Source organism: Dama dama, chromosome 19, assembly GCF_033118175.1.
Source record: "Dama dama isolate Ldn47 chromosome 19, ASM3311817v1, whole genome shotgun sequence".
NCBI classification, from domain to species: domain Eukaryota; kingdom Metazoa; phylum Chordata; class Mammalia; order Artiodactyla; family Cervidae; genus Dama; species Dama dama.
The window spans coordinates 78,138,505-78,257,108 of NC_083699.1; the positions used below are offsets into that span (position 1 = coordinate 78,138,505).

The following is a 118,604-nucleotide window of genomic DNA, read 5'->3' on the forward strand; positions in this document are numbered from 1 at the left end:
GATACCATATAATTTTACTTGTAAGTACCATCTTTTAAAAAAAATAAAATGAGCCTCTAATGAAACCTGTTTAGAGAAGGACATGCACTCCCCTACTCTTGTGAGAGCACCAAAATCACAACTATCTGCTGAACAACCAGAGGACACAGGAATCCACTAAAAAAAGATACCCCACATCCAAAGGCAAAAAAAAAAAAAAAAAATAGCAGAAACAAGATGGTAGGAGGGGTGCAATCACAATTAAATCAAATCCCATACCTGCTGGGTGGGCGACCCACAAGCTGGAGAACAATAATGCCAAAGAAGTTCTCCCACAGTTGTGAAGGTTCTGAGCCCCATGTCAGGCTCCCAGCCTGGGGGTTCCAGCAATGGGACTGGGAATCCCCAGGGAATTTTACTTTGAAGACCAGCAGGATTTAATTAAGGACTTCCACAGGACCGGGGGAAACAGAGACGCCACTCTTGAAGGGCACGCACAAAATCTTGTGCACACCAAGACCCAAGGGAAAGAAGTGACCCCACAGAAGACAACCTCTTCCTTTAAAATCCAAAATTAAACCTCTTTTCAGGTTTAATACTTCCCATCCCAATCATTTTATTAACTTGGGGTCTACTTTCTCTTGAATTTGATTAATTTTCTGTAACTTGACAATAAACTCCCTAAACAATGGGGCTGAAAAAGAAAATTCCAGAAATCACACTTCGTGAAAAAGGCAATATTTTTATCCCATTACATTTTTGAGTGGGGAACTGGTGGCAACACCACTGAAGCAGCATCTATTCTGAAGCATAATATTCTAATAGTGGGGGTTCTTCTAAAACAAACTTTGTAGAGAAGGTGGCTTTTCCAATCCCTTCTAGACACTTGAGATGACTTTAGCTACTGTGAAATTTGGACATAAAATGAGAAATCCTTAAAAACCATGTCCAGACTCTGTGGACCATCCAACACACTCATGTGGTAACATTTCGAATGAAGCAAAGACACCTTTTAGGAGAGGAGCCCAAACCATATGGAGACCTTCATCGGGTTTGCTGGCATTTTCCATTCATCTTTTCATAAAATAGTTAGCAGTGAACAATTAAGCCTTACAGAGTTCACTCAGGGGTCCTCAGGTTTGTGGCCACTGTTCCAGCCCACAGCTTCCCTGAGTCCACTTGAACACAGAAAAGACTTTGTTGTAGGACTTAGCCTCTCAGCCTGAGGACCATGAGCTCTGAGTGTCAGCTGTCGCATAGTTACCAGGCCCTTCTAGGGTGCTTTCCGGATTACAAATATTGTTTGAAAACAAACCAGCTCCTTAGCTTCCATTCACACTGTTTCCACTGTTTTATTCTTGAGTTTAAAATCAACATGAGCCTCTGATACTGAAGAATACATCTCAGTCCTGGTATTCAAGAGCCTTGTGAGCATGGCATGGTCTTTTCAACCATATTGCACACCACTTGGCTTGACAAATGGATTTTATAACCTTTACATTAATGTCTTTACATTATGTCTAATTTCAGGTCGGGTGGGACTTCCTGTCAGGGAATCCTTTGATGAGTTGCTTCAATAAGCAAAAGTGAAAGAGAAAAACACTCCTCTTCAAATATATGTTACAGATATAATAAAGTAAAAATTACAGTGACCAACTGAAAACTAGAGCTGATGTCTTGCCAGTGATGAATTCTTTCCGAGTGGTCAGAATTACTCAAGGTGAAGCACAGATGGGTCATCAGGGCCCTAGAGGAAATCAAAGATCTCAGGGGGGTTGTCAGCATCACTTCAGCAGCCCCAGCTTCAGGAGAGGGTCTCTCAGAGAATCTGCCAGAAGGCAGCCCCCCACATCAACCAAGGTGAGGGTAGCACACACCCATGTGGGTACCCAGCCCCCACTGTCATTATGAAGTTAAGTCAATGCGAACTACAGAAGTATAAAACAACAACACCAGGGCTATCACTACTGACCACTGAATTTTACAAAACCTACAAGAAGGCCTGAGCACTGTTGAAACCATGCCAAGAGAGAAAGCTATGTGGTTTTTGAGGGGGGTTTTTTTGGCACAATTAAGATTTACAGATAAGTGGATATCAAGGCTCCATGCTCAATGATAGTTCAGAGCACCAGCTTTGAAATCAGGTCAGTCTGAGGTCAAAGCTCAACCCCTTGCTAGCCCTGAGAACTTAGGCGAGCCACGCAATGTTTCTGGGTGTCAATATCCTCATGGCAGAATGAGAATGATGACACCAGTTGTATGAAATAACAAAGAAATACTGTAGGTTTTCCCCTGTGGCTCAGACAGTAAAGAATCTGCCTGCAATGCAGGAGCCGCAGGAGATGTGGGTCAGGAAGATCCCCTAGATGAGGGCATGGCAACCCACTCCAATATTCTTGCCTGGAAAATCCCATGGACGGAAGAGCCTGGCAGGCTACAGTTCATGGGGTCACAAAGAATCCGACTTGACTGAAGTGACTTAGCATGCATGCACAATGCTTGACACAACACTCAAGAAACAGCATAGTTAATGTTTGATAAGTGGTGGCTATAATAATAATCATGAGAAGAAAGAGGAGGAGATGTGGAGAGGGAGAGGGAAGGGACAGTGGCAGGAGGAACCCTGAGCAGGAAGAAGAAGAGAGAAAGAGGAAGAAGATTCAGAAAAGGAGTATTTAGAATGTTTACAATATGTCATGTATAATGGCAAGCCACTCCAGTATTCTTGCCTGGAGAATCCCATGGACAGAGGAGCCTGGCAGGCTACAGTTCATAGGGTCCCAAAGAGTTGGACACGACGGAAGCAACTTAGGACCCACGCATGCATATATAAATTGGGATGGAAATGGTAAGGCATGGCCTTGACATACAGAGAGACCTGGGTTCAAATTTTGACTCTGACGTGTAGGTATTCATGACCTTTGAACATGTTCATTATTTTCACTTTCCCTTCAGACCATGTAAATTCACTTTTCAGCTTATAATTTAACTAAAGGAAAAAACCTACCCAAACACTCCCACCTTAAACAGGAACATTATTTAGAAGATAAACATGGATTTGGTTTTAAGAAACTCTCAGTTTCACCCACTTTCTCTGCAGACCATTCACTCTGTCCCAATGTCCATTCTCCAGAGCATGGCCAAGGAGGAGGCCTCGGAGACTCAGAATTCACTGGGGCCACTTCACAACCACCATCATAAAACTGGCTCCTCCAAGTGCCACCACACAACAAGAGGCAGTAAAATCAAGTACTGGCTGGACTTCAAGGAGCAGGAAATATATACGGTCATTCGCTGCTCTCTGCCACATTTATTGGCTTCAGAACTGGGCCTGGAAGGGAAGGAGTAAAGATTACCAAAGAAACCCAGGGATTGAATCTGCGTCTCTTACATCTCCTGCATTGGCAGGCAGGTTCCTTACCACTAATGCCACCTGGGAAGCTCCCCTTGAGGGAGAACAAATTGGCTGTTTTCCAGGGTCTAAATTCCTCCTGGCCAGCAATTCTTTGTTTGTTTGTTTGTTTGATTGATTGAAGGATAATTGCTTTACAATATTGTGTTGGTTTCTGCAATAAAACATGAATCAGCCACATGTGCATATGTCTCCTCCCTCCTGAACCTCCCTCCCATCCCATCCCACGCCTGTATATGGTCACAGAGCACTGGATTGAGCTTCCTGTGTCACATAGTGTTTCTTTAACCCAGTTTCACAGCTCAGTTATCTGAGGAGCTTCTAAAAACACTTTGGCTTATGAGCCCCGTCAAGAATTTCATAGTGAGTCAAAGGTGACATCATTGTTCTAAAACTATCCCAGAAATTCAAGCCAGGAGGAGAACCATTAACAGGTGTATTCAGGAACCACGCTAAACTCCCATTCTCTACCTAGATATTTTGCAATCTCGACATATCAAGCAAATCCCCTGTAGCCACTCAGAAACACCATCAAGGTGCACTTTTTTAGTGAATTTGACCTACCAACATTTCAGTTTAAAAATCTATGAATCTAGTCAAAGGCTGGAGAAAGTTTTCTATTGTTGTTGTTGTTCAGTTGCTAAGTGGTGTTCCAACTCTTTGCAACCTCATGGACTGTAGCCCTCCAGGCTCCTCTGTCCATGGAATTCTCCAGGCAAAAATACTGGAGTGGGTAGCCATTCGCTTTTCTAGGGGAATCTTTCTGACCCAGGGATCAAACCTGCATCTCCTATGTCTCCTGGAACGGCAGGCAGGTTCTTTACTGTCTGAGCCACCAGGGAAATCCAAAGTTATCTATAGAAAAATCTGTTAGTATCTAGAGTGGTCTCTAGGGAAAAATTAAGCCAGGCTACATTTCTCTGCTTTATTTTTGCAGACCCTAAGGAGAAATCAGTCTGCGAGTGTGATGTTTTCTTGTGGGAGCTTTATTTTCATCCCTAGATAACTTTTGTTTCTTTCGAGGGATAGACAAAACAAACATTTTATGTAACAGACCACAGAGAAAAGTGACCTGCTACAAAACAAGCAAATTAAAATTCTTGTCCTGGGACTAAGGCATATTTTACTTCATTAAAGTCATTCTACTAGTGTGTTTTAGAGATTTCACAACTTACTTTTTTCCTACTTACCTGAAAGTCTTTCCAAAACAAATCATCAAAATGCCAAGCAGCTCAGGCACCCATGAAAAGAAGGTTTCTGCGAGGATAATGAGTCTATTTCCAAACATTTGGAAACACATCATACTAGGCTAAAAGGCTTGAAACAAGGTCAGTCAGCCACTTGGCCCATGGGGTTTCTGTTTACACTTCCATGAGGAGCTATTTACAAGGTAAAAGAAGATTCTGTATCTTGATCAAAATTGTAGTAGGCTATCAGTTGCTGACAACTTTAGACTCCTATCAACCCCATAGACTATACAGTCCATGGAATTTTCCAGGCCAGAATACTGGAGTTGGTAGCCTTTCCCTTCTTCAGGGGATCTTCCCAGCCCAGGGATTGAACCAGGTCTCCTTTATTGCAGGTGGCTTCTGTACCAGCTAAGCCACCAGGGAAGCCCAAGAATATTGGAGTGGGTAGCCCATCCCTTCTCCAGCAGATCTTCCTGATGCAGGAATCAAATCAGGGTCTCCTGCATTGCACGTGAATTCTTTACCAGCTGAGCCACCAGGGAAACCCCTCTATGTAACCCAGCATGTGAAATTCAATCAACGACTGGTTTTCATGTCTTTTAAGAATGCATCACATTTTGCCCAAAATTAATTGTCCTGAATAAAAGCATTGTTACAAAATTACAAAAATCCAAGCAGAGTAGAAGGATGTGCACTCAACTTCTACAAGAACTCCAAAATTACAAATTGCTGCTGAGCAACCATCAACAGGAGAACGTTGGATCCCGCCAAAAAAAAGATACCCCACATCCAAGGGCAAAGGAGAAGCCCCAGCAAGATGGTAGGAGCGGCAAAATCACATTTAGAATCAAACCCCCTACCCATCAGAGATGCTCAGAGAGCTCAAACAAATGTTGTGCACACCAGAGATTCCACAGAGACTGAGCCAGAACTGTGTTTGAGTGTCTCCTGCAGAGGTACGGGTCAGCAGCGGCCTGCCACAGAGTCAGGGGCTCTGGGTGCAGCAGACCTGGGTATGGCATAAGCCCTCTTGAAGGAGGTCACCATTAACCCCACCATAGAGCTACCAGAACTTACACAGGGCTGGGGGAAAAGACTCTTGGAGGGCAAAAATAAAACCTTGTGCACACCAGGACCCAGGAGAAAGGAGCAGTGACCCTACAAGAGACTGACTGACTTCCCCATGAGTGTCCAGGAGTCTCCAGCAGAGGCGTGGGTCGGCGGTGGCCTGCTGCAGCGTCCGGGAGCACTGAGCGCAGCAGTGCACCAGCCTTTTGAAGAGGTCTCCATTACCCTCATTAACTCCACCATGGTTTGGCCTCAGGTCAAACAACAGGGAGGGAACACAGCCCAGCCCATCAACAGAAAACTGGATTAAAGATTTACTGAGCATGGCCCCACCCGTCAGAACAAGACCCAGTTTCCCCCTCAGTCAATCTCTCCATCAGGAAGCTTTCATAAGCCTCTTGTCCTTAACCATCAGAGGGCAGAAAGAATGAAAACCACAATTGCAAAAAACTAACCACACTGATTACATGGACCACAGCCTTGTAACTCAATGAAACTATGAGCCATGATGTGCAGGGCCACCCAAGACAGACCGGTCATGGTGGAGAGTTCTGACAAAATGTGGTCCACTGGAGAAGGGAATGGCAAACCACTGCAGTATTCTTGCCTTGAGAATCCTATAAACAGTATGAAAAGGAAAAAAGATAGGACACTGAAAGATGAACTCCCCAGGTTGGTAGGTGCCCAGTAAGCTACTGGACATCAGTGGAGAAATAACTCCAGAAAGAATGAAGAGATGGAGCTGAAGCAAAAACAACACCCAGTTATGGATGTGACTGGTGATAGTAGTAAAGCCTGATGCTGTAAAGAGCAATATTGCATAGGAACGTGGAATGTTATGTCCATGAATCAAGGCAAGGAAGTGATCAAACAGGAGATGGCAAGAGTAAACATTGACATTTTAGGAATCAGTGAACTAAAATGGATTGGAATGGGTGGATTTAACTCAGATGACCATTATATCCACTACTGTGGGCAAGAATCCCTTAGAAGAAAAGGAGTGACCCATATAGTCAACAAAAGATTCTGACATACAGTACCTGGATGCAATCTCAAAAATGACAGAATGATCTCTGTTCATTTCCAAGGGAAACTATTCAATATCACAGTAATCCAAGTCTATGCCCGGACCAATAATGTTAAAGAAACTGAAGTTGAACGGTTCATGAAGACCTGCAAGACCTTCTAGAACTAACACCCAAAAAAGATTTCCTTTTCATATAGGGGACTAGAATGCAAAAGTAGGAAGTCAAGAGATACTTGGAATAACAGGCAAATTTGGCCTTGGAGTACAAAATGAAGCAGGGCAAAGGCTAACAAGAGCTTTCCCAAGAGAACGCACTGGTCATAACAAACACCCTCTTCCAACAGCATAAGAGAAGACTCTACTCATGGACATCACCAGATGGTCAATACCAAAAGCATATTGATTACATTCTTTGCAGCCAAAGGTGGAGAAGTTCTATACTGTCATTAAAAATAAAACCGGGAGATGACTATGGCACAGATAATGAACTCCTTATTGCCAAATTCAGACTGAAATTGAAGAAAGTAAGGAAAACCACTAAACCACTCAGGTATGAACTAAATCAAATCCCTTATGACTATACAGTGGAAGTGAGAAATAGATTTAAGGGACTAGATCAGACAGAGTGCCTGATGAACTATGGATGGAGGTTTATGACATTGTACAGGAGGCAGTGATCAATACCATCCCCAGGAAAAAGAAATGCAAAAAGGCAAAATGGTTGTCTGAAGAGGCCTTACAAATAGCTGAGAAAAGAAGAGAAGTGAAAGGTAAAGGAGAAAAGGAAAGATATACCCATTTGAATGCAGAGTTTCAAAGAATAGCAAGGTGAGACAAGAAAGCCTTCTTCAGTGATCAATGCAAAGAAATAGAGGAAAACAATAGAATGGAAAAGACTAGAGATCTCTTCAAGAAAATTAGAGATACCAAGGGAACATTTCATGCAAAGATGGACACAATAAAGGATAGTAATAGTATGGACCTAACAGAAGCAGAAGATATTCAGAAGAGGTGGCAAGAATACACAGAAAAACTTTACAAAAAAGATCTTAATGACCCAGATAACCATGATGGTGTGATCTCTCACCTAGAGCCAGATATCCTAGAGTGCAAAGTCAAGTAGGCCTTAGGAAGCATCAGTATGAACAAAGCTAGTGGAGGTGATGGAATTCCAGCTGAGCTATTTCAAAGATGATGCTTTGAAAGTGCTGCACTCAATATGCCAGAAAACTTCAAAAACTCAGCAGTGGCCACAGGACTGGAAAATGTCAGTCTTCATTCCAATCCCAAAGAAAGGCAATGCCAAAGAATGTTCAAACTACACAATTGCACAATTGCACTCATCTCACACGCTAGCAAAGTAAGCTCAAAATTCTCCAATCCAGGCTTCAACAGTATGTGAGCTGTGAACTTCCAGATAATTCAAGCTGGATTTAGAAAAGTCAGAAGAACCAGAGATCAAATTGCCAACATCTGTTGGATTGTCAAAAAAGCAAGAGAGTTCCACAAAAACATCTACTTCTACTTTACTGACTACACCAATGACATTTACTGTGTGGATCATAACAAACTGGAAAATTCTTAAAGAGATGGGAATACCAGGCCACCTGACCTGCCTCCTAAGAAATCTGTATGCAGGTCAAGAAGCAACAGTTAGAACTGGACATGGAACAACAGACTGGTTCCAAATTGGGAAAGGAGTACGTCAAGGCTGTGTATTGTCACCCTGTTTATTTAACTTATCTGCAGAGTACATCATGGTAAATGCTGGGCTGGATGAAGCACAAGCTGGAATCAAGATTGTGGGGAGGAATATCAATGTCATCTCAGATATGCAGATGACACCCTTATGGCAGAAAGCAAAGAAGAACTAAAAAGCCTCTTGATGAAAGTGAAAGAGGACAGTGAAAAAGTTGGCTTAAAACTCCACATTCAAAAAACTAAGATCATGGCATCCAGTCCCATCACTTCATGGCAAATAAAGGGGAAACAATGGAAACAGTAAGAGACTTTATTTGGAGGGCTCCAAAATCACTGCAGATGGTGACTGCAGCCATGAAATTAAAAGATGCTTGCTCCTTCAGAGAAAAGCTATGACCAACCTAGACAGCATATTAAAAAGCAGAGGCATTGCTCTGCCAACAAAGGTCCATCTAGTCAAAGCTATGGTTTTTCCAGTAGTCATGAATGGATGTGAGAGTTGGAGTATAAAAAAAGCTGTTCAGTTCAGTTCAGTTGCTCAGTCGTGTCTGACTCCTTGCGACCCCACGAACCACAGCACACCAGCACTCCCTGTTCATCACCAACTCCCAGAGTCCACCCAAACCCATGTCCATTGAGTCGATGATGCCATCCAACCATCTCATCCTCTGTCGTCCCCTTCTCCTCCTGCCCTCCATCTTTCCCAGCATCAGGGTCTTTTCCAATGAGTCAGCTCTTCGCATCAGATGGCCAAAGTATTGGAGTTTCAGCTTCAAAATCAGTCCTTCCAATGAACACCCAGGACTGATCTCCTTTAGGATGGACTGATTGGATCTCCTTGCAGTCCAAGGGACTCTCAAGAGTCTTCTCCAACACCACAGTTCAAAAGCATCAATTCTTCTGTGCTCAGCTTTCTTTATAGTCCAACTCTCTCACATCCATACATGAAAAGCTCAGTGCCAAAGAATTGATGCTTTTGAACTGTGGTGTTGGAGAAGACTCTTGAGAGTCCCTTGGACTGCAAGGAGATCAAACCAGTCACTCCTAGAGGAAATTAGTCCTGAATATTCTTTGGAAGGACTGATGCTGAAGCTGAAATTCCAATCACTTGGCCACGTGATGCAAAGAATTGACTCATTGGAAAATACCCTGATGTCAGGAAAGATTGAAGGTGGGAGGAGAAGGGGACGACAGAGGGTGAGATGGCTGGATGGCATCACCAGCTCAGTGGACATGAGTTTGAGTAAGCTCTGGGAGTTGGTGATGGACAGGGAGGCCTGGTGTCCTGCAGTCCACGGGGTCGCAGTCGAACACCACTTAGCGACTGAACTTAACTGAATGAAAAGCATTATAAACAATATGCTAATTAACTGACCAGTGGATGTGGAAGAGGGTTTGTTTGCTCTTCCTCTGTTTGGTGGCCAAATGCTTTACCCTCACCGTCTGATCGCCACAGCACCCGCGTACATAGCCGGGGGGCTCCGCGGACAGCGATGCTGTTATCAAGAAGCTTGTGTTTTATCGCCATCTAGTGGCTCTTCTCTATTACTACACCTCACCGGCTCTCTCAATGGCCCAGCGGTAACGAATCCACATGCAACGTAGGAGATGTTGGTTCCATCCCTGGGTAGGGAAGAGCCCCTGAAGAAGGAAATGGCAACACGCCCCAGTATACTTGCCTGGAGAATCCCAATCCATGGGGTCGCGAAAGAGTCGGACACGACAGCAAAACGGTCACCCTACACTCAGTGCCTTTGCACAGGTTTGACACTGATTTTTAAAGAAGCATTTCTAATATCCCTCAAGGAAATTTGTACGCAGTACATTCCATTCCCTTTCTACACCTCTCACATTTAATCTAGAAAACTTGATGACAGAAATAAACTCTCTTTATCTCTTATTTTGGATCCTTGCACCAGGGGAAGATTTCAAACCAAAGAAATGCAAAAAACCCCAAAAGTAAAAAGTGGAAGAGGAAGCATTTACTGTTCTGTGATTAGAAAAATGCACTCGAATTTTTATGGACCTGCTCTTTAAGTTAAAAAGTAAAAAAGGAGGACTTCCCTAGCAGCCCAATGGGTAAGAATCTGCCTGCTGACCTGCAGGGGACACAGGTTCGATCCCTGGTCCAGGAAGACTCTGCATGTTGCAGAGTAACTAAGCTCATGCACAACTACTGAGCCTGTGCTCTAGAGCCTGAGCTCCACAGGAGAACCCACTGCAATGAGAAGCCCGCCCACCACCACTAGAGAGTGGCCCTGACTCCCTGCAGCTTAGAAAAAGACTGTGCAGGACCAAGACCCAGTGTCGCCTAAAACTCAATTAAAAAAAAATTTTTTTTTTAAAAACAGTTACTTTGAATGTTCAGGCTCTGTGTGAACTAATCAAAATCAACTCTTTGAACCTCTTTTAGCTGAGATCGTCAGAATTATTCCATGTCTCTGGTCTTCTCTCTCTCTCTCTTTTTTTTTTTTTTTTTTTGCAGAAGGATTTTGTCTATTAACCTGGGTGTTTCTTTTGAGTTTTTTTTAAATATATTTGTAATGCTGTTTCGTTTCTAGAAACTTCATATATCGACAAAGCATGTGGATTTTTAAACTATATTTTGATATCTCATAGTCCACATTTGTCATCGTGCCCCTGGAGGTTAGACTGATGCATGAAGCCAAATCTGGATGAGAACTGATACTAGTTACATGGTATTATTGATCAAAATGATTTTTGCATTTTAATAATAGCTTGTAAAAAGTGAAATGTAAGTGAATAAATAATATATACTAGAATATTAATTTCTTGACTACAAAAGACAACATAATAAAAAATTAACTCAGTTAAGTGATTTATTAATTAATTTAAATAAATGATATACTCTATTATTAGCACAAATATTTATCCTCATTCAAAAATGCAAAAAAAATAGGAGGAAAATTGGCATCTAGATGAATAAATCTGTCTCCAGCCTGCTCTACCACAAAAGCTATAAGTCAGCCCCAGCAACAGCAAATGCTTAAGGCCTATTTGGGTGTGGAGCAGCTGTAAAATTGTGATGCTTTTTACATCGGACGTAATCTAATGAAAGAGAGTACAAGCTAGAAACTAAATTTCAAGCATACGGATCTCCAACCCACTGCAGTCTCTCACCTTATTTTTAACAAGGAGAGAAATTTCCTCAGAGGCGTCTACTTCAACAGTTTGGAACAAAATAATGTTAATTCTCTTCAAAATGCCTCTTTTTGTTACCAGGGTAACCAGAAAAGAGCTGTCTGCCAGAGTTCCCGTGAGCCACACGACTTCTGCCACCAGAGACCGCATTCCCCAGTGACACCAACAGGCTTAGCCGCAAAATCAATAGGCAGACTTAGAAAGAGGAAAAGTTAAGGGCTACTCCAAGTTGACAGCCAGCATTGTCCTTAATTAAGAAAACAGCACAGAGAAGGGCCCTTCTGATGGTACAGAAGCAATACTGGCTGCAAGAAAAATACACAGAGCAGCACATACACAGAGAGGGGAGAGATGTCAGCAAAACCTTACGAAAAGAAAAAAAAAGAAATTGCTATCAGACACTGAGATGGGGCAAGTGAGCAGAGAAACGCTTCAAACCTACCTGGTGAACAAGTCAAGGGGCTGGACCAGCTCTTGGAGAACAGACACTCAGCATCAGGAGGCGAGATTACAGCCGCAGGCTTTGCACACAGCAGGCATGGCTGCGACTGAATCAGTACAGGAGAAGCAGAAGCAGCCACTCCCACCAGCGCAGAAACGTTCAGAGGGCGCTGGGGTGGCGAATGTATTTGTCTGCATCAAGATCCCTACACACGTGGACAGCAGCGACATTTAAACAAGGCTTGGGGGACAAGGGACACACAGCAGTGCGAATAATGCAAAATATTATACATTTAATAATACATAACGAGACAATCAGTGTCATTTGAAAACATGGACCAAATCATCGATGCAACAAAAAGCATCCATCCCAGCGGGCTGGATGGAAAGTTCTGCCGAGGATCCAGGACCACCCCCCGCCCCCGGCAACAGACAGACTGAGCCAGCCTGTACATGGAGAGACTAGAAATGAAGAAATCCACTCCTTGGGACAAGATATTTGTTATTCAACTTTATTTGTACGGTTGTTCTCTGGAAAGTTCTTCATCTTCAACACTAATTCTGAGAATTAGTAGCATAAGGCACATACAAAGAAATACTTTTGTCTTATCACAAACAGAAGTTCTATATTTTGCAATCTTTTTTTTTTTTTTTCAGGGTATTAGTGAGAAGGACTATTCATGCAAAGCAAAAAAAAAAAATTAAGCAAAGGCCACAAATGTCAGGCCTGTGAAGGTATGTGTGTGCTGTCTTCACATTTGATTTCATGTCGCTATGATTAAGTAAATACATGCGTGGAGATCTAATCGCATCAGATCATACAATTCCCCGGTGAACCCTGGACATCCTGACAGAGGTGTGCTAGCTTCAGGCCAAAGCATTTCATTGAATTCGGTTTGTGGGGAGACAGATGAAATGGTGCTTTGTGGTATGGGTTTCCTAAAAGAAAGGGAAGATATTAGGGAGATGAAAATTAAAGAGAGACAGAGAATGTTTACCACAAATTTAATTATTTATCAAGAGAAGTGAAGTGAAAGTCATTCAGTCATGTCCAACTCTTTGCAACCCCATAGACTGCAGGCTGCCAGGCTCCTCTCTGTCCATGGAATCCTGCAGGCCAGAATACTGGAGTGGGTTGCCATTTCCTTCTCCAATTAAGAGTCGAACTGCCTTTTATTCTAGAAACTACTACTCATCAAGGGAAAAGAAAGGAAATTAAATTTTTCTCGTGGAAAACTAGCCAAGGTTTATATCCTTTCTCCATACTAACCTATTAAAGATCAGAAGGAAGCTGGCATCTTACATTACAGTTTCCCCATTGCATTTTCATGAAAAATGGTGAGACTGAATTTACAGCTTAGTCCTGGGTGTTGGGGGGAAGCAGGGGAGGAGCAAGCAGGGGTAACTGAAATGGTCCACGGCTGGACTAGAGACAGTATGAAGCAGCATCCCGTTAGGAGACAGAACTCAGTCTCAGACTATAGACTGTTTCTCCTAGAGCATCAATTTAGCATCAATTTCAAATATAAAAAATGAGAAATCTCTCGTAGTTCCAATCACAGTCATATTCTCCATAGGACCATTTTTTCAAGCAAAATGCCTGGTGTATCCATGAGCTATGAGATGGTTTGTCTTTAGACACTGAATGATTTGAGCATTTCATGTTGCATTTTCAAGGACATAGGATCTCTCTGGGGGTCAAGGATGCGATTTAGGAAAGTGATTCATGCCTTGACTGCCAGGCATTTTGACCTCACAACAAACTTCTATGAACTAAATTCCAAACTATAAGTCATCGGTTGTTGTTCAGTTGCTAAGTCACGTCCAACTGTTTGCAACCCCATGGACTGCAGCATGCCAGGCTTCCCTATCCTTCACCATCTCCCAAAGCTTGCTCAAACTCATGTCCATTGAGTCGGTGATGCCATCCAACCATCTCATCATCAGAGAAACAAGTAAAATGGCCTTGTCATAGGTTTTTTTTTAATCAGTCTATAGAGCCATCTGACTACTGAAGGATTCTCTCTCAGCTGTGTCATTTCATATTCAATATTTTTTATAATTATCACATTAAATTGCATAATTTTAAAAGACTTTACAAGCAGAGTGAATAGAAATGAATTTAACTGTATTTATGAGTCTTTTACTGTTGGGGGGGAAGGTTGCTATAAATATCAGCATATTTTCCTTTTCTATCAATCTTCAGATAGAATTCTAAAAGTAAACTTTTCAGTCTTCATTTTTTTCAAAACTGAGTCCCAATCCATCCCTTAGAAATGGGATTAGGGACACTAATCAGACTGACAACAGACTTCTCAATTGTAACTTTTTTCTTCTATTTAGAAGAAAACAAAAAATAAAGAAATGAGATCGCTTCCAAATTGATCATCATTTGGCCTTAACGTGGAGGTCTGTGTGGTCACAAAATGAAAGAAAGCACCTGGGAAAGCATCAAATGATGGGCTAGATTTGCTTCCCTGGGGCTCAGACGGTAAAGAATCTGTCTGCAATGCGGGAAACCTGGATTTGATCCCTGGGTCAGGAAGATCCCCTGGAGAAGGGAACGGCAACCCACTCCAGTATTCTTGTCGGGATAATCCAATGGACAGAGTAGCCTGGAGGGCTACAGTCTATGGGGTTGCAAAGAGTTGGACAATACTTTGGTCACCTGATGCGAAGAGCTGACTCATTTGAAAAGACCCTGATGCTGGGAAAGATTGAGGGCAGGAGGAGAAGGGGACGACAGAAGATGAGATGGTTGGATGGCATCACCGACTCAATGGACATGGGTTTGGGTGGACTCCGGGAGTTAGTGATGGACAGGGAGGCCTGGCATGCTGCGGTTCATGGGGTCACAAAGAGTCTGACATGACTGAGCAACTAAACTGAACTGAACTGAGTGACTAACACTTTCAGTTTCAGATTTTTTTGTAATTTGAATAAAGGAGTGATGAAACTTCCATAGTCCCAATAATACAGTGTATGTAATAATACATAGTCCCAATAATACATAAAATGCTGATATTAAAAAAAATGGATGCATTTTTAGGAAATCTCGGAGCTGGTGGGAGCAGCTGATGCGAAGAGCCAACTCATTGTAAGACCCTGATGCTGGGAAAGATTGAGGGCAGGAGGAGAAGGGGACGACAGAGGATGAGATGGTTGGATGGCATCACCGACTCAATGGACATGGGTTTGGATGAACTCCGGGAGTTAGTGATGGACAGGGAGGCCTGGCATGCTGCGATTCATGGGGTCGCAAAGAGTCGGACACAACTGAGCAACTGAACAACAAAAGGGTTAACTCACCGAACTGTTAAGAACCACATAATTCTTTTTCATTGTCAATAGAAGTTTAAAATTACAAGGTAGTAAGCATGCTTGTCAAAGATACCTAAAGTGACTTCACCATATTCCAAACTGTTTCTCCATGAGTGCTCTGGCTAATATTGAATAAATGGATGTTTTGATATAAATCAACAAATAGTAATATCAAGTACTTATCACTGAATCTGGCAATATTTTTTTTCATGGACAGCCAGCTTCGTGGTTTTTTTTAGGTTGCATTGATAATTTATCGCCATTGTTATGAACATCAATTGTAAAGTCCCCCACAGATACGTAAAGGAGTTCATGTGACAGATGCTGAGAACAGAACACTTCCTGTGCTTTCACTTAAATAAAGAGGAAGAAGCAGCGGCAGGTACAACACAGGCTTCCTCTCCTGAAAGTCACACTTTTTACTAGAAATCGTATCAGCCACAGCCTTCCTTGCCCTGGTACCCAAGAAATGGGTCCAGGAGAGTTAACCAGCCTGGCGGCTTCAGGAAGGGGCAGCCCAGGGCCTTGGGAAGACAGACAAACAGGTCGAATTGGAATCCACCTCCGTCACTAAGTGAAATGTGGTCTAGACGGCAGACAGTAATAAACAAGCCTTCAACCCCAGGACGATGTGGCTACCTGGACAAGTGGAAAAATAGAGCATGAAAAGGCTTAAGACTCCTCTTCCTCATCTCCTTCTCCTTCTTCTTCTCCTGGTTCCTCTTCTCCTTCTTCAGCTTCCTCTCCCTCGGCTTCCCCTTCTGCTCCCTCTGCGGTTACTCCTTTTGTCTTTAACAAAAATTACATCGTTATTGAGAATTATAAGGGTCAACAGATACAGTGAGGACGAGTGTAAAACATCAGACTAGAGGTCAGGGCCTCCCACACCCCATCCAACACACACACACAACACACACCCACACCACACACACAGCACACACACCCGCCACACATACACACCCCACACACACATACAAGCCCAACACATACACACACCACACACATACCCCCCACACACATCTCATACATAACTCCCACACACACTCCCTGCACATACACCTACCACACACACACACACACACACCCCACACACACATACACCCACCACATACACACACACACACACACATCATCTTCCTAAACTGAGACCCTTCACCCTGGGATGGTTCTGCTGGCAATACGTTAATTCTAATGAGCTTCATGATTCCTCTCAAGTGTACAGTCTTTACTTGTATTAACAGATTGTTCTAATACAATTACCTTTAAAAATTCAGAAAGCAGCTGGAAGAATAAAATACAAAAAGAATCTCAGCAAATAGAATTTTGTCAGAATTTTGATGAAGCTTTTAAACATATAAGCTGGCTATATTTTGTTATACAAAGTAATTTCTTGAATCCAAAGTTATCAGCAACCTATGTATATAATCTGAAACTACTTGCAAATTAATAATATGTTTGTCTTATTTTTACACATAAAAATGGGATTTTTTTTAATGGAAGCTTGCCTAGCAAGAGAGAAATGAAAATTTATTATTGGAAAGATATAACATACATGTTGTGACATAACATACAGGTAATGAAAAGTCACTCTATAGAATAGGCTAAAAATAATTTTTAGGTCTAATAATAGGGATGAGTTTGATACAACAATATTAAAATAATGAAACAGATCTATATTTACCATCCCCATAAAATATATAGCTTAATTACATGAATAAAAGTAGACTACAGAAGAGGATCCATGAAGATTTCATAAATATGTGTGTGTATATATATGAGTGTGTAACTAGTGGGTCTCTCTGGGTAATGGGGTTATAAACTATTTTTAGTTTCTGTTTTTATCTGTATTATCTAAAGTTTCTATAAATGTCATGAATTATTTGCAATTTTAAAAATCAGCAAAACTTTTTGTGGGGGCAGGGGGAGTTTCTTACAACACTTGGGACCTTCTTTAATGTGAATGACCTCCACTGAAATACCTAGACAATACATGTGACTTTTGGTAAATATTCTATCTATCCTTGAGTTTTCAATTTTAATTTATCTCTCTGATTAGCATTTGTACTTTTTAATTAATTTTTATTGGAATATAGCTGCTATTTCTTTTTCTTTCCCATTGTTGGTGTTTTCCTTTATGGATACAGGAAGGAAGGCAGAGAGGAAGGCTCTGCCCCAAACAGTTGGAGGCTCTGATCAGCTGTTTTTACCTCTGAGTGATCCCTCATTCCTTTCAACCCTGAGTCCCCACAATGAAGATGCATCATCAACTCAATGGACATAAGTCTGGGCAAACTCTGGGAGATAGTGAAGGACAGGAAAGCCTGGCTTGCTACAGTCCCTGGGGTTGAAAACAGTTGGACACAGCTAAGCGACTGAACAACAGCAATTACGAGCATCAAAACAGTAGGCGTTCTTGCCCTTGACCTCCACTTGGCAACCCTTGGGTCACTTAGAACCTGTGTTCTCAGCCTTCATAGAGCATCAGCATCACCTGAAGAGCTTCTCAAAACAATCTGCTGGGCTCCAACTCAGGGCTTCTGACCCTATACATATGGGGCCAGGCCTGAAAACGTGTATTTGTAGAGGTTCCCAGGTGAGGCAGCTGCTTCTGGTCTGGAAACCCACTTTGAGAACCTCTGCTGAAGCCTGGACTTGCCTGGTGGCTCAGACGGTAAAGAGTCTGCCTGCAATGCAGGAGCCTGTGTTCTGTCTCTTAAATCACCCTGGTTGATGAAGACATGGTGAGTGCTTAAAAGTAGTAGGTTTGGTATCACCACCCGCCGAAGTCTTCATTTACCAGGGTGGGTTATGTTTGTTCCCATGCTGGTATATCCAAATCAGTCTTACTGTAATTACACAACTTAAATAAATATCATAGGGACTTCCCTGGTGGTGCAGTGGTTAAGACTTTGCCTTCCAATGCACGGGGTACAGGTTCAATTCCTAATCGAGAAGCTAAGATCACACGTGCCTTGAGGCCAAAAAGCCAAAACATAAGACAAAAGCAATATTGTAACAGATTCAATAAAGACTTTAAAAATGGTACACATCAAAAAAGCTTTAAAAAAAATAAGCACCATGGAATCCAGTGAAATATGAACATGAAAACAACTTTTTTCCCATGTAAAGTTAATGGAATACTTTGAAAAGACCAACATATGTCTGTTATCAAATGAAGTGTTGAAAAGCTTAGGTGGTAAGGAAGACTCATGAAATCCAAAGGGAAAGAAACCAAAACTGGAATTTCCAGACAGACCACTGATTATGTTTATGTTAGAAAGACAGTGGGTAGTTCTAGTCATTGGACTATTATTTAAAGAAGTGACTTTTGTCCTGCATCCAAAAAATTGGCAGTAAATACACATCTGTATATTTCAAGTTAAAATAAATGTTTAAGGTCTCTACATTTTTATGATTTAACATTTTAATTAAATTCTTCATTTGTTCAAATAACTCCCAGCTCCAAATATGAGATATGAGGTCTCTCTAGGAATGTTGGTTATTATTTGAGCATAGATCCCATAAACAAGCATGTTGGCCAGCCCAATAATAGTTTAAATTTTATGTTACAGAGGATATATTTTATTCCTTTAAATTTTATCCTTAATATCACTAATATTGTTTTATAAGTTTTCTTTCATTGTTTTAAGTGTACTTGTATCCTCAGTACTCAAATATTTAATACTTCTTACTCTGTGCAATTCTTTTTCTATTATTATTACTATTTTATTTGCCTGCTCTGGGTCTTAGTTGTGGTGCCCTGGCTCAGTAATTATGGCATAGCACAGAGAATTCTACTCAATATTTTATAATAACATGTAAGGGAAAAGAATCACACATGAATCACTTTGTTACATATCTGAAATTAACATGACACTGTAAATCAACTATATTCAAAAACACACACACGCACACACACACAAATAGTAATGCTCCCCTGGATAGATCTGCACTAGAAATCCTAGAACCATGTGGTACTTACCTATGTCACATGTCTTCCAGACACTAAATGATGAGCTGCATGTTTAAACCTCCTGGTGTCTAAGATACATACCATGGTGCAAGACTACAATTAAGACTCAGTATTATCTGCTGTCTTAATATTGGTAAAAATCAGGAAGACTTACAATGGTCTGACCACTGGCTTCCCTCCCCCTCTGCTCCCACAGATTAGGTCTCCCACCCAAGCAGCCCTCGTTATCAAGGGACCAGACGCAGTGCCTGCTTTCACCCCAGAATTACTCAATCAGTCCAACCACGTCCCCGGTGTGGACTCGGGGACACCCCATTCTCTTGATTCTACACAACCTGCCTCCCACAGCCCTGGTTGTTCACACTGTTCCCAAGTGACCCTAGCCCATGTGGCCCTGCACTGTGGGGATGACCTCATCCCCTGTGCTTGGAGACCATGTGAATAATAAACCCTGTCCATACCTGTGGCTAATTCATGTCGATGTATGGCAAAAACCACCGCAATATTGTAAAGTCATTATCCTCCAGTTAAATTAATTAATTAAAAAAATAAAATAAACCCTGTCCATCTCACTTGTCCAGTGAGTGGGAACAGTTGTGTGTCTGCCATTCCCATAACCAGAGGGAGGGAATTCCTCACTCACCAAGAAGGTGACTAGGAGGCCATCAAGTAACACCAGTAAGAACCACACGAGCAGCATAAATGGTGTGCTAGTCAATGGGGTGGGAAGGAAGAAGGGAGAAGACATCACCACTGCAGGACTTGGCCCAGCCTGGCCTGACTTCATTGATGACACTTTCACCAAAGGAGATGAAGGGTCCTGAGCCCCTATTTCTCCATTCACCTCCAAATGTATCTCCAACTTATTTTATTTCTCTTCTCGGCAGGCTAAAGGAGGACTTTCTGGGAGTGTGGGTTGAGTCAGCTTCTCTGTATCATGAACATAGAGAAATGTTGGGAAAGCTGCAATTCTCTCACCTAAAAGATGCTTCTGTTAAGCACAACACAACCGTGAAATATGCTACTGTACCTCTTCCGCTGCTGTCTCTCCCTCTTCTTCCTTAAGTCCATAAACAGAAATTAAATAAAAACATAAATTCACGTAAGTTTTAAGTTGAATCTAAAAATTAAGCAAACCATATAGCCAATATTTGGTAATAACTGTAAATGGAAAGCAACTTTTAAAATGGTATAAAAATTTTAAACTATAAAAATTTTTAATTAAAAAAATAAATAGAAATTAAGCAAGCTATAATAAATACATGTTTACCAAAATGAAGAATATCAATTTATTGAGAAAACATCAATAGCAAAGATATGATAACTGAGCTATGCCTACTTATTTCATGCATTTTATTTCAAGTCCTTGGAATATTATAAAATTAAAGACATATTTTCATCACTCTTACTCCTAATAAAATACAACTAATTAGTAATACTGCTTAATTATATGTTTAATACTGTTCTATATCCAAGCATATTGCAGACCTATAGAGCTATCAAGGAAAATTCAGACTATATATGTAAGCAACTAGAAAATTTGAACAAAATTATGTCTTTGCTTTTATGGCCTTATAAGTATGCCTTACTTCAGTTCTGAACCAGTTAATAAAAGTAGATCAAAAACTTTACCTCCATCAGAACAAATAACATTTCTAAACCATTTAAACACTGAGTCCTGGTTAAAGAAAGAAACTTAAAGTTAAGAAATGATAAAGCCATTTCCAGGCTCAAATAGGTCTCCACTCTGCCAACACATTGAAGTTTCTATTTCCCTGGGATCAAAGTAGGAAAACCAGGCAATACCTCCTAAAATTGCAAAGAGATAAGAACCTTCACATCCTTTCCCAGAATGGCCCTCTGATGAGCCTTTCTGGGGCCAGAGCATTACAACGACTTTAATTGGGCAGGCAGATCTGATTCTAAAGAGCAGTCCCTAAACATTCCTAATGCCTTTCAAAGCAGGCAGTGAGCTCATGGAATTCTGGACCAAAGGAGTTGAAAGCAACCTCATAATTACCTATATCCTCTTACTCAGTCTTTCCTTTGGACAAATGAGGACACAAAGACCACAGACTTAAGTAATTAGACAAAAATCAGAAGCCAAGTAACACAATCAGGGCTTACTCTGAGACTCTTTGTTGTTGTTGTTCAGTCGCTAAGCGTGTCCAACTCTTTGTGGCCCCGTGGACTGCAGCATGCCAGGCTTCCCTGTCCTTCACTGTCTCCCAGAGTTTGCTCAAACTCATGTCCATTGAGTCAATGATGCCTTCCAACCATCTCATCCTTTGTCGCCCCCTTCTCCTGGTTCCTAACTTAGTGTTCTTCCTGCTCCACCACACTACCTCTCAAGATTGTCATGGAAGGAAAGTCATGGAGGGCCTGCCATATGGCTGCCTTCTCTGGCCCAGCCTCAAGTTCTTGGCCAGCTCCAGAACAATACTCTTAGATTTCTGATGCTGGCAAAGAAAATACAGAAAGCCTGATCTAGCCGGCTTAAGCTAAGTCAGCTCCAGAGGTGTCCCAGTACCAGGAATCTCTAAACTAAAGCTGGCAACACAGCAAGTCTTATCAAGTTCAGGGAAAGAGAGTCCTGCACTTGTTGCAGAATCCGAGTGTTGGTTTTTCAGTGATGTGTTGAATATTAAATGTCTTTGATATTGTCTACCTCTGCCCATGCCTTGCCCTTCCTTCACCATGACTGCCATCTTCTCTCACCAAGATTACCTCTAGGCTTCCTTATCTCCAAGTAACTCTCCACACTATTGCCAGAGGTATCATTCTAAAAGACATCCCAGGGACTTCCCTGGTGGTCCAATGGTTGGGAATCTGCCTGCTAAAGCAGGGGACACAGGTTCCATCCCTGGTTCAGGAAGCTCCCACATGCTTCAGGGCAACTAAACCCATCGCCACGACTACTGAGCCTGAGCTCTAGAGCCTGTGCTGAGCAACAAGAGAAGTCACTACAATTAGAGAGGAGCCCCTGCTAACTAAAACTAGAGAGATCCCACACACAGCAAGAAGATCTAGTGCCGTCAAAAAATAGTTAATTAATTTAAAAAAGACAACCCACATTACCATGCTGTCTAAAACCTTCCACCTTCTCACAATACATCCATAATCTTTAGAATGGTTGAGAAGCCGTCATGATCTGTCTCCTGCTCACCTTTCTAGTCACGTCATGTTTTACTTCAGCTAATGGTCACATGCAACTTTCTCACATCAGCCACACCTTCCAGTGGCTACATACAATATGACAACCACACACTGCATACAATATTTTCAAGGAAGACTTTCCTGACCCCTAGGGGCTTCCCTGGTGCCTCAGCAGTGAAGAATATGCCTGCCAATGCAGCAGAATCAAGTTTGATCCCTAGGTGGGGAAGATCCCCTGGAGAAGGAAATGGCAGCCCATTCCAGTTTTCTTGCCTGGGAAATCCCATGGACAGAGGAGCCTGGCAGATTACAGTTCATGGGGCGGCAGAGTCAAACCCGACTTAGCGACTAACCAACAACAACAAGCACTGAATTAAAGAATCCCCTTATTTGCTCCCACAATCATCATTTATCGGTCTCCCTGACTAGTCCGTGTGCTCTTGGGGGCACAACATGTGTCCTTGTTCATTTTTGGATTTCCAGGACCCAGCTACTGTCTGGAATAAATTCAATAAATGTGTTAAGTGACTAAATAAATGAACCTGTAACTCTTTTAGATCTATTAACTCTTTAGATCTCAAAGAATATTCATTTTCTTCTTGTCCACATACAATCAAATTAGAGTTCACACTACACAATACAGAACTATCAGCTATGTAGAGTTTTACACTTTTCTAAATCCAAGTATTTTTATTCATTGTGTACAGTTGAAACAAATGAGTTAACAGAAACACAGTATTAAAAATGGGGTTATCCTTAGAGCTAGGCTAGAGGGCACTAAGAGTTCTTATAGGAATAAGTGGTCATCTCAATTTTTAGAGGTTGCCCCTGCTGCTAAGTCACATCAGTCGTGTCCAACTCTGTGCGACCCCATAGACAGCAGCCCACCTGACTCCACTGTCCCTGGGATTCTCCAGGCAAGAACACTAGAGTGGGCTGCCATTTCCTTCTCCAATGCATGAAAGTGAAAAGTGAAAGTGAAGTCGCTCAGTCGTGTCCGACTCTGTAACTGCAGCCTACCAGGTTTCTCTGCCCATGGGATTTTCCAGGCAAGAGTACTGGAAAATCCAGCTAGCAATAATTACCAAGGAACCTAGGGCTTTTATCAATATCTGAATTGACCTTGGTTTCTTGAAAGAGACATTAAATAGAAAAAGTACTTGCTCAGAGAATTTCTAGAGATACTTAGCCTCAAAAGGTCAAGTAAAGAAAAACAAACATTGTATATTAACACATATATGTGGGATGCAGACAAATGGCACAGGTGAATCTGTTTGCAAATCAGAAGTAGAGACACTGACATAGAGAACAAATGTATGGACACCAAGAGAGGAAGGAGGTGTGGGATGAATTGGGAGACTGGAATTGACATATATACACTTCTATGTATGAAATAGGTAACTAATACAAACCTATTGTATAGTGCAGGGAACTCTACTCAATGTTCTGCGGTAACCTGAATGGGAAGGAAGTCCAGAAAGGAGGGGATATATGTATACATATAGCTGTAACATAGAAACTAACACATATTGTAAAGCAACTATATTCAAATTAAAAAAAAAAAAGTTTTAAAGGTCGTGTGAGCTTTGAAGAAACTTGGCTAAGACCATCATCAGCTCTACCAGAATAGAAGCTCATTTTCATGGCTCCATCCCCGATCCCAGGACTGCCTGGCATGAGGCAGCATTCAATCTGTCAATAAAATGTTGAATTAAGGTATTTATGTATGCCAATCCTGCCTCAAATCTTTCTTAGGAGGAGATGGGATATTAATTAAATGAAAACTTCAATGCCCATCCTTCAGTTCAGTTGCTCATTCATGTTTGACTCTTTGCAACCCCAAGGACTACAGCATGCCAGGCTTCCCTATCCCTCACCAACTCCCGAAGCTTGTTCAAACTCGTGTCCGTCGTGTCAGTGATGCCATCCAACCATCTGTCATCCCCTGTCATCCCCTTCTCCTCTCGCCTTCAATCTTTTCCAGCATCAGGGTCTTTTCCAATGAGTCAGTTCTTTCCATCAGGTGGCCAAAGGATTGGAGTTTCAGCTTCAGCATCAGTCCTTTCAATGAGTATTCAGGACTGATTTCCTTTAGGATTGACTGGGTTGATCTCCTTGCAGTCCAAGGGACTCTCAAGAGTCTTCTCCAACACCACAATTCAAAAGCATCAGTTCTCTGATGCTCAGCTTTCTTTATGATCCAACTCTCACATCCATACATGGCTACTGGAAAAACCATAGCTTTGACTAGATGGACCTTTGTTGGAAGAGTAATGTCTCTGTTTTTTAATATGCTGTCTAGGTTGGTCATAGCTTTTCTTCCAAGGAGCAAACGTCTTTTCATTTCACGGCTTCAATCACCATCTGCAGTGATTTTGGAGCCCCCCAAAATAAAGTCTGTCACTGTTTCCATTGTTTCCCCATCTATTTGCCTTGAAGTGATGGGACTGGATGCCATGATATTGGTTCTTTTGAATGTTGAGTTTTAAGCCAGGTTTTTCGCTCTCCTCTTTCACTTTCATCAAGAGGCTCTTCAGTTCCTCTTAGCTTTCTGCCATAAGGATGGTGTCATCTGCATATCTGAGATTACATTGGTATTTCTCCCAGCCATCTTGATTCCAGCTTGTGCTTCATCCAGCCCAGCATTTCACATGATGTACTCTGTATATAAGTTAAACAAGCAGGGTGACAGTATATAGCCTTGACATACTCCTTTCCCAATCTGGAACCAGTTTGTTGTTCCATGTCCAGTTCTAACTGTTGCTTCTTGACCTGCATACAGATTTCTCATGAGGCAGGTCAGGTGGTCTGGTATTCTCATCTCTTTAAGAATTTTCCACAGTTTATTGTGGTCCACACAGTTGAAGGCTTTTGTGTAGTCAGTAAAGCAGAAGTCGATGTTTTTATGGAACTCTCTTGCTTTTTCTATGATCCAACGGATGTTGGCAATTTGATTTCTGGTTCCTCTGCCTTTTCTAAATCCAGCTTGAACATCTGGAAATTCTTGGTGCATGTACTTTTGAAGCCTCGTTTGGAGAATTTTGAGCATTACTTTGTTAGCATGTGAGATTAGTGCAATTGTGCAGTAGTTTGAACATTCTTTGGCATTGTCCTTCTTTGGGATTGGAATGGAAACTGACCTTTTCCAGTCCTGTGGCCACTGCTGAGTTTTCCAAACTTGCTGGCATGTTGAGTGCAGCACATTAACAGCATCATCTTTTAGTATTTGAAATAGCTCAGCTGAATTCTATTACCTCCACTAGCTTTGTTCATAGTGATGCTTCCTAAGGCCCACTTGACCTATCATTCCAGGATGTCTGGCTCTAGGTGAGTGATCACACCATTATGGTTATCTGGGTCATGAAGATCTTTTTTGTATAGTTCTTCTGTGTATTCTTGCCACCTCTTCTGAATATCTTCTGATTCTGTTAAGTCCATACCATTTCTGTCCTTTATTGTGCCCATCTTTGTATGAAATGTTCCCTTAGTATCTCTAATTTTCTTGAAGAGATCTCTAGTCTTTCCCATTCCATTGTTTTCCTCTATTTCTTTGCACTGATCACTGAGAAAGGCTTTCTCATCTCACCTTGCTATTCTTTGGAACTCTGCACTCAGATGGGTATATCTTTCCTTTTCTCCTTTACCTTTCACTTCTCTTCTTTTCTCAGCTATTTGTAAGGCCTCTTCAGATAACCATTTCACCTTTGTTCATTTCTTTTTCTTGGGGATGATCTTGATCACTGCTTCCTGTACAATGTCATGAACCTCCATCCATAGTTCTTCAGGCAGTCTGTCTATTAGATCTAATCCCTATTAGATCTATTTGAGTCTATTTGTCACTTCCACTGTATAATCATAAGGATTTGATTTAGGTCATACCTGAGTGTTTTAGTGGTTTTCCCTACTTTCTTCAAGTCTGAATTTTGCAATAAGGAGTTCACTATCTGAGCCACAGTCAGTGCCTGGTCTTGTTTTTTGCTGACTGTATAGAGCTTCTCCATTTTCGACTGTGAAGAATATAATCAATCTGATTTCAGTATTGACCATCTGGTGATGTCCACGTGTAAAGTCTTCTCTTGTGTTGTTGGAAGAGGGTGTTTGCTATGACCAGTGTGTTCTCTTGGCAAAACTCTGTTAGCCTTTGCCCTGCTTCATTTTGTACACCAAGGCCAAACTTGCCTGTTACTCCGGGTATCTCTTGATTTCCTATTTTTGCATTCTAGTCCCCTATAATGAAAAGGAAATCTTTTTTGGCCTTAGTTCTAGAAGGTCTTGTAAGTCTTCACAGAACCATTCAACTTCAGCTTCTTCAGCATTACTGGTCAGGGCATAGACTTGGATTATTGTGATATTGAATAGTTTGCCTTGGAAAAGAACAGAGATCATTCTGTCATTTTTGAGATTGCATCCAAGTACTGCATTTTGGACTCTTGTTGACTATGAGGGCTACTCCATTCCTTCTAAGGGACTCTTACCCACAGTAGTAGATATAATGGTCACTTAGCTCACGGAATTTTAAAGCATCAGAATTACACAGGTCCTTAAATGTCCTCTGGAGGCTCAGATGGTAAAGAATCTGCCTGCAATGCAGGAAACACAGGTTCGATCCCTGAGCCGGGAACATCCCCTGGAGGATGAAATGACTACCACTCCAGTATTCTTACCTGGGAAATCCCATGGATAGAAGAGCCTGGTGGACTACAGTCCATGGCGTCACAAAGAGTCAGACACGACTAAGCGACTAAACAACAACAGGATAGGTTTGAATCACGCACTGGACAAAGCTACAGACTAAAATCATTTTACCTTGTTGTTCTTCTAAGAAAGCTAGTCCATCAGTGGAAACACACTTAAGAAACACATAAGAACATGAGAAAGACATAGAGAACACACTTAAGAAAAGGGGGGTGGGGAAGAAGGAGAGGGTGGAATGCATGAAGAAGCTAACATAGAAACATACACTACCATATGCAAAATAGAGAGCAAATAGAGGAATTTGCTCAGGGTACACAAACCAGGGCTCTGTAACAACCTAGAAGGGTGGGGTGGGGAGGGATGTGGGTGGGGGGTTCAAGAGGGAGGGGACATGGGCAAACATGTGGCTGATTCATGTGGATGTTTAGCAGAAACCAACAAAATATTGTAGAGCAATTATCCTTCAATTAAAAATAAATAAATAAACTTTTAAAAAAAGAAATCTAGTCAGAGGAAGCCTCCAAAGTGAGAAGTCTTAGAATTTCATAGCAGCTGTTTCTCTTGGGAAGTTGGCGAGGGAGGCAGGCTGCTGACATGGCATGTGGCCAGGACTAAGGACAGGTGTCAGCCGTGGTGAGTGTCAGGCAGTGGCTGGTTAGGACAAGTGGCCAGTGTGGAAGGAAGGAGGGGGACAGCCCAGAGGGATCTGAAGAGGGTGACCAGGCTGGAGGTCAGGAATAAGAGCAGTGTTCTCTCCATCGTCAGACAGTATAGGGACTCAGGCTTAGACTCACGAGTTCACGGTGGACCTAAACCAACACCTGCCCCTTGATGTAGCAACTATCCTCAAGATTGATTTTGGAGGAAGCAGAGTGGGGAATATGTATAGACCATAATCATGTAGTCAGTCAAGCCAAGGTGTCAGAAGGTTTTGGAGAGGATCACTGAACTGGCAAAGAACACAGTGTAAAATATTTTGGCCTCAATGAAAACCAAACACAAAGATGAACAAGTTGCATCTTTTACTTCCAGGGTTTCATAAAGTTCTCATGACACCCCCAGTCTGCAGACCCCTTCTCAGTGTTCCAGAAGCTGAGGTGACCAGCTTGCCTTCCTTCTTTCCTCCTCTGGTAGCATTCACAAACCACCCTTCTCGTCCTTAACCCCTCATCCCTCCATGGCCATCAGGGAAGGGAACCATGAAGTCCCCTCTCTGTAGATCTGAAGCTACAGGTGATTACATCATAGGCAGGAATGAAAGCCCTTTTCACGGTGCACCATTTTGCCTCCCAAACACTGCCCTGATCTGTCAGCAAGTAGGTAACATACACTTCAGCATCTTATGTGTAAGAACCCCGATCTTTGGGTTGGTGGTCAGGAAAAGTCCACATCATTAAAGGAAATAATTCTGATTTTTTTAATCAATGTGATATTCTTCAATAAATATCTTTCCCATGAAACTGGCATCATCTGAGCATTTAGGAGTGTGTACTGAATAAGCATGTGCAATAGTTGAAATCAGGTGAGCTTAGACACTCAGCTGGTCTATCACTGGTTTTAATGCTCCCAGCCGCTGGAGGGAGCTATTACCACTGCCCACTTGGAAATGGTTCTGAACACACAGTTGAGTTCAGTTCAGTTGCTCAGTCGTGTCTGACTCTTTGCGACCCCATGGACTGCAGCATGCCAGGCCTCCCTGTCCTTCACCATCTCCCGGAGTTTGCTCAAACTCATGTCCATTGAATTGGTGATACCATCCAACCATCTCATCCTCTGCCATCCCCTTCTCCTCCCGCCTTCAATCTTTCCCAGCATCAGGGTCTTTTCAAATGAGTCAGTTCTTCAAATCAGGTGGCCAAAGTATTATTGGAGTTTCAGCTTCAACATCAGTCCTTTCAATGAATATTCAGGACTGATTTCCTTTAGGATGGACTGGTTGGATCTCCTTGCAGTCCAAGAGACTCTCAAGAGTCTTCTCCAGCACCACAGTTCAAAAATATCAATTCTTCGGCACTCAGCTTTCTTTATAGTCCAACTCTCACATCCATACATGACTACTGGACACAGAGGAATGGTCTTTAACACACAAATGAAAGGTTTGGGGAAAATGGTCAACCCTGAATATGGTCTATAAGTCTACTTAACAGAGATACACCAGGGTCATACTCTTGGTTTCTACCTCCTACTGCAGCCAGCTGAGATGTCATCACTAGGAGACTCCAGGCTAAGAGTACACAGGACTCAGTACTAGATCCCTGTGAGTCTGTAATTCTTTCAGAATAAAAAGTTAAGATATGTTTGTATTCCTTGTCATGAACAGTGTGGCTGTATACATGTGCTCAGTCGCTCCGTCGTGTCCAACTCTTTGCAACACCATGGTCTGTAGCCTGCTAGGCTCCTCTGTCCGTGGAGTTTTCCATGCAAGAATACTGGAGTGGGTTGCCATTTCCTTCTCCGGGGATCTTCCCCATCCCAGGCTCGAATCCTTGTCTCCTGAATTACAGGTGGATTCTTTACCACTGCGCTGCCTGGGAAGCAATAGTACATACCAGGATATGAATTCTCATTTTGTTCTCCCTGCTACCCAAAAGAGTTACTGTCTTCCCCACACACAAACTCCAAGGAGACAGCCACATACTTGTTCTGGTTCCCCACCTGCTGGGAAGAAGTTACCGACTATGCTTTTCAAAATCCTGGGCTGAGAGAGGTGAGGAGGCTAGATGATCCCTGGGGAAAAAGATCTAGGAGTTTAGGGCTTGGAGCTGAGAAGATGGAAGCAGCCAGATTCAAGAGAGAAGGAGGTGGATGTTCCAGGTGGTGCCAGGACATACCTGATGCAAAAGCTGAGCCAGGGACTCTTGGGGCATCAGGTCAGCACCTGGACACGATGCTCGAAGAAGCATCAACTATGGTCAGAGGGCTGGTCACTGTGAGAGGCATGGCCACATCCAGCCAGGGCAGAGGGCCTAACCCATGCTGAGAGACCAGCATTAACAGTTTCCAATGGGCATCGGGAAACCCACATCACAGCAGGACCACCATAAAGAACCACAGCCCTCTCGCCTCCAGTCACCCCTGAAGACCCCAGGATGACTCTTATGCCCCTGGAGAGGAGCGGGTCTCTGAAGTGGTTCACCCAGATTGTTTCCTGCCTGCCAGAAGTGGAGGCATGAAGCAGATAAAAGATGTCTAGAGAAGTCAATGAAGCTGACGGTCCACAACCACAAGTTCTAAAAACTAAACCTAGATTTAGCAGCAGCAGCAGCCCACAAATCCAATATTATTTAAATCCCTCACAGAGTGTTGGTTAGAAAAGGAAGTACAGGGAGCCGCTGTTTAGTTACAACAGACTGGAGCAGCGAAAGCTAAGAATTCATGAGATCTCCCCAAGATGGTTTCAACAGAGCCAAGGTTTGTACCCAAAAGCCTTGGATTTATCTGAATTGTGATATCTAGAAGAACCTACTACATGTGAATGGTACTTTAAAAATCTATGTCACAAAGGTAGAACACAGTGATCTAACTGGCCTTTCTGCTCATCACAGATAAGCCTGTGTAAGCCTGGATGTACAGCTGGGAAAGATGTGATGACAAAGAGCTGAGACAGCCATCTCAACCTTGAAAAACAACCCCAAACCAGAAAAACAGACAGAAGGTTCTTAAAGCACAAAATGCAATCATTCTAAATATCAGATCCCTCTTGTCTCTGTTTAAAATTTTAATCAAGTTTTCTATGTATTCAATCCCAAAGCTAATCATGTTATTATGTCATTTTTAATGTTCTCTGACAGATCATGGTTTTCTCCCTTATTTAACTGAATTACAGTAAGTCATAGGGCATGCATCGCTTATTAAATGAGAAAAAGTCAAAATCTTTCTTTATGTAGAATGAAAAATTGTTAGTCACTCAATCATGTCCAACTCTTTGAGACCCCATGGACTGTAGCCCACAAGGCTCCTCTGTCCTTGGAATTCTCCAGCCAAGAATACTGGAGTGGTTTGCCATTCCCTTCTCCAGGGGATCTTCCTGACCCAGCGATTGAACCCGGGTCTCTTGCATTGCAGGCTGATTCTTTACCATCTGAGCCACTAGGGTAGAGTAAATATTATTAAGGAATTGATAATTAACATTGATGTTAATTAATTATTAACATTAATTCATCTAAAATAAAAATGTCTTCTAAACTTCGTCATTCCTTCACCACAGCCCACGCAAAAATACCAAAACAATGTTTTTAGTTCCTATGGGGATCCATAAGATTGTAATTTATTTTGCAAAGTGCTCACAATTTCAGAAAATATTAACAAGAGAATCCCCGGGCTGAATGGCTTATCACTTCACTGAACTAACCAGCCCAGCAACTGAGAAGCTAGAAAGCTGAAGCCAGCAGGCTGTGGCCTCAAGATGCTGTCTTCCTCTTAGGTCTCATGAGAGAAAGGGAGTGGGGTGTAATGTTTCTTTCCTTTGTTTCTCTGCCTTAAAAAGAGCAAACTGACTTTCAATGTGTAATCAATAATTCTGTGCCAGTGTATTAGGCAATCCATGCAAAGTCAGATTATAAAATGTTTTAAAAGATTTTTATAATCTCCAAGATAATTAAACAGTCGCTCCATTTCATGTTAAATTGTTTATTTCAATTAAACAGGTTTGCCATGAAATCCCACCTAACTTCTAAGCAAAGACTGAAGAAGATTTGGTCTTTCTTCAAAACAGAAATGTCAAAGGCTCTTAAATTATCAACACTGAAATAGCAGTGTTCAAACATAAGGGAATTTACTGCCCTGGTTGCTCCCAAATTTAAGTTCCTTGAGATAAAGATAAACTGATGCCATCTCACATTTTCCATAGCAAGGCTTTCAGTCTTGGCCCCTTTCCCAGTCACAGTCTCTCTGCTGGGAACAAGGGTCCAACGATCTTAAGAGCTGTTCACACCTCTCCTGGAATCAATAAATAGGGGCAAATGCAAACCACTGGGCTTTGGTAAATAATCTTTTCTACAACTGGCCCAAAGCAGAAACCCACTGAAATGCTCCTGATTTCTACCCTGCCCATTCAGGCTCCCTTGGTGCCAGGGTCTCTCCTTTGCCTGGCTTCCCAGCCACATTTTCAGAATTCCTTGAATAAGTAGCCCATCTGACCCCCATTATCTTAGCTTGGTGCTTTCAGAACCACAATCCCCACTTGGCCTTTTACCCTGCAGCCGCTGCATTGGAACCTTTTAGAAGTAGCCTTGCATCAGCTGGGCCCTGCAGTTCCTCTGACTGGCCTCAAATTGGAGGCTTCAGATCCCTCCCCCACAGCTCCTCTTATCCTCAGCTCCTACTGGCTTCCCACAAATCCTCTTGGTGGAGTATATCAGCTGCAAATCGTCACTTGCCATCTACCTCTACAAGGATTAAACCATGAGCCACTGCAGCTGCTGACCTTCAACACCCCCAGAGAGGAGTTCAGGGTGGAGATCAGGAACAAGGCCCTCTGTGCCCTGGGAGGAATTGACAGAACAAGTCCTCAGATAGATATTTTCAGGACTAGATTTTATGAGCCCAATTCTTGCACCTCCTCATATCTAGAAAAGCACCAAAATCCTTCATGGTGATGACTGCTCCTCAAGACTACCAGAAACCTTATGCAACATATATAAGCTTGATTGCATTTTCTATCCTTCAGAAAAATCATATATACTGACCTTCCCCCGACCTCTTTGAAGTGGTTTCTCAGAGCTAACTGAAATGCTGTCTCCCAGGCTATAGTCCTCATTTTGCCCCAAATAAAGCTTAATTCACAACTCTCACATTGTGCATTTTTTAAGTCAACAAGTATGATAGGAGTTAATCAATACTTGTGAACAAGGCATAACGTCCCTGGTTTCTGAAAGAACATGAACCCAACCTAACCCAAACAACACAATGACAAGCTTTGTGTAGCCTGTCACTCCAGGCCTGAGTTCAGGCCCTTCCTCTATCTTCCTTTCAGCCTTCACCCACCTCACACACAGCAGTTAACATGTTAAGTGAAAATCACCTGCTGCCTCCTGGCTAATCCCTCAGTTCCTCACTTTTGAGCTCACTATTCTGTGCCCAGAAAGATTCCCAGCATCTGGTCAGAGCTCAATAAATGGTTATTGAATAGAACTGAATCCAGTGAAACTACAGTGAGAAAAGCAGACACTCACATTCTTCTCTTGGGATCCGGCAAGGTCACCTGCATCTTCATCACCTTCTTTTTGTGCCTCATGTTCTCCACTTTCTTCAGCCTTCTCTGTTCCCTGGTCACAAAGAAAACCCATGGTATCACCAACCTTGGATAAGCTTCCAAGACAACACCAGGCCATAACTGCTACGGTTTCCTTATTTAGATACAGTATATAAATGAAGCAAAGGTAGACCTCTATTTACTAGTCACTTAACTCCTACAGTATAGGATCACCAACCCTCAACATTGCTAATTGGATCTATCAGTGTCAATGAACAGCCTCGACTCACATGAATGGTAGAGTCATAAAGACCCTAATAGGAGCTAATTCATCCATTTAAGGCTTGTGAAGAGAACTTCAAAGGATTCCATATTTAGGGAGTATTTGTTTTCTATTGCTTATGTGGAAAGAGGCATTATAATTTTAGAGATTAAAAAAGATAGATGATAGAGATAAATGATAGATGATTGATAGATACATAGAGAAATGATAGATGTGATGGATAGATGGATAGATAGTTGGATGGGTAGCTAAATAGGTGTGATGGATGAATGGATAAATAGACAGATAAATGTGATGGATGGATGGATGGATAGATGGATAGATAGATGGATGGATGGATGGATGAGGTAGACAGACAAACATATGGAAAAACTAGAACCCAGAAGACATTCTATGTAAAACAGGTTTCCTGGAAGATGGTTCAAGACACCAACTCTTACCTCTGTGGTGCTCTGAGCCTCTCCTGCCACATCACCATCAGGAAGGGAAGACGCTTCCTCAGGCGACTTTGTCACCTGCATCACAGAAATTGAGAATGTTTGATAGTTTTCTTGAGGACAATGGCTTGCATTTCAACACGTTTTAAGTCTCCAAACTATATTTGTCTTCACCCCTCATTTTATCTTCACTATGATGCTCTAACCAAAGTCAGTAGATAGTCACCACCACTCACACCTAAGAAACAAGAAAATAAGGCAAAAATTGTCACACTGCAAGTTAGGGGCAGGGCTAGGATACACCTTCTATTCTATGTTTTCCTGACCTATCCAGTGGTTTCCAGCCTTTTAAAGTGCTAGTTTATTTTTCTCATCAGAAGTAAATCCTAACTATGTGAGGTAACAGATGTTAAATAAACTTACTGTGGTGATTATTTCACATATCTACATATATCAAATCATTGTGTTGCAGTCCTTAAATTCATACAATGTTATCTTTCAATTATATCTTAGTAAAGTGGGGTGATTTTTTAAACTTTTTATTTTATATTGGAGTATAGCCACTTAACAATGTTGTGATAGTTTCAGGTGCACTTCTGAGTGACTCAGCCATATATACACATGTATCATTCTCTCCCAAGCTTCCCTCCCGTCCAGGCTGCCACATAACATTGAGCAGAGTTCCCCGTGCTATGCAGAAGGTTCTCACTGTGCGCGTCTGTGAGTGTGTGTTAGTCACTCAGTCATGTCCGACTCTTTATGATCCCATGGGCTGTAGCCTGCCGCCAGGATTCTCTGTCCATGGAATTCTCCAGGCAAGAATACTGGAGTGGGTAGCCATTCCCTTCTCCAGGGGATCTTCTCAACCTAGAGATTGGACCCAGGTCTCCTGCTTTGCAGGCAGATTCTTCTCCATCTGAGCCCCCAGGGAAGCCCAGGTTCTCATTAGTTATCTATTTCACACATAGCCTGTGTGTGTCCGTGTCAATTCCAACTTCCCAATTCATTCCACGCCCCTTCCTCCTTTGGTGTCCATGTGTTTGTTCTCTACATCTGACTCTAGTTCTGCTTTGCAAATAGGCTCATCTGTACCATTTTCCTAGATTCCACATCCACATGCAAGATGTGGATGGACCTAGAGACTGACATACAGAGTAACATAAGTCAGAAAGAGAGAAAAAAATATCACATAATAATGCATAAAGATTTGGTGATTTTTATTCTGAAGGCACTTCAAGTTCATGGAAACAAATTGGGCCATAAACACACCCTCCAATCCCATGCTTCTACAATACTCAATATTAAAATATTCATAAGTATTCAACTCTATCTTAACATACACATAGGCTATTTTTGTTTCATTTTTGTATTTTTTAAAAACAATAAATAGGTACATACTATGCACAACTTGATTCTTTAGCTTAGTATATCATGGGCATTTGTCCAGATTAACTCATATGGTTGTAACTCATTCCTATTAACATTTGCTTAATGTTAAAAATATAATAACTTATTCATATATTTCCCAACTGATGGCTATTCAGAAAGTTCACATTTGTGTGTCTACAAACACTATACTGAACTGAATAAAGGCATGCTAAATCACTTTTTTAAAAAAGAAATTTTTTGTTTTGTAGCCTTTTATATACACAAATCAGAGAAGGCAATGGCATCCCACTCCAGTACTCTTGCCTGGAAAATCCCATGGACGGAGGAGCCTGGTAGGCTGCAGTCCATGGGGGTCACTGAGAGTCAGACAGGACTGGGTGACTTTACCTTCACTTTTCACTTTCATGCGCTGGAGGACATGGCAACCCACCCCAGTGTTCTTGCCTGGAGAATCCCAGGGACGGGGGAGCCTGGTAGGCTACCGTCTATGGGGTTGCACAGACTCGGACATGACTGAAGCGACTTAGCAGCAGCAGCAGCATATACACAAATTTATCTAACTTTTGGGGCTTCCTAGGTGGCACTAGTGGTAAAGAGAGAGAGAGAGAGTGAAGTCGCTCAGTCATGTCCATCTCTTTGCAACTCCATGGACTGTAGCCTACTAGGCTCCTCCATCCATGGGATTTTCCAAGCAAGAGTACTGGAGTGGGTTGCCATTTACTTCTTCAGGGGAGTGGTAAAGAACCTGTCTGCAAATACAGGAGACCTAAGAGATGGGATTTGATCCCTGGGTCAGGAAGATCCCCTGGAGGAGGGCATGGCAACTAACTCCAGTATTCTTGCCTGGAGAATCCCATGGACAGAGGAGCCTGGCGGGCTATAGACCATGGGGTTGCAAAGAGTCAGACACGACTGAAGCAACTAACACGCACACATCTAACTTTTATTTTCTGACATGTAGTTATTTTATATTAATTATTAACATCTAGTGATTTAATCAATGTGAAGTCTAATTTTGTGTATAATATAAAGTAGGGCTCTGTTTTCTTCCAGATAGATGAAAAAGTATGCCTGTAACATTTATATATCACCATTATCCTTTCAATTAAGATGTTATTTTTGTCATTTATAAAATTCTATATATACATTTGGATCTGTTAACACACTAGTCTATATATAAATATATAAACATATCCATGGATGTATTTATTTTTTCCCTTGGATGTATTTATACGTTCCCATGCCAATATGTAGCTTTTATCACTGTAGTTTTAACATGAATTTTAATAATCAGAAAGGCAAGCTGCTACAAAGTCTCCTTTTGCAAAAATTTTTGGCTCTTCTCAGACATGTATTATTACAGTACATTTTAAGATCATTTTCCCCAGTGTCAACAATTTTTAAATAGGCTTTTCTTTGAAATGCCACTAAATGTATTTATTAGTTTAGAAATTTTCACTTCTTATTGTTAAATCAGCTCACCTAGGGCATCATACTCTCCCCATAACTTTAGTACTTGTTAGTGTCCTTCAGGTAAATTTACTCCTAAACATTTTAAAGATTTTTATCACCATTGTGGATGGGATTTGTTTTTTACATTTTAACTTCTCATCCATTATAGTTGATATAAGTAAAAGCTACTACTTTTTCCATTCTTTAATCTAGAAACTATATGTTATTAATTCTAATGAATTTTACTGGAGTCTGTTGAAATTTCTTTCTTTTTTTTTTTTTTTTATTAGTTGGAGGCTAATTACTTCACAACATTTCAGTGGGTTTTGTCATACATTGATATGAACCAGCCATAGATTTACACGTATTCGCCATCCCGATCCCCCCTCCCACCTCCCTCTCCACCCGATTCCTCTGGGTCTTCCCAGTGCACCAGGCCCAAGCACTTGTCTCATGCATCCCCCCTGGCCTGGTGATCTGTTTCACCATAGATAGTATACATGCTGTTCTTTTGAAATATCCCACCCTCACCTTCTCTCACAGAGTTCAAAAGTCTGTTCTGTATTTCTGTGTCTCTTTTTCTGTTTTGCATATAGGGTTATCGTTACCATCTTTCTAAATTCCATATATATGTGTTAGTATGCTGTAATGTTCTTTATCTTTCTGGCTTACTTCACTCTGTATAATGGGCTCCAGTTTCATCCATCTCATTAGAACTGATTCAAATGAATTCTTTTTAACGGCTGAGTAATATTCCATGGTGTGTATGTACCACAGCTTCCTTATCCATTCATATGCTGATGGGCATCTAGGTTGCTTCCATGTCCTGGCTATTATAAACAGGGCTGCGATGAACACTGGGGTGCATGTGTCTCTTTCAGATCTGGTTTCCTCGGTGTGTATGCCCAGAAGTGGGATTGCTGGGTCATATGGCAGTTCTATTTCCAGTTTTTTAAGAAATCACCACACTGTTTTCCATAGCGGCTGTACTAGTTTGCATTCCCATCAACTCAAAACACAAACTTTAAATGATACAATGGACCGGTTAGACCTAATTGATATCTATAGGACATTTACCCCAAAACAATGAATTTCACCTTTTTCTCAAATACTCACAGAACCTTCTCCAGGATAGATCACATCCTGGGCCATAAATCTAGCCTTGGTAAATTTTTAAAAAATTGAAATCCTCTCAAGCATCTTTTCTGATCACAATGCAGTAAGATTAGATGTCAACTACCAGAAAGAAAAAAAAAAAAAAACTATTAAAAATACAAACATATGGAGGCTAAACAACATGTTTCTGAATAACCAACAAATCATAGAAGAAATCAAAAAAGAAACCAAAATATGCATAGAAACAAATGAAAATGAAAACACAACAAACCAAAACCTAAGGGATTCAGTAAAAGCAGTGCTAAGGGGATGGTTCATAGCAATACAAGCTTACCTCAAGAAACAGGAGAAAAATCAAATAAATAACCTAACTCTACACATAAAGCAACTAGAGAAAGAAGAAATGAAGAACCCCTGGGTCAGTAGAAGGGAAGAAATCATAAAAATTAGGGCAGAAATAAATGAAAAAGAAACAAAGGAGACCATAGAAAAAATCAACAAAACTAAAAGCTGGTTCTTTGAGAAGATAAATAAAATAGAAAAACCATTAGCTAGACTCATCAAGATAAAAAGGGAGAAGAATCAAATCAACAAAATTAGAAATGAAAATGGAGAAATCACAACAGACAACACAGAAATACAAAGGATCATAAGAGACTATACTACCAGCAACTAAATGCCAATAAAGTGGACAACTTGGAAGAAATGGACAAATTCTTAGAAAAGTATAACTTTCCAAACTGAACCAAGAAGAAATAGAAAATCTTAACTGGCTCATCACAAGCACGGAAACCAAAACTGTAATCAGAAATCTTCCAACAAACAAAATCCCAGGACCAGATGGCTTCACAGCTGAATTCTACCAAAAATTTACAGAAAGCTAACACCTATCCTACTCAAACTCTTCCAGAAAATTGCAGAGGAGGGTAAACTTGCAAACTCATTCTATGAGGCCACCATCACCCTAACACCAAAACCAGACAAAGATGCCACTAAAAAAGAAAACTACAGGCCAGTATCACTGATGAACATAGATGCAAAAATCCTCAACAAAATTCTAGCAAACAGAATCCAATAACATGTTAAAAAGATCATACATCATGACCAGGTGGGCTTTATCCCAGGGATGCATGGATTCTTCAATGTTCATAAATCAATGTGATACACCACATTAACAAATTGAAAAATAAAAATCATATAATTATCTCAGTAGATGCAGAGAAAGCCTTTGACAAAATTCAATATCCATTTATGATAAAAACCCTCCAGAAAGCAGGCATAGAAGGAACATACCTCAACATAATAAAAGCCATATATGTTAAACCCACAACACATTATCCTCAATGGTGAAAAATGGAAAGCATTTCCCCTGAAGTCAGGAACAAGACAAGGGTGCCCACTCTCACCACTACTATTCAACATAGTTTTGGAAGTTTTAGCCACAGCAATCAGAGAAGAAAAAGAAATAAAAGGAATCCAGATTGAAAAAGAAAAAGTAAAACTCTCACTGTTTGCAGATGACAGGATCCTGAAAACCCTAAAGACTCTACCAGAAAATTACTAGAGCTAATCAATGAATATAGTAAAGTTGCAGGATATAAAATTAACACACAGAAATCCCTTGCATTCCTATACACTAACAGTGAGAAAACAGAAAGAGAAATTAAGGAAACAATACCATTCACCATTGCAACAAAAAGAATAAAATACTTAGGAATAAATCTACTTAAAGAAACAAAAGACCTATCTATAGAAAACTATAAAACACTGATGAAAGAAATCAAAGAGGACACAAATAGATGGAGAAATACACCATTTCATAGATTGGAAGAATCAATATAGTGAAAATGAGTATACTACCCAAAGCAATCTATAGATTCAATGCACTCCCTATCAAGCTACCAACGGTATTTTTCACAGAACTAGAACAAATAGTTTCACAGTTTGTATAGAAATACAAAAAACCTCGAATAGCCAAAGCAATCTTGAGAAAGAAGAATGGAACTGGAGGAATCAACCTGCCTGACTTCATCCTCTATTACAAAGCTACAGTCATCAAGACAGTATGGTACTGGCACAAAGACAGAAATATAGATCAATGAACAAAATAGAAAGCCCAGAGATAAATTCACACACCTATGGACACCTTATCTTTGACAAAGGAGGCAAGAATGTACAATGGAGAAAAGACAATCTCTTTAACAAGTGGTGCTGGGAAAACTGGTCAACCACTTGTAAAAGAATGAAACTAGAACACTTTCTAACACCATACACAAAAATAAACTCAAAATGGATTAAAAGTCTAAATGTAAGGCCAGAAACTATAAAACTCCTAGAGGAAAATATAGGCAGAACACTCTCCGACATGAATCATAGCAGGATCCTCTATGACTCACCTCCCAGAGTAATGAAAATAAAAGCAAAAATAAACAAATGGGACCTAATTAAACTTAGAAGCTTTTGCACAACGAAGGAAACTATAAGCAAGATGAAAAGACAGCCTTCAGAATGGGAGAAAATAATAGCAAATGAAGCAACTGACAAAGAATTAATCTCAAAAATATACAAGCAGCTCCTGCAGCTCACTTCCAGAAAAATAAACAACCCATTCAAAAACTGGGCCAAAGAACTAAACAGACATTTCTCCAAAGAAGACATACAGATGACTAACAAACACATGAAAACAACATCACTCATTATCACATAAATGCAAATCAAAACCACAATGAGGTACCATCTCACACTGGTCAGAATGGCTGCTATCAAGAAGTCTGCAAACAATAAATGCTGGAGAGGGTGCAGAGAAAAAGGAACCCTCTAACACTGTTGGTGGGAATGCAAATTAGTACAGCTACTATGGAGAACAGTGTGGAGATTCCTTAAAAAACTGGAAATAGAACTGCATACGACCCAGCAATCCCACTGCTGGGCATACACACCGAGAAAACCAGAATTGAGACACGTGTACCCTAATGTTCATCACAGCACTGTTTACAATAGCAGGACATGGAAGCAACCTAGATGTCCATCAGCAGACGAATGGATAAGAAAGCTGTGATACATATATGCAGTGGAATATTAGTCAGCTATTAAAAAGAATGCATTTGAATCAGTTCTAATGAGGTGGATGAAACTGGAGCCTATTATACAGAGTGAAGTAAGTCAGAAAGAAAAACACCAATACAGTATACTAATGCATATATATGGAATTTAGAAGGATGGTAACGATAACCCTATATGTAAAACAGAAAAAGAGACACAGATGTACAGAACAGACTTTTGGACTATGTGGGAGAAGGCAAGGGTGGGATGTTTTGAGAGAACAGCATTGAAACATGTATATTATCATACATGCAATAGACTCCCAGTCCAGGTTTGATGCATGAGACAGAGTACTCAGGGCTGGTGCACTGGGATAACCTTGAGGAATGGGATGGGGAGGGAGGTGGGAGGGAGGTTCAGGGTGGGAACACATGTACACCCATGGCTGATTCATGTGAATGTATGGCAAAAACCACCACAATATTGTAAAGTAAAAAAAAAAAAAAAAAAAGACAACATATAACAAGTTTTGGTGAGAATATGGAGAAAAGAGAACCCTCAGGCACCATTGATAAAAATGCAAATTGTTACAGCTACTAGGGAAGAAAGTATGGAGAGTCCTTGAAAAATTAAAGATAGAACTGCCATACTATCCATCAGTGGTACTCCTGAGTATTTATCTGAAGAATATGAAAACACTAATATGAAAAAAAATATGCACTTCAATGTTCATTGCAGCATTATTTACAATAGCCAAGATATCAAAGCAACCTAAGTGTCCTTAAATAGATGAGTAAATAAAGAAGATATTATATATATATATATATGTCCTATATATGTGTGGAATATTACACAGTCATATAAAAACAATTAGGACTTCCCTGTAGCCCAAATGGTAAAGAATCTGCCTTCTATGCAGGAGACCAGGTTTGATCCCTGGGTCAGGAAGATCCTCTGGAGAAGGGAATGGTGATCCACTCCAGTATTCTTGTCTGGAGAATCCCATGGACAGAGAAGCCTGGCAGGCTACAGTCCATGGGATCGCAAAGAGTTAGACATGACTGAGCAACTAACACACAACACACACATATAAAAGAATGGAATTTGCAAGTACATGGATGGACCTAGAGGGTATTATGCTAACTGAAATAAGTCAAACAGAAAAAGACAAGTGCTGTATGGTATCATTCATATATGGACTCTAAAAAGCAAAACAAATGAATAAACATAACCAAACAGAAACAGAGTCATAAATACATAGTGGTTGCCAGAGTAGAGAAGGATGGAGGGCGGAAATAACTAACTGAGGGAGATTAAGACATACAAACTTTAAGTTACAAAATAAATGCATCACTGTTATGAAACATACAATATAGGGAATACAGTCAACAATTATGTAATATCTTTGTATGGTAACTAGATTTATTATGGTGATCATTTTGAAACACCCTGAAATAATGAATCACTATGTTGTACAATGGGAACTAACATAGTGTTGTTGGTTAATTATAATTCAAAAACAAATAAACAAACTCATAGGGAAAAAATGTGTTTACCAGAGGCAGGGGGTGGGTAGAAGTGAACTGGATGATGATGGACAAAAGGTACAAATTTCCAGTGACAAGATAAATAAGAACTAGAGATATACTATACAACATGATAATATAATTAACAAAGCTGTATGTGATATATGAAAAATGTTAAAAGAGTAAATCCTAAGAATTCTCACACAAGGAAAACAATTTCTTTTCTAGTTCTTCAGTTTGGTATCTATACAAGATAATGGATGTTCACTAAACTTACCGTGGTTCATTTCATGATACATATAAATGATTATGCTGTGTACATTAAATTCTAGGGCTATATGTCAATTATATCCCAATAATACTGTAAGGAATTTTTTAACTTTGATTTTTAAAAATTAATTTTGCTAATTACATTTGTTTGTATGCTTAAAAGAGTACCCAATATGTAAGAAATGCCAGGTATGTATTGAAAGGTATGTTTTTAACAAGTTTTCTCTAGGGGTTTCTGGTTTATGTATTTGACTGCCATGTACTATGATCCACAAAGATCCATAACTACTATATTTTCTTCATATATTTTTACCATTTTTCTTTATATAATACCTCTTTTACTTCATTATCACTTTTGGTCTTTAATTCCTCTGTAGCTTTAATTCCTCTGAAAGCCAATATTCCAGGTTTCTTTTTGTTCATGCCCTTCATTTCAAGTTTTCTTTGAATTATTGTTTTATTGTTATAACATGTCTCAATCTTCACTAAAATCTAATTTCACTGACAACTCTAATTCTAGTAGAGGAAAGTAACCTTCTACAGACACTCTAACAGACACTGACTATAAACTCTAGGTGAAATTTTAAAAATAAATTTTCTATAAGACATAAGTAAAGGAAAAACAAGAGAATGAACCAAAGCTAGATGATTCAAGAGGAAGTTGACACTTGAAAGATGAGAATGATTTGTACACTCATGCTCACAGCCACATTATTAACAAAAGCCAAGAAGTGGAGACAATCCAAATACCATCATTGGGTGAATGGAATATATAATGGAATGTTATTCAGCCTTAAAAAAAAGAAGGGAAGGAAATCCTGACACAAGCCTGTCACAAAAAGACAACTACCATTTGATTTCACTCATATGAGGAATCTAAAATGGAAAAATTCATAGAAACAAAAAAATGGTGGTTACTAGGGACTGAGAATAAGGAGAAATGGGGAGTTTTATGAATGTAAGACTTTCAGTCTTACAAAATGAAAAGTTTTGGAGATCTTTTGCACTGCAATGTAAATATAGTTAACACTACTGAACAGTATTTTTTTTTAATATTTTTTAAGAAAGTAGGAATAGCACCAAGTGAGTTGCCATTCTCAGGGCTTAAACCTGAAAGTAAGCAAATCTTGTGAGAAACATAAAACCACAAAAGCAAATTCACATATTTTTTTTTCTTGTCTGAAAAATCAAAAAACCTGAATTTGGGGCAACCACAGCCCCTGGAAAATCAAGACAGAATCTTGGACAGGAGAGAGGCAAATGGAGAGAGCCCCAGATTCTGTTTATAAACTCTGCCAAAATCTTCAGCTGAGCCCAGAACAATGTGTGCATGTGACTGGTTTCAGCTAAAGAAAAAAGAACTCAACTCAGTTTTAAGTTGCTGCTAGAAACATAGTGTTTGCAGTCTGAGTACAACAAAGTAAATGCCCTATTTAAGCCAAAAAAAAAATCAACATTTTTCAGAGGAATGTAACAAAATACAGTCTGCACAACACAATATTCACTATGTCCAAGTATCCAAAACCCTTGAAGTATAAAGAACAAGGAAAATGTGACCCATTCCCAAAAAGAAAAAACAATAAATAGAGACTGAATCCAGAAATAAGCCAGATGTTGGAATTAGCAGACAAGGAATTTTTAAAGCAACTATTAAGACTATAATATACTCAAAGATGTAAAGGAAAATATTCTTACAATGATGAAACAATTGGAACTATGAGCAGAGAAATAAAAACTGTAAACAGCAAACAAATGGGACATTCTAGAATGTAAAATAAAAGTACAATATCTGAAATTTAACTGTCACCAGACTGAATGCAAAATAAAGATGACAGAGGAAAAAGTAAGTAAACTTAAAGATAGACAAACAGAAATTACACAATTTGAAGACTAGAAAGAAACAAGGTTAAAAAAAAAAAAGCTTCAAGGAAATATAGGATAATGACAAAAGACTTAACATATATGGAGTTAGACTGTCAGATGGGGAGATGAGAAAAAATGGGGCAGAAATAATATTTGAAATTATAATGGCTAAAAACTTCCTAAATTTGGTCAAAGAGTTTATAGATTCCACATTAATTCTTCCAATCCATGAATGCAGAAAATCTTTCCATTTATTTGTATCTTATTCAGATTCTTCCAACTATGTCTTACAGTTCTCAGTACATAGGTAATTCAGCTCTTTGGTCAAATTTATTCTTAGGTATTTTACTTTTTGCTGCAATTGCAATGGAATTGTTTTCTTAATTTCTTTTTCTGCTAGCTCTTTGTTAGCAAATATAACCAAATGGTGCATTATTCTTGTCATAATTCTCATCAAGTCTTTCAAATTTGAAAATTAACAAGAATGAATTAACCACAGTCATTTTAAGTCTTTTGTCACACACAGATATTTTTCTTAGCTTCCCTTAAAGCCTTTGTAATCAGCTACAAGCCATCAGGCTTAATCTATTATGTAGAATGACTGCTCAGAGTGCCACAGAAAAGGATTATACTTTGAGTGCTGTGGCGTATAGGCTTCTGATAGCACCAGTTAGAGACCATATGACTGGACTGAGTCAGAATTTCCAAAATTCTAGTTGAGATGTAGATGGATTCCTGAGACTTCTAAACTCAGATCCAGTGTAATTAAGAGCTAATTACATAGAACAGAATGAATCAATGAGGTATGATTGTAGTTTTTGTTTGGAATATTGTTGACGTTATTTTAATGTTTTATTTTCTGGATATGTCAGGAAGTCCTCTGTTTTTGATCTTAAGTATTTTATAAATTTTGACATTGTGGCAGACACTGCTTTTGTACACTGAAATCAAACATTTGTAAATAACATTCTCTCTACCTGATTTCCCCAGAATTCAAAAATTCTAATTGAATCTTTTTACTTTTTATGACAATGTAGTTATTTGCCTAGGTTCAGTAAGAATCTATATTCCTTGTTACCAAGGCATAATTGGAAACTGGTTATGCAACCAAAGCCTTGATTGTGTGTTAAGAATGAGGCTCACTGAGCATAGGCAAAACATTCTCTGATGTAACTCATATAAATGTCTTCTTAGGTTGGTCTCCCAAGGCAATAGAAATAAAAACAAAAATAAACAAATGGAACCTAACCAAACTTACAAGTTTTTTCTCAGGAAAGGAAATTTTTTAAAAAAAGACAACCTACAAAATGGGAGAAAATATTTGCAAATGATGAAGCTGACAAGGGCTTATCACCAAAATATACAGACAATTTAATTGAAAAATGGGTAGAAGACCTTAATAGACACTCTCCAAAGAAGATATAGGTGACCAGTAGGCACATGAGAAGATGCTCAACATTACTAATTTTTAGAGAGATGCAAATCAAAACTGCAAGGTACCACCTCACATGGGTCAAAATGGCCACCACTAAAAAGTCTACAAATTACAAATGCTGGAGATGATCTGGAGAAAAGGGAACTCTCCTACACTGTTGGTTGGAATGCAAGTTGGTGTGGCCACTACAGAAAACAGTATGGAGGTTCCTCAGAAAACTAAAAATAGAATTATCATATGATCCCACTTCTGGGCATATACCCAGACAAAACTATAATTCAAAAAGATACATGCACCCCTATGTTTATAACAGCACTATTCACAATAGTCGAGACATGGAAGCAACCTAAATGTCCCTCGATAGATGAATGGATAATGATGTGGTACTTATATACAGTGGAATACTACTTGGCCATAAAAAAGAATGAACCTACCTACAAAACAGAAATAGACTCACAGACCTAGAGATCAGAATTGTGGTTGCCAAGGCGGGTGGGGGGAGGGATGGACTGGGAGTTTGGGGCTGGTTGACGCAAACTATTACATTTAGAATGGAGAAACAACAAGGTCCTACTGTATAGCACAGGGAACTATATCCAATCTCTGGGGATAAACCATCATGGAAAGGAACATTTTAAAAGAATGTAGATATCTATATACCTAGGTCACTTTGCAGCAGAGATTGGCACAGCATTGTAAATCGACTATACTTCAATTAAAAATAAAATAGAAGAAAGATGCTTATTGAATCAAATATGACCAGATGCCTGTGAAGAACTAAGGTTGACTTTACAGAGACAGTGCTTACTCACAAAGCTCTCTTGGGAAAACCAGCCCAGTACTTGGCCTGTAACAGCCTGACTAAGACAAAAAACTGGTTCTGTAAGCAATAATGCTGTTTATAATGCTGAATATCATTTTATAAGTATACATTTTCTCCACAATAGTCAAGAATGTCTATTTTTAGCTTGAGCAAGATTGATTTCCTTGCTGACACTTCTCCACGATGTTGTTTACTACAAAATGATACTGTGACAAATAATATTGTTTCCATAAATCATCAAGTGTCTGTCTTCCCCAAGGAGACTTGAAGGACTTTGCCAGAGTGCACACACATAAACACTGAGCAATAGTGACAGCAACGAAGGTTCTAGCCCAGACTGTGCTGCAAATAGTGGGGTCCCTCTGTGGTGTCTCAGATGGTAAACAATCTGCCTGCAATACATCTCTTTGCTGTCCAACATGCTCATCGCTGATTCAGTCCATCAACAATTCTTACCAGCATTCTTCCTTCAGAACAGGCACTAAAGTCATCCACTTCTGTACCATTCTATCCCCATCACCCTAGTCCAAGCCACCATAACATTCATTCCACTGCAATCCATTCATCCTATTGTAGTCAAAAGAGTTCTAAGAAGGAAATAAAATCACTTTATTCCTCTGCTTAAAAACCCTTATGTCTTCACACACCTAAGATAGACTCCAGAGCACCCCTGTAAGCCACAGGCTGCCCATTTGCCACCCTTGCATCCCATGTATCTGTTTCCCTCACTCTTGGGACTCAGGCCTCATGGCCATCAAGCAGGCTTTCATCTCCAAGCTCTATGCTGCCTCAGGGCCTTTGCACTTGCTCTTACCTTTCCCTGAAACAGTCTTCCCTCCACCCTTCCTTTCTTTTCAAGATCCCAGGGACCTGAGTGTCCCCACCAAGAAATATATCCTAACACTAAGGCACCATCTCTTAAACATAATAGCTAAACTGATGTGACTCAGTTAACAAACTCTTTAATCAAATAAAAAAGATTAAATTGTGTGTAACAGTTTTTAGCGCTCTTTTAAGCTGTTAATAAAATGTACGAAATATGTTGCATTTAAGTTGACCAAAGCCAGAAAGGTATTTCATTGTCTTAATAGGAGGCTTTATAGGAGGCTTTACCCTCCTGTAGAACCATTAGCTACCTGGGAAATCTACATTACCATTTGGAGATGGAATCTGTTAAACTTCACACAAGAGACCTCAGGTATTATTATCCGAAGAATGCAGACACATGGAAGACAGCACACCCACATGTCTCTGAGACACACCCATCTCTGTAAGGTAAGCCTTTGGGGGGAACTCAGAATTTAATTGTGTGAGAATTAACTTTCACACAATTCTCTTTTGAAATGAAGCAGGGCACAAACAAATTAACTAAGAAATAAATGAATTAGATAAATGTGTGCTTGTAGACAAAGGATTAATCTCAAAAATATACAAGCAACTCCTGAAGCCCAATTCCAGAAAAATAAATGACCCGATCAAAAAATGGGCCAAAGAGCTAAACAGACATTTCTCCAAAGAAGACATACAGATGGCTAACAAACACATGAAAAGATGCTCAACATCACTCATTATCAGAGAAGTGCAAATCAAAACCACAATGAGGTACCATTACACACCAGTCAGGATGGCTGCTATCCAAAAGTCTACAAGCAATAAATGCTGGAGAGGGTGTGGAGAAAAGGGAACCCTCTTACACTGTTGGTGGGAATGCAAACTAGTACAGCCGCTATGGAAAACAGTGTGGAGATTTCTTAAAAAACTGGAAATAGAACTGCCATATGACCCAGCAATCCCACTTCTGGGCATACACACCGAGGAAACCAGATCTGAAAGAGACACATGCACCCCAGTGTTCATCGCAGCCCTGTTTATAATAGCCAGGACATGGAAGCAACCTAGATGCCCATCAGCAGATGAATGGATAAGGAAGCTGTGGTACATATACACCATGGAATATTACTCAGCCGTTAAAAAGAATTCATTTGAATCAGTTCTAATGAGATGGATGAAACTGGAGCCCATTATACAGAGTGAAGTAAGCCAGAAAGATGAAGAACATTACAGCATACTAACACATATATATGGAATTTAGAAAGATGGTAACGATAACCCTATATGCAAAAGAGAAAAAGAGACACAGATGTACAGAACAGACTTTTGGACTCTGTGGGAGAAGGCAAGGGTGGGATGTTTCAAGAGAACAGCATGAATATTATCTATAGTGAAACAGATCACCAGGCCAGGTGGGATGCATGAGACAAGTGCTTGGGCCTGGTGCACTGGGAAGACCCAGAGGAATCGGGTGGAGAGGGAGGTGGGAGGGGGAATCAGGATGGGGAATACATGTAACTCCATGGCTGATTCATGTCAATGTATGACAAAACCCACTGAAATGTTGTGAAGTAATTATCCTCCAACTAATAAAAATAAATAAAAAAAAAGAGAGTTAACGGACAAAGATGCATAAAATTTATTACAGTAAATGTAATAAGAATTAAAATAAAAGCATGTGCAACCTCTTAAATGAAAAAAAAAAAATGTGTGCTTGTATCTATGGAGAGTCATGTATGAGATGCTTGGTAGAGATAAGGATTTCAATGAAAGTAAAGAATAAAGCCAAGTGATCTCCATCAAACATTCAAATTCATGGTACTTGTGTTATTAGCATAATTCTTTACTTCAATGATATAATAATGCATAATTAAAGATGAAACAACACCAGAGGGGGGAAAAACCTTATGAAATTTATTTATGAGTCTAGATCATACTTCTTCCCTCCTTACCAGATGCAAAAACGCAAATTCAATTTATTTTAAACAGAAATAATACAGGAGTATATGTCACTATAAAATTAACTAAAGTAAGCTGTTATGAAAAATTCATGGCAAAATAATTTTACAGATATAACCTGAGAATTTATATTTTTACTTATTCATTTAACACACTAAAAATTATTGAATGCAATATTTCTTAACTTAGGTACTATAAAACTTATTACAACAGGTGTAAACCTCAAAAATAATAAAAGTATAGCTCTGAAATATGTTTTAGTAGAACCCATGCATGATATCTCTGCATAAGAAAAAGAAGTATACTACAATCATGTTAATTTAAAGGTCATTACTTTTTTAACAGTCTCGGATGCTGATCTTATCCTCACTTATGACCTATATCAAACCCCATGGGGATGCTCAAGCTTACCTTTGAGCCTGGAGGGGGAGCCAAGCCAAGGAAGGAATAAATAATATTCTCTTCTTTTGCAGAGAAGAAAGAGTCAAAATCCTTGAAGCAAAGAAAAAGAATGATTAAACCCAATGCACACTTGTGAACCAATACATTGACCTAAGTTAATCTTTCTTATTTATTAGTCATAAAGTGAGGAGCTAACACAAAAGTTTATTCACTTTGCCAAAGATGATCAATCCCCAAATTTGGGAAATTGAACCATGAAGTTTACATTTGCTTTTACACACCTTCATTGTGCTTGTTATAATATAGTGAGAACACACACACATGGAGTATTCCAGCTCAGGAATTACTGGCAAGACTCAAACATACATAGGGAAAGTCTTCTCTAAAAGTTTCACATCTTTAGCTGGTTTCCTTATAATTTGGTCCTATGACTCAGACACTGATTAGGGTCCAAACAACATAGGACTAAAACAAGATTTCTGTGCTGTTATATACTAGCTTCTAGTCAGTAAAGAAGCCACCTGCAAATCAGGAGACCCAGGTTCTATCCCTGGGTCAGGAAGATCCCCTGGAGGAGGAAATGGTGACCCACTCCCGTATTCCTGCCTGGGAAATCCAGACAACAGAGGAGCCTGGTGGGCTACAGTACATAGAGTTGCAAAGAGTCGGATACAACTTAGTGACCACCAAGGGACTGGACCTGTCTCAGGCTCTTCCAATACCAGGAGCTGCAAGATTACAGAAGGTTTAGAAACATGCTCATTTTGCCCAAAGGGGGAAAAACTGTAGAATGATTAGAAACCGGGCAGCAGATGGAAATCAGAAGCTCAGTAAAGATCGGCCCTTCCCCACCCCCAACCCGGACCAGGCCACACTCAAGTCAGTCCTTCACCAGGTGGGTCCTGCCCTAAGCCAACTCTCCAGCAGTGTGTTAGTCAATAGCTTGGAAAAGTTTCACGTTTTATCATTAAAACATAAAAGATCCTCCTCCAGTCCACTTTCCTGTTGCCAGTCTTTATTGCTGGGGCTATGATGCAGTTTCAACAGTGTTGCCATAGGCTCAACCTGTACAGAGTTAGTCTGGCCTGAACTGAACAGGACTCTCAAACATGTGGTCATGTTACTGCCTACCCTCCTCTGACGTGTGTTAAGAGCTTAAAACCAAAGACAGGCCACCTATGTTAAGAAGAAAATGTTATGTAATTCCTGTGTGTTCATCTTATCCAAAGTTTTGCTCTTTTCCTACCTGTCACTCTGATTCTCTGTGATTATTTTCTTCTTTTGTACTGAATGTATTTTTGTACTGAATGTATTTTGTAAGCTGCCTCATGTCTTAAGGGAAATATCACATACTGTGAGTGAGTCTTTGGTATTAGAAAGAGTCATTGATTCCCAGAACACACACTCACTAGTTGTTGCTAAAGATTATGTGATAGGACGCATTAGTAGTAGTAGTACTAGTAACTTGTTGTTCAGTTGCTAAATCATGTGTGCCTCTTTGTGACCCCATGGACTGCAGCATGCCACGCTCGTCTGTCCTACACTGTTTCCTGGAATTTGCTAAAATTCATGTCCATTGAGTCAGTGATGCTATTCAACCATCTCATTCTCTGCCAACCTCCTTCTTTTGCTTTCAATCTTTCCCAGCATCAGGGTCTTTTCCAGTGAGTCAGCTCTTCACATCAGGTGGCCAAAGTATTGGATCTTCAGCTTCAGCATCGGTCCTTCCAATGAATATTTTGATTTCCTTTAGAATGGACTGGTTTGATCTCCTTGCAGTCCAAGGGACTTTGCAAAGTCTTCTCCAACACCACAATTCAAAAACATCAATTCTTCGGCACTCAGCTTTATTTATGGTCCAGCTCTCACACCTGTACATGATTACTGGAAAAACCATAGCTTTGACTAGATGAACCTTTGTTGCAACGTAATGTCTCTGCTCTTTAATATGCTGTCCAGGCTTGTCATACCTTTTCTTCCAAGGAGCAAGCATCTTTTAATTTCATTGCTGCAGTCACTATCCACAGTGATTTTGAAGCCCAAGAAAATAAAGTCTCTCACTAACATGCAGATTTTCTCCAGACATCTCTTTCTAAATTTTGGAGGGATTTCAAAATTTTTTGCTCTTCCTAACAACATACATATGTGTGTGTGTGTGTGTATAAGCCTGTATATATGTATATATATATAAAACATGTACATATATATATAACTAATATATATTTATATATATAAAACTAATGTATAATACTAGTATATATAATATATTATGCTTTTCCCTCTTCCATCATAAGGAAAAGGCAAAAACTCAATAGAAGAATATTCAAAAGATATACAGAAGAAGACATACAAACATAAAGAGCTACACAATCTCTTTACTAATGGCCACAGTCAAAGGATGCCTTCTGTGTGCTTCCATGAAACTGCCACAGGGAGTCAGGGTGGATGGTTTAGAACAATCTTTAAATACGAGAGGGGTTGGTGGTTTATTTTGTTAAGTAGGAAAAAATTTTTAAGTGTCTGCTATGGTCATCATTTGTTTTCATAAAATTGAAAAATACATTTTACCAATATAAAAGTGATAAGAATTTATAACTCACAAAGGTTCCACTTCACTTGACCCCAGCCCTGACTCCCAGGCCCTTGAGGGAGGTCAGATAAAAACAAATATTAAAACCTTCTTAGAGGGTCCAGAGATATGGGGGTGATGTCACCCAGTGCTTCAAATATCCATGATACCATCTTCTTTCAGGCTTCCCTGGTGACACAGTGGTTAAGAATTCCCCTACAGTACAGGAGACCTGGGTTCGATCCCTCAGTCAGGACGATCCCCTGGAGAAGGGAATAGCGACTGACTCCAGTACTCTTGCGTGGTGAATCTCATGGACAGAGGAGCCTGGTGGGCTACAGTCCAAAGTGTTGCAAAGAATTGGAGATGACTGAGTAACTAACAAGTAGTCAAGTAGTAGTTATAGGACAGGGAATTATATTCAATATCCTGTGATAAATCATAATGGAAAGGAATATGAAAACAAATACATCTGTAACTGAATCACTTTGTTATATACCAGAAACTAACACAACATTGTAACTCAACTACACTTCAATAAAATTTTTTTAAAAAACAAAGGACTTCCCTGGTGGTCCAGTATTTGAAAATCTGCCTGCCAATCAGGGAACACCAGTTGGATCCCTGTTCCTAGTTGGGAAAATCCCACATGCCACAGAGCCACTAAGCCCATGTGCCACCAACGACTGAAGCCCACATGCCTAGAGTCTGTGCTCGGAAACGAAGGAAGCTACCGCAATGAGAAGCCCATGAACCGCAACTAGACTGTAGCCCCTGCTTGCCACAACTAGAGAAAGCTCATGCACAGCAATGAAGACTGAGCTTGGCCAAAAGTTTTATTAATTTAAAAAGCGAAGAAAACTTGACCATAATGGCAAAACAAAAGATAATTTTTATTAACATGCTGATATGTACACTATCAAAGTTATATGGAAGATATAATAAAATTGTCATCATACTGAAAAAAATTAAAAAATAAAATAGCATATTCAGTAACATCAGTGTGTTGAAAACACCCTCCCCCTGCCCTAATCAGGTGGGCATCCTGTCCCCTCTTGCAGCTCTGAGTCTCCAGACATATTTGCCTCTCTGCTGCATGGTTGAAGACCCTTTTAGCTGTGCCCAGGACCAGGCAGGCACCCCAGCCCTCACATAGGTGAAGATGCACAGATTCCAACTTGGCATCAGCAAATAAGTCTGCTACTTCCTGTTAGTATTTTTCTGCCAGGCGGGTGACCTGGCCTCCACTGGGCCTGGCTTCCTGGCGGTGTCCCCTTTCTGTGGCTAGAGGTTGTCTGCCATGCCCTCGAGATAACATCTTCATCTGTTCTGCCCAGAGCAGCAGGAGTTCAGGCTGGCAGGGACACGATGGTACACAGAACCACCCATGACACCAGCCCTTGCACTGACCTGGTGCAGAGAAAGCCACTGCTTGCCCTTGAGGTCCCCTCCAGCTGCTGCCATCATCATTTGAGAATTCACAGAGGCCATTGAGTCAACCTAAATGATAGCCTTATTCTGATGGTCCACAATTTCTATTATGTGGAAAGATATGTGAACCATCCAGATTTATGCCATTTTATTTTTTAAAGCAGGTTTATTACTTTATTTTTTTAATTTTCATTTTATATTAGAGGATAGTTGGTTCACAATGCTGTGTTAGTTTTAGGTGCATAGCAAAGAGATTCAGTTATACATAGACATATATCCATTGTTTTTCAGATTCTTTTCTCATATAGGCTATTACAGAATATTGAGTAGATTTATGCTGGCATCCTTGACACAATGGACATAAGTTTGAGCAAATTCCGGGAGATAGTGAAAGACAGGGAAGCTCGGCATGCTGCAGTCCATGGGGTTGCATGCAAAGAGTCGGAGACGACTTAGCAACTGAACAACAACAATGCCATTTTAAACCTGACACATCGTTCAGAACTTTGAGTCTCTTTTAAAAATTGGAATCTGCAATACAAATAGTCATTTTACCTACGTTCTGAAAACAAGGTCCTCTGCCTCATTAATGCCCTTTTGTTGGGAATATCCACAGATTGCAGAAAAGCAAGTTTAGCAAAGCTGCTAGTAAGAAAAACTACTAATACTTCTCTGAATGCAGAAAGAATTCAAACCAGCTAAACGTAAAATCATTTGTACGCTTATCTCATTAGAGCCGTATTTATAATAGGAAAACACATTTTAAAAATAGAAGTCTTTTTTCTTAGTTGGGAAATCTTTTCTTCTTCCACTGTTAATACAGAAAGCATTGCCAGATGACAGTAAAATGAAATAAGAAATGCCTTTGAAGTTCTATTCCTACAGCAGAAAATAACTACAGAATTTTTACTCTGGGATAAACATAGGTTGAAAGAAAATACTTCAGTATCATCTCCAATGTAACTAGTCTTAATTGAAAAGGACAGTGAAAATAAGAAAAAGTAAGAGATTTAAAATTCTACTTTCACTGGAAAAGTACTAGAAGAAAATGAGATGATTCCTTTAATGATATTAGAGTGCTGAATGATTTTCTAAACAAGACATAGAGTGCGGGAACTATAAAATATATTAATAAACTGTCCACAGAAAATAAATGTTAAGCCCTGCATTCCCAAAAAAACACTTCAAAAAGTCAAAAGACAAATAAGAAACATAGGGAAATATTTGCAACAGCTATGGTAGTGAAAGGGCTACTTTCCATTATAAGTAAAGATTCTCACAAACCAATAAACATTACCTGGAACTAAACAGAAAAAGTAGAAAGTCATAGAAGAAAACACAGAAAGCTTATAAACAGAGGAAAAGATGTTCAGCCTCAGCTATAAAGACAGAAATCCAAGTCAAAGCAGTGAGAACACATTTTTCATCTAACAAATTGATTAAGTTTGCATACAGAGTATTGTCAAAGTCACAGGAAACCAGCCACACCCAAATATAAGCTGGTGCAACTACAGTCCAAATTTATTATCTATTGAAATGTGAGATGCATATATGCTGTAACTCAGCACATCTTCTAGGAATTTATCCTATATATACACTCAGACTGAACACAAAGTTCTGTATGTGTAAAGAGACTTCTGCAGCATTGTCTGTAGCTGAGAAGAGACATGAAGTTGCTCTGTCGTGTCCGACTCTTTGAGACCCCATGAACTATAGCCTGCCAGGTTCCTCTGTCCACGGGATTTTCCAGGCAAGAATAGTGGAGTGGGTTACCATTTCCTTCTCCAGGGGATCTTCCCAACCCAGGGGTTGAATGCAGGTCTCCTGCATTGCAGGCTGCGCCAGAGGAAAACTGAAAACAACCTCAATGGTTCCCATTAGAGAACTGTCCCAATTAATTATGTCATATACAATTGAATGTTTTGCAACCATTGAAATAAAGAATATGTGACCCACCAATCCCACTTCTGAGCTTCCATGGTGGCTCAGTGGTTAAAAAAAAAATCTTCCTGCAAAGTGGGAGACATGGGTTCATTTCCTGGGTCAGGAAGATCCCCTGGAGGAGGAAATGGCAACCCACTCCAGTATTCTTGCCTGGAGAATCCCATGGACAAAGGAGCCTGGTGGGCTACAGGCCACGGGGTCGCAAAGAGTCGGGCACAACTAAGCAACTAACACACTATATACTCCAATATAAAATTTTAAAAAACTTTTTAAAAAGAATATGTGCAGCTCTGCAATAACCTCTGAGATACAGTTATTAAGTGAAAAGAACAAAGTGTATAGAGTTTATTCCCATTTTTTTAAGTGATTAACAATGGTTACTACACATACAAAATTCATGGAAGGCCAAACAAGAAATTGCCAACACTGGTGGGTCAAAGCAGGATGGCTACATAACTTGCAGGGCCCAGTGCAAATAAAGTGGTAAAAATAAAGTGATAAAAACAAGGCAACCCTTTTCCAAAAATCATTATGAATTTCAAGACAGCAACAGTAGAGTGTGAAAACAAGCAGAGTGCTCTCTTGAGTGGTGCCAGGTGTCACTTGCCAGGTGGTGGGCTCATAAACCTGGCCCACCTCAGAAAAAGGAACTACAGGGGTCTAAAGTGGGAGGAAGAATCATCTCCACTGTGGACAACTCTAGAACCATTTTAATTTTTCTGTGTGCACACAGACTCATTTTTCGATTATTAAAATACATTTTATACGGACTTTTCTGGTGGCCCAGTAGTTAAGATTCCACCTTGCAGCAGGGACTGTGGGTTGGACCCCTGGTTGGGGAACCAAGATCCCGCATGCCACTAGGCAACTGAGCCCACACACTTCAACTACTAAGCCCTCACCCCACAACTAGAGAGCCCGTGCATCACAACGAAAGATCCCTCATGGCTCAACAAAGATCCCCCATGCTGCAACTAAGACCCAGTGCAGACAAATAAATAAATAAATTTTTAATTTCTAAAAAATAAAAATTGGCCATCACCATTGTCCCCCACCCCAAGAAGCCTTTTTCTCCCTTTCCTCATCTAATAAGAGTCACAGTTCTTAGAAATTCAGGTCAGGTTGGAGAGATGTCCAGAAGCCAAGCAGTCTGGAGGGTGTGGGGAGAGGAGCGTGGTGTACAGGGGAGGGAACCTCCCTTAACAAGGAAATACTTTCCTCACTCTGGGAAGCCCCAGCTTCAATCACAAGAGAGCTGGACCGGACCATTGTTCCTTGTTTAGTTACCAAATCGTGTCCAACTCCTTGTGACCACATGAACTGCATCACACCAGGCTCCTCTGTCCTCCACTATCTCCTGGAGTTTGCTCAAATTCATGTCCACGGAGTCAGTGATGCTATCTAACATCTCATCCTCTGCTACCCCCTACTCCTACTGCCTTCAGTCTCTCCCAGCATCAGGGTTTTTTCCAATATGTCAGCTCATTGCATCAGGTGGCCCAAGTATTGGAGCTTCAGCTTCAGCATCAGTCTTTCCAATGAATATTTAGGGTTAACTTCCTTTAGGATTGACTGATTTGATCTCCTTGCAGTCTGAGGGACTGGCCATAAGTTCCACTAAATAACTGCTCAACACCTTAAACATGTTTGAAAACACTTTCACATCCACAGGACTTTAAGTTTAGCCTCTGAAGAAGCCTAACACAGCCATGTAAATTCACACAGCCCGTGAATTTACCCAAAAGCATGTCCACCCAGAATCTCAGAAAATGACCTTATTTGCAAATTGGGATATTGGCTTCCCTGGTGGCTCAGATGGTAAAGAACCCACCTGCAATGCTGGAGACCTGGGTTCAATCCCTGGGTCAGAAAGATCCCATGGAGAAGGGAATGACTACCCACTCCATATACTTGCCTGGAGAACCCCATGGACAGAGGAGTTATAACTCTGTGGGTTATAATTCCTGGGGTCGAAAAGAGTCAGACATGATTGAGCAACTAACACTTTCTCTTTTTACTTTCACAGATGTAGTTACTTATGATGAGGCCATGCTGGACTAGGGTGGACCCTATTCCAATGACTTCTGTCCTTATACGAAAGCCATGTGAAGACACAGAGAGACCCCAAGAAGAAGGCCATGTAAAGATGGACGCAGAGATGGACATGATGTGTCAACAAGTGGAGGACTGTCAGAGATGGGTGGCAGCCACCAGAAGCCAGGAGAGATGCATGGAGAGATTTTTGCTTAGAGCCTGCAGCACAACCAACCCTACTGACACCTTGATTTAAAACTTCTGGCCTCCAGAACTGTGAAAGAATAAATTTCTGTTGTTTTAAAGCCCTGTAACCATCAGCTGGGGACGCCAAAACAAAATACCATAGACTGGGTGGCTTACTAACAGAAATGTGTTTTGGGTTCAGCATCATTGAGTGCTGCTCTCTTCCTGGCTCACAGTTGCCCCTGGCTGTGTGATCACAAGGTGAAGAGAAAGGGGTCTCTTTCTCTTCCTCCTCCCATAAGGGCACTAATCCCACCATGAAGGCCCCACCCACAGGACTTCATCTGATCCTAATCACCTCCCAAAGATCCCTTCTTCAAATACCATCACCTTGGGCCTTAGAATTTCAATATACGAATTTAGGGGGACACGAACATACAGTCCATGAGAATCACCAGGTTTGTGGTATTTTGTTATATCAGCCCTAAGAAAGTAATATAAACCCCCAACAGCAGAACAATTCATGCTTCAAATGAGAGATCTGAAAGCCTTTCTGTAAATGTCATGTCATGTCATCTAGTCACTCAGTCATGTGTGATTCTGAGACCACATGGACTGTAGCCCACCAGGCTCCTCTGTCCATGGGATTCTCCAGGCAAGAATACTGTAGTGGGTTGCCAGTTCCTTCTCCAGGGGACCTTCCTGACTCAGGGATCAAACCTGGATCTCCTACTTTGCAGGAAGATTCTTTACTATCTGAACCACCAGAAAAGATAGTAATTCTCAATGTTTCTGGCTTTGTGGGTCAGATGGTCTCTGTTGCAACTGCTCAGCTCTGCCATCGTGCAAAATTAGCCATAGGCATTAGGTGGTGAATTAGTGCAGGCATGTCCAATAAAATTTCATGAAAACAGTTAGCTGCAGGCCTTGGCACTTGGGCTGTAGCTTGATGACACTTGCTTTAATTGAGAAATATAATAATACAGAGAAGCTGAGCTAAAGGACCAGCAGTTTTGTATAGCAAGGAGAAAAGTGGTGACTTCCCTGGCAGTCTAGTGGTTAAGACTCCATGCTTCCAAGGCAAAGGGCAAAGGTTTGGTTCCTAGTCGAAGGATTATAATCCCACATGCCATGTGGTGAAGCCAAAAAAAATTAAAATTGCTTATAATTTTTTAATAAATAATTAATTTTTTATAAAAGAGAAGTGAGTGAAAAAATCCTATGCCAGGCTCCAACCTCCAGAAACAGCACAGCTCTGGGTAATTAGAAGCATGATGGCCAAATCTGAAAAATGACCTGGAAGACTTAGATGACCCCCCAAAGCTAACTCCAGTTCTCATGCTCCAAAGTCCTTTGAGCTTTTAAATGTTTCTTTTCAACAATTTGATTTACTAAGCAGAACCTATAAACCCTGAGGAAAAAGTGATTTTATGGTAAAATGAATGACTAAATGTATAAAATTAAATTGCTATTATAATTAAATGCCCAGAAGAGTTTTTGTTTTGTTGTTTTTGGTGGTTTACGAACAACAGACATTTATTTCTCACAGATCTGGAGGCTGGAAGTCCCAGGTGAAGGTGCCAACAGATTCAGTGTCTGGTTGAGTACCCCTCTCTGGTTCATAAATGGTCATCTTCTTGTTGTGTCCTCACAAGGAGGAAGGGTGTCCAGAACAGATTTTTAGCCATTTAGATGCATTTACACAAAACTTTCTGCCTGCAATGCAGGAGACCCGGGTTTGATCTTAGGTCTGGAAGACCCCCTGGAGAAGGAAATGGAAACCCACTCTAGTATTCTTGCCTGGAAAATCCCATGGACAAAGGAGCCTGGCGGGCTACAGGCCATAGGATCACAAAGAGTTGGACATGACTGAGGGGCTAACACTTTCACTTTCACTTTCACACAAAACTTTATTTCTGCAAATCATTCTTTACAAAGGTGAACATGTACACAGTGGATGCAGATATGTGTACCCTACCAGGTTGATCAGAATGTCTTTTCAACTAAATGCTTGTTTTGTCTGGACAAGTGGCCTCCTCCCTTCAAAATAAAAGAAAAAAACCTAAAGGAATCCCAAGAACTTCTGAATCATCATTTTATTGTTTCTATCATTTTTTAAATCTTAACTATTTATTCTTCACCATGGATTTAACCATCCAGGTATTGAATGGTAGAAATAGATCACAAGCTGAAAAATGTCAACAAATGTAAATGCTACCTCAAAGCTTATCTGCTTTAATTTCTGATAAACACACATGCAGAAAAATTTTCAGAGAAACTAAATCTCACCCCACAATACTGCTCCTCATTAAAGATCTGAGGAGGCAGCGGAATCCCATTCTGAGGTTTCTTCTCTCCAGGAACATTTTCTCTCATCCACTTCCTGTTGTCTTCATCTCCAGCAATATCAAACTCCTTAAAATCGATTTTATTAGCTTCCAAAAAGCCCACAACTTCTTGCTGTTTCTTCCTAATCTAGTCACGAGAAGAAAAAATTACCATTAGGCTGTTTTGTAAAAACCCTTTCTCCAACTATACCATACAATACAAATAACTTTGCTAAGTATTTAAACAAGAAAAATCATAAAATCACACTTCTTCATCCCATAGGATCAACAGAGCAATCATTTAAATTCTGAAATTTTAATCTCATCAATGTTTAAATCATGATATAGTCAACTGAATAGGAATAGAGATATTATCATCATAGCTTTTACTTGAGGTCTTCAAAATACTTTTAATTCTCTGCTAAGCTTTAAAGCCAAACAATAAATAGGGATTGGTTACAAAGAACAAGATGATAGAAAGAAGGAAAAAAACACAATTTACTATGAAACTCAAATACCAAGTACACCCACACTAAAAGGCACTATTCACAGTTATGAGAATGGGAACATGAGTCACGCTGAACAAAAGTAGCTTTAGAAATAACACAGGAAACTGAAAAGTCCACATGGAGATTATTGGAAAAGGAAGAGCAGGAAAAAAAAAACTAGAAAAGCTGGTGGATATTTCTCCTGGCACATGAAAGAGTAATGCAGTAAAATAACTGTTCTCTACTCACATCCAACTCTTTAAGTAAAATCAAAGTGCAGCCACACCTAAGAGAAAACCCAGGGGCCCTTTTCTCCACACGTGGTTCACAAGTAAGGACTGTACCTACCAATGTCATTTCTTTGTGAATGTGGCCATCTTGAAATCTTAACACTCCTTCCCCAGAAACAATTACAATTTTCTCTCTTCAGTCAGAATTTTTCTCTTAAGTCAAGGAATTCACTCCCAGAACACATGATGCCTTTTTTTTTTTTTTTTTTTGACTGAGGGTATGTGGGATCTTAGTTCCCTGACCAGGGATCAAACCCGCATCTGCTGTATTGGAGTCTTACCCACTGGACCACCAATCTCTTTTATAAACACTGGTAAACAAGTTACAGCAGACAGTGGACCACATTGTAAGAACTCTGGGAGAAACTTCAGAATGATCAATAGCATAAACCAATCAATACTCATTTATTGATTCCCTACTCTGCACAAGACATGGTGCCAAGCTCTTCACATGAATAGATGCATAAGATGTTATTTGGGTAAAAAAAAAAAAAAAAAAGTCAAGAACTCATTTGTACAGATGATAAAGAGGCACATTATGGTCCATTCTTAAAATAAAAGTTTAAATTAGTATCTTCTTTGACATAAAAATATCCAGTATCTTAAGTCCTCTGAATGGACTATTGCCTCGCAATGAAAATCGTCATTAAGAATGTTTTCTAGGATATGAGTCCCCTTGTCATTTCACGTAACTTGTTTACCAGCAGAAGGACTAGATTCTGAGGATTCCAAACAAATGCTGAAAAGGTACATGCCCATCCTAAACCGAACATCTAGATTCAAATCCTCTTTTGTTTAAACCCAATTCATTCGATAAAGATTTATATAGTGAAAGTCACTCAGTCGTGTCCGACTTTTTGCCAGCCCATGCTGGATTAAGTAGCCTTTCCCTTCTCCAGGGGATCTTCCCAACCCAGGGATCAAACCCAGGTCTCCCACATTGCAGGCGGATTCTTTACCAGCTGAACCACCAAGGAAGCCCAAGAATACTGGAATGGGTAGCCTATCCCTTCTCCAGCGGATCTTCCTGACCCAGGAATAGAACCAGGGTCTCCTGCATTGCAGGAGGATTCTTTACCGGCTGAGCTTTCAGAGATGTATACACCTTCCCAAAATTCTTATTTTATTCATTTTTGCCAAAATGATTGATGATATCAATGACTTTTGTGTAGAGGTTCTTTCCTAAGGTAAGGTAAAGAAAGACACACATGGATGTTTATGCCCTAGAATCAAATCACCACCAAAAATAAACCCTATGTAACTTGGTTTGGGTGGTGACTTGACTATATATAGATATAGCATATTAATTATAAGTATAATGTTACTGTTTAATAATTTAATTAATATAAATTACTGTTTTATAATTTCAATTAATGTACAGTGAATATAAATTATGGGCTTCCCTAGTGGGTAAAGATGGCTTAGATGGTAAAGAATCTGCCTGCAATGCAGGAGATCTGGGTTAGATCCCTGGGTCAGGAATGTCCCCTGGAGAAGGGAGTGGCAACCCACTCTAATATTCTTGCCTGGAGAATCCCAAGGGCAGAGGAGCCTGGCAGGCTACAGTCATGGAGTCACAAAGAGCTGGACACGATTGAGTATCTAATACTTACCTAAATATAAATTATATATAAATTTTTGTATATGAATTACATATACCCACATATAAATGGTAATCATATGTTTTCTTAATTAACATTTGCACCATCAACATAACAAAGACAAAGCAACTAAAAGCATTAGGTCAATAAATTAAAGGCTGCTCTTAGCTACAATACAACATTTAATCCATAAGACTCAGGCCAAGGGATCTATTTCAGTTTGGGGCAAGCGTAGACAAAAAATAAAAACAGAAGTCATACAGAAAGGAATAGAATGATGGAAGGTCCCTTAAGAATCTGGCATAAGCACTTGGGCACATTCCTGAGTGTCACATCTCTCAGAACCAATGGACAGACTGCTTACCTCCCCACCAGGGTGAGCTTCCCCAAGGCTATGCTAGGGGAACCCCAGATCGCCTCGTCCTTCTAGTGGAAACCGGACTCCAAATTCCCCGGCCTCACGGCGGAGTTTCTGAATATCAGAAAATCCCAGCAGACATGACGACAGGTTGTTGGACAGAATTATTACTTTAATTAATCATGTTTTCTCTACTTACTCTCCAACCTGTTCATAATTACTTATGTCACTTTATAAATTACTTACTCCTTTAGCTATTTTTGGAGATAACTTCGCTGTTTCAAAGAGTAGAGACATCTTCATTTCAGGTAGATTTACTTTTAGTTAAATACTCAGAAGGCAACATTCTTTATTCTGTTCAAACCCCTCTCTTTCTTGTTCCTCAAATACCTTCAGCCTGGCTGAAGTCCACTTCCCCATGGACAAGATTCCCATCTCTATTAATCATGCCTCAGGAATTAACTGAATCACTATACAATACACTTGAAAGTAACACAACATTGCAAATTACCTGTCAATTATAAAAAAGAAAAACTTAAAAAAAATCATGCCTCAGGACTTGAGGTGGGATGGAAAAGGATTTCATTCTATTCCACAATTTCTAAATAGATGGAGAACATTTTCCCAAGTCCTGATTTATTTTTTCTCTTCTGGAAAGCCAAAGAAAAATGGAGAAAACAGGAGAGGAAGATCTGTTGACTATTATCCCTCTCAAGACAAGCAATTACATCTACAGAAAGTTGACTTGACTGTTGGGAACATGATATTGCATTAAAGTTTATCTCTCAGCACCTCATTCCAAAAAAGAGAAGAAAAATAAAATCTGCCATCCTGGACTTCCCAAATACCAATCACTTAAAATGGGTCAAAAGCACTGCTCTCTTAGCTGTCTGGAGCACTTGACTTCTGCTGGGGGCTGGAGAAGGATCTTAGGATGAGCCCAGAGGGAGGGGTGAGCACGTGACTTCACCTGGCTGGCATGTGGCCTTTGCCCACACTCTGATACCCATTTGAGTGTGGGTGCACTCTCCTGCAACACCCCCTTGGTGGACCCTTGTTCAAGGAACCCCACTACACACTCCCCACTCCTTGCAGTCAATGTACAGCTTTTCTCCACATGGCCTCCCAAGCTGACCCCAGGGATACATCAGCCCCCAGAGGGGACCTCCCCTTCATGGCTTCAAGGGGAGGAGTGGTGCAGAGCCCTGCAACAGTCAGTCCTCATGGCAGACACACTTCTCCCTGCATGCCTCACCCTTCTCCCCTCTCCAGGGTGCCATGGCCAAGGCTGCCTCATTCTTCTGAGCAGCCCCTCTGGAGGATCTGGGGTCCTCAGGGTCTGTGTCACTTGGAGCCTTCGGGACCTCAGTGGAACCTCAGAAAGCTCTGTTTTCCTATCCTGTTACATTGACTCATAAGAAAGTGTCATTCTCAAAGAGAACAGTCTTGTGGTTGCCAAAGGGGAGGAGGGTGTGGGAGAGATGGAGTGGGAGTTTGGGAGTTTGGGAGTGGGAGTGGGAGTTTGCATCTGCAGATACAAACAACTGTATATAGAATGGATAGACAAGGCCCGACTATATAGCACAGAGAACCATAGTCAATATCTTGTGATGAATCATAATGGAAATGAATCTGAAAAAGAGCATATATGAATATATAACTGAATCACTTTGCTATACAGCAAAAATTAACACAGTGTGGTAAGTCAACTATACCTCAATAAAATAAATCAAAAAATAAAAAGAAAGTGTCATTCTGGGTCCTGAAATCACCAGCCACTGTTGGTGACTGTGATGCGTCAGACTCATCTTGGGGTCACTCGCTTGGCATCTCCCGCTTATTGTCTTGTACAGTTAGATACCTCTCCAACACAGGTGACTGCACTGTAATATAAAGCATGCTGCATCTAAGTGACAGGTGACCGGCGAGTCCATCCTGGCCGGGAAGGTTGTTATCTGAGCCGAAGCTCTGCTTGTCCATCACCTCATCTGCAAAATGGATAGAACGCTGCCTTTCTCCCAGGGCTGGTGAGAACTGAGGAATCCGTGGAAAAGCATTTCACACCACAAGTTGAGTAGCTGCGCAGTCGGGCACCCAGCACACTGTTACCTCATTGTCTCATCCTGATGGCCACACCAGGCAAGAATTCTGATCACCATCTTAAGATAACAAAACTGAGGTGCAATGAATGAAAGAATTTTCCAAGGGTCACACCCAGAGTCATCAATTCAAGAACTATGTTTTTCCCTCTATGAAGTGATAAGGTTAGTCACTCAACTGTGTCTGACTCTTGCAACCCCATGGACTGTAGCCCACCAGGCTCCTCTGTCCACGAAATTCTCCAGGCAAGAATACTGGAGTGGGTAGCCATTCCCTTCTCCAGGGGATCTTCCGATCCAGGGAGAGAATCTGGGCCTCCTGCATTGTGGGCAGATTCTTTACTAACTGAGCCACCAGGAAAGCCCAAGACTGGAAAAAGGACTAAGAAATCCACAAGCCATCATTAGTCTGTCCTTAATGATGGTGGCTCAGGGGCTGTGCATCTTGAAAACAGGGAGGACTGTCCTCTCTCCCCTTTGTCTTCAGACCCTTGCAGCAATGGCCTTCAGGAGGACGGGATGGTTAGAAACGAAGACACAACCTTTTCCTGCTCCCAGGGTCTCTTCACCTACATCTGTCTCTAAAGTAGTAAATCAAGGAACCACAGTTTGGCATCAACTGTTAAAACAGAGGTGTAATACACAACTGCATGTGTAATCTTCATCAAGAGATTCCAATTGGTATTTTCCTTTTTCATTTATTTCATTCACCCAACAGAAGTCATGATGCTCTCTCTGATGATGTCACAGGCAAGAACCTAGTTTTAAAGCATATAGACTGAAGAAATAAGGAGTAAAGGTTTTGTAGACCAATCACCATCCACACAGCATAAGTGCTGGCAGCTGCTCTGGGCTGTCCTGCAAAGAAACTTCCGGGTGAAATTCCCTCAACCAGGAAAAATCATTAGCACAGACACTGTAGGAATAATCTGTTCTTATTCTTTATGATAGACAGAAATTCTTCAAGTTATGTGGCTTGAGATAATTATTCTGAACATCATCATAGATGAAGACCTTCTAATATTAACTAATAATTATAACAATGACAATACTATTGATTAACAATTACTAATAATATTATTAACATTTAACATTAACTAATAATTATAATATCCAATAGTTATAACAATTATAATATTAATAACTGATAATTATAGCATTAACTAATAATGATAATATTTATTAAGCACTTGACACCATGCTGGGCATGCTTGGCTTACTGACCCTTACTTACTGACCCTTGCTTACTGACCCTTACTGACCCTCACTCTTAACTTACTTCCTAAGTCTTTGTGACAACACTATAAGTTGAATTCTATTCTTATCGTCATTTTACAGATAAGGAAATTGAGGCTTAGCAAGGTGAAATAACTTTCTCAAGGTCACATTGTCCCACGTGGCACCAAAACATTTGCTTACAGCAGCAGAATGAACTTGGATTTTTCAAGATCCAGGAATAAACAGTATCCCTCCAGATCCTCCCAGGCTAATTAAATAATATTCCCAAATTTCAAGAACGAAGGAAATCAGAAAATCCTAAGAAAGGACCTTTTTGTTCATTGTCTTTGTTAAGGATGTCTAGGGTCACTCAGACCTGATCTATGGAATACGTAGAAGATTGACAGCTTAGCAGTAAAAGTTTCCAGCAATGAGTGTGTCAACAGATTATGTGAAGCCCACGATAAAAGCCATTTTTCCATGATGAAAGCCATTTTCTTTAACAAAAAATTTTTTTTAATCTAAACAATCCAAAAATGTGCTTTTTGTAGATCAAAGTTTCTGAGGTCATCAACAGCTGCAAAGGACTTTGCAGTTTTACATTTGGAATATTTTCATAAAATTGGAACATCTTGAAAGATGTTTGGCAGATCACTAAACAGTTGTGTCAGAGGAAAGGTCCAGGCTCTTTTCTCAGGTTTTCCACTTGTCCTCTCTGGAAATGGTGTGAACTTTCAGGGCTGGAGGTGGGTGGTAGGGGAGGGGGGATGGCATTCAGTAGCTGCTGTTAGGATTGTTCCCTGGGCCAGTCACTCGCCTAGGGTGTCATCCTGGCTGAGGGCCCGCTGAAATCCAAGCTGCAACTCGAGAAGTTCCAGGAATCAGATATAAAAGGAAACAGCCCCTGTGCTGGTCTTCACCTCTCAGGGCTAATAAAACTGTTTTCTCTCCACAGCCTCCCAGATGCTAAAATGCCGGTCCAAATATCAGTCCCAGATAGACACTGCAGGTTCAAGTCTAATATCAAAGCCTGAATCATTTCCAAGAATAAAATGAGTCCCTCTCTTACCCCTATTTCTTAAAGCACAGAATGAAGGCTGGACTTAGAGAGATGGCTGGGAGATTCCCAGCCTTGTCCCAAGGAAATCAGATAAAGCACCTATTTTTGGTCTGTTTGGATTCCTAGAGCATTTAAATCTGTAGCCTCAGAGATGTTTGCTTATTTTTCACTGTGACATCATTACCCTCAAATAATATTATTACACATGCTAACTTTACACTTTCCTTAGGATTACATCGCATACACAAGTCATTACAGCCAGGGGTCATTTTAGTAATCTGGCCCATCATACGCTAAAAATGTTGTTACATAAAGTGTCATTTACTTGCAATTTTAAATTTGTCTAAGTCTCACAGGATGAAGGGCAGAAACATTCCACCAAAAAAAAAAAAAGCCTCTGATTCTATCAAAGATGCGACACAACAGACACAAATCACACATTAAAAGTCCTAGCATCCAACACACCCCCCTTCCTCGAATCCCCTTCCACACCCAGCTGCCCCGGATCACACGTTTTACACACTTCTTCTACACCATTCAGATCAAGGGAGAGAGCAAAGTGCTCGCAGGCTTACTTACACACGCCTCAAAAAGAAATGTAAGCCCAGCGCTGGGCCATACCCGCTGCTTCTACTTCCAAGTCTGAGTTTTTCAGAAAAGAGGACGAGAAGAAAGGCCCCGAATTCCATCAGACACCTACCGCTATGGACCCAGATGATGTGGCAACAAACACTTTGATAACCATTTTGAGAGTCGGAATGAGGATTCCCCCCAACACACCCCTGCGAGGGAACGCGGAGCAAGACAGATTCTGACAGCGACACAGACAAGGGCCAGATGGGGGCTGGCGGGGCCCCAGAGCTGTCTGAGCGCCTGCCTCTCGGCTCAACTTAAGCCCGGCCTCTCCCGGGCATCCTGGGCTCTCCCCTCCATTGGCCCGGGAATATTTGGGGATCTGGCAAGAAAATAGTTGATTGGTTGATAAAAGCAGCCACTGCACCCTTTCCCTTACCACTTTAAAAGCCCGACAACTGTCCCTAAAAGGCAAGGCTGCGCTCTGCACCAATCAGAGGCCTGCGCGGAGATGCCCGGGGCGGAGGGAGGCGGGGCCCGCGGCGAAGGGAGGCGGGGCCCGCGGGGGAGGGTGGCGTAGAGAAGCGAAGGAGCTGGAGAAGCCCAGAAAACCATCTGTGTCCCAGAGGAGGCTTTGTTTACAGGGCATTTGGCAAACGCACAAGGAAGGGTCAGAACAGCCACAGAAGCTTTTAAGTAAATAAAGACGGGCTTCCTTAATTTAAAATTTTATGACATTAAAAAATTAAATGACCTTCAACTGGAGTCCGCTTTAATGAATCTCCACTTTAATTCTGCATTACATAGGTCTTGCTTTATTATATTTTTGCGTCAGATAAATTTCGCTGAGTGAAAAAAATGAAGAAGGAACAAGTGATGAAAGTTTACTCAAGAAAGTACGTTTGTCATTAATACGAAAGAGTATCCCTTCTGGATCAGCAGTAGCGGTTGGTTATTAAATAATGTTTTTAAAGGGTGCGTGATTTTTACTATTAAACCATTCAGCAGTGGCACCTAATGTACGAAGTATGTTTGGTTTTTTTTAATCTTTTGACCACACTGCATGTCACGTGTGATCTTGGTTCCCCAACCAGGGCTGGAACCAGTGCTCCCAGTGTTAGCAGAGAGATATTTCAACTGCTATAGTGCCAGAGAAGTCCCCAAAACATGTATTTGCTAAATAATACTTAATCGTTTAACCCTATATGCAAAACAGAAAAAGAGACACAGATGTATAGAACAGACTTTTAGACTCTGTGGGAGAAGGCAAGGGTGGGATGTTCAGAGAGAACAGCATTGAAACAAGTATATTATCAAGGGTGAAACAGATCACCAGCCCAGGTTGGATGCATGAGACAAGTGCTCAGGGCTGGTGCACTAGAAAGACCCAGAGGGAGGGATGGAGAGGGAGGCAGGAGGGGGTATCGGGATGGGGAACACATGTAAAGCCATGGCTGATTCATGTCAATGTATGGCAAAAACCACTACAATATTGTAAAGTAATTAGCCTCCAACTAATAAAAATAAATGGAAAAAAAATACTTAACCGTTGTTCATTATCATTTATGAATATTCATCTTTCCCACATTCAAGTCTACTCTGAGGAATACCTTAATGAAACCTTCCAATACAATTCCAATGGATACAGTTAAAAAGTAAAACTAATGATGTTTTTTTTTTTTTCATTGAAAAAAAAAAATGCAATGAGCTGCCACACAATAGATTCCTTTAGGAGTGGCCTGTCTCCAGTTTTCTCCCTTTACCACCTGTTTCTCCTAAAGATCTGAAGCTGACAAGCCGAGGACCGTGTCAGATTTCACTGACACCCTAGAGCAGGCAGGGAGGTGGCAGCCTGCTTGTCAGCACCAGCAACATCAACAAACAAATTGTCTCCACTATTTTGGAGCCGTTGGGGGAGGGGGATCTGTTTGTAATAGGCTCTCTCTCTGCGTATTATTTGTATAGATGATTTGAATTCTGTTAAACATTAGCATTAAAATTCTAGTAAGAAGCCCAGATAGTAGCCACCCAACTCTCCTGATGGGTTTCAAAGTCAAGATCAAGGGCATTTGGGGCAAAGATGGAAGGCTACATTTAGTCTTCTTAATAGTCTTAGGACTTCCCTGGTAGTTCAGTGGTTAAGGCTCTGTGTTCACTCCCACTGCAGGGAATGAGGCTTAGATCCCACATGCCCTGTAGCATGGCCAAAATATGAAAATATAGTGATGGAGCATTTATGTAAACAAAGTTCTCCTCTTTCTTAAAAAACTGAGAGAAATAACCAAGTCACTCTCTTATTTTCAATCCCTTGGAGCACATGGCTGTGGGATCCAAAAGAAGGGAGGAACCTGTCAGGTTTTTGCATCCAACTCCTTCACCAGAGCCAAGAGGTCCAGAGGCCTCCTCCACTCCCCCTCACATAAGCTCCTTGCAAGAGAAGGCTACCCTGAGCCCAGAATATAGCTCAGTTCATTTACATCAGAATGAATGGTCAAGATGAACCCACCATAATTTAACTTACAGCCTCAACATGCAAAGTTTACTCCCCAAATTAGGTGAAGATAATTAATGCTTCCCCAAATTTAAGTCACAAGTTTTTTGTTTAAAAACCCCACCAACTCATTGTACCTAGTGGTTCAGATGGTAAAGAGTCTGCCTGCAGTGCAGGAGACCAGGGTTCAATCCTTGGGTCAGGAAGATCCTCTGGAGAAGAGAATGGCAACCCACTCCAGTATTCTTGCTTAGAGAATTCCATGGACAGAGGAGTCTGGCAGGCTACAGTCCATGGTGTTGCAAAGAGTCGGATATGACTGAGCAACTAACACTAACTAAAGATTATAAGTCGTTTTGGCTTTTCTTCTTTTCCATATTTTCAAAATTCCTACAGGGAATTCCCTGGTGGTCCAGTGGTTAGGACTCTGAGCTCCCACTGCAGAGGCCACAAGTTTTATCCCTACTTGGGGAAGTGATCCTGCAAGCCACACAACCAAAATAAATAGATTTTAAAAATTCTACTCTAAATAGTGAGTATATACTATTTTGTCATACAAGACATTTTTTCAACACCTTAGTCCTAAGTCCACCACGTAAGCATATTATGTTGCTCCAAATATTAAAAATAATAAGCTCTGAATATTTCTTAATGTCTTTGTAAATCATCATATACACTGTGGCTCATGTGCCCAGAAAATATACATTTACTGATCTTGTATATATACTGATTCTGCATAGCCACAGCTTACTCTGGCTTATTAAATTATAAAAGTCTTGCAAGAAACTTCAGACATAAAATTGGGTCAAATTCTAGAAAGGTTAAATATGATTCTATTTTTCATTATGTGTACCTTTATAGAAAAGCTATAGTCTCCCAGGCCTTCCCTGAGTCACAAAAGCCTGGCTCAAGAATTACTGATTGGGCTTCCCTGGTGGCTCAGTGGTAAGAATCTGCCTGCCAACACAGGAGACATGGGTTCAGTCCCTGGCCTGGGAAAATCCCATATGCCACAAAGCAACCAAGCCTGTATGCCACAATTATTGAGCCTGTGCTCTAGGGCCCGAGAGCCAAAACTGCTGAGCCCACATGCCACAACTACTGAAGCCCTCTCACCCCAGAGCCAGTGAGAAGCCCATACACTGCAGTTGCTCACTGCAACTAAAAAAAACCTTAGGCAGCAACACAGCCAAAAATAAATTAAAAAATAAAACTATTTTTTAAAAAAGAATTATTCATGGATGCATGAGACAAGTGCTCGGGCCTGGTGCACTAGGAAGACCCAGAGGAATCGGGTGGAGAGGGAGGTGGGAGGGGGGATCGGGATGGGGAATACATGTAAATCTATGGCTGATTCATATCAATGTATGACAAAACCCACTGAAATGTTGTGAAGTAATTAGCCTCCAACTAATAAAAAAATAAAATAAAATAAAATAAAATAAATAAAAAAGAATTATTGATTAAAAGTATGTGAGCATGTAGTGAGAAAAGTAGCAGTTCAACCAAGAGAATTGGTAACAATTTAAACAGTAAATCGGCCATATGGCAGTCACAGAATCTTTAGTTCCTCCCTGAAGTACATGGATAACATATCTCATGCACATTCCTGAGTTGTTTTACAGATACTAAAGCCCCCACCAATGGAAGAGGCTAACTGAATGATGTCCGTGAGCACATAGCCCTCAGACTGACTGGAGCCTGATGATATTAACTCCTGTGACACCACCCTGATAACTGGTACCCTCACCATCAACCAATCAAATAATTGTGCACAAGCTAATCACCTACCCTGCCGCCTCCCTGTCCCTCACTTTACCCATAAAAACACTTCCCTGAAGCCCAGGGGGGTTTTTTTTACCATCAGCTGCCCACACTCTTTGTTTTGGCACCTACAACAATCCCTGTGCTTTCCTTCACAACTCCATGTCAGTAGATTGACATTATGGTGCACAAAGCCAGAGAACCCAAGTTTAGTTTGGTAACAGTAAGGTAAAACCGACTTCAGTCTTGACATACCCTTGAGCTGCTTGCCACAGGGGTAAACAAATTTCCTACATAAAATAATAGCTAACAATTTTGAGCAGTTTGCCATGCCAGACCTGATCTAAGGGCTTTGCACAAACCACTCCCGTGATCCGAACAAGAGCCCTAAAACCGGATTCTATTACTATCCATCCTCAGGGATGAGGACTTAGAATGGGAGATGGGGGAATTCCCTGGCTGTGCAGTGGTTGGGACTCAGTATTTTCACTGCCAAGGGCCCAGGTTCAAGTCTTAATTAGGGAATTAAGATCCCAGAAACCTTGAGGCATGGCAAAAAAAAAAAAAAAGAAGGAAAGAATGGGAGATGATGGGAAAGGTAAACAGTGTATCCAGGAATTGAACCCAACCCCATTTACATCCATACCACACCAGAAAAACTCCTGATTTCCTACCTTCAAATTTCTAGTGCTCCTTTATTTCACTATGAATTATCCTTAGAAGCTTATCCTTTTAATAATGACCATGCAAATATACAAATCAGAAATTCGAAAACTCTAACTGAAAGATCTTTTGCTACAATGACACTCATGAGCTTCAATGTAATCAATACAAATACCAAACATTCCAAATGAGTCTTAAAAGAAAGTTCAATGAATCTCTGACTTTGAAGTTTCACTTCAGAAATAAGTTGCATGATCGAGTGAAGATTCAAGAGCCTAATTATTTCAGATCTGTAGTTCTTGATGTTAAAGTCAAATTACAATAGTTTTAGATATGACCTAATTTTTAACAGAATTTTCTTTTTTCAAGCTTTTTTGAGTTACAGTTCACAAATAAAATTGTAAGATATTTAAAGTGTAAATCATGATGATTGATAGATGTATACATTGTGAAAAGACAATTTCATATAATTTTAATTATAGAAGTATGATATATTGGCCCCAAACTTAGCAGAGCTCCTCGGATGATCTTACAATAAATGATACCAGGTGCTATGCTTAGTTTAATTATATAACTTTACAGGTAAAATAAAATGAAAAGTAAAGGCTGATTTTTATTATGCAGAATAACAGTGGTGGCTATCATGGTAACAGTTCAGTTAAGTTCAGTCGCTCAGTCATGTCCAACTCTTTGCAACCCCATGGACTGCAAAACACCAGGTTTCCCTGCCCTTCACCAACTCCCAGAGCTTACTCAAACTCATGTCCATCAAGTTGGTGATGCCATCCAACCATCTCATCCTTAGTCATCCCCTTCTCCTCCTGCCTTCAATCTTTCCCAGAATCAGGGTCTTTTCCAATGAGTCAGTTCTTCACATCAGGTGGCCAAAGGATTGGAGTTTCAGCTTCAGCATCAGTTCTTCCAATGAATAGTCAGGACTGATCTCCTTTAGGATGGACTGGTTGGATCTCCTTGCAGTCCAAGGGACTCTCAAGAGTCTTCTCCAACACCACAGTTCAAGAGCATCAATTCTTCAGTGCTCAGCTTTCTTTATAGTCCAACTCTCACATCCATACATGACTACTGGAAAAACCATAGCTTTGACTAGATGGACCTTTGTCGGCAAATAATCTCTCTGCTTTTTACTATGCTGTCTAGGTTGGTAATAGCAAAAGTAGTGGGTGGAATATTGTCCCCCCCCAAAAAAAATTCATGTTCCCCCCAAATCTCAGAATATGACCTTATTTGGAAGCAAAGTCTTTGCAGATGAAGTTGGTTAAGGACATTTTTGTTTCAGTAAAAGCTTTATTTATTCATTTATGGCTGTGCTGAGTCTTCGTGCTTTTCTCTAGTTGCAGCAATTGGGAGCTACTCTCTAGCTGTGGTACACAGCCTTCTCACTGTGGTGACTTCTCTTGTTGCAGAGCACAGGCTCTGGGGAGTGTGGGCTTCAGTAGTTGTGGCTCCCAGGCTCTGAAGCACAAGCTCAGTAGTCGTGGTGCACAGGTTCAGTTGCTGCACGGCATGTGGGATCTTCCCAGACCAGGAATGGAACCCGTGTCTGCTGCATTGGCAGGTGGATTCTTTACCACTGAGCCACCAGGGAAGCCCAGTTAAGGATCTTGAGATGAAATCATCCAGGATTTCAGGTGGGCCCTAGATCCAATAACTGATGTCCTTACAAGAAGAGGAGAAAACATAGTGAGACACAAAGACAGAGGCAGAAATTGGAATGATGTGGCCATAGTCAAAGAACACCAGGAGTCACCAGGAGGTGGAAAAGGCTGGAAGGATTCTCCCCAGACTTCAAATGGGGCACGACCCTGCTGACACCTTGATTTTGTATTCTTGACCTCCAAACCCATGAAAGAATAAATCTCTGCTGTTCTAAGCTACCAGCTCTGTAGTAATTTGTTACAGCAACCTTTAGAGCAATAAAAGCCTAGGTTAATAATGATGGAGATGATCACCATAATTACTAAGGGCTTCTCCCACTTCCATAACACACAAACAGAAAAGAAGCACCTCTTTCCAAGACAGAAGCAAAGACTATAGACTGCAAAGAGCTAGCAAAAAAGAGAGATAAAAACCATTCAGATGGGAAAGGACATTCTGAGGATCCTCCATCTTTCAGAGTCCTCCAATCCTGAGAAGCAAGGTTGGACTATTCCCTTAATAATAAGCAGTCACTTTTGTTGCTCTCTTGGGAGTGCCACCAGCCATGAACCAATCATCTTTCCATGAACAAGTCTAGGGCAATAATTGTCTAATGTATGTCTGTCTGGAGATGGTGCCCAGCTGATCCATAACAAAAACCACCATCCACTCTATATGAATACCTCATCATCCAAGATTGTAGAAACACATAGCGAACTACAGTATAGCACAGGGAACTATATTTAATCACTTCAGGTCAGTCGCTCAGTCATGTCTGACTCTTTGCGACCCCATGGACTGCAGCAGGCCAGGCTTCCCGGTCCATTACCAATGCCCAGAGCTTGTTCAAACTCATGTCCATTGAGTGGGTGATGCCACCCAACCATCAACTATATTTCAATAAAATTACTGAAGCTGAAACTCCAGCACCTGATGTGAAGAGCTGACTCATTAGAAAACACCCTGATGCTGGAAAAGATTGAGGGCAGGAGGAGAAGGAGGCAACAGAGGACAAGATGGTTGGATGGTATCACTGACTCAATGGACATGAGTTTGATCAAGCTGCAGGAGATAATGAAGAACAGAGAATTCTGGCCATACTGCAGTTCATGAGGTCACAAAAAGTCAGACACAACTTGGCAACTGAACAATAACAACAAGAATAAAATTAAAAAGAAAAGAGTCTGCCTAGAAATGCCCCCTGTCCCTATTACATAAAACCAAACACAAAAATCAAAAGGAAAATGGATAGATTTAAGGTATGAAATATGAATAACCTTAGATGAAAAAATATCAATATGTCATATGTCAACAGAAAATAACTGAAGAGAACACAAATATCAACTGAACTGAACTAAACTACACAAACACAAAATACACTGTAAACAAAATTAAAAGGTAATTGACAAACTAAAGGAGATATTTGCAACATATACTATAATCAAAAGTTCGAACAAATCAATTTTTACAAAGATTAACACCAAGTGAAAAAACTGGCAAAAGGAAGAAAAAGGCAAATCGCAAAATAAGTACAAATAATCACTAAAAATACAGCAAAAATGCCTATCCTTCCTAGTAATGAAAGTTGTGAATAAAATCAAAGTAACGTGTCACTTATATATATATAGTTATCATTTAATTTTATTTATTTGACAGTTCCAAGTATTACTTGCTCTGTGGATCTAGTTACCAGTTCAGTTGCTCAGTCGTATCTGACGTTCATGACCCCATGGACTGCGGCATGGCAGGCCTCCCTGTCCATCACCAACTCCCAGAGCTTACTCAAACTCATGTTCATTGAGTTGGTGATGCCATCCAACCATCTCATACTGTGTCGACCTCTTTTTCTTCCTGCCTTCAATCCTTTCCAGCATAGGGTTTATTCCAATGAATCAGTTTTTCATATCAGGTGGTCAAAGGACTGGAGTTTGAGCTTCAACATCAGTCCTTCCAATGAATAGCCAGGACTGATTTCCTTTAGGATGGACTGGTTGGATCTCCTTGCAGTCCAAGGGACTCTCAAGAGTCTTCTCCAACACCACTATTCAAAAGCATCAATTCTTCTGTGCTCAGCTTTCTTTACAGTCCAACTCTCACATCCATGCATGACTACTGGAAAATCCATAGCTTTGACTAGAGGGACCTTTGTTGGCAAAGTAAGGTCTCTGCTTTTTAATATGCTGTCTAGGTTGGTCATAGCTTTTCTTCCAAGGAGCAAGTGTCTTTTCATTTCACGGCTGCAGTCACCATCTGCAGTACTTCTGGAATGCATAAAAATAAAGTCTGTCACTGTTTCCATTGTTTCCCCATCTATTTGCCATGAAGTGATGGGACCAGATGCCATGATCTTAGTTTTCTGAATGTTGAGTTTCAAGCCAACTTTACACTGTCCTCTTTCACTTTAATCAAGAGGCTCTTTAGTTTCTCATCTGCATATCTGAGGTTATTGACATTTCTCCCAGCAATCTTGATTCCAGTCTGTGCCTCATCCAGCCTGGCATTCCCATGATGTACTCTGCATACAAGTTAAATAAGCAGGGTGACAATATACAGCCTTGATGGACTTCTTTCCCAATTTGGAACCAATCTGTTGTTCCATATCCAGTTATAACTGTTGCTTCTTGACCTGCATACAGATTTCTCAGGAGGCAGGTCAGGCAGTCTGATATTCCCATCTCTTTAAGAATTTTCCAAAGGAATCCAGATAGGAAAAGAAGAAGTGAAACTCTCGCTGTTTGCAGATGACATGATCCTCTACATAGAAAACCCTAAAGACTCTACCAGAAAATTACTAGAGCTAATCAACGAATATAGTAAAATTGCAGGATATAAAATTAACACACAGAAATCCCTTGCATTCCTATACACTAACAATGAGAAAACAGAAAGATAAATTAAGGAAACAATACCATTCACCATTGCAACGAAAAGAATAAAATACTTAGGAGTATATCTACCTAAAGAAACAAAAGACCTATACATAGAAAACTATAAAACACTGATGAAACAAATCAAAGAGGACACAAAGAGATGGAGAAATATACCGTGTTCATAGATTGGAAGAATCAATATTGTCAAAATGGCTATACTACCCAAAGCAATCTATAGATTCGATGCAATCCCTATCAAGCTACCAACAGTATTTTTCACAGAACTAGAAAAAATAATTTCACAATTTGTATGGAAATACAAAAAACTTCGAATAGCAAAAGTAATCTTGAGAAAGAAGAATGAAACTAGAGGAATCAACCTGCCTGGCTTCAGACTATACTACAAAGCCACAGTCATCAAGACAGTATGGTACTGGCACAAAGACAGAAATATAGATCAATGGAACAGAATAGAAAGCCCAGAGATAAATCCACGTACCTATGGACACCTTATCTTTGACAAAGGAGGCAAGGATATACAATGGAAAAAAGACAACCTCTTTAACAAGTGGTGCTGGGATAACTGGTCAACCACTTGTAAAAGGATGAAACTAGTACACTTTCTAACACCATACACAAAAATGAACTCAAAATGGATTAAAGATCTAAATGTAAGACCAGAAACTATAAAACTCCTAGAGGAGAACATAGGCAAAACACTCTCCGACATAAATCACAGCAGGATCCTCTATGACCCACCTCCCAGAATATTGGAAATAAAAGCAAAAATAAACAAATGGGACCTAATTAAACTTAAAAGCTTTTGCACAACAAAGGAAACTAAAAGCAAGGTGAAAAGACATCCCTCAGATTGGGAGAAAATAATAGCAAACGAAGCAACAGACAAAGGATTAATCTCAAAAATATACAAGCAACTCCTGAAGCTCAATTCCAGAAAAATAAATGACCCAATCAAAAAATGGACTAAAGAACTGAAAAGACATTTCTCCAGAGAAGACATACAGATGGCTAACAAACACATGAAAAGATGCTCAACATCATTCATTATCAGAGAAATGCACATCAAAACCACAATGAGGTACCATTACACGCCAGTCAGGATGGCTGCTATCCAAAAGTCTACAAGCGATAAATGCTGGAGAGGGTGTGGAGAAAAGGGAACCTTCTTACACTGTTGGTGGGAATGCAAACTAATACAGCCACTATGGAGAACAGTGTGGAGATTTCTTAAAAAACTGGAAATAGAACTACCATATGACCCAGCAATCCCACTTCTGGACATACACACTGAGGAAACCAGATCTGAAAGAGACACGTGTACCCCAATGTTCATCGCAGCACTGTTTATAATAGCCAGGACATGGAAGCAACCTAGATGCCCATCAGCAGACGAATGGATAAGGAAGCTGTGGTACATATACACCATGGAATATTACTCAGCCGTTAAAAAGAATTCATTTGAATCAGTTCTAATGAGATGGATGAAACTGGAGCCCATTATACAGAGTGAAGTAAGCCAGAAAGATAAAGAACATAACAGTATACTAACACATATATATGGAATTTAGAAACATGGTAATGATAACCCTTTATGCAAAACAGAAAAAGAGATACAGATGTACAGAACAGACTTTTGGACTCTGTGGGAGAAGGCGAGGGTGGGATGTTTCGAGAGAACAACATCGAAACATGTATATTATCTATGGTGAAACAGATCACCAGCCCAGGCTGGGTGCATGAGACAAGTGCTCAGGCCTGGTGCACTGGGAAGACGCAGAGGGATCGGGTAGAGAGGGAGGTGAGAGGGGGTATCAGGATGGGGAATACATGTAAATCCATGGCTGATTCATGTCAATGTATGACAAAAACCACTACAATTTGTAAAGTAATTAGCCTCCAACTAATAAAAATAAATGAAAAAAAAAGGAAGAATTTTCCAGTTTGTTGTGATCCACACAGTCAATGGCTTTGGCATAATCAATAAAGCAGAAGTAGATGATTTTGCGGAACTCTTTTGCTTTTTCAATGATCCAGTGGATGTTGGTAATTTGATCTCTGGTTCCTCTGCTTTTTCTAAATCCAGCGTGAACACCTGAAAGTTCACAGTTCATGTACTGTTGAAGCCTGGTTTGGAGAATTTTGAGCATTAATTTGCTAGCATGTAAATGCGTGCAATTGTGCAATAGTTTGAACATTCCTTGGCATTGCCTTTCTTCGGGATTGGCATGAAAACTGACCCTTTCCAGTCATGTGGCCACTGCTGAGTTTTCCAAATTTGCTGGCATATTGAGTGCAGCAATTTCACAGCATCATCTTTCAGGATTTTAAATAGTTCAACTGAAAAAAATAAATAAATAAATAGTTCAACTGGAATTCCATCACCTCCACTAGCTTTCTTCATAGTGATGCTTCCTAAGGTCCACTTGACTTCCCATTCCAGGATCTGGCTCTAGGTGAATGATCACACCATCGTGGTTATCTGGGTCATTAAGATCTTTTTTGTATAGTTCTTCTGTGTATTCTTGCCACCTCTTCTTAATATCTTCTGATTCTGTTAAGTCCATACCATTTCTGTGCTTTTTGTGCCCATCTTTGCATGAAATGTTCCCTTAGTATCTCCAATTTTCTTGAAGATATCTTGTCTTTCCCATTCTATTGTCTTCCTCTATTTCTTTGCATTGATCACTGAGGAAAGCTTTCTCATCTCTCCTTGTTACTCTTTGAAACTCTGCATTCAGATGGGTATATCTTCCCTTTTCTCCTCTGCCTTTCACTTCTCTTCTTTTCTCAGTTATGTGTAAGGCCGCCTAAGACAACCATTTTTCCTTTTAGCATTTCTTTTTCTTGGGGAAGGTCTTGATCACTTCCTCATGTACAATATCACGAACCTCTGTCCATAGTTCTTCAGGCACTCTGTCTATCATATCTACACTCTCGAATCTGTTTGTCACTACCACTGTATAATCATAAGATATTTGATTTAGGTCATACCTGAATGGTCTAGTTGTTTTCCCTACTTTCTTCAATTTAAGTCTGAATTTTGCAATAAGGAGTTCATGATCTGTGCCACAGTCAGCTCCCGGTCTCATTTTTGCTGACTGTATAGGCTGTACATTGTCACCCTGCTAACTTAACTTATATGCAGAGTACATCATGAGAAACACTGGGTTGGATGAAGCACAATCTGGAATCAAGATTCCCAGGAGAAAAAGCAATAACTTCAGATATGCAGATGACCCTACCCTTATGGCAGAAAGCAAAGAAGAACTAAAGAGCCTCTCGATGAAAGTCAAAGAGGAGAGTGACAAACTTGGCTTAAAGCACAACATTCAGAAAACTAAGATCATAGCATCCGGTCCCATCACTTAATGGCAAATAGATGGGGAAACAGTGGAAACAGTGACAGATTTATTTTGGGGGGCTCCAAAATCACTGCTGATTGTGACTGCAGCCATGAAATGAAAAGTTATGACCAACCGAGACAACATATTAAAAAGCAGAGACATTATTTTGCCAAAAAAGGTCAATCTAGGCAAGGCTATGGTTTTTCCAGTAGTCATGTATGGATGTGAGTTGGACCATAAAGAAAGCTGAGTTCCAAAGAATTGATGCTTTTGAACAGTGGTATTGGAGAAGACTCTTGAGAGTCCCTTGGACTGCAAGGAGATCAAACCAGTCCGTCCTAAAGGAAATCAGTCTAGAATATTCATTGGAAGGACTGACGTTGAAGCTGAAACTCCAATACTTTGGCCACCTGATGCGAAGAACTGACTCATTGGAAAAGACCCTGATGCTGGGAAAGATTGAAGGTGGGAAGAGAAGAGGAGGACAGAGGATGAGATGGTTGGATGTCATCACCAACTCAATGGACAAGAGTTTGGGTAAACTCCAGGAGTTGGCAATGGACAGGGATGCCTGGCGTGCTGGAGTCCATGGGTCGCAAAGAGTTGGACACAACTGAGTGACTGAACTGAACTGAACTGATTGAGCTTCTCCATCTTTGGCTGCAAAGAATATAATCAATCTGATTTCGGTATTGAACATCTGGTGATGTCCACATGTAGACTTCTCTTGTGTTGTTGGAAGAGGCTGTTTGCTATGACCAGTGCATTCTCTTGGCACAACTCTGTTAGCCTTTGCACTGCTTCGTTTTGTACTCCAAGGCCAAATTTGCCTGTTACTCCAGGTATCTCTTGACTTCCTGCTTTTACATTCCAGTCCCCTATAATGAAAAGGACATGTTCTGGGGGTGTTAGCTCTAGAAGGTCTTAGGGGTCTTCATAGAACCATTCAACTTCAGCTGCTTCAGCATTACTGGTTGGGGTATAGACTTGGAATACTGTGATATTGAATGGGTTTGCCTTGGAAACGAACAGAGATCATTCTGTCATTTTGAGATTGCATCCAAGTACTACATTTTGGACTCTTTCATTGACTAGGAGGGCTACTCCATTTCTTCTAAGGGATTCTTGCCCACAGTAGTAGATATACTGGTCATCTGAGTTAAATTCGCCCATTCCAGTCCATTTTAATGCACTGATTCCTAAAATGTGGATGTTTACTCTTGCCATCTCCTATTTGACCACTTCAAATTTACCTTGATTCATGGACCTAACATTCCAGGTTCCTATGCAATACTATTCTTTACAGCATCAGACTTTACTTCCATCACCAGTTACATCCACAACTGGGTGGTGTTTTTGCTTTGGCTCCATCTCTTCATTCTCTCTAGAGTTATTTCTCCACTGTTCTCCAGTAGCATATTGGGCACCTACCGACCTGGGGAGTTCATCTTTCAGTGTCCTATCTTTTTGCCTCTTCATACTGTTCACGGGGTTGTCAAGGCAAGAATACTGAAGTGGTTTGACATTCCCTTCTCCAGCAGATCATGTTGTAGAGAGTTTGTCAGAACTCTCTACCATGGCCATCAGTCTTAGGTGGCCCTGAACAGTATGGCTCATAGTTTCACTGAGTTAGACAAGGCTGTGGTCCATGTGATCAGTTTGATTCAGTTCAGTTCACTTTAGTCGCTCAGTCGTGTCCAACTCTTTGTGACCCCATGAACAGCAGCACGCCAGGCCTCCCTGTTCAGAACCAACTCCCGGCGTTTACCCAAACTCATGTCCATTGAGTCGGTGATGCCATCCAACCATCTCATCCTCTGTCCTCCCCTTCTCCTCCTGCCCTCAATCTTTCCCAGCATCAGGGTCTTTTCAAATGAGTCAGCTCTTCTCATCAGGTGGCCAAAGTATTGGAGTTTCAGCTTCAACATCAGTCCTTCCAATGAACACCCAGGACTAATCTCCTTTAAGATGGACTGGTTGGATCTCCTTGCAGTTAAGGGGCTCTCAAGAGTCTTCTCCAAGACCACAGTTCAAAAGCATCAATTCTTCTGTGCTCAGCTTTCTTTATAGTCCAACTCTCACACCCATACATGACTACTGGAAAAACCATAGCCTTGACTAGATGGACCTTTGTTGACAAAGTGATGTCTCTGCTTTTTAATATGCCATCTAGGTTGGTTATAAATTTCCTTCCAAGGAGTAAGCGTCTTTTAATTTCATGGCTGCAATCACCATCTGCAATGAATTTGGAGCCCCCGAAAAATAAAGTCAGCCACTGTTTCCACTGTTTCCCCATCTATTTGCCATTAAGTGATGGGACCGGATGTCATGATCTTAGTTTTATGAATGTTGAGCTTTAAGCCAACTTTTTCACTGTCCTCTTTCACTTTCATCAAAAGGCTCTTTAGTTCTTCTTCACTTTCTTTCAGTTTGATTAGTTTTCTGTGATTGTGGTTTTCATTCTTTCATTCCAGTTCCCCAACTAGAGATCAAACCCAGGGCCCTGCACTGGGAGTATAATCTTAACCACTGGACCACCAGAGAAGTTCCAAGTGTCACTTTGCGACAATAACACTGGCATATATTTTTTAAAAAGAAATACGATTACCCTCAAATGTGGATTAAGGTTTGAAGACATTTATTGTATCACTAAAAACTCCTAATCAATCACTAAATTTTTTTTACTTTTCTTTGGTACTTTTCTCTACATGGTAACTTGCCTACACCAAACACGCATTGCTTGGGGATCAGATTTTTTGCTACCGAGAAATTCATCTTTATAGAGGTTAACACTGGCGCTCTGCTCTAGATCCTACCAGGCTGGGAAGCGGACATACACATCGGACTTGGATTCAACACACCCCATGCGCGGGCGCTTAGGGACCCACGCGGGAAGTATCCGCGGGAACTCCGCGCCCACACGGACGCGGCGAGGCCGTCTCCCTCGCCGCGGACGCGCCAGGACGCAGGCATGGTCCTAGACGCCGAGGAGGAGTGGTGGAAGGCTTATTTATGAACGTCTTCGCAGCCAGCTGACTTCACTCCCACAGTCAAGTGGGACAGAACTCACATCCCAGCCTAGGCCGCACAAACGCGGTCTCGAGTGCGCGTGCGCGCAGGCCTCGCGAGCCGGTTCCCTAGCCCTTTCCCGCTGGCCGGCCAGTCCCAGGAGGCCCCGCGCGCCGATCTCCAGGGCGACGCGTCAGAGCCGGGTGGCCAAGGGGTTGGCGCTGCCGCACGAGTAGCGCGGAGCAGGTAACGGCCCAGCCGCCGCCGCAGCCGCCGCCGCGCCCCAGCCGAGCCTGCTGCTAACCTTTCTGAGCCCTCCGGTGTCTCCCGATCACTCAGTCCCGCCCCTGCCCAACTCGGGCTTCGCTGCCTGGCTCTGGAGTTGGTAACGTAGCCGGGTCGTCAGGCCGCTTCCTCCTGCAAACGCGGTCTGGTGAGGAGCGGCCCTCGGCGTCCTCTTTCCTGGTTCAGACACTGTGATTGAGCCCACACAGCGCACTCACAAGCCCACGCTGTCCCGGGGGAGTGGCAGGCCGCCCGCTCGCGGACTGGCCGCCAGAGGCTGACGGGCAGGGGACGGCCGGCCCCAGTCACCCCACCCCACCCCACCCTCCTGCCCCATCACGCTGGGGCAAATTTCACCCCTTCCCCAAGTTACTCGCTTTCACTATTTCCCTTTTAAATCTGGCGCCTTCATTTATGCATCTACCTGCTTGCTTTTGCTTTCCTTTGTTTTCTCCTAATCTAAGCGCTGACGTTTCCCTAATCTCCATCCCCTGGAAATCTGAACTCTTTGCGACAGCGTCTGTGTCTGCCCCTCCCCTGCTGAACTCAGGCTAGGAGCTCTCTGGCCGCAATTTCCCGGTGGCGCTTTACCATTTCCTTGCCACACTTGTGCCAACAGGTAACTTTTTTCAGACCAGATTTTTCACTGCGGAACATGACCTTGAGTCTTTTTTTTTTTTTAATCCACACCCACTTTCTTAATGAATTCATCCAGTGTCATAGGCTCAAAACCGATCTAAATGCGGATGAACCCCAACTGCGTTTCTCCTGTCCTGAGCCTCCTCTGAGCTACAGACTCGGGTCTTCTGTCCACATCTCTCCATAGATGACTAACCATCTCCTACACAGCAAGTCCAGAACGTTTCTCCCAAACCTGCTCCTCTCCGGCTTTTACCCATCCTAGTTACTAGAGGCCATTGTCAGTTGTCTGGGCCTTGGGGGTCCTCCTGAGCTCCCTTTCTTCCTCCCTCTGCACCTTCAGTCTGTCAACACATCCTTCAGAATGTACCCAGAATAGATGTACAGTCCTACTATTTCTCCCAACCCCCACTGTCACCACCCCGGTCCAGGCCTGGATTATGTCAGAAGCCTCCTAATTGGTCTCCCTGCATTGAGTAGGGAGAAGCTTATGCTATTTTCCCTTTCTCTGTTATTTCATGTGAGTTAGGTGGGGTTATTTTTTTTAAGGATTTGAATTTTTATAGTTTATAGATAACGATACAACATTTTCAGTATGTATTTTGAGAATTGTGACCTTTAAACCAAGTAGACAAAGCTCCGTAAGCTAAAAATCAAAAGATGCCCTTCAGCTTTCTGAGGTTTAGGGCAGTGTCTCTGGATAGAGCTATGGCAAGAACATTAAAACTGACTTTAGGGAAGAATGAAAGAATCTGTAGACTTCTTCCCAGTGAGAAAAAGAAGTCGTGGAGGAATTTACACTCTATCTGTTGAGTAGTCTTTCTTGTTTGGTGTTTTAGAGAAGCACCAAGAGAGGCAAATTGAAATGGGGACACAGAGCATTCGTGTGCTGATCCCTTTGATAGCAAGTACCTGGGTGCTGATAATCCTGTCAGTCACAGAGTGATGCAGTGATTGACAAGACTTGTCCGCTCCTCTCTGGGAGCGGGTGGCCCCGCCCACCTGTCCCCTGGCCAATCGCAAACGCCGGCCTCCGTTTTCTTTTTTTTCCATCCGGTGAAACCCTGGCTGAGGAAAGGAACAACAGTAGGACAACTGCGATTTGCAGAGGGTCTGTGGGATGTTCCACTCTCCCGCGGCTCCTACTCATCCCGCGTACTTTCACTTCCCAGAGCTTCTTAAAACCACATGAGGGGACTCTCCTCCAGCCCCAGCCACCACCACAGCAAGCTCCCCTGCGCGTTGAGTCTCACCCCGTCCTGCTTGCTGTTACTCTTGGCTGCCCATTCTCTCACCCATGTCATCACCTCTCCCATCTCTGCTGGCTCTTTCCCTTGGCTTTTGAACATGCTTAAGACCTCCCATCACAAAAGAAAAAGAAACAAACTCCCTGATCCCCGCTCCTCTTCATTTTCTAGCTATTAACTGTCGACTAAAAAAAATATGCACAACGTGAGAGCTGCAAGTTAAGTTTTATGTGGGGCAAAATGAGGACTAAAGCCCGGGGAGGCAGCACCCCATCTGCCTGAGAGACTGCTCTAAAGAGGCAGTGCTGTACTTAGTCACCGAGTCGTGTCCAACTCTTTGTGACCCTGTGGATTGCAGCCCATCAGGCTCCTCTGTCGAGATTTCCCAGGCAAAAATACTGGGGTGGGTAGCCATTCCCTTCTCCAGGGGAGCTTCCTGACTCAAGGATAGAATCCAGGTCTCCTGCATCACAGGTGGATTCTTTACCATCTGAGCCACCAGGGAAGCCCAAAGAGGCAGTGGGGGAAGATCAATATATAAGATTTTGGTGAAGGGGGAGTCAAGGCAATCAAGCACTAACTTTACAAAAGGTTTTCTGCTTGTCATGGGGAGTTGATGTCACCATGAAGGGATTTAGTGCTTTTCTAGATATGAGGAGATGCAAAGATTGAGATCGTGCAGTCAGTTCCTAAAAATAATCTATCTAAAGACTTGTCCCACCGGTTTCCATGGAGCACAGAATGCCTCACCCTCCACCCTACACTCCCTTCAGGGAGTGTTGAAGGTCAGCAGCTGCAGCAGCCCAGGCAGATGGCAAATGTCCTTCTTCTTGTTGTTCGTGCATGTGTGCTAAATCACTTCAGTCGTGTCCAACTCTTTGCAACCCCATGGACTGTAGCCCACCAGGCTCCTCTGTTCATGGGATTCTCCAGGCAAGAATACTGGAATGGGTTGCCAGTCCCTCCTCCAGGGGATCTTCCCCACCTAGGAACTGAACTCACGTCTCTTATGTCTCCTGCATTGACAGGCAGATTCTCCACCACTAGCGCCACCTGTTGTTGTTCAGTTGCTGCCAAATGCTCTCGGCAAGTGCCAGTTTGTAGTTGACATGCCCAATTTCTCATCCCCCTCAACAGGCAAACTTTGGTAAAGAACCGCCATATTCAGTGTATCCATTCCTCGTCTCTCATTCCTCAGCCCACTCCGGTCTGCCCTTCACTCTCACCTCTGCACTAAAACAAGAACCGCTAATCAGCCATCCCTGGCCACTCAGTCTTGCTCAGTCTCCCAGCAGCATTTAAGTCTGACCCCACAGTAAAGGGCTGCCTTCCCTCGGTTCCTGTGCCCTCAGCCTCCACACTTCCTGCTCCCATCTCAGCTAGTGTCTGCTCCTGGCTCCTTAGCACTGCAGATCCTCAGAGTGCAGTGTCCTCACCTCAGGCCCCCAGATTCCAACACTAGGCACAAATCCACGCCCACCATCTCTATGCTCTTGGCCCCCCAACCTGATCTCTCCACTTGGCATCTTCTGAGCTCAACACATAGGTCCAGCTGCTGGGTAGCAACACAACTTATACCTCTCAGATCCCCTGCAACTTAGCACACACAAGCCCTGACGGTCTCCCCCACCTACCCCACTGGGACCCCTGCACCAGAAACCAGGATTCCTCCTTGACATTTCCCCTCCTGCCAGCATCCAGTGGGCCTCCAAGCCCTAGTGACATTGTCCCCCATGCATCTTTCAGATCATCGCAGGCACCTCGGTCCGAGCTCCTGTCTTCCTTAGTCCCGCCTTCTGCATCCACTGCTCTCTGACCTTTCCCTCTTCTGTTCTCCATCCTGCAGCCAGAGTCATCTCTTCAGAAGGCAGCGCTCATCATATTCCCCTTCCCCAGCCTCTCTCTCTCTCTCTCCTTACTGCTAGCTGCCTGTTCCTCTTGGATGAATGAGTCATATCATAAATGTGACTTCTGATGACCCTGCAGCTTGCTCACCCCTTGGACCTCTGGAGACCCATCTGCTTCCACTGGAGTTTCTCACTGGGCCCCAGACATGGGCCCCTCCTCCACCGACTGGCCCTGGTACTGCCTCCCCTGTCCACACCGTTCTTCCCTCCTACCCCATACACCTCTCTGCCCAGGCAGTTCCCACTGACCCCTCGTATCTCAGTCAGCTGGCACTGCTCTTGAGACGCTTCCCAGGTCACTGTCTGGATCAGGTTTTTTTGTCATATGTCCTCACAGACTTGTAGCTCTTTGCTTTGAAACATATAGAACAGTTGCTATTGTGGTTATTTTATTACTGACATACTAGCTCCACAAAAACAGACACATTTTTCTGTTCACTATACCCTCCACACCTCACACAGCTCCTGGCACGTGGTAAGCACTCAACTGTGTGTTGAAAGAGTGAATGAGTGAACATCCAAATGTGTAAGATCAAATTTGGGATATTTTCATGGAATTTTATTAAAATAAACATTATAGTGAAAAAGAGTCAGGTCAAGGCTGGAAATTAGAAAGATATGTGGCATGGGGAAGGAGGTGGGAGGGGGGTTCAGGATGGGGAACACATGTACACCCATGGAGGATTCAAGTCAATGTATGGCAAAACCAATACAATATTGTAAAGTAAAATTAATTAATTAATTAATTTTAAAAAAAAGATATGTGGCAGCAGCTGGGAGGAGGAACTAAAAGTTTACACATCTATAAATTTATCCCTAGAGTGTTGAATTTCTCTGTAGCCCATGCAGTAGTTGGGCTTACCTGGTGGCTCAGACAGTAAAGAACCTGCCTACAATACAGGAGATACAGGGTCAGGAAGATCCCCTGGAATCCCCAGGAATTCTTGCCTGGAGAATTCCACAGACAGAAGAGCCTGGCAGGCTACAGTCCATGGGGCCAAAGAGTCCCACATGACTGAGCAAGAGTGAGCACACACAAGTGCAGTAGTTGCATTTGCCACTGCTTGGTGGGAATAGAGCTTCTAACCCTGAAGGTGCTTCTTTGGGGGGCCTGGTCTGGTAATGGATTTGAACTTTTTGTCAAAAATAAATAAAATACATAAAATTGTTAAATACCCAAAGCCTACATAACTTGTCTATAACCATCCAAACCTTGAACATGGCACAATCCCATGTTATCCAAGAAAGCTTGCAACTTCTGACGTTTATAGATATATTTGACGTATGTATTTTTGTGCTGGACTAAACCTCAGACATCATTGAAAGTAGAAAACTTCATACATTAAACCATTCAATGACAGATCCTGCCTGTTTCAACTAACTCTTCAATAGGCATCAGTCATTGTTTCTTTTCTCTGTTCCTTCTACATTTATTAACTGTCATTATGCCATAAGGAAGAGCTTTCTCTTCCTTTCTCTATTTACTTATTTATTCATTTGTATTAGTATGGACTCATAGGTTCCTATCTTATTTAATAGGATGTCATCATATTTCATCCTTATTTATTTTGATGTTCAAATTGTCCTAGATTTGATCAGAGAATACTTCAAGTTGGCTTCTGTGTCCTTTAAACACATACCAGCTTTATCTTGAACTTTATCTGGTCCGTGCCTGGAATTATCCATTTCTCCAAGGAACTCTGATTTGACTTCGTAGTTGTTGTTCAGTTGCTGAGGTATCCAGCTCTTTGTGACCCTGTGGACTGCAGCACACCAGGCTTCCTTGTCCTTCACCATCTCCCGAAGTTTGCTCAAACTCATGTTTTTTGAGTCACTGATGCCACCCAACCATCTCATCCTCTGTTGCCCCCTTCTCCTGCCCTCCACCCTTCCCAGCATCAAGATCTTTTCCAATGAGTCAGCTCTTTGCATCAGGTGGCCAAAGGATTGGAGCTTTAGCTTCTGCATCAGTCCTTCCAATGAATATTCAGGGTTGATTTCCTTTTGTAAAGAATGGTATTTAGTGAAGAATGGAGCTCGGTGTGCTCACTGTTACTGGGGTGTCATTGCTTCTAGGCCCTCAACAGAGTTAGGAAAAATACACACACACACACATCTGTATTTCTATATCTGTCCCTGTGTGTATAAAATGTGTAAATATATATATATATATATAACCTAACACTTGGGGTTATTTTGAGCCTTCCCCCTCTCTATGTAAGTAAAACTCTCTCAGGCAGAAAGCAACTTGATTTCCTCAATGATCTTATTTGTTCTGTGTAGATAAGCTCCTGATCTTGTTGTCACCTTTTGTCACCCACCCCCCCAACACACACACACATCATCTCCTCCCTACCCAGCTTTCTCAGCCTCCAGCCATGCCACTATTCCACCAATGCCTTTGCACCAGACAGCCTTCTTGGTTTTTAGAATCTCCACCCTGAGTGTTTGATGAGAGAGCTGGCTAGTTTCTCTAGCTAGTTTTTTCAAAGCAAACAATCCAACCAGCTCTTCAGAGTTGGTGATCTTTTTTCTAGATGTAGTCTGGACAAAGTATAGAAAGCTGCTTTTGAGAGCATTAAGTTACTTCCCCAAAGCACTTGAAGTCACCCTCTTCTTTGACTTTCAACTGTATAATAGTACATTTATTTTACATTTTAATAGCCTATTTTAGTCTCATTTCAATTCATAATTATTTTCAAGACAATCTCTATTAGTTTCCTGTCAATGTTCTAACAAATATCACAAGCCCAGTGACAATACAAATCTCTTCTGGAGGTCGGCAGTCTGAAATGAATCTCATGAGGCTAAAAATTAAGATATCAGCAAGGCTCCTTCCTTCCAGGCCTTCAGGGAAGAATCCATTCCCTTGCCTCTTACAGCTTCTAGAAAAGATTGTATTTGGCCTGTGACCCCCTTCCTCCATCTTCAAAGCCAGCATAAAAACGAATGGGGACTATTCTTCATTGCAGTGCATGGACTTCTCATTGCAGTGGCTTCTCTTATTGGGGAGCACAGGCTGCAGGGGCACTGGCTTCCATAGCTGTGCACACAGGCTCAACTGCTCTGTGGCCTGTAGAATATTCCTGGACCAGAGATCAAACCTGTGTCCCCTGCATTGGCAGGCGGATTCTTATCTACCATATCACCAGGGAAGTCCTAAAAACCTTTTTATATATTTTTGGTTGTCTTTGTTGCTGTAATGTGCTTGGTATATAATGTGTTCATACCTTTCGCCCATTTTACTCATGGATTATCATGAGTTCTTTATAAATAAAGGAGTTAAGTTAGCTCTTTGTCACATATGTTGAGAGTAGTCTTCCCAGTTTCTGATGTGCCTTTTAAGTTTATGATTTTTTGTTGTTGTTGTTACAGAGAAGTTTTAAAAATTTTATGTATGTACCCAACATTGAACCACCTAAATACATAACAGACATAAAGGAAGAAAGTGACAGCAACACAATAACAATAGGGGATTTTAACACCACACTAACATCAGTGGTGGAGAAGGCAATGGCACCCCACTCCAGTACTCTTGCCTGGAAAATCCCATGGACAGAGGAGCCTGTTGGGCTGCCACCTATGGGGTCGCAAAGAGTCGAACACGACTGAAGTGACTTAGCAGCAGCAGCAGCAGCAACATAAGTGGATGTTAACAGAGGATGAGATGGTTGGATGGCATCACCAACTCAATGGACATGAGTTTAAGTAAACTTCAGGAGTTGGTGATGGACAGGGAGGCCTGGTGTGCTGCAGTCCATGGGGTAGCAAATAGTCAGACACGACTGAGTGACTGAACTGAACTGAACTGAACATCAGTGGACAGATCATCAAGGCAGAAATCAATAAAGAAACTCTGGCTTTAAATGACACATTAAAACAGATAGACTTTTGGTTTTTATTTATTTATATTAGTTGGAGGCTAATTACTTTACAATATTGTAGTGGTTTTTGCCATACATTGATATGAATCAGCCATGGATTTACATGTGTTCCCCTTCCTGAAACCCCCTCCCTCTTCCCTCCTCATCCCATCACTCTGGGTCATCCTAGTGCACCAGCCCTGAGCACTTGTCTCGTGCATCAAACCTGGACTGGCGATCTGTTTCACAATTGATAATATACATGTTTCAATGCTATTCTCTCAGATCATTCCACCCTCGCCTTCTCCCACAGAGTCCAAAAGTCTGTTCTATACATGTGTGTCTCTTTTTCTGTCTTGCATATAGGGTTATCGCAACCATCTTTCTAACTTCCATATATATGTGTTAGTATACTGTATTGGTGTTTTTCTTTCTGGCTTACTTCACTCTGTATAATGGGCTCCAGTTTCATCCATCTCATTAGAACTGATTCAAATGTATTATTTTTAATGGCTGAGTGATATTCCATTGTGTATATATACCACAGCTTCCTTATCCATTCATCTGCTGATGGGCATCTAGGTTGCTTCCATGTCCTGGCTATTATAAACAGTACTGTGATGAACATTGGGGTACACGTGTCTCTTTCAATTCTGGTTTCCTCAGTGTGTATGCCCAGCAGTGGGATTTCTGGGTCATATGGCAGTTCTATTTCCATTTTTTTTTTTTTTTTTTAGCACATGTATTTATTTTTTTTATTTTTTATTTATTTATTTTTTCAGTGGGTTTTGTCATACATTGACATGAATCAGCAATAGATTTACACGTATTCCCCATTCTGATCCCCCCTCCCACCTCCCTCTCCACCCGATTCCTCTGGGTCTTCCCAGTGCACCAGGCTCGAGCACTTGTCTCATGCATCCCACCTGGGCTGGTGACCTGTTTCACCATAGATAATATACATGCTGTTCTTTTGCAACATCCCACCCTCACCTTCTCCCACAGAGTCCAAAAGTCTGTTCTGTACTTCTGTGTCTCTTTTTCTGTTTTGCATATAGGGTTGTCATTACCATCTTTCTAAATTCCATATATATGTGTTAGTATGCTATAATGTTCTTTATCTTTCTGGCTTACTTCACTCTGTATAATGGGTTCCAGTTTCATCCATCTCATTAGAACTGGTTCAAATGAATTCTTTTTAACGGCTGAGTAATATTCCATGGTGTATATGTACCACAGCTTCCTTATCCATTCATCTGCTGATGGGCATCTAGGTTGCTTCCATGTCCTGGCTATTATAAACAGTGCTGTGACGAACATTGGGGTGCACGTGTCTCTTTCAGATCTGGTTTCCTCAGTGTGTATGCCCAGAAGTGGGATTGCTGGGTCATATGGCAGTTCTATTGCCAGTTTTTTAAGGAATCTCCACACTGTTCTCCATAGTGGCTGTATTAGTTTGCATTCCCACCAACAGTGTAAGAGGGTTCCCTTTTCTCCACACCCTCTCCAGCATTTATTGCTTGTAGACTTTGGGATAGCAGCCATTCTGACTGGTGTGTAATGGTACCTTATTGTGGTTTTGATGTGCATTTCTCTGATAATGAATGATGTTGAGCATCTTTTCATGTGTTTGTTAGCCATCTGTATGTCTTCTTTGGAGAAATGTCTGTTTTGTTCTTTGCCCCATTTTTTGATTGGGTCATTTATTTTTCTGGAATTGAGCTTCAGGAGTTGCTTATATATTTTTGAGATTAATTATTTGTCTGTTTGCTTCATTTGCTATTATTTTCTCCCATTCTGAAGGCTGTCTTTTCACCTTGCTTATAGTTTCCTTTGTTGTGCAAAAGCTTTTAAGTTTAATTAGGTCCCATTTGTTTATTTTTGCTTTTATTTCCAATATTCTGGGAGGCGGGTCATAGAGGATCTTGCTGTGATTTATGTCAGAGAGTGTTTTGCCTATGTTCTCCTCTAGGAGTTTTAGTTTCTGGCCTTACATTTAGATCTTTAACCCATTTTGAGTTTATTTTTGTGTGTCGTGTTAGAAAGTGTTCTAGTTTCACTCTTTTACAAGTGGTTGACCAGTTTTCCCAGCAACACTTGTTAAAGAGATTGTCTTTTCTCCATTGTATATTCTTGTCTCCTTTGTCAAAGATAAGGTGTCCATAGGTACATGGATTTATCTCTGGGCTTTTTATTTTGTTCCATTGATCTATATTTCTGTCTTTGTGCCAGTACCATACTGTCTTGATGACTGTGGCTTTGTAGTAGAGGCTGAAGTCAGGCAGGTTGATTCCTCCAGTTTCATTCTTCTTTCTCAAGATTGCTTTGGCTATTCGAGTTTTTGTTTTGTTTTTTTTTTTTTTTTTTTTTGTATTTCCATATAAATTGTGAAATTATTTGTTCTAGTTCTGTGAAAAATACCATTGGTAGCTTGATAAGGATTGCATTGAATCTATAGATTGCTTTGGATAGTATACTCGTTTTCACTGTATTGATTCTTCTGATCCATGAACACAGTATATTTCTCCATCTATTTGTGTCCTCTTTGATTTCTTTCATCAGTGTTTTATATTTTTCTATATATAGGTCTTTTGTTTCTTTAGGTAGATATACTCCAGAGTATTTTATTCTTTTTGTTGCAATGGTGAATGGTATTGTTTCCTTAATTTCTCTTTCTGTTTTCTCATTGTTAGTGTATAGAAATGCAAGGGATTTCTGTGTGTCGATTTTATATCCTACAACTTTACTATATTCATTGATTAGCTCTAGTAATTTTCTGGTAGAGTCTTTAGGGTTTTCTATGTAGAGGATCATGTCATCTGCAAACAGCGAGAGTTTTACTTTTTCTTTTCCAATCTGGATTTCTTTTATTTCTTTTTCTGCTCTGATTGCTGTGGCCAAAACTTCCAGAACTATGTTGAATAGTAGTGGTGAGAGTGGGCACCATTTCTTTGTTCCTGACTTTAGAGGAAATGCTTTCCATTTTTCGCCATTGAGGATAATTGTTTTTTAAAGATTTATTTATTTATTTATGGCTGTCCTGGGTTTTCATTGCTTTCTCTAGTTGCAGTGAGTGGGGGCTAATCTCTGGTTGCAGTGTATGGGTGGCTTCTCTTGCTGTGAAGCATGGACTTTAGGCTCATGGGCTTAGTAGTTGCACTCGCAGGCTCTAGAGCACTGGCTCAGTAGTTGTAGTGCATGGGTTTAGTTGTTCTGCAGCATGTGGGATCTTTCCAGACCAGGAATCGAACCTGTGTCCCCTGCACTGGTAGGTAGACTCTTAATCACTAGAGCTTCAGGAGGCCCTTAGAACAGATAGACTATATATATATATAACATTTGATCCTAAAGCAGCAGAATACACGTTCTTTTCAAGTAAACATGGAATACTCTTCAGGATAGATCAAGTGCTAGTCTACGAAACAAGTCTCAGTAAATTTAAGAAGAAATCATGCTTCAAGTGCAGTAAAACAGGCATCGTTATACTGTAAACACTGTTTGTTCAAAATGTAAATGCTACCGAAAATCTGAAAATCTGAACTGTACACTATCATAAATTGGATATATCAAGACAGCACACTGGATGTTCCCCATGGTCCAGAGGTTAAGAATCCGTGTGCCAATGCAGGGAACATGGGTTCAATTGCTGGTCCAAGAAGATCACACTTGCCATGGGACCATGTGTCCCAAGTACTGAACCCTTGCCCCCTGGAGTGCATGGTCTGCAACAACAGAAGCCCGCACTCCAGAACTAGAGAGTAGACCCTGCTTGCTGCAACCAGAAAAAACCCACAGGCAGTAACAGAGACCTGTGTGTGTGTATATATAATATTATGTACATTAATATAAATTATATTAATAATATTAATATATTATAAAATTACTTATTTATTATATATAAATAATGTAAATATAATTTATTTATTATAAGTGCAAGTAAAAGTGTTAGTCACTCAGTCATGTCTAACTCTTTGCAACCCCATGGACTGTAGCTCACCAGGCTCCTCTGTCCATTGGATTCTCCAGGCAAGAATACTGGAATGGGTTGCCATTCCCTCCTCCAGGGGATCTTCCTGACCCAGGGACTGAACCAGGTCTCCCACATTGCAGGCAAATTCTTTACTGTCTGAGCCACCAGGGAAGCCCATTTATTATAAACAAATGATATTAATGTATTTATTACAAATAATAAATGTAGTATTAAAAAATAAATAGATAAATAAGTTTATTTTTTTAAGAGGGAAGTCAGAGTCCTTTAGTTACCTCATCTTAGAAGCCACCTCTGAGTCACACTGGAGTGCAGGGGATTACACCAGGAAGTGGGCATCAGTGCAGGCCACCTTAGATGGTGCCCACCACCTGTGTGCATTCCAAAGTCAATCTCTGAAGGGTAAATGTAGCTCTTCTCTCGATCACTCTCTGGGGAAGAACAGTGACCACACATGGAGGAGCCACCTGGTTGTTTTCCCAGGTGAACGAATGAATACAGTTAGGTGATCCTCACCATCCAGTAAACAACAGTGAGGTGCCACTTATCCCTCTTGATAATCAGCAGGAAGGCCTTGAAATCTTCCAGACAGTGCCTAATCATCATTTCCCAAAACCAAACACAGTTCAGACTGAGTCTAAGGAAGTTCAAAGTGGTTCTTACAGAAAGATTCAGAAATAGAACTGGTTTGGGAATTTAAGGCATTCTGTGTTCTAGCATGTATGTGTATATATACAACTGAATCACTTTGTTGTACACCTGACATTAACACAAGGTTGTAAATCAACTATATTCCAATTTTTTTTATATTCCAATTTTTAAAAATCCCAACAGCCAGCCTTAGAGAATGAGAATGTAATTCACTAACTTTTAAGTTGTCCCTGTTGTTGCTATCTGATGTGAACAAAATTCCTGTCAATACAGTCTCCCCAAAGTCCAGTCTCAGGAGTCTTATATTTTAGGTAGAAAAAATATAAAAACCAAATTGAAATTTTTTTCTGGAACACACTTCAAAAATAATATGTTGTTTTGCATTCCTAATTGTGCATTTATAGTTAGTTAACTATAATAAAGCATGGGCTTCCCAGGTGGATCAAGTGGTAAAGAACCCACCTGCCATTGCAGGAGACATAAGAGACACTGGTCCAGTCCCTGGATCGGGAAGGTCCCCTGGAGGAGGAAATGGCAACCCACTCCAGTACTCTTGCCTGGAGAATCCCATGGACAGAGGAGCCTGGCAGAATACAGTCCATGGTGTTACAAAGAGTTGGACACGACTGAACACACACAGGTAATAAAGCGTGGGTTTGTTTTAAGGGCTGTAGCTCTAAATCTAAAAATACTTTTCTTCTATTAGGTTGTTTACTATGTCATTGGCTGGTCCAACAGAAACAAATCTAGGTGGACATTTCCGCGGCACGGCCATCGAAAATGGCAGGAGTTCCTCAAAATGGGAGGGCAGCAGCCCAGGTGTTCCCAGGAACAGTGATGCTTCTGACAAGAGTGTTGATTACAGCAGATCTCGGTGCTCCTGCAGAAGCCCAGACTCCCACTGCGATTATTCAGAAGACTTTCTGTCTGAGTTCTCAGAAACCACAGCTAGGAACAACTACTTAGAGAAGCCTACAGTAAAACAAAAGAAGGAGAAGAAGAAGTATAATGTTTCTAAAATCTCCCAACCTAAAGGTAAGAAGCAAAATCTCCCAACCAAGACCAAATTTCGGGTTATAATGACATTATTATTTAACGCACTGGTAACCTGGAGTGGCCCATATTCAGTTTTATTGTTTTTCCAGATTGTACCAGTACTTATAAAATTATAAGTATTACAAGTGAATTTTTTTATAGAAAGAGTAGGAAATAGAGAAATTAAGAATAATCACAAAATGACAGAAAGCCCTCTTGCCCAGCTTTCCCTCCTGGAACCCATGAGTGAGGTTAGTTCCGTTTTTAGTTAACAGGTGGCCTTGTTACAGAGCACCACAGTACTTGGATTTCACAGGCTTCTTGCCTTTCATCTTAGCTGAAGAGTCAAGGTTTCAATCTCCAATGAAATGTAACTATCTGTCTCAGCATCCCAGGAAGATGGTCTTCAAGTCCGGTGAGGCATATTGGCAAAGATGCTCTTTAGGAAAAGGGCTGGTCAAAAGGCTGTTAATGTCATTTCCTTGTGGATTTTAAGAGTAGCAACAGCATCAGCTTCTAACTGTCCCAAATGGGAGTAGCTCTGCACCATCCTTGACCTCCTCACTTCCTACCCCCTTGCCTAGACTATGGTTATTCCCAGGCATGCAATGCTGGGCTTATAAATATTCCCTGTGTAGAAACCACTGCCACTCTCTTCCGGCTGTGACCATCAGAACTGGTGTCAGTAAGTGGCCAAAAAACAATTAAGAGCCTGTTGAATGTGGAGCACGTCCAGGGCCACATTCACCCAGTGCCTGCCTCTCACACCCAGCCTGCCTGGGACCCTGTGAAGAGCTAGAGTCTTCAGTTGCCCTTCTTCCCAGCTTCAGAGCAGGGACTCTCCATCTAAGACTTGACTCTGGGAGACTTAGGGAATCCTTTGCAGTGTGTGTGTGTGTGTGTGTGTGTGTGTGTGTGTGCGCGCGCGCGCGCATGCATGCATACACACGCACATCTATTTGTGTTTGTGAACTTTCTAGGGAGAAGGACCCATAGTTTTCCTCCAGGTTCTCGAAAGGTTTCACAGCCCTTTCTCTGGAGAGGTGGGAGTCCTGCACCCACTGCCAAGGCCAGAGCAGAAGACCCTACCAGGAAAAGGCTGAGCCACGAGGAAAGCCCATCACAAAGAATAAATCCCCCAAAATACAGAAGTAGTCTGGCCCCCATGGGTTTATGACAAGAAATCATCAAACAATATACTACATCTTAAATTGAGTCTAGGATTTCACAGAACTGTGTAAGAAGGCAGTTAGTGTTTATAAAATTATTTCTACAAGAAACAAACTGCATGTTGTTTCTAAGAGCCTTACAATACAAATTTTTAAAACTGATTCCTCATTTATTTATTCCACAAATGTTTATTGTGTCCTTTATGCAAGATACTTGTTCATAAATTGGCAGCAGCCCAAATGAACTATCACTTCACAGTGGACTGGAACCTAAATTCCACGATCCAAGTGAGGGTTTCCCAGGTGACGCAGTGGTAAAGAATCTGCCTGCCAATGCAGGAGACTTCGATCCTTGGGTATGGAAGATCTCCTGGAGGAGGGCATGGCAACCCACTCCAGTATTCTTGCCTGGAGAATTCCATGGACAGAGGAGCCTAGAGGGCTACAGTCCATGGGGTCACAAAGAGATGGACACTGCTGAAGCGACTGAACACGCAGAACCTAAATTCCATGATCCTAGTGAGGGCTCGCTCTCCCTTGGGTACTCTTTTGTGTATGAATACTCTCAAATTATTTTAAGTAAATCTTGGATGCTTCTTTAACCCAAATTTTATGCCCCTGAAGATGCGCTGTACCCCAGTGTATAAGGACCTTCAAACACTTGTAACATCAAGCTTTGTCACAGAATGATAAAAAATATTCTTGGTGTATCCTTTTATTCTTTTGTTCCTTCACAGCCCATGTTGTGTAAATGTGTGCCAAAAAAATTCAATCAGCAAGTAATTAAAGAATCAATGCTCGGGTAATGTAATTCTTGGGCTTCCCTGGTGGCTTTGTGGTAAGGAATCTGTCTGCCAGTGCAGGAGATGCAGGTTCAATTCTGGATCAGGAAGATCCGCTGGAGAAGGAAATGGCAACCCACTCCAGGATTCTTGTCTGGAGAATTCCATGGACAGAGGAGCCTGGCAGGCTGCAGTCCATAGGGTCACAAAGAGTGGGACAAAATTTAGCAACTAAGTAGGCACACAAAGATGTAACTAACCTCAGCCAATAAGGCATAATGATTAACCAGTGCAGTGCCTTCTTGAGTGAAGGTTCAGTTTCTATTATCTTTCTGATATATAAAAGGAGACCTCTGACCCTCAGAGGCTGGTAACACTGAATCAGGAACCACCAATAGAGACCCAGAATTCACTCAAGGATAACAGCTTCAGAGATTATTTTCAATTCTCATCTTAGAAACGCAAATTTTATAGCAGAAAAACATCTCATAGAGAAAAATTATAAGGATAAAATGACAACTTCAGTTTGACAGGACTTTTGCTCTGGTTAGATACCTGAGATTTATATACTTAGATTAATATAAATAGCAAGCAATATATTTCTATAATTTTATCTTCAAAATGTGGTTATTTCTTTCTTTGTAGAAAAAATGTACTTTCAGAACTCCTTCAATTATACCTTCCCTTGCTATGATTTGTCGATATAACGCCAAAACATGTGTGCACATGGGTGCATGCTAAGTTGCTTCAGTCATGTCTGACTTTTTGTGACCCCATGGACTGTAGCCTGCCAGGCTCCTCTGTCCATGGGATTCTCCAGGCAAGAATACTAGAGGGGGGTCGTCATGCCCTACTCCAGGGGATCTTCCTGACCCAGAGATCAAACCTGAGACTCCCTATGTCTCCTGCATTGGCAAATAGGTTCTTTACCACTAGTACCACCTGGGAAGCCCACCAAGACGTTTTGCGAAGGTCATTCAAAAAACTGGTATACCTTCTCTGAGATCCGCTCTCACTGAAGTGGATCAATGATGAAAATAGCCAAATCTGAGCCGCAGAAGAACTCCTAGTCTACCTGATGCATGATCTCTGTTGTTCTGAGAAGCAAGAAAATAATTTAAAATAAGATGTGTGTGTGTTTGTTTAAAGGTGACAGTAGATAACTGAGGACTTATTGGTGGGTGAGTGAGAGCTGGCTATGGATGTAGGTGTATGAAAGACTGATCATTTCTGAGCAATGATGAAAAGGTTTTACTGTGGACCTTTATAACTATGAAGGTTTCTACACTTGCTCTGAGCTCAGAATTTTAAAAAAGGGGGGAGAAATGGTATACCAAAAAAGAAAAGTTATTTTACTGTGTTCAGTTGCTCGGGACACCTTTTGCCCTGTTGCCTTAGGGCAGAGGTGGGTGGAAGCCCTAAGGTGGGGTTGAGGAGGTATACTTTGTGACTCTGATGCTGGAGCTGTGGAGAACAGGCAGGGGAAAGGCCTGCCTTTGAACCTCTTCCTACCCTGGTCCTTGGAAGAAGGGGCCACCTCCTTTAAGGTGACCTGGAAGAGAGAGAGGGCCCAGCAGAGGGCAGAGCCAGCACCAGCAGGGACCTGGCTCAGGTTGCGGACCTGAACCAGACTGAGGGCGCAGACGGCAGGAACAGAATGGGACTGTGACACAAAGAGGAAGATGACAGGGAGACAGGACCACAACGGGGCCAGGGAGGATGGGCACAATGGTGTGACAGGAAGACAGAGGTGCTTTGAAAAGGAGGATGGGAGTGAGGGTGCACCTGGGGCAATGGCTGAGCAAAGAGGAGAGGTTGGAGCCAGTGAAGCGGGGCTTGGGCTTAGGTCTGTTCAAAGAGCTTATTTCACTCTTTGTACTGGGAAGGCGTGACTAGTCTTGAGTAATAAGAGTCCCCTTTTTACTAACTATGGACCTAGATATACATGTTTTTGGTGAATTAATTTAAGTGTTTTAGCTTAGTGGTTTAACAACTAGGTATCTTAAGAGTAGCTTAACCATTCAGCTTTAAAAAAGGAAAGTGCTAGTCACTCAATCGTGTTTGACTCTTCGCGGCTCCAATATGGACTATAGCCCACCAGGTTCCTCTGTCCATGAGGATTCTCCAGGCAAAAATACTGGAGAGAGTTGCCATTTCCTCCTCCAGGGGATCTTCCCAACCTCGTGATCAAACCCATGTCTCTTGCATCTCCTGCATTGGCAGGCAGATTCTTTATTACTGAACCACCTGGGAAACAGATAGTGTGGTCACTGTGAAATCTGTGTGGTCTGTCATACCCAAGATCCATATGCTTTATCCTCAGAAAGTGTTCTCTGTCTCTGCTGGCTCATGGTTTCCATCACAGGCAGAATTGCCTTTCCCACCACCAGACCAAGCACACTGAGCCGTGTCTCAAACAATGTGTCCTCACTCAGGCCAGTAGCTCAGGGCCAGGACCCCAGTGACACTGGTCACTAAGAGCCTTTCTCTCTGCAGGAGGAGAATCATACATTTTTAGATTCTAGAATCCAGTTCCAACCGCTCTTTCTCAGAATATAGGTATACTGATATGTATACAGGCACACACGTGTGTACATCCACAGGTGCACACATGGATATCATAGAAACGCACATACCTGTGGGGCAGTGGCAAAGGCACACGGACGTGGGTCTGTTTCACCACCTACGAGCTGTGTGCCCATTGATAAGCATCACCATTAAAATGGGATAATAGACACTGCAGATACCATATATAAAATAGATAACTAATGAGAACATGCTACAAAGGGAATTCTACTCAGTGCTCTGTGGTGACCTAAATGAGAAGGAAATCCAAGGGAGAAGGGATGTATGTACACATATAGCTGATTCACTTTTCTGTATAGCAGAAACTAACACAACATTGCAAAGCAACTATACTTCAATGAAAATTAACTTAAAAAATAAAATGGGATGATAATACAATAATGTTACGCACATGCAGTTGACATATGCAAATTCAGTTATATGAGCTTGGTATAATATCATTTAGATGCTTTTTGATCAAAATAGTTTCCTGACCATAAACCATCTAACTGGTTAATTGAGTGCCCAGTCAAAAGCAACAAAGGAAAAACTGCCTATGTTAGATATATTGAGAGATAGAATACTTATATGAATTCTCTAAGCAATTTAATGGGTCTTTAAAAATCTTTTTAAATCTATGAGACCTTCATATATAACTCTTAGCTCTAATGTTACCCTCTAGTTGCCTCATAACATTTTGTTGGCAGAATTAGATCAGATAATCTATTACATAAAGCATTTAATTCAATGCTTCACATATGGAAAACGCTTGGTAAATGCTATTTATTCTTATGGTTTTTAGTTTACCTTTTATAATAGAAGTAAGTACGGGTTTTAGAGTCAGAGAAGACCTGATTTCAATTCCTTTTATGTCACTTTGTGGTTATGTAACCATGGACACATGACTTATAATCTCCAGCTATAAAATGGACTACTACTGACCTTAAAGGATTGCATTAAATGAGATAGCTAGACATAAAGTACCTAGCCTAAAGCATGAATATTCATTCAGTGTTAGTTCCTTCCCCTTCTACCTTGCATGTGTATGTGTATATGTGTGTGGGAGTAGGGGGGGAGGTGGGTGTGGGTATTACAGACATCTGCATACTTACATATCTATATGCATATGATTGGGCTTCCCTGGTAACTCAGCTTGTAAAGAATCCACCTGCAATGCACGAGACCCTGGTTTGCTTCCTGGGTCAGGAAGAGCCCCTGGAGAAGGGATAGGCTACCCACTCCAATATTCTTACCTTGGAGAATCCCCATGGATAGAGGAGCCTGGCGGGCTACAGTCCATAGGATCACAAAGAGTCACACGTGACTGAGCAACTAAGCACATACGTATGACTATAGTAACAAACGGGATTATCTTCTTACACAGGCCAGAAGGAAATCTCGGTTGGAAAAAAGCGCAGCTGGAACTTACCATTTCTCAACTCTCATATCAGTGTCGCTGCCCAGCGACGTGATGCCATGGCCCACCGCATCCTGTCAGCGAGGCTTCATAAGATCAAAGAACTGAAGAATGAGTTAGCTGATCTGCACCACAAAGTAGAGGCCACAGTCATAGAAAACCAATTTCTGAAACAAGTCCAGCTTAAGCACTTGAAAGCTATAGGAAAATATGAGAATTCACAAAATAATCTACCTCAAATTATGGCCAAACATCAGAACGAAGTGAAAAATTTAAGACAGCTCCTCAGGAAATCCCAGGGAAAGGAAAGAGCCGTGTCAAGGAAACTGAGAGAGACGGACGGTGAGCTGCTGAGGACAAAAGATGCCTTGCAGGCCCTGCAGAAGATTTCTGAAGACAAGAGTCTTGCAGAGAGGGAAGAGCTCACTCAGAGATTGTCCATTCTTACAGCAAAGATGGAGGCAAACGACAAAAAGATACAGGTCTGTACTTCAGAGACCTAAAAACGTTAAGGTTCCAAAATCAATCTGGAGAGGGAGCGCATTCATCATACTTGCCTGAGGAATGAAGCTCTACTGGGCTGAGCACACAGATGGTGGTGTTCGGTGGGGATGGGGTGGGTGCAGGGAAGGGGAAGCGCTCAGGAGAGACGGAAACAGCCCCTCTTGTTGTGGACTGAGCCAGGGCTCCTTCTGTGTCTGTGTCACCCAAACTAACTCAGGTTCACTCGTCCACGGGCAGCAAAGCCAGTCTACTGACACTGTGCTGAGGTGCTAAAGGAAAGCGCAGCGTTTATTGCAAATGCCAAGCAAGGAGTCCCGGTAGTTAGTGATCAAAACGCCTGAACTCCCCCAGTGGCTTTCAGGAGAAAATTTTTAAAGACAAGGTTGGGGGTGGTTGTATTATGTGATCAGTTCATGGACATTCCTCTGACTGGTTGGTGGTGAGGTATTCAGGAGTCAACATCATCAACCTTCCAGTTCCAACCAGTCTGGGGTCTATGTGCTTGTGGGCAGCATGCAGTTAAACTTCTTCCACCTGGTGGGGGTTCAGTATCTGCAAAACAGCTCACAGGACATGGATCAGAATATTGCCTATAGCCCTTGAGGAGGAACTAAAAGTTCTTAACTTTAATAGCTAAACTATTATTATTTTGTCTTGTGCTGTGTTTAGTCACTCAGTCATGTCCAACTCTTTGCTACCCCGTGGATTATAGCCCGCCAGGCTCCTCTGTCTATGGGATTTTCCAGGCAAGAATACTGGCATGGATAGCCATTCCCTTCTCCAAGGTATCTTCTTGACCTAGGGATCAAACCTGAGTCTCCTGCATTTCAGGCAGCTTCTTTACCATCTGAGCCACCAGGGAGACAAATTGTCTTACTTTACTATTTTCATTTCTTTCTGTATCTTCTCACTTCTCTGATTAAATTTGCTCCTTGGAACTCAAGCAAGTTGTAGGAGGCTAAATTTTTTCTAAAGACAGGAGGCAGATGGAGGACATGTATGTGGTAGGGAGGGGTCCCTGTTCCAGAAAAGCCCTGTAGCGTCCTGCTTGGTTACAGTTGGGCTCATTTATCTGGAAATGACCATTCTCTAAGGCAGTCTGGCGACCAGGGTTAGGGGAGTCTGTTCACATGCTGAAGGGTGGTGTGTTGTCCTGTGTTGTGGGAAACCTTTCTTAGAAAGTGAGCCTCTGCTCCAAACTGCTTCTGAAAAGATCACTTCCCTAAACTGTAAGTGCATCTCCTCACCCTCTTCCTTGTTCTCTACCTCATCCATCTGTCCAGTCATTACCACAAAGACCCGTGTCCTGGAAACAGAAAATTTTTCTAGGTAATATTCCTGAAGACAGATAGGGAAAAGGAATGTAAATCACTGAAGGAATGGATAGGTTGGTATTCCTGAAGGGTGCATGGTGGTCAAAAGCTTGGAATTACAAGGGGTGATTTGAGAGAACACTGATTACACTGAGAATTCTGCCTATTTTACATTAGGTGGTTTTGGTCTCTATGAACACAAAATGGAATGGACACAAGTGGACTTAACTTACTCTTTCAAATTCCTTAATGGTGAGAGACAAGTATTTTATATGAAATAGACATCGTTCATGAAGTAGACAAGTATTTACTTGAAATAATAAGACATTAAGTTCATTTCAGCCATTTCTCAGTTATTTCTTTTTTTTTTGGTAAAAAACCCTCCTCTATTTTCAAAGAGAATTTTCTCACATAAAATGGATATGTAAGCTACAGGACATAATGAGGAACCTCCTTTTTTACTGATGTAAATAGTGTCCCAAGGTTCTAATGTTTGGCATTTCAGGTAGCATTGAATCCATCTTAGCATCTATCTGTCATGTGAAAGTTCATGTATTTGTATCTCATATACATATTTTTACACATATGTTTAAGTAGCTCATGTCTCTATACTACAACCAAAACCAAAAAGAATTCAAGAACTACTTAGCTATTTTCTTATCAGGAGCACTTGGTCATATAGGAGATTTCATTTGATTTTAGGGCATTTGGTGGGGGGAAAACATTTCTGAGAAAAAACATGTAGGTATTTTTTTAATGTTAATATTTTAGAAAGTGTGATTTTAAAGATTATTTCATTTCAATCCCATTAGTTTACCATATTTTACACTTTAATGAGAAAGTGTTAATGTTATAATGAGGGAATCCATAAAGGGAAACTTTATGGTAAAAAAGGAAAGAAAAGGTCTTTAGGCCAACCTCCTATTAAAGTCCTGCTCAAACAGTTCTCCAGTAAAACAGGTCTCATTCCAGAAAGGTGAATATGCAATAGTAAATCCTGCATTTTTATAGAAGGTTATTGTGCTATAATAAGTCAGTCATTTCACTGTCTCACATATAACCCACTCACACGGGTGTGGCCCTGTGAGGCCCCAGCATAATTTCCAGTCTCAGTTATCTGAGAATCACAGTCCCTGAATCATGATCTGCACTGATGCTGGTAAACCTTTCAGCAAGAGATGCTTGAAAGATTTTCACAGAGTGCACTATGCCAAGTTAGTGTAATACTTCATTTCAACACAATTGCTTAGGTTTAGTTTGAAAGTGTAACACTGATTATACTTACTGATTTTCAGGCTCTGTTCCAAAAAAAAATTTTTTTTAAATCAAATTCCAGAGTGTAAAAAATATCAGACTGTAAACATGATATTTATTCTCTAGAGTTGGGATCTGAGATTTTTGGGCTTTGTGCCTCTCTCTGTGTGTATGATAATTTTTAGTTCTAATATGTGTTCTCCCTACTAAAATTTTATTAAAATCTTGACCTTTTCATAAATGTAATTAGTTTCACTACAGTAGAAGTTTTGTATAATATTACACTGGTCACAAAGAGCTGAAATATGTACTGTTTTCAGAGCTTGGAGAAACAATTGAGGCTGAACCATAAAGCCTTTACTCGGCAGCTGACCTTTGAGAACCGGAAGACCTTAGCAGCTCAGGCTGCCACAAAGACTCTGCAGATGGAAGTAAAACATCTTCAACAAAAACTTAAGGTACTTTTTTTAAAAGCAAAATGTACCAAAACTTGTGAAATTCAGCTTCCAAAAATATCAGAGCTGTTGTTATTCAGTCATGTCCGACTCTTTGTAACCCCATGAACTGCAGCACACGAGGCTTCCTTGTCCTTCACTATCTCCCGGAATTTGCTCAAACTCATGTCCATTGGGTCGATGATGCCAACCCACAATCTCATCCTCTTTTGCCCCATTCTCTTCTTGCCTTCATCTTTTCTAGCATCAGGGTCTCTTCCAATAAGTCAACTCTTCCCATCAGGTGGCCAAAGTATTGGAGTCTCAGCTTCAGCATCAGTCCTTTCAGTGAATATTCAGGACTGATTTCCTTTATGATTGACTGGTTTGATCTCCTTGCACTCCAAGGGATTCTCAAGAGTTTTCTCCAACACGACAATTCGAAAGAAAGCATAAATTCTTTTGTGCTCAGGCTTCTTTATGATACAACTCTCACATCTGTACATGACTACCAGAAAAACCATAGCTTTGACTATATGGACAATTCAGTTCAGTTCAGTTGCTCAGTCATGTCTGACTCTGCAGTCCCATGGACTGCAGCGCACCAGGCCTCCCTGTCCATTACCAACTCCTGGAGTTTGCTCAAACCCATGTCCACTGAGTCAGTGATGCCATCCAACCATCTCATCCTCTGTTGTCCCCTTCTCCTCCTGTCTTCTATCTTTCCCAGCATCAGGGTCTTTTCAAATGAGTCAGTTCTTCGCATCAGGTGGCCAAAGTATTAGAGTTTCAGCTTCAACATCAGCCTTTGTCCACAAAGTGATGTCTCTGCTTTTTAATACACTGTCTAGGTTTCTCATAGCTTTTCTTCCGAGAAGCAAGCATCTTTTAATTTCACGGCTGCAGTCACCATCTGCATTGATTTTGGAGCCCAAGAGAATAAAGTCTGTCACTGTTTCCATTGTTTCCCTGTCTATTTTCCATGAACTGATGGAACCAGATGCCATGATCTTAGTTTTTTAAATGTTGAGTTTTAAGCCAGCTTTTTCACTCTCCTCTTTCACTTTAATCAAGAGGCTCTTTAGTTCCTCTTTGCTTTCTGCCATAGGGTGGTATCATCTGCATATCTGAGGTTATTGATATTTCTCCCAGCAACCTTGATTCCAGCTTTGAGCTCCGTCCAGTTTGGCATTTCACATTACATACTCTGAATATAAATTAAATAAGCAGGGGACAATATGCAGCCTTGACATACTCCTTTCCCAATTTTGAGCCAGTCTATTGTTCCATATCTGGTTCTAACTGTTTCTTCCTGACCTGCATATAGGTTTCGCAGGAGACAGGTAAGATGGTCTGGTATTCCCATCTCTTTAAGAATTTCCCACAGTTTGTTGTGATCCACACAGTCAAATGCTTTAGCATAGTCAATGAAGCAGAAGTAGATGTTTTTCTGGAATTCCCTTGCTTTTTTATGATCCAACAGATGTTGGCAACCAGTTGATCTCTGGTTCTTCTACCTTTCCTAAATCCAGCTTGTACATCTGGAAATTCTTGGTTCATGTACTGTTGAAGCCTGGCTTGAAGGATCTTGAGCATCACCTTGCTAGCTTGTGAAATAAGTGCAGATGTACCATAATTTTTACATTCTTTGGCACTGCCCTTATCGGGAACTGGAATGAAAACTGACCTTTTCCAGTCCTGTGGCCACTGCCTAATATATCTTTAAATTACTTACAGAATAGCTTTCTCAAATTAAGTTTTTCCCCTAGGAACAGAAATTATTAGAATGAGTTAACAGCCTGATGAATATGCACCTATAATTAGAAAAATTAAAACTCTATTTACAAGACTTCTGTTAACCTTTTTTTATCTCATCACATGAAGTAATATTATTGTACCTTGTTAACACTTTCATTTCAGTTCAGTCACTCAGTCATGTCTAACTCTTTGCAACCCCATGAACCGCAGCATGCCAGGCCTCCCTGTCCATCACCAACTCCCGGAGTCCACCCAAACCCATGTCCATCGAGTCGATGATGCTGTCCAACCATCTCATCCTCTGTCATCCCCTTCTCCTCCTGCCCTCAATCTTTCCCAGCATCAGGGTCTTTTCCAATGAGTCAGCTCTTTGTATCAGGTGGCCAAAGTATTGGAGTTTCAGCCTCAACACTTTAGTGGAACCCAAAATAAATTTTTGGATTAAAGAATTAACTTATTATAATATTTCAAATAATTTTAGTGGCCCATAAATTCATTTTATTTGTTTTTTTGAAGCATAGTTGATTTACAATATTATGTTAGTTTCAGGTAGAAAGTGGTTCAGTTATATTTTTTCAGGTTATTTTCCATTGTAGGTTATTATAAGATCTTAAATATGATTGCCTGAGTTATACAGTAAATCCTTGTTGCTTATCTATTTTATATACACATAAATTCATTTTAAAGTCTCACTTGCTTCTTACAAAACTGACTTTTAAAGTATGGCCTAACTGGGAAGGTATTATATCAAGTGAAATAAGTCAAACAGAGAAAGACAAATACTGTATGATAGCACTTAAATGTGGAATCTAAAAAATACAACAGCCTAGTGAATATAATACAAAAGAAGCAGACTCATGAGTATAGAGAACAAACTTGTGGTTAACAATGGGAAGGGAGAGGTAGAGGGGTACTATAGGGGTAGGAAAGTAAGAGGTTCAAACTATTAGATATAAACTAAGCTATAGGGAAATACAGTACAATATGGGGAATATAGCCAATATTTTACAATAAGGAGTGTAACCTTTAAAACTAGTGATCACTATGCTACACCTGTAACTTATATATTATACATCAACCATACTTCAATTTTTCTCAGCAAACCAGGGTGTCAAACCTTCTGTTTTGCCAAGACTTAAGAAGTCAGCACTGAAATCTCAAGCTAAAGAGCAGTGTTTTTGTTCCAGGTCCCACCCACCCTACACTGGCTGTGCAGACAGAAGTTTCTGTGATGAGGACAGTATTCTCTCTCACTGTCCAACCCTGTGGTCACCACCCACATGCAGGACTGAGCATCCACAATACAGTCATGTGACTCTGAGAACTGAGTATTTTTAATTCTACTTAATCCAAGGAACAACATGGCTAGTGGCCACTGCATTGGACCACAAAGAACAGTAAACTTGTTGGCACAGACCCAGGGAACAGAAAAAAATACTGTGAAAGAATTTGGCCTGCAAACTCTTCAAAATATTGTCTGAGTCACAATGGTTTATCACTCGGTTTAGAAGCTAGTGCTTTTTGGGGACTTCCCTGGTGGTCCAGTAGCTAAGACTCCCCAAAGCAAGGGACCAGGTTCAATCCCCAGTCAGGGAACAATATCCCACATGCCACAACTAAGACCCAGCATGGCCAAAATAAATAAATATTTTTTTTTAATATTTTTTATGTTGGGAATAATATACGATGATATGGCCAGTTTTTGTTTCTGCTGGAGCTTACCAAGCTCCTCACATTAAATAGTTTTTTACAGGAAATGAAGGTTGATAAAAGTAAACACTTATAGAAATATTGGTATTGTGGTTCTTTATAGGAGAAGGATCGAGAGCTCGAAATTAGAAACATCTATACTAACCGGATACTCAGAAATTTACATGACAAAGAAGATTATCCAAAAGGTAAAGTGTGTTTCAATTATTTTTGCTTGAAATCTGTTTTAAAGTATGTAGCCAAATTTTCCTAACTAATATCATCAAGATAATGGACATTTTTAAAATTTATTTATTTATTTTAATTGGAAGCTAATTACTTTATAATATTGTAGTGGTTTTTGCCATACATTCACATGAATCAGCCATGGGTGTACATGTGTCCCCATCCTGAACCCCCCTCCCACCTCCCCCTCATCCCATCCCTCAGGGTCGTCCCAGTGCACCAGCCCTGAGCACCCTGTCTAATGCATCGAACCTGGACTGGGATCTATTTCACATATGGTAATATAAATGTTTCAATGCTATTCTCTCAAATCATCCCACCCTCACCTTCTCCCACAGAGTCCAAAAGTCTATTTTTTAAAAAATCATTTTATTAGGCATTGAAACATAATATAGAATAATGAAACTGCCACATGGTTGAAACAGCTAGAAGAAAACAGAAATGCATTCCTTCTCCCCATCATCGGCTCAGTCCTTTTTGTCCTCACTTGGGTGAATGAGAGGATAACTTTCAGTTTGATGCAAAATGTCCACCAAATACTGAACTTTCTAGGTAGATCTGTCATCCAGTGTGTGGATTTTTTGTTTTGTTTTGTTTTTTGTTTGGGTTTCTTTTTTTTTTGGCAGAGCCTCATGGCATGCGAGATCTTAGTTCCCAGACCAGAAATGGAACCCACACCCCCTGCAATAGAAGCACCAAGTCCTAACCACTCACTGGACCACCAGGGAAGACCCTGTGTAGATTTTTAAGGTTAACTTTATTTAGGTACCTTTGGCTCAGATGGTAAAAAATCTGCCTGCAATGCAGGAGACCAGAGTTTGATCCCTGGGTTGGGAATGGCAACCCACTCCAGTATTCTTGCCTGGAGAATTTCATGGACAGAGGAGCCTGGCAAGTACAGCCCTTGGGTTGCAAAGAGTCAGACGTGACTGAGCAACTAACACTCTCACCTCAATACAGTGGGTTTCCTGGGTTGCTCAGTGGTAAATCCACCTGCCAATGCAAGAGACAAAGGAGAGGCAGGTTCGATCTTTCCCTGGGTCAAGAAGATCCCCTGGAGAAGGAAATGGCAAACCCACTCCAGTATTCTTGCCTGGGAAATCCCATGGACAGAGGAGCCTGGCAGGCTACAGTTCATGGGGTCGCTAAGAGTCAGACACAACTGGGTATGCATACACCTCAATGCAGTGCACCCATTTTAAGTGTGCAGTCCAATGGGTTTTGACACGTGCTTATACCCATGTAACCACCACCTCTGTCTAGATGTAGAATATGGCCATCTCCTCAGGAGGTGCCCTTGTCCCTGGCACTCAGGTGAGGGACCCTCCAGCCCCAGCCCAAAGCCACCTCTGACCTCCCCTCAGTCAGAGATGCTCAGTTTGCCTGCTCTACAGATTCACAAGTGGGTTATACAGCAGGTCCTCTCTTGCATCTGTCTTCTCTTGTTCAGCAGAGTGTGTTTGAGACTCATCTGTGTTGTGCTATTATCATTAGTTTGTACCTTTCTATTGCTGTGTTGTGTTTGTGTTTAGTCGTTCAGTCATGTCTGACCCTTTGTGACCCCATGGACTGTATGTAGCATGCCAGGCTCCTCTGTCCATGAGATTTCCCAGGCAAGAATACTGCAGTGGGTTGCCATTCCTTTTTCCAGGGGATCAGTAGTACCTTTTCCTTCAAGACAGGATGTACTTACTCACTCCCCTCCCCACCCCACCCCGGACAGACAAGACTGGCCAGCAAGATTCTGCTAAGAAGAGAAACAACAGAAACACCTCTTATTTTGCTAGAAGTAACTATGTATTTACTGTTCAAGGCAACAATCTCTTTGCTTTTGCTTTATAATCCAGAATAACAGACAGCAGAGATGATAATCAAACATGGGGTTATTTAAATAGGATAAAACCTCCAAGGAAAGTGGCTACCAGATTTAGAAGTCGTGAACTTTAGCGTGGGCGATCTAACCATTGATAACCAAGAGCTCTGACGCAGGAGACACGGTGGCGCCCCTCTCACAACTGCAGAACTATGCTTCTGAACCCCTCCTGCCAGCAAGGGCCGCTGTGTCCTCCCAGAGCAATGCCCACCCATCCTCATGCCTGCTTGTCTGAGTACCACTGTGATACCCATAACCTCTGCAGCCCAAAACAGGACAAAAGTGCTGACGTGGTGGAGGAGAAAGTGAAACTGGCAAATGTTTGATATTTACTGAACATCTTTAGAAAATGTCTAGTATACTTTGTTTTATTATTACATTACCAACTTCAGTTGTTATTTTCTATTTAAAATCAACATTGCTTCCAAATGCAAGTTATGCTTCTTACATATAATGAATGTAACTGTTCTGTAGTTTCTTCAACAAAGTCAGTACAAGCAGACAGGAAAAGTTTTCCATTTACAAGTATGCGACACCAGGAAACCCAAAAATCGGAAGATATTCCATCTTGGACAAGTAAGGTACAGCAAATTTGAATTCTTGAAGTGTCTAATTAAACATACTTTTGCAAACATAGGCTCTACACACTTGTTCTATACAAAAAGTAGCTGTATTCATTAAATAAAACACAATTTAAAATTATCTCTACCACCAAAAAACATTTTTTGCCACTTTTCTAAATTATAGAGCAAAAAGACAACAGGAAACAATGGTCATAAAGAAAAATCTATTGAAATAATCCATGCAATTACTCCCTGTATCAGCAAACTACCAAACCAAGAGGATTCCAAGAGAAAATATGAAGGTAATTTTAACAACTGGTAAAAGTCTCGTTTACACTGCGTTTTTTTAAGTTGTAAGTACTGTGTGTGTGTTTAAAAGTATACATAAAACAGATGTGTTCAGTTGAGAGAACTGTTATAAAATAAACACCTGTGTAGCCACTACCTTGTTTAAGAAACAGAACATAAGCATCCCCTGGGACACCCTGTGGGCCCTTCATAACCATAACGCTCTTGCCCTGCCCCATCACCACCACCAAAAGCAACCTCGATATTCCATTTTCTGCCACAGCTCCCAAACCAGTGTGTATCCTAAACAACATATTCAGTTTTGAAAAACTGAGTCTCAAACCCAAACCCAGCTGAATTAAGGGAAGCACCGTCCCTGAAGAAGATTCCAGAGCAGGCAGGCCGGACACAGACTGGCTGCAGCTTCCCTGAGGGCACAGGGCCTGGCCAGGGTCAAAGTCACTCACAGTCCTGGGGGATGGGGACCCGTAAGAGCCAGACATGTGGCAGGGCTGCTCTGCTGGTGCAGGAAGAGGCCCCGTACACTGGGCCCTGGAGCATTCTCGGCCCACCCAGGCTGCAGACACCACAGGGGGAGGGACACCGCCCCCAGGCCGCGGCCGGCCAGGATGGACCAAGGACGCTAGAAGCTGGGGGGTTAGCTGGCAGAGTCTCGGTGATGCCAGCCCTTAAGGCCGAAGCCCTTGGCCTCGGGCCTGGTGCCCTTTGCCTCTGTGGTCCGGGGGCTCCCATCACCCTTCCTGCTGGTTCCTGCCCCTTCTCCACCAGGTCTCTGTTACTCCCCTGTGTCCTCCTGTAATGAATGCCACCCTGGAATGGGAGCACAACCTCTACTGGCTTCTTGAGAAACAGGTGCACGTAAGGCAAATCCATGCACTTTTCCCTGGGGATGTCATGGTTCTGCCCTAGACTTGGTTAGTAATGGACTGGAAAGAAAACTCTAGGCTGAAGATCATCTTCCCTCAGAATGTTGAAGACACTCCCCCATTGTTTCCATGTTAAATTATTGATATAGGGGCATCTGAGTGACCCTCCACCCAGCTGGGCAAGCACAACCCCCAGGAAAGAGCAGCCATGGGGAAGAGCCCTCGGGGGGCCCTCAGGGCCTCGGGCAGTGGGCCTGGAGAGGCCACATCTTAGCTGTGGGGTCCAAGTGGCTTTATTTTCTTTTTGTAATGTTTATTTATTTGGCATGCCAGGTCTTGGTTGCAATATGTCCAACTCTTTGTGACCCCAGTGGATTGTAGCCTACTAGGCTCCTCTGTCCATAGGATTCTCCAGGCAAGAATACTGCAGTAGGTTGCCATTTCCTTCTCTAGGGGATCTTTCTGACCCAGGGATTGAACTTTGGTCTCCTGCTTTGCAAGCAGATTCTGAGCCACCAAGAAAGTTTCATTTTCTTTTTGTAATGTTTATTTATTTGGCTGTGCCGCGTCTTAGTTGCAGCATGTAGGATCTAGTTTCCTGACCAGGAATCAAACCCAGGCCCCCTGCATTGGGAGTGCAGAGGCTTAGCCACTGGACCACCAGGGAAGTCCCCAAATGGCCTTAGAATGAAGTTTAAACAACCCCCGGGTCGGGCTGAAACCCCTGGAAAGCCACTGCTCCAATGCAGTAAATACTGATTCTGTTTACATTTTCCACCTGTTTTTTAGTTCATTTTGGTAATGGCTCAGAAGATAAAGTATCTGCCTGTAATGCAGGAGACCTGAGTTCAGTCTCTGGGTCAGGAAGATCCCCTGGAGAAGGAAATGGTAACCCACTCCAGTATTCTTGCCTGGAGAATCCCATGGACAGAGGAGCCTGGTGGGCTACAGTCCATGGGGTCACAAAGAGTCAGACACCACTGAACAACTAACATACACACATATTGTCCTAGAAAGTTTCTTCATTTGCTTGACAAATATTTTCTGAGCATATACTGTGTGTCTGGGACTGCTCCAAACACTGGGGGAAAATGCACCCTAGGGATCCTGTGGCCTTGGGGAGATCTGCAGTGAGGGAGGGCAATGGGTATGAAAAAGAGGGTCCAGACTAAGGAGGTGGTAGGGAGGGGCTGGGGTGGAGGAAAGGATGAGGTTGAGTCCAGACAGCTCAGGAGGAGAGACCAGTAAGGACATGACCTACTCCTGGCACAGAATGTCCCTGGGATGCCAGGGCCAGAGGAGGGGTCATATAAGGGCTGTGGCCTCCAGAAAGGTCCCCTGGAGCTGGAACCAGCTGGAGCAGAGGAGGGAGCATACCCACTTCTGGGGCCAGGGGGGCCAGGCGGGGGCAGGGGAGGCAGTGGAAAACAAGCACGTGACCCCCATGGTCTCAAATGTTAACATTCTCATCAAGTGTTATAGGGCATAATATTAACAGTTATTTAGAAGTAATTATATGTTTGACTGACTTCTAGGCTCACCATTAATTCTTGAAACATACTACTTTCTCCTCCTAGTATTTTTTTTTTCATTTTCCTAGAGTGTAGGTAAATTATTTTATTCAAGAATCTATTCACATGAGAAAACATTTCAACTCTCTGCATACCAGACTGTGTCCCCATTCCCCCTCACAAATGATAGCCTCGCTGAGTGCCTGGCAGGGAGTGATGCTGCTTCCTCAGAACCCACACGGGTCTGGTCCTGGGACGAGCAGAGGGCTGCACACGTGGCTTCCTGGGTGCCTGGGGAAGAGGTAGCAGAGGAAAGAGCATCTCTACACCCAACAGTGTTCTGCGGTTGTCTCTTCTGTCAGCACATGCTACCTTCTCATTCTCTGTAATTACTGCCCAGATTGCACAGCCACACGCATTCTTGGGGGCTTCCCAGGTGGCACTAATGGTAAAGAACCTGTCTGCCAACGTCAACACAGGAAACATAAGAGACGGGCCTCGGTTCCTGGGTCGGGAGCATCCCCCGGAGTAGGAGATGGCAACCCACTTCAGCATTCTTTCCTGGAAAATCCCATGGATGGAGGAGCCTGGGGGGGGCTACAGTTCATGGGGTCCTAAAGAGTTAGACACGACTGAAGCGACTTAGCATGCATGCACTTGCTCTAATTGATTCAACCAGGACTCCTTTCAGGGATGTTCCGGATGTTTCACTCTTACTAAATCAGGCGACAGTGAACATCCTTAGACACACTTTTGTATATTTTGGTAGGGTTTGGTTCTAGAAGGGAAGTTGTTGGGTCTAAGGGCATGCTCACCTAACATTTTGATAGAGACTTCCAAATCACCATCCAAACTACCTACCAGCTTACACCCACAAATGGGGAACAAAAGTTTCCATTTCCCCATATTCTCACCAGTTCTGAAACTTACTTGCCAATTGGATGGGTGAAAAATACTCTCATTGTTTTTTAATTGGCACAACCTAGCTGGTGATGTTGAACATCTGTTAATAATATATTGGCAAAGTTTATGAACATCGTTTTCTTTTGGCTTCATAATTTTCACTTATCTGGTATGTTCTACAAAAGTATAACATATCAGACTTGCTAATAGCACCTTTCCCTGGATTCTAGGGTTGTATGCATTACTTTTCTTTCCTTTTTGTCATTTTAATGTGCTTGTCAGGAGGTGTAAATAAGTGTGCTCAACATGCCATCTTGAAACAGAAATTTATTAATTTTAAAAATCAATAAATTGACTATTTTTCTACTACAGACTTATCCAAGGAAGAGCAAAATTTGGAAGCACAACCGTCTCTGAAGAATACTGGACAACAGAGAGAGAGAACAGAAAATCAAGAAACGAAGGCCACTTTAGTGAAAGAAGAACAGGAACTACCACCAAAAAGAATTCAAGTAATCCATCCCGAAGGGGAAGGTGGTCAGGAAGATGATACAGAAAAAGACAAGTTTAAAGGAAGTCCAGAAATCAGCGACATGGGTGATATGCCAGATAAAAATGCTGCTCCAAATATCAAAATACCCTTCAGACAAAGAAAGCATTATTCATTCACAGAAGCAATCGAAAACCTGCATCACGGGCTTCCTGCCTCAGGCGGGCTGGCCAATGCTGGCAGCATAAGACACACTCATAGCACAGGCAAGCACCACAGTCACTCGGAAGAAATGAAGCCGGAGCATCCTCCCATCGCCTACGAACCCTCCTTCGCTAAATCTTCCAGAACAAACGCAAAAGACACAACTTTCAGGGAGAAGAAAAGCCATCTAATGGAGGAACTCTTTGGGTCAGGCTATGTCTTAAAAAACAACCAAACAAGTACTACTGTTATGAAAGAGCCTGAGGAGACTTTGCAGACTACGAAGATGCATCATCTACCCGCTAGCCAGGCATCCGCCAGCAATGGTTTTGGAGATTCTAGAGTAACCGTAGTAAATTCTATTAAGTCATCTTCACCCACAGAAGGAAAGAGAAAGATAATTATTTAAATACAATCAGTATCCTAACCCACTCTGGATTTATGTGCCTTTAGTCTTATAACTTTAATGTGTGTGTTTTCAATACGTAAACTGATTTTTAAAAATTAACATTTTGTTTTATTGCTAATCTGATTTTAAAAGTTCATTGTATATTAGCCAATGACAACATTTCAAATACAAAATTACATCTTTTTTTCCTACAACTGAAACATGTCCACTATCTTTTGGAAGACTGATTCATTATATTATTTCAATATTCTATGCGGCTCCACAGCTAATAAGTCTAAGTTAGTCAACCCAAAACATACATATTTCATACCTGTCAGAACCTTATCAGGAATCAGACTACATTGTAACTTAAAAACATGGAAGCAGCTCTGAAAGAGAATATAAGAAGTCTCTTTTTTTTTTAAAGAAAAGACAAAAAAGCACATTGATTACCAAGTTTGGTTTTATGAAAATTATTTTTGAGCATCTCTTAATCAGTAACTGTACAAACATGTTTCTTGATCAGTTGTTGAGCGGGTAAACACTCAGGAAAGTGGGCACCAGGGAGGCAGGAAGGAGGGCTCTGAAGTCAGCTTCCGCCTAACAGGT

At 41.4% G+C, this 118,604-nt stretch overlaps 2 protein-coding genes and 2 non-coding genes across 4 annotated transcripts; 3 read left to right on the plus strand and 1 right to left on the minus strand.

The window, feature by feature from the left end:
- Nucleotides 1–12,476: 12,476 nt before the first annotated feature.
- Nucleotides 12,477–68,644, minus strand: SH3BGR (SH3 domain binding glutamate rich protein). Its single transcript, XM_061167563.1, has 8 exons — nt 68,452–68,644; nt 60,600–60,785; nt 50,156–50,236; nt 34,042–34,116; nt 33,299–33,391; nt 20,305–20,334; nt 15,941–16,090; nt 12,477–12,919 (listed from the first exon to the last, which is right to left on the minus strand). The coding sequence occupies exons 1-7, from the start codon at nt 68,494–68,496 to the stop codon at nt 15,974–15,976; spliced, it is 627 nt and encodes a 208-aa protein (XP_061023546.1). The 5' UTR covers nt 68,497–68,644; the 3' UTR covers nt 12,477–12,919; nt 15,941–15,973.
- Nucleotides 68,645–97,438: 28,794 nt separating this feature from the next.
- Nucleotides 97,439–118,016, plus strand: LCA5L (lebercilin LCA5 like). Its single transcript, XM_061167994.1, has 7 exons — nt 97,439–97,757; nt 103,658–104,172; nt 107,082–107,219; nt 110,767–110,851; nt 113,236–113,342; nt 113,509–113,626; nt 117,286–118,016. The coding sequence occupies exons 1-7, from the start codon at nt 97,439–97,441 to the stop codon at nt 118,014–118,016; spliced, it is 2,013 nt and encodes a 670-aa protein (XP_061023977.1).
- Nucleotides 100,732–100,811, plus strand: LOC133074316 (small nucleolar RNA U2-19). Its single transcript, XR_009697160.1, has one exon. It is a non-coding gene; the product is annotated as a small nucleolar RNA U2-19 (small nucleolar RNA).
- Nucleotides 100,941–101,010, plus strand: LOC133074313 (small nucleolar RNA U2-30). Its single transcript, XR_009697159.1, has one exon. It is a non-coding gene; the product is annotated as a small nucleolar RNA U2-30 (small nucleolar RNA).
- Nucleotides 118,017–118,604: the final 588 nt, after the last annotated feature.

What these genes read in the sequence shown, in the direction of transcription:
- SH3BGR (XM_061167563.1), bottom strand. Translation starts at nt 68,496, where the DNA reads ATGGTTATCAAAGTGTTTGTTGCCACATCATCTGGGTCCATAGCG. An exon ending in CTCCCCCTCCAGGCTCAAAG is followed by an intron (nt 34,117 to 50,155) that starts GTAAGCTTGAGC and finishes TCTGTGATGCAG; the next exon opens with GTGACAAAGTCGCCTGAGGA. An exon ending in AGGCTCAGAGCACCACAGAG is followed by an intron (nt 33,392 to 34,041) that starts GTAAGAGTTGGT and finishes CTTTGTGACCAG; the next exon opens with GGAACAGAGAAGGCTGAAGA.
- LCA5L (XM_061167994.1), top strand. Translation starts at nt 97,439, where the DNA reads ATGTCATTGGCTGGTCCAACAGAAACAAATCTAGGTGGACATTTCCGC. An exon ending in ATCTTCAACAAAAACTTAAG is followed by an intron (nt 107,220 to 110,766) that starts GTACTTTTTTTA and finishes GGTTCTTTATAG; the next exon opens with GAGAAGGATCGAGAGCTCGA. An exon ending in TTCCATCTTGGACAAGTAAG is followed by an intron (nt 113,343 to 113,508) that starts GTACAGCAAATT and finishes TCTAAATTATAG; the next exon opens with AGCAAAAAGACAACAGGAAA.